We start from the raw sequence: 144,179 nt of genomic DNA, 5'->3' as shown, positions 1-144,179 counted from the left end.
TTATATCAATATATATATTACTGATAATCAATGCACATTATTAGGTAAATTATGTGAAAAGAAAATTACATAAAGTGGGCTGTGTTAGAGAGTTCAAACATTTTTTTTCCTGAAAATCAAATTTCACTGTTTTGTTTGCTATGTAATGGAGTACAATCCAAATTGATAATATTCAACTTGTATGTACCCCTACCAATAAAGGATCATAAATTTCTATCAAATAGTCTACAAAGATTTTCTTTAACATTATTTTTCTTGATAACCTAAGCAATATGAATTTCGACTTGCAGTTTATTGTCCAACAATAGCAAGATTAGACTTGCTGTGATCATATGACATGTGCAGACATGAAAAATATACAGAAAACAATCTAATTATTCAAAGTAATGTAAACATTCCAATGTAGTCTACTTTATCGCCTATTAAATCAGAGGCATCAGAGGCATGATAAAGATATTTATGAAAAGCAGTCATTTTGAATCTGCCTTCTGTTCTACAAACTTGTAATTAGCTTAGTGGAATGAACCAGGAGCTTAGGTGAGAAATTCTTTACAATAATTCAGTACAATATGCCCTTTGTGGATTCTTCATTCTGCCACTGCTGTGAACTTTTAGTCGAGTTAATCACATTCTGACTTTGCAATTGCATTCATCATTTAGTTCATATGTACAGCAACTATCATTTGGCAATTCATTCAAGACAACTAGTCGGTAAATGGCTACCTAATATAAATCAAATCCTAAGATTTTCAGATGATTGTACGAGATAAATATTACATTCAAGACAGTTTCACCTTTTGTGTTAATTTTGTCTTCTAAAATCCATTAACTTTGTTTTATTGAAATAAGTTGTAACTTTTGAATTTCTCAAACTTACGCATGAGCTTCAACATTTTGAGTCATTAAATAATACTTATTTCTTCCTTGATTTCTTCCTTGCTGTACAACAGTACACACCAACCAGATATATATCAGACTGAGATGGCGTCAACATTACTGGACGGATGCATGGAAAAATAGTACTTAGGTTCCAAGGAAATAATATAAAAACATTTTTATAATTGTTTACTGATGCCATCTATGCATAAAAATGGACTTCACATTAGTTCTTCAACTTGCCATTTTAATCTTATATGGCACAATAGCCATTACTAAAGGGGGTGAGAGTGACATGCATTCTTATCATAAAGATGCCTTTGTACATCAGGAGGAAATTTCTGTCATGCGATACATCACACCATCAGCAGGACAAACCTGTACCTTCCAGCTATCCTATCAAGGGATGATATTCAACCATAATGGAACCTTTGTCTTGTCTGAACGATACCACCACAGCCATCGCAGAAGAACCAATCTCCAGGCTTATTCTCTATTTGATTATCTACTCTTGGTATTGACGATAGAGAACACAAGGCCAGAGGATGCAGGAAGATATAGATGTTCCTTTGAGTGCACAAGAACACAGTCTTATCAAGAGCACAGGCTGCGTGTCTACTATCCTCCTGCTCCTGCAAAGTGTTCATGGGCTGACGAGGACACACATTTACATGTACCTGTCAGACTATTAAGGTGTTCTGCAATGAATGGCTTTCCAAGTGGGCATTTAATATGTTACATCACTGAGAATGATAACTCTAAAGCATATTCTCCTTTACAGGAGTCAGCAGGTGAATTTCTTGAGGCTTCCTTCTGGTTCCCAAAAAAGGCATATATATCCTGCTGTTCAATTAATGATGAGAGTACCAAAACTGCTAAAACATGTAATGATTTTGAATATCCATTACCTGTATGTACAAGTACTAAGTCTGCCATGACCAGTGGTTCTGAAGGTCATAGTTCCACCAGCTTTTTGCAAGGTACTAATAAGGATAGTGTTCCAGCTGAGACATCAAGAACTCCAACATGGCAATCACCACCACATGGCTCAGGAAATGTACTTCATGGAAATTGTCTATCTGTAATTGCACTACATTCTTTGTTCATTAGATTTCTATTACATAAATGAAGATCTTCAGGCCCTATCTCACTGGCGAAAACATCACTGTGACTACCAGTAATCAGTTTTGTCAGCTCCTGTGACTCACTTAATAAAGTTTGCTATTTTACTAGGAGACAATTACAAAAAAATAAAAAGACATTACAAGATGATACTTAACTTGAAAATCATAGACTCCCCATCTCTTTGTGGTGTTTCTATACCATGTTGTCCCTCCCAAGTCTCAAGACAGTCACAACGATGTTATAAAGACATCAGAGATCAGAGGCCAGCTGAATAGTGAAAAGGACTTCGAAATGTCAATAATTTTCCTGAGTCTCTCTTGAGAACTTAATTGCTAGATTCCTCAAAATATATTGGCACTGTTGGAGTCTGTAAATCTGCCTCAATCAAATCTATAGATACCTCCGAAATCTATTCCAACCATAAAGTGACACATTTTGACAATCTGGTCTGAAAAGTTGGATTTATTATTATTGGATTGGGCAGACTGAACTGTAGCTGCTAAGTATATCTAAGCCAGTGAGATGCTTCCTTTAGCCAAAAAGATTTTAAAATGACTATATTGGATTAAAGTTCTTACATTATGTATGAAATGTTTTCATGTGCTTTTACAGAAATATAAGCATGAATAAAAATAAATAAATTCACTTGTACAATACTTTTATCTATCTGATTACCAATCAATTCCATCTCCAATACAGTTTACCAATGATTTTATGTGTTGATACACCCCTGTACAATCAATACAATCAGTGTGTACAGAATAATCTATTATTTTTTAAGAGTTAAAGAAGGGATTCCTTCATTTCTTTTTAGCATACATGCACGAGGTGAGGTGTGATGGGATTTGGGATTAAGAATAAGTGTGTGTGTGGAAAAATAGTGTTGGGATTAAGGATTGGTTCTGGGGTGTCATGCATAATGCTAAGGTATGGAAATTTACCAAACATAAGACCTGCAACTTTCCTACGGAAATCCCACAACCTTCTTCAGGTTACCCATCTTCATTTTTATCATAGGTTAAACAATGGGGCCAAGAGAATCACATGCCAAAGACAATTTTCAGGAAATCAACTAGAATGGCATTGTGCAGCTTTCCTGTGGCCCCATCGTCAAATGCTGAGATTTGCAATGAAAATACACGACTCTTACTTGGGTGTGTAAAGTGGTATATAAGTGGGCGTGGGGTGTTTGAATGTGTAACAGGAAAATAAGTGAGTTATATGGTATGCTAGTGTGTAGAAAAGGCTATAAATTTATATCATGAAAAGAGTGATTTGGGGTACTTCAGTAGGGTCAGTTGTATAGTGGGTGTGGAACGTAACACTAGTGTGGGTGAGGGTGAGCATTAAGGTGAGTTGGCTAGTGATGTATGAATGTTGGAACGGATTTGCAGGGGCATTATCAAGTGTGTGTGATGTGATTAAAGAGTGGGTGTGGAATATAAGAATATGAGAGGGGGTAACAAACTTGAGGTGCTTGTTGGTGTGGGATAAGAATGGGAGGAAACTCATGAAAGTATTAAAAAAGTCTCAGTGATTTTAATACATCAAACATCTTACCAGTATACATCCGCTAGATAGATTTATGGTCAAATTTAAAACAGTCAGTCACACTGAATACTCAGCCTAGTTATGATTTTCATTCACACATCGGTTGGATTTATGCGACCTAATAATAAAGAATCACAAACATGAGGCATCATTCACAAAACAAATCATGGTAACTGCACAATTAGGGTTTAATCAACCCTCTCAACAATGCCGTTTCCCCCTCACTTTGGCCAGTGCATATCACAGACTATCCTACAGTTTGACTCACAAAGTTTAGGTCAACTTCTATTTGGGTTTGAATATACACAATTTTTTCATGTGTACGGCTACTTTGAAAGCAAAGTAGGCCTGATCAATGATGTATACAATCATGATTCAAATCAACGTAATAATCTAGCTTTTCCCGAAGTGTTTCTGTAGAAACATCTTTCAAAACACCCCTTTATCCACGTTTCATGTTCATGAGGAAAAACTCCATTTGAGAACACTATACCCCGATTTCTCTCAATCAATTCTCTTCTCCAAGTATGACAAACCCACTGCACCAAGCAAGCATTAATATTTAAGTATCAAAACACCCGTTTCTTGACCTCGCTCCAAAGATAACACAACAGCCGAGCGCGGTCCCTGCAAAGCATGCTGTCATTTTAGTTACTTACTTTTACTTATTTCGAGGTTAATTTTCTTCGTTCGAAATTAAAAATGGACTAACATTGGATTTCTGAATACAATATGCCTTTGAAAAAGTGATTAAATATCGAATACAATAATTTCATTCCAAAGGCCCTACTACAGGCAGAGAAGTCTTATGTAATAGCACAGCTGTTCTTTAACATTTCATCCTTGGCTCAATGCTCATTTACTGGCCTGTGGAGGTGAAATTGAGACAACAGGGATTACCTGGCCAAGAAGGGTTTATTGGGGCTAGAAAATTTTATTGAGATTTTCAAATGAAAATTGGGGTCTAGAACCGCAGTTTGCAATCTGAACTGCAGTCTTTCTCCAAACGGGGGTTTGATGTAATGTTTGTGATTAAAAAGTTGAAACACATTCACTTTTAATTTTGACTTTATGCAACCATGACCCTGCAAAACATGCATCTTTTGAGATGTGTCTCAAATCAAGTCTCTAGGTAAAAAGTGGCACATAAACGCACTCCTGTTTGACGCTCATATGTCTACTCTCTGAATATCATGAAACCGACTTCAAATCTTTAAGATTATGTTCATGACCTAGAAGGATTTGACTTGAAATTCTTTTCAAATTCTTGTTTCTTGTTTTTAAGAGAAGTGAAACATTCAATAAGTACTCAAAAACATATTGAAGAGCTTTATTGCAAACCTCATCTGCATATATTAACATTACTCATGCTTTAAAAAACATGAGTCGATCAACTGACATGTAAATCAATCACAGAGAAGTACTGATAAATGACTGCACACATGTTCTTGAAGAAGAAAACAAACTTCTTGGAATTAGTACGAACAAACATCCTCTGCAAAACAACAAATATGTACCTGTCATTAACTGATTCTTTTATATACTTTCAATACTTCAAACTTGTCTCTCTGCAACCACATGTACAACTATACTTGCCTTTTACTTAATTCAGTAAGAGACTGTGGCCTAGCTTGAATATTGAAGTTGATGAATTGTTGACTCTAAAAAGCATATCTCACGATTAATTGGCTTGGGAAAAATATATTGTTGCTTTGATTTTTCTTGACTAAGACTTGCATGCAAGACAGGATATTCTACACTAGGAAAATGACTTCCAAAGCATTGCTAAAGATTGCTATCATCGTCGCGAGCATCACCTGTCATAATGCAGCTGAAACATGTTCATCTGTCTTTTCAATGCAACCAACAGACATTATCGTCATTGAAGGTGCAAATGCTACTTTCACTTGCTCCGTCTCTGACTTCGATCAACAGACAGATTTACTCTCATGGTTAGTAGTACCACCTTTACTTTACCAAAGACGTATTACAGAAGACTATGACCCTTACACCAAGGTAATGATATCGACTTTGATTTTGTTCAGTATCGACAGAAGAAATCAAAAGCAACAGTGTGCGTTCAGGAGATTGGCTCCAGGAGAGGGGAAGGTTTGCCATTCTAATATTGCTTCATTTACTACATGGTTCTTTCCAAGGGAAGATGAGGTAAGCTGTGGACCCCAAAATCTAACAATAGAGAACTCTCAGCATCAGACAATATGGTGCAAGACGAGTCAAGGCAATCCTCCTGTACATGTCTCCTTGAATACTGATGGAAATAACATTGAATACACAAACAAGTTTTCCAATGATACTGCGATAGGCATTACAGCAAACATAACGGACATGGAGCTAATGCTCAATAAAACTATTTTGTGTAGGATTACTGGTTCAGGTAATTTCAGAAACAAGGCCATCACCTGTCCTATCAGATTGTTGAGAACCAAAAGTAACTGTTCAGACATTCACATATCTTTGGATCAGGTGAATGTAACTCCTGGCATTGTAGTGGATCTACATGCATCCTTCAAATGCACAGTTCAGGGACGCACTTTCCACCATGACAAACAAAACATTTTCTGGTATTACAACAATGGGCCGATACCAGAACGGGTGGGACAATACTTCAATGACTCTACTGAAATAAGCCTGGGATCCACTATCATCATTACATATGATAATATATCTGATTCATGTAACGAATTGGTGTGCCAGTTCAATTCAACAGACTGCATGGCTAAAACAGATCCTCATATTTTGTGTGGCAACACCACTACAGATATGCAACAAGAACCAACTCAAGAAACAAGATTGATTCCAGGAGGAGCATTTATGACCACAACTACCAAAGGGCCACTTTCTCAAGCTTCAAACACAACACAGCTTCATTACGGTAACATTATAATTACAACAGGCATGTTCTTGCTGACCATAACAATACTTCTTTGTAAAGCAGCAATATGCAAATTCTTGAAGCATGTGCACACTAATGAATCATCAAATAACAGACAGGATCATGCAAACACAAACAGAAGTCAGACAGGGCTTGGAAACCTCGAAGAGTCAAGTGAGCATTGTCCTCCATCTCCAGGTGGACTTATTAATATGGAACCTGTCTACGAAGATCCTCCAGAGCCCATTCAAAGTCCATCACTCAAAGACAATACCAATGAATTCCTGTACATCTATGATTCTGAAGTTTACTCGACAAGCACATCATCCATGGTTGACAGTTCAACCAAGTCAAGCAGTTCCTTAACTTCACATGAAAGCTTCAGAAATTCCTTATCTCTCTCTGGTTCAGACAATTTGTCCTGAGATGGAAATTGAGAATTCAAAAGTTAAGACCCTATAATACGAAAATCAAAATATCACTGAAACACACATTTAAGCAAGGCACCTTTTTTGAATAACTATTACCTATTTAATCTCTGCCTTTTCTTTATATGTCCATTTTGATTTAAGTAGGAGCATGTATCTATCTCCAGGTATTTGTGACTATCTGGTTTAAGACCATTCCGTTTAAGTTTGAACAACCTTTGCTTACAAATAGATCATAATAATTACATACTTAAGGGGCAGTCACAAATCCCCTACTTCGATAGCTGATCATGGCTCTTTCATCACTCTGCAAACACTACGTTAAAACAGAGCTGCCAACCTGAAAAAAAGATCATTTCAGTATCTTTAAAGCTGAAAATCAGTATTTTGATGATGACATCAGTATTTTCAATGAAATACCATGAGACAACACATAAAACAAAAACTTTAGAAATCAGTATTTTGCATGAAACCATCAGTATTCTTCTTATTTTTCAGTACTGAATACTGAAAATCCGTACTACTTGGCAGCTCTGTTAAAAATAAACAGTAAAATAATTTGTGTATTGATATACTGAAGGTAAAATATTTATAAAAACAAGGCAAAAGCGATTTTGTGTCTCGCCCACATAGGAAAATAACCAGAAATATTCACGATGATTCGCGAGGGCATGCAACAGAACTGTATCGAAACTTCATTGTAATATGACAGGGATGGAATAACACTTGCCTTAAGAGCCTTGAACGTACATTAAATGTTGACCTCAAAATGACCTTTGACCTTATCATGTGACCTCCGACTGCAGCATAACATGCAGGTCCCCCAAGTCAATCTACCATCCAAGTTTGGTTGAAAAGCACCTTACGGTTGCGGAGTTAGGTAAGGTTGACCTGAAAATGACCTTTGACCTTATTGTGTGACCTCCGACTACAGCATAACATGCAGGTCCCCTAAGTCCATCTACCATCCAAGTTTGGTTGAAAAGCACCTTACGGTTGCGGAGTTAGGTAAGGTTGACCTGAAAATGACCTTTGACCTTACCATGTGACCTCCGACTGCAGCATAACACGCAGGTCCCCCAAGTCCATCTACCATCCAAGTTTGGTTGAAAAGTGACTTACAGTTGCAGAGTTAGGAGTCATAAGAGAGTCTTGCATGTAAACTTTAACGTTGACCTGAAAATGACCTTTGACCTTACCATGTGACCTCCGACTGCAGCATAACACGCAGGTCCCCCAAGTCCATCTACCATCCAAGTTTGGTTGAAAAGTGACTTACGGTTGTGGAGTTGTGTGTCATAAGAGAGTCTTGCATGTAAACTTTAACGTTGACCTGAAAATGACCTTTGACCTTACCATGTGACCTCCGACTGCAGCATAACACGCAGGTCCCCCAAGTCCATCTACCATCCAAGTTTGGTTGAAAAGTGACTTACGGTTGTGGAGATATGTGTCATAAGGTTTGTGACGGACGGACGGACGACATTTGGATCCCTAAGTCTCGCCTTCACCTCTGGTGGGCGAGACAACAATTTTCAATTTTCTGAGAATATCAGATTTCATTAATTTTTACTATTTACGATGTGCCGAGGGGGCACTAAAATTATTTTTTGATGGGGGTGTGCCTCACAAAAAGTCTCTGAAATTGGAGTCTAAGGAACTGACTACAAGGGTAAATAAAGTACAGGGTCTTGGGAACTAAATATATACCATGCAATGTGGAAAACAGGTCTACAGAACGGGATCGCGGCACTGTAGTTATGTTGCACCATAGCGCTGTGCATGCGCTAACCATGCATGGAGCAGCTACTAGTTTAACAATGGCACAAACTACTAACTAATTTGGTTGGGAAACTTACAAGTGATTTACCCTTACCAATCAAAGAGTAAAAGCTTATGTATACATTCAATTTGAAGTAGGCAGTAAGTAACATTATTGTCATATAGAACAAAGCTTTTTTACAAATATTTAGATCCACTTGTATCTCTATCATTTAAGTATCTAAAATGTGATGTTAAAAATCATATTTCAAGAAATAATATATTACTAGTTACTAATCAAATAGTTATCAAAAGAAAAACATGGTGAGGCTATGATAACAGAATTCCTGATGCAATGACAATAGACATAATCCAAGCAAATATTAATTATCTTCAAAATTGACCTCAAGATGCAATTTTATATTACATAGTGGTGATAATTTGTAGCATAATTATATTTCATGATGTTGAAATCGAACTCTTGCCTAACGTTGTTAATATTCAGAGTCTCAAAATGTAAATGTCATAAACATTTTTTCCCATCTCTCTACATGTAGACATGTCGGTATGTGTGATCAGTCAATAAGTACTGGAATCTGATAAAGATAATTTATCTTTCCAGATAAAGACCATATTTACAAATAAGACACATATCTAAATTTGAATTGTACTTCTGTATTAAACTGTTTTATGTTACTTTATGCATATTTTCTTTAATGATCATGTGGCACAAAATATACTTGTCAGACACGTCAAAACAAGAAACAGGAATGAACAAAACAGAATTCTGTATAATCTACCTACTTGAAAGACAAACAAATATGAATCATGTTTAGACATGCATTTTATACCATCCATCATCAATAAATAGACTTAGAAAACTAAGCTGGCAAGAAAGTATGTAATATGATCATACCTCATCAGCCATTTGATGGGACAAGATCTCCTTACAATAACCAGCAGTTTTTTAACAGTATCAAGGTGAGCCATTGTTGAAGAATATATCATAAATAAAATTATTAATAAAATGAATTGTACTGTAGCATGAATTTAATCTAAATAAATAATCATATCTATAGAGAAAATCTGTGGAATTTTTGTTGTGAATGTTTTGTCAATTTTTGTGTTTCTGATCGAAAACGGTCGAGAAAATCATTTGTAAATAAAATCATAAATAAAATGAATTGTGCTGTAGTATGAATTTAACTTTAATAATCATATCTATAAAGTAAAAATGTGGAACTTTTGTTATGAATGTTTTGTCTATATTTTGTTTGCGATCTGAAAAAGTCAAGAAAAAATTATTAGACCAGAGGATATATATGGGATAAGCCACCCAAAGCCAACAATAAGTCACCAAAAATGAATTTTGAGATTTTCATTGAAAAAATTGTGTCAAATAAACTATTGTATTTTGTCTTTTATTAATCTTTACAACTTTTTGGCAATTTTCTGTTTAAATAAAGGTTTGACTTTTTTCATATTATGCAGAATCACAACATTAGTTATCAATTTATTTCTTCCTCAAAGCTTCACAAAACTAAAATGAGCTCTGACATACAAGGAAATCTGCTGGGAAACGAATCAGAAGGGAGGATATTGCCATCCTTGGAAAATGATTGCATTAAAACAATGGTGGTTTCTGATAACTAGTGTCTTTACATTGGTTATAACGCTCACTACAGCATCTGGGAGAGTGACTGATCCAAAAAGAGTGACAACAACCCAAGGTAAAAGCACTAAAATTACTTTTCTTGTCCACGAAAAAGAACAGTGCCAGTACAGACTTTCCTCCAATAGGGAATCATCAACAAGAAACGAACACTACATTCCACTAGTTGTTAATAATAGGACATCAGTGGAGACAGAGACCATCTTTGATTCCTTTGTTGTTACTCTGAACATTGCTGACACTCAGCCATCAGACGCAGGGGTCTACAAGATCAGGTTTGAATGTTCTGGATTCAACTCCTCACAGTTCTACAAGCTGAGAGTCTACCACAAGCCAGGCCCAGCAATCTGTGATTGGGCGCAGAAGGATCCTCCAAACTTCTCAACCTACTTTGAGTACTCTCTACTGAAGTGCAGAGCAGATCAGGGCTATCCTCGTGGAAGCATCGTCTGCTATACTCGTGGCAGAAGACATACTGGTGCTTACTCACCAGTCCTGGTGACAGGGACGAGCCATATCATATCCGATTTTTGGCTACAAAAAAGTGTTCCTATCCACTGTTGTTCAGTGAACAGAAAGTTCACAAAGACATTTCGTTTTTGTACTGATTTTAAATGGGCAGGTCTTTATGAGATTTCTGATCCTTCTACAGGAAAAGACAACAATATTCTTTCTAACACCCCACACCCAACACTTACACAAACTACAAGAACGTCACAAACCAGTGCTCCACCAAGCAGTTCTAGTATAACAGTTGGCAACTTATTTGCCTACCTGATAATTGTCATTTTTTCTGTCATAGGTCTTGTGTTCATACTAAAGATCAATGGTTTGAATTGCTCAAAAGGGTCAACCAAAAAAAGCAGCAAAGATGGATGTAAAGACCCATGACAGAATGCAACTTACTTTCCTTCTCCTATTCTTATTATGTTTGCAAGTCAACAATTCTACACTTCTAAGCTTCCATGAGGGGGATGATGCCGAGATGGTATTCCAATATTATGATTTGAATAATACAGATGTGTCATTACATATATCAAATAGACCCAAGTTCTATCACTCTGGTAACATATCACTAGCTGGCCTCACTCCAGAACAACAAGGCAGATTGTCTGTCCAGGTAGGAATACATCGGGGTGAACAACCACATAGAAATATACGTATGATAAGGGTGATAATCAGGAACACAACTAGAGAAGATGCAGGTACATACATATGTGAAATACACAAAAATGGTGAAAAACTTGACCAATTCACCAAGAAAGTGGGTCTAGATGTTGAATTCCCTCCAGGAAAGGCAACTTGTAAAATAGAAGGAAGCTTTGGTGAGATGAATGGGGTTTGGGTACGTGTGCACTGTAAAGCACCCATAGGAAGCCTTCAAGGCTTCATTGACTGTTACCAAGATGGTGAAAAGATGCCACCTTGGACAAGACCTGTACATGATAGGAACATATTGGAGGAGACTTTGTGGATAAAGAAAGCAAAATTTGCTCATTGTTGTTCATCTAACTATGAAAGACCTACACAGAAATGTGATTGCAAAGATTTTGGGTGGGATCCTGTTAAAGGTAATGTACCACCAGATGAAATAAACCCATGTGAAATAACACAAGTTGAATCAAACAAAGAACCAACTAGCACTAAGGCACTTGGGAGTCATTCTTCAGCCTCTAACAAACTATTAACATATCCCAGTATCACTACTTTCTTTGAGGTTAAAGATACAAACACCGATCACGCTAGTAATAAGGTTTCATGGGGTGTAGTTGCACTAATAATTAGTCCTTTGCTTGTGGCAACTATCATTCTAGCAGTTATTTTAATGAAAGTAAGGAGGGAGCTTTTAAGAAAAACAACATCCTTAATGGCATATCAGTCATCACACCAATTGAATGAAGGTTTGACAAGCAGTCCCACTCAAGACAATTCTATTAAAGAGAGTAAAAACATCAAAACAAAGGCATATGCTATGGAATCAGAGCCTGGAAAAGCCAAAAAAATTGGAAGAAAAAACACCTATGCATCTCAGAGAAAGTGACAAACTTTTTTTTTTCATGTGCAATGCCACTAAGCCATATCGAAGTTTAAATGTTTAATATGGTTGGTCATCTACATTTGAACATGAACTTAATCTTCTATATTTTTGCCATCTTCTAATTTCATGATAAACAAGATTGCATAAAAAGTAACATCCTAGTATCAATTTAACTTACCAGGCCTTCATAATTTAGTGAGTGCATGAGACAGAAATTAACTGTAGAGTTGCATGACTTAATAGCTAGAAATAAATAATTGTTACAGACAAATGGAATATATCTGTCATTATTGTGGCATATTTGGAGATATTCAGATAGAAAGGGTAAAGACCTACAATCATGGAGAATGAAGAAATATTAATCATTAAAGCAGAAGATGATAAAAATAGTAAAATTGTGTTAATATAAGGAAGTTCCCATGTTCTAAACAATTTCATTTCAGTCAACCTCCTTTGCTTCTATCAACTCCCCCCTACCCCCCCCCCCCCCCCCCCCTTGTGCCCTTCCTTATTGTTGAAGGCAAAATTTGATTAAAGATGAATGTCAGTTGTGGTATAGAATTAAAAATGATTTTATAAAGTTTCGAAGAATATGACCATCCAAGTGTATGTTTAAAGAATAAAAAAAAAACAATATCTGCTAAATTATTGAGCAAGAAATTGTTGTGTAATTACTGAGAAATTAACAAAATAAGTGCTTACTGCCTCAAAATCATCAGTATTTTTAAGTAAGTCACAATGAACAAAATCTATTTCAATTTTAGGAAAAAAATGTACCGAAAATGACAGAAAGAGCTGCAAATATCAGTACCTGCTGTTGACAGTGGTGCAAGCTTGAAACAGCTCTGTCATCATATTCAGTAGAAGATAATGATGTACTTGAAAGCAATATTCATTATATTCACATTTTTTTAATTATATGCATGCAATGACATATTAATTCTACATATATATCCCATTCTAATTTAGAAATTTTACTAAGTGTTCTTTTTTAAATATGATATTAAGACAGCTTTAATTGATTAATCTTCTGCATTTATATTACTACAAATATTTGTTAACATATTTGTAATGTATGCGTTACTTCAGTCTTTAATGTTTTGTCTTGTGACCCATGTAAATTCTTTGACCTGCTATTTGTTTGGTATGAAACGATGGACCTGGTCTCCTTATGTACATATATTTGTTCGAATATCAACTTCTTGAACTTGAATAAAGTCACAATAAAACAAACTTGTTGAACATATTTTTGCTTTTATATGCTTGTTGTGTGTCTTGAAATACTACTGGTACATTGTACAAGTTCATGTAATTCAGCAATTGGCTGTCTCAACAGGCACATTGATTTTTAAAATCGCTATGTCACTGCCCTGCTCAAAAGAAACGAGTGGAATGCCTCTGGCTGTCTCACCTGCATCACGCGATTCAATATAGCAGCAGTGCTGACTTTGAAAACTTCTATAAAATAATCATTCACAAAAAACATCATTCATATAATGATACAATACTACATTCATTGACATGCGACCTTGATCATGTGACCTAAAGCTTGTCAGTGATACTTGATTAACCCTATAATCCACATTTTATACACTATAATGTAGAAACTTTGAAAGTTATGACAGCAGTCTAATAATTACCTCTAAAATGGCCAAAGTTCATAGACCTTACATGACCTTTGACCTTGATCATGTGACCTGCAACTCACACAGGATTTTCAGTGATACTTGATTACTCTGTCCAAGTTTCATGAATCAGATCTATAAACTTTCGAAGTTGTGATGGTAATTCAACAAATACCCCAAATTTGGCCAAAGTTCACTGACCCTAAATGACCTTTGACCTTGGTCATGTGACCTGGGACTTGCACAGGAAGTTCAGTGATACTTGATTACTATTATGTCCAAGTTTCATGAATCAGATCCATAAACTATCAGTTAGGATGGTAATTATACAGATACCCCCAATTTGGCAAAGGTTCATTGACCCTAAATGACCTTTTACCTTGGTCATGTGATGTGAAACTCAAGCAGGATATTCAGTAATACTTGATTAACCTTATGGCCAAGTATCATGAACTAAATCTATATATTTTCTAAGTTATGATGACATTTCAAAAACTTAACCTTAGGTTAAGATTTTGATGTTGATTCCTCCAACATGGTCTAAGTTCATTGACCCTAAATGTCCTTTGATCGTGGTCATGTGACCTGAATCTTGGGCAGAATGTTTAGTAATTTTTGATTAACTTTATGGCCAAGTTTCGTGAAATAGGTCCATATACTTTCTAACAGGATGAATCACGTATGGACATCATCAGAAAAACCATTTGCCATTCTCACCCCCCCCCTCCCCCAACCCCCGCCCCCCGCTGTTCACAGGAAGTTGTCTTGCAGGCAATGAGAATCTTTATGGTAATGACGATTTTCTTTTTATGATTATTGTTCTCAGGCTCTAGAATAATGTCACTAGAGACGTCAAACCAAGAGTAATCTTACCTCTGTGGGTTTTTTTTACTTCAAGGGTCCTAACCATACATTAATCATAAAATGTGATAGGTTTTTACTCAAGAGCTCTTCAATTTGTGAAGATTTCCTTTTTCCAATTTATCACATGAATGTTCTGCAAAATATATCATTTAATGAGTGTAGAACTAGAAAGCATCCAGAACTATTTCTAACCCTCAAAAACAAATCTCTTTCTCACGAAAGTATGGCTTCACATAGAAGGCTAAAGATGTGTATTTTTTATTCAATTGTGATGTTGTACAACACACTAATTGGGTCTTCAACAATGATTTTTAGAACACAACCACAAGATGTTACAGCACAAGAAGGTGAAGATGTCAGTTTCCGTTGCTCAGTCGCACGTCCAGAGGGTGCTAATATCTCATGGACTGTTAGACCTGATCACAACAAATATGAAACTACTGAGGAATTTGAACACCATGTGATATCAACCCTGACAGTACAAAATATTGATCAACATGACCTTTACATAACCTGTCACGTCACCTATGCATCTCTTATCTCAGGACAGTATCAGAGGAGAAATTTCTCATCTAGAAGGGCTAAGTTAAGCGTGATATGCTTTCCAAGGCAGAATGAACTGACATGCTCACCAGAAGATAAGATAGCCCTGCAAGGAGAACTTCTTAGCATTCATTGTAAAGTCAATCGCTGCAAGCCAGCAGTTGACCTGACCTGGAGTCTCCAATCAGCAGAAGACAACTATCAGCTTCCATTACCAAAGATTCATGATGATGGGCTCATGAGGAATCTATCAGGAGAGATGAGAGTAAACAGAGAACTCCATAACAAGAGGATCATCTGCATTGTGACAAGTGAGTTAGCTTTTCCAGGAAGATCCCTAGAATGTTCTACTGGTCAAATCAAAGTCCTTGCACCTCCTTCTGTGACTGTGTATCCAAGAAATGCTATTTTGGAAGATCAGATGGCAGTAAGATTCACCTGCATGGCAGATGGGTACCCAAAGGTCTTTGATTTCTCTTGGACATGTTCATCAGATTTAGAACTGGCTGGCTGCAATGAGGGCTCAACATCTACAAATAAATCAGTTGTGCACATATCAGCATCCTTTAGTATCACTGATACAGAGTATGCCACTATTACCTGCACAGCTACAAACAAAGCAGGTTCAAATTCATTTCAATCTAATCTCATGATAACCCCACAAAAGGTTCCAAGATTGGCATATACCGATCTCCCAAGTCAACCCAACAGATGTTTAGATACCAGTAAACCCTTAAACATTTCCCTTCGATTGCACGATCAGATCACAGAACAATCCACACAAATATTGCAGTGTAATGTGAGTGGATATATTCCTGATGATATTACAAGAAAATGGTACTATAATGGATTTCTCATCACAGAAAATGATGAGGGTTTCATCATGACAAATGTAAAAAAGCCACTTTATGCACTATATTCCCTAAACCTTTCAAAGGCTACTGGAATCAAAGACATCATATGTGAGGTCACAGCCTGTAATCACACAGTTAGGTCCTCAGTCAACGTCTCTCTGAATGCAAAGCAGTTGTCAAACAAGGTGAGTGACTTAGGATCATACCCAAGCTCATCAACTGGGACACCTGCTCATCCTACAATGCCAAAACCAGGCAAACTTGCCACATGGAAGATTGTAGTAATGGCAATTGCAGGCGTGCTAGCAACGATCTTACTCACAGCATGTGTAGTTGCAGCAGTGACTATCATGCTGTACAGACACCTAAGCAAGACTAACACTGACACTTCTGAACAGGGTCCACAAATACCAACTTGTCAAGAAGTTCCTTGCACAGCCAGTGTATTTTATGAGGTACCTAGTGTAGCAGATCCTTCCTTTGCCAAGATCTCTGCTATCAGTACCGAATCCGATGAGACTTCCAGCAACAGCCTCCAGGACACCTATGCATCTGAGATCATCAGAGATTCCTTTTCAAGTACTCCAACTCAGAGTTCTTCATGGACCAGTTCAAGTGATGCCTACATGAGTACCAGTCCTCCAGGAAAGAGAGCTGTAGGTCTCCATGATGACAAAGCCAAATCTCTGAGAAAGCATGAGTATGTTAATCAAGACATTATAAATTTGAATCAAATGGAATGAATGCTCAATACCTTACCCCCTCCCACCTCTATCTTTCTCTCTCTCTTTATTATATGACACAGACAGTAGGGTCAAAAGGTAATGCGGGGGTGTCATGGTCTAGTGGTTGACTCTCGTCTTTCAATCTGAGAGACATGAGTTGAATTCCAAGCCATAGCGAGTTTTCCTTCAGCAAGAAGTTTACCAGGTGAGGTGAATGGGTATTTTGGGTACCTGGTAGGAATTTATTCCTTAAAAAGCAGCACCTAACCGCTGCTCTGCTATTTAAAAAGCCATGAGGGTAATTATGCTGCAAAAAAGGAGAGTGCTTATAGAATATTGATAAAGTGTATGCTTTGTTTGAAATGGTTGTTTTATTCACATACATACTTCCTGGATAATACTTTTGGGTAGTGACTGCTTCCTTGTGTGGAAGCTTTTTCAAAGTTAATTGTGAACTGGTTTGAGGCAAAGCAATCTTGAATACCACATCCAGTGACACCTAAAAGTCAGGGCTCCACACTAACACTTTTTTTCTACTGGTCCAACCTATTCACGTCGAACCAGTAGATACCAAAATTTTGAATTTTTACTGGTCTGAACCTAAACTTTACTGGTCCCCCAAATAAATGAAAACATCAAAAATTATTATCCTGTCGTTTATTGATTTTATCCCCCACCCCAGAAAAAAAAATGAATAAAAAAAATTAAAAATAAACAGTACACACTCACAACATAATTCATGAGAGCAATTTTTCAATTTTGGAGAGCCATTTTCTAAATTTACAAAAGAGGCGAATAGATCATTTGTATCAGTTTGATATATTTTTACTGGTCATGTCCGACCAGTAAATCTGGGTATTTCTGAGAAGTTACTGGCCCATCAGCAATTTTTACTGGTCTGGGACTGTCGGACCAGTGCCATTGTCGCACACTGTAAAACTTCTGAGCAGATTCTTATTGTGCATTAGCCCATTCTCAAAATGCTTCAAGCAGGCGCAGATTCAGCCAGATTCAAGATACAATACCATTTTAGGGGTCATACTGTTTTTGTACAATGGACGCCCATTAAAAACTATTGTATCTAATCTAGCAACATAAGATCTGCACCTGATTTCAGGAGTAACAGCGAACACTGCTTAAGATCCCTTCAAAGAGCACTTAGAGGGTTCACAATCAGAGTCAGGGTAATTTTTGTATAAATTTCTACCCCCATTGTCACCTTGGAAAAAAGAGATGTCAAAGCAGGTAAGTTGAGCCACCTTCTGGGGTAAGTTGAGCCACAAAAACTATTAGTCTAGGAGCCAGGGGGCTTTATTCAGAATTTTTGGTGGGGAAGGTTTGACAAGCTTATCCGGGGTAAAATTGTGCGCTGATTCCAAAAATGCCACTCTTATTGACCATACTCACGCCATTTTGGTCATTTTGGCCAAATTTTGGCCAAAAATGACAATTTTGACCACTCTTTGGAAAATGGTCCCTTAACACTGCTTTTGTAGCCACATGCAATTAAAAGGGTCTATCTTAAGTAAAAATGCACACAGATTCCAGATAAAGTGCTTTCATTTGCCAAATCACAATAGCAGTGGTCATTTTGGCCATAATTTGGCCAAAAATGACAATTTTCATGATTTTATGGCCGAAATGTGTTGCAAATATTGATCAGAGCTTCGACTGGATGTTTTTAGAAATCCACATTTATTTTCAAAATGTGCGCTGGATCATAACCATCAACCTCATGTAATTTATTCCGTCAGTTTTGACCTATAAGGGTCATTTTGGGTACTTTAGACATAACTGACCATTCGCGCAATTTGCATTATTAACTGTTCAAATAGGCAGGAAATTGAGGTCTTCAGCATGTTTTTTCTTCTTCCCTTATAAAATGAGAATGCATATAAATGTCCTTTAAGTGTAAAATTTTATGCTGATTCCAAATATATCAGCCTAAATGACCCTTTTTCACAGTTTAAGGTCATTTTGGCCACTTATGACCCTTAAAATGACCAATGACATCAGTTCAATTTGTCCAAAAATACTTTGAATGTTACCAGAATCGTTACAAGGGCATACTGTGACACCTAACATTGGTGTATTAATCCTTGAAATTGAACATCTCAAAAGTATTTTGACCTCATGCAATTTATTCCATCAGTTTTGACCTATGAGGGTTACTTGGCGTACTTTAGCCACAACTGACCATTCACGCAGTTTTGCATATAATAAACTGCACATAGACAGGAATTTCAGGTCTTCAGCGTGTTTTATCTTCTTCCCATATAAAATGGAAATGCATTCAAAAGTTCATCTTATGTAAAATGTGATGCTGATTCCAAATATATCAGTCTTAATGACCCTATTTAACAGCTTTAGGTTATTTTGGCCACTTATGGCCCTTAAAATGGCCAATAACATCAGTTCAATTTATCCAGAAATACTTCGAAAGTTACCAGAATCTTAACAAGGGTGTGCTGTAATACCCAACACTGGTGAATGAATCCTTAAAATTGAGCATCCCCAAAGTTGACTACCTTGGTCATTTTGGCCACCTTGACCCCCCGGCCAGCCCTGCTCATTGTGTATGTTAATTCAGGTGATATCGAACATGGTGAGGAGAAATTTTGGATTGCGTTAATATTAGCATCAATTATTGTTAAATGGGGAAGTTTGAAAGCTTCTTGGTAGAAATCAATGAAATTATTCCACACAGACCATAACTATTGGACCCTGTGGTCATTTTGACCACGTTTCCCTCCATATTGACCAGTGACCATGGACCCTAGGAATCTCCAATTAGTGGATAGATCAGCTAAGAGAGAGACCTTGCATGCTTTGATGAGTCAAAAAGGGCTCAAATGCTGGTCAGTATCATTATCAGCATGAGCTACCAATAATCGGTGAAGAGTGTCGATAATTGTGATAAAATCCTTTACATCGTGCATACATAAGGTTGTTTGACCATGGCACTGTGGTCATTTACATGATTTTAGCCACCTTGACCACACAGTAAATGTTTATGGAAACTTCACATATACTGTATGGGGCAGTAAATTCAGGAATGAGACACTTTAGCATAATTTACATGTTATTTTAAGACACTTTTCTAGATTAATGTAGATTAATGATTCCAAATATATTAGTCTTAATGACCATTTATGAGTTAGTGGTCATTTTGGTCGCTTTTGGTCCCGACAATGACCAATCACATTTGCATGTATCAAAGAGGATTCAAATGTTGTGCGTCGCTCCGTATTGTTAATAAGATGTTTTATATCAATTATTGATTTCAATATGATATGATATGAGTTATGACTAATAGCACATTATCAAAATTTTGAAACCAATTTGGCCATTTTGACTATCTATCGCATGTATGACTTTTGTAAATAAACATGACAGGAGCAATTGTGGAAATGCGTTCAATCCCTTTCGATTGGAAATATTAAAAGCTCACCTTGAGTAAAAAAATTGTGCCAAATACCTCACCATTTGGTCATTGTGTGGTCATTGAGTAGCCATAACATCATTCCCTCCTTTTTTATTTAAATTATACAGATAACTATATTCTAGAGGAAGGCACTAATCCTGAACTCAAAGGTGCGTCATTACAAAGCTATTGGTCAAAGTGGATTTCACGAATAGATTTAACCATGGTGCATTTTTATTACCTTTGCCATTTTGTGTAATGTTTCACAAACCTCACATTGACATGATTGGTAAAGTTGAAAGTGGAAAACTTGCCCTAAATTGTTAAAGAGTGACCAAAATTCGGCACAGAGAATAATTTCATATAGAGAATGTATTTTATTACCCAGTACGTCTTCAAAAGAATTAAGGGTAAGTTTGCTGCTCACCAGTCATGCCAATGTGAGCTTTGTGAATCACTGTACAATAAAAAACAAAGATTGTAAAAATGAATGATAGTCAAAACTCTTTGTGAACTTCACTGTGACCTATTTTGCTTTGTAATGATTCTCAGTACAATTTGACTTTAAAGAAGGAAAATAATTCTGGCTATTTAGGAACATACAGTGATCAAAGGGGCCACAGTAGACAGTCACATGGTATTTGGCACAATTTTTACTCAAGGTGAGCCTTTAATATTTCCCATGAAAAGGGATTACGCATTTCATCATGTTCATAGACCTACAATTGCTGCTACATTGTAAGTCATGTTTATTTCAAAATTCACACATTGGATAAAAGGTCAAAGTTGCCAAAGTGGTCACATTTTGATTATGTACTATTAGTAATATCATATTGAATTAAATAATTTGTCATTGATTATGATTGATACAACAAATCTTACAAAAATATAGAGCAAGAACATTGGAATACTTTTAATACATGTAATTGTCATTGCTAATTGTAGGGACCAAAATGACCACTAAGTAGTCATTAAGACTGATATATTCTAAATCATTGTATTAATCTGGTGCAGAAAGTTTTTGTAATATGTCTTATCTAACATCATTCTTGAATTCGTTTCCATGAATTACAAAATGGTTAATGTGCCTAAAATCATGAAAATGACCAAAGTGCATGGTCAAACAACCTTATGTGTACTTGATGTAAAGGTTTTTATCACATTCATTAAACTCTTGATTATTGGTGTAGTAGCTCAAGCTGAAAATAATATTAGGCAACATTTGAGTACTTTTTAAATCAAATAATGTGTGGTCACGAGAAATTATTGAGGAAAGGTGATCAAAATTACCACAAAGTCCAATAGTTCGGCCAATAACACTGATTTATATGGAATCATTGCATTGATTTTCACCCCAAAGCTTTCAAACTTTTCCAATTTAACAATAATTGATGCTAATATTAACACAATCCTGAATTGTCTCCTCACTATGTTCACTATAGGCTAATTTAGTATACACATTGGGCAGGGGACAATCTGGCCAAAATGACCAAGGTTGTCAAAAATATTTTTGGGACACTCAATTTAAATGATTAATACACCAGTGTTAGGTGTCACAGCACACCCTTGTAACGATTATAGTAACATTCAAAGTATTTTTGGATAAATTGAAGTATTGAACAGATGGTATTGGTCATTTGGGGCCAAAAAGTGGCCAAAATGACCATTATCTGTTAAATGGGGTCATTAAGACTGACATATTGGGAATCAGCTTGAAATTCTACACAAGAACGACATATGCATCATTCCCATTTTATAAAGGAGGAAGATAAAGCACACTGAAGACCTCAAATTCCTGCCGATTTGCAGTTATTATGCAAAATTGCACGAATGGTCAGTTACCCAAAATGGTCAAAAGTCAAAACTAATGATATAAATTACATGAGGTCAAAATACTTTTGAAATGTTCATTTTAAAGGATTAATACACCAATGTTCGATGTCACAGCACATCCTGGTAACGATTCTGGTAACATTGAGGTATTTTGGATAAATTGAACTGATGTTATTGGTCATTTTTATGGCCATAAGTGGCCAAAATGACCATTAGGTGTTCAGTAGGGTCATTAAGACTGATATATTTAGAATCAGCATAATATTCGATACAAGATGGACATTTAAATGTATTACCATTTTATAAGGGAAGAAGATAAAACACTCTGAAGACCTCAAATTCCTGCCTATGTGCGAATGGTCAGTTATGTCTAAAGTACCCAAAATGACCCTCATAGGTCAAAACTGATGGAGCGTTGTGGCCCAGTGGATTAGTCCAGCCATGGCGTAATTTCCTTCAGCAAGAAACTGATCCACGATATGCTGCACTCGACCCAGGTGAGGTAAATGGGTACCGGTAGGAAGTAATTCCTTAAGAAGCTGTGTGCGCTATGAACGCCTAGCTTAGTCGGGTAATATAGGAGCGCCTTGAGCACCTAACAAGGTGAAAATGTGCGCAATATAAATATCCTATATTATTATTATTATTATTAAACTGATGGAATGAGGTCAAAATAATTTAAAGGATTAACACACCCCAATGTTAGGTGTCGCAACACACCCTTGTAACGATTCTGGTAACGTTCGAAGTATTTGGGGGTAAAATGATCTGATGTCATTGGTCATTTTAAGGGCCATAAGTGGCCAAAATAACCATAAGCTATTGAATAGGGTCAATAAGACTGATATATTTGGAATCTGCATAAAGTTGTACACAAGATGGATTTTTGAACGCATTTGCATTTTATATTGGGAAGAAGATAAAGCACGCTATAAATTCCTGCCTACATGTATATGTGCACTTTATTATGCAAAACTTCGTAAAGGGTCAGTTAAAGTACCCCAAATGACCCTCATAGGTCAAAACTGATGGAATAAATTACATAAGGTCAAAATACTTTGTGAGATGTTCAATTTGAAGGATTAACACACCAATGTTAGGTGTCGCAGCACACCTTGTAATGGTTCTGGTAACGTTCGAAGTATTTGGGGGTAAAATGAACTGATGTCATTGGCCATTTTGAGGGCCATAAGTGGTCAAAAAATTACCACAAGCTATTAAATAAGGTTATTATGAATGATATATTTGGAATCCGCATAAAGTTTTACACTGGAAGGACATTTAATGCATTCTCATTTTATAAGGGAAGAAGAAAAAACATGCTGAAGACCTCAATTTCCTGCCTATTTGAACAGTTAATAATGCAAATTGCGCGAATGGTCAGTTATGTCTAAAGTACCCAAAATGACCCTCATAGGTCAAAACTGACGGAATAAATTACATGAGGTTGATGGTTATGATCCAGTATACATTTTGAAAATAAATGTGGATTTCTAAAAACATCCAGTCGTAGCTCTGATCAATATTTGTAACACATTTTGGCCAAAAATCATGAAAATTGTCATTTTTGGCCAAATTATGGCCAAAATGACCACTGCTATTGTGATTTGGCAAATGAAAGCACTTTATCTGGAATCTGTGTGCATTTTTACTTAAGATAGACCCTTTTAATTGCATGTGGCTACAAAAGCAGTCTGTTAAGGGACCATTTTCCAAAGAGTGGTCAAAATGGTCATTTTTGGCCAAAATTTGGCCAAAATGACCAAAATGGCATGAGTACGGTCAATAAGAGTGGCATTTTTGGAATCAGCGCACAATTTTACCCCGGATAAGCTTGTCAAACCTTCCCCACCAAAAATTCTGAATAAAGCCCCCTGGCTCCTAGACTATGTACAAAATGTAGGTATGGGGGAAGAACCAGCATGTCAAATTTTTATTTAAAGTCTCTCCACTTGCTAATTCTCTATAAATACTAACATCAGCTAAAAGGAAAATAACTGTCATGTAAATTTGCTCCTTTCTGCCTGCATATTGATGGCTTTTTAAGGTTTGTTTGTTATTTATATACATTACCATAAGAATTACCATGGCTCAACGTGCCCCATGTTGGCTGGCTCAACTTACCCCAGTCCAAATTTAATGTGATAATTTCACATCATCTACACATTTCTTATTCCATCATGTAAAACACTATGACAAAAATCAGGATCCATACCTGGACTAACATTGTTGTTCTTATTTCTTTATCATATTTAAAGTCGTGTGTGTGTGTAAAAAAGCACTTATCTATTTCACATCCTTTTTTTACTTTTTTGGCTGAAATTTGCACTTTTCCCTCTAAAAAAGCTAAAAAAGCACTTTTTGTTTCAATTCAAAGTTGAAAACAACGTGGTGGGGTTAGGGGTTATGCAATGGGTCATCAATACAGGACACCACCATAATGTCTGACTCATTCATTATTGACCTGGGGCTGGTGGCTCGACTTGCCCCTATGCTCAACTTACCCCGCCTTCCCCTGCACATTCCTTCAAATATCTGTTCCAGACTTAACCCGCATTAATTGCTATGACTACCACAGGATGTATACAGAGGGTAATTTCACAAATGAGAATCAATGACACTATTTGGTTAACTGCATTTTTATGTAACTATATACTTGTACATGTAACTGACATCAAATATGTCTTGATTAAAATCAATTATCATGTGAATAAAATTCATTGTAAACTTATTCTTGTTAAATAATGTAAACATTGATGATTAGCTCACATTATGTCAGACATGTATGTAATGAAATCATTTAAATTTTCATTAGGTAAAGACTACAACAAAATAATGTAGGTTTTTTTAAGTGTAAGATCTCTTCATTATTCTAAGATATGAAATGCTGCTGAAATGCACATAGAGCAATACCTATTGAATTTGGGCTAGTAAGAAATAAGGGCTAAAATACACAATCATTGGGCAAACTACATGTAAAACAAATTAAAATAGCAAAGGCAAGACAAAAATTATATGTATTTATTTTGCTATTTCTCAATCATGATTGTTAATCATATCTTTAAGATTTTTTTTAAGAGCTGTGTTGTAATCCATCATTCATTCGTATTGTGAAATGTCGATGAACAGACAAAAATCTATAATCATATGATGCACCATGCAGTACACCGGTGTACCGTAGTACCCCGGTGTACGGCGTTGTGCAGCGCCATCTCGTGTTGTAATAGTGTACAGTTACATTGTTGTCATGGTGATCACGGTCGTACGATCGGTGCGATAATCATGACAATGAATGGGGACAATGATCACAACGCCTATTTCCTTTCTTTGATACAATCTAATGCCAATAATAGTAAACAAATTATGTTATACTTAAGAATTTAAGTATACTTTTCGACAGCTAACTTACACAAAAGATTACATGTAGCTTATAGTCCCAAAGCTCGCCCTGGTACACGCGGTGGGGGTGGTGTAGGCTTATTACTTGTCCATCACAGGCACAGTGCAGTGCATCTGCAGTGCATTTGCAATGGTATTGCATGAATTTCCAAAAGTGAAGATAGCCATTAGTTTTTGTATAATGATCAAGCAATGTTGGGGGAGAGCTAAAATTAAATGTATAGACTTTGATTCTTGTGATTAACGTCAATAATTATAATTTAGGTAATAAATAATATTAATGTCATTTTTGGTAACCCAGGGTACAGCGCAAAAAATAAAATAAATAATTCAACAAAATGGCGGATTATTATTTGGTACCCCAGGGTACCAAATACTGCATCATATATGGAAAAAATGGAGTACAATCATTGGCTGTATCTACTATATATGTTTGAATATAAAGTCAAGGCACCAAATATAAAAGAGACACATTTTCAAATAAGACCAAGTTTAATGTATCATTATTTCAGTGTACTGGTATCTACATGTAGATTAATTATGAGTGACTTGGAATGCCAATGTCAGCATGTGAAAGGAGACCAGTTGTGTTTCATAAAGCTGTTCATAACAACTATAAGCACGACTGGGATGAATTCTTGAGTCCAAAGTCTGCTACAAAGGAATATATCACTTAGCTCAAGGAACTGTAACCAGTCTTGTATAAAGTAATTTGTATTACGTTCAGCTTTATGAAACAGCCCCAGAGAACACTACATGAATTTTATGGAAATTCATGTAGAATACTTGGAATAGAACTGAAACTGCTCAAAACTGATATATCAAACTATAAAGTGCTTCCTGACAAACATGAAGGACTTTCCAGACAGGAAGTCATTTTAACTCAAGACTTTATAAAACCTTTTGAAAGTCTGCAACTAAAAACCTGAAGAGAAAATGACCAACAAAACAATATTCATCAACAGTCAAGAGACATCTTGTTAGCATAAAATAACTTAAAGGCAAAAACAAGAAATCACAAAACAGCATAACAGATTAAAATCATATCTCAAGATTAATAAAGATATATTGATAAAGGTTGTCCTTCATAAAAATTAGTTTACTATTTGAAACATATTTTTTTTAAGTTAATGATATTTTAAGATTTGAGGTCTCTTGAAAAGAAAAATAATTGGCATGACAATGAAGCTGATAGAATTTAACGAAAGGCTTTGAAAAAAAATGGCTTTTAAAAGTACACCTGTCTCAAGGTTAAGCTGATGTTTCTTGCAGAAAATTTATTTTGTATGGAAGTACCCCCTCTATGATAATACAAATAAAGTGATGTACTAATAAGATAAAGTTGAATTGCCTTAACAGCAGTCTGGAAAGCTTGGTTTGTAGAGCACTGGTTATGCATGCCAAGGTCCCTGGTTCAAATCCCAGTCCATTAAATGCAGGGGGTATCTATGGTTACATTTATCTACTTGCCTTCTTATACATTCTCTAATTGTGCATCATGCTGTCTAATACTCCTTTGAATAACTCCTTTTACCAAATGATTCATTATTTAGATTTTAAGAGATACATGTATTTTTTTTTAAATTCTGTTGGGTTCCATATGTAAATAAATATGTGCTACTGATTATTTGAATATCACTGATTCAATTATAGTATTACTGTATTGAATACATGCCATGTGGACAAGGCTGGTGTGGAAAGCAGTTCTCAAACTGACAATGCTAATTACTCTGTAAAAAAATGATATATTAACAAATAAATAAATTCAAAAGAAAAATAAATAAATAAAAAATAAATAAATGAATGAATGAATGAATGAATGAATGAATGAATGAATGAATGAATGAATGAATGAATAAATAAATAAATAAATAAAATATATCTAGGATTAAAGCAACCAAAAGCACTAAATAATGATTAAAAACCAAAATTATTTAGCTCTTAAAAAATCCAACACAAGATTAAAGCAAACAAAGTATATAATTGTCATTCACTCATTTTAGCATCAGATTATAAAAGACAGCAAATGGGGAGAATTCAAATAGAAAAGGTTAACTATGTTTGATTTTAGTAGCTTTTCTCTTCAGTAAATTCTTACCCCCCATTTTTTAGACAGAGATCAAACCTGTTGAAGATTAGAAGTTGATATGATTATAGTAACATAATGCAATACAGTATTGGTAATTCTAACACAAAATTAGATGGTGATTGGTGATTTTTTTTTTACCTGATTGCTAAGAAAGCATGAATGCGTGTAAGCATTCATGTTCATTCAAATTCATGTTCATTCAAATGACAGAGATACCTAATCTTTTTAAGTATATACTAGTTTGCTTTTATTTCAAAAACAAAGGAAATTAATGATAAATGACGGGTTGAAAGTAATTGATAGTCATTCCACCTACAGGAAGTAATCTATCATTTCTGACATTATCAAAAGATATCAAGAGAGTCTAAAAAGCATCCCAGTTTCAGTACGAGTACATATACTTGATTTGAAACTCTCCATGTTTGTATCAGGAAAGACTGCCTTTTGATGTTTCAAATGCTCTGCTGTACATGAATATCGATACAAGATGGCGTTGGGAAGAAATAACATGCTATTGATCTGGTGCTTGGAAATCCTGATCTTATTCAATAGATTTAATACAGTACTAGCAGCATGCCAGTATGAACCTGACCAATTCCTCATGGTACCAAGAAATAAAATAGCGCATGAAGGCAGTTGGACAAATTTCACTTGTTCCCCACGGAACTTTGACCCAGACCTCCACAGAATTACCTGGCTTGTTGCACCCAGAACAGAAGAAAAGGAGCCTGTTCAGTCAGGTGATGGGAGTGGGGCAGTGATATCAACCCTTATGATCAGGGTGATGGGTAGAGCTGACTTTTTGATAACCTGCAGGGTAAGCAAATTCAGATCTTCTAGTGACCAGAATCCTATATGTTTTTCATCAAGGGCTAAACTGACTGTGCACTACTTTCCTGATGAAAACGAGTTGAAATGCAGCCCAAATCGATCAATAGATGTGACAGTAGGAGAGCTCCTACAAGTGAACTGTAATGTAACACGATCCAAGCCCGCCGTGGATCTGAACTGGAGTTTTGATGATGGAGGACCGGTGCTTCCGACTCTGATGCCTGAAAATGATGGGAGGATAAGATACCTCACTCACATCCTGCCTATCACTCAAGGAATGCATGGTAAGACAATAACCTGTACAGTCACCAGTGACCTAGCATTCAAAGGAAGAGCACTGAACTGCACTATTGGTCCCATCAAGGTCCTCACTGCTCCAGCTGTAACAGTCCATCAAGACAGCTTGGTCCTTCCAGAGAATCAACCAACATTTTTGTTCTGTGAGGCAGAAGGATACCCTGACAACTTTATGTATTCCTGGGCATGCTCACCAATTGATATCATCAGCGGATGCAACACATCATCTCCATTTGCAAACATTACTCTACAGTGCTATCATTTCCAATCATTTTGTAGGAGTACAACCAATGCTACCATCACATGTACTGTTTCAAATTCTGTAGGAAATGCATCTCATTCAACCCTACTACCTATAGCATTGAAACAAGACCTACAAGAACATGACAAGGCAGATGAGACAGATCAAAACTGTACTGGAGGGAACTTGTTAAGTATGTCTTCATATACGAAGAATGTTCTTAACCAACAACAACTAACAATTTTCTGTTCACTTCCCGGCATACAGGATGGTTCTGTGCAATGGTACTTTGACAGAAGACCTCTATATTCCACAAGTCAGAGATTTCTCTTGGAGGATCTCCCTCCAGCAACATACTCCTTGCATATCTTCAATCTGTCTCAAACAGATCTTGGTAAAGTTGTGGCATGTGAAACCATATCTTGCAATACTATTCAACGATCATCACTTCTACTTTCCTTCAATCTTGACCAAGATCTTTTTGAACAACTCCATATTCCTACACATAACCCTCAACCAGGTCAGCTTTCATGGTGGCAAATGGTCATTACTGCATCTGCCGCAGTGGTTGCAGCAATCGCCTTAACTGCTTGTATAGTGGCCATGCTGGTGAAGTTTCTTCAAAGACAGCTTCATGCTGTAAACCAAGATACCTGTACACCACCCAATCAGGATAACCATGATCCTGATCAGTTAAGTGAAAGCGGTAAGGACATTTCATTGACAGACACATGCTATGAAGTGCCAAAAATCCCATCTGAAGTGAATCATAAAGAGTTTGATGAGAAGTTCCCAGATGGGATCCAGTTTCATAGCATCAAGCACACCTATGCTTTCAACATAGCTCCTTCACCTGCTGATAGCTTATTTTCACAACACTCTTCTTGGACCAGTTCAAGTGAAACATCCATGGAATCAACTCAAAGCCTGCACACAGAAAGCCAAGGCCATCCAGAAAGTGATTCATCCTCTGAACCTTCCTACGTGAATGAAAGAGTTATCCTAATGAATTCATTGAAAATATAATATCCAGCCCCCTTGAACTCTGGAATAATAAAAGATGACTGAATAATTTATTTTTATAAGGAAACTAGGGCATTTCATGAAAGTTGTTGGCACCGACTAAATTTTCATAGCTGACAATTTCAGCGAATCCTTGGTTTTGATCGGCTCAGGAACTCTGGCCGGTGACTGTAACTTTAGTAACTGTCGGAGAAAGAAAACTTGTCAGTGATGACAAATTTCATGAAACAGTCCTCTGGTCTGGGCACACAGCTCATGATAACAATAATTATAATAGCTGGATTTATAAAGCGCTTTTTGCCTTGGGATACAAAGCTACTATTACCCCGGCTTTTAATAGCTCGAGCTACCATCATCGGCGCTCAGTGCATACAAGGAATTACTCCTGCCAGGTACCCATTCACCCCACCTGGGTCGAGTGCAGCACAGTGTGGATAAATTTCTTGCTGAAGGAAAACACGCCATGGCTAAGATTCAAACCCACAACCCTCTGTTTCAAAGGCAAGTGTCAGAACCACTAGACCACAACGCACCCACCATCAAGCATGGATCCTACATGATATTTGATATCAACACAATAACATGGACTGGATTCACTTCTTTTCTCGCAATATTCCATGAATCCATAAACACTTTTCAGTCACATTTATTAAAATAAGTTTTAAGAACATTATGTGTGTTAGAGACCTGCAGCGGTGGATGCAGAGCAACATGTTGAAACTGAACTGTGAAAAAACAAGAGTTCCTGGTTGTTGCCAACCCCCGCTATCTCCATCTTGTGTCCGATGTTAGTCTCGTCATTGGTGAAACTGTAGTGCAACCTTCCTCTTCAGTCAGAAGCCTGGGTGTTGTGATCGACTCCTCCCTGAAGATGAATCTCCACGTTTCATCCCTTTCCAGTTCGCTGCATTTTCATCTCTCAAATATAGCTCGTATAAGGCCTTTCCTAAGCCAGGCTGCCTGCGAGCATGCTGTAAGAGCTTTGATCACATCAAGAATTGACTATGCAAACTCCCTGCTTTGTGGTACATCTTCGGCTAACATCCAGCGACTTCAACGAGCTCAGAATCGTGCAGCCAAATTGGTATTCCTTGCCAAGAAGCGTGATCATACCTCTCCCCTTCTACATCAATTACACTGGCTTCCTGTCCATAAGCGTGTCACATACAAAATCCTCACCATTGCCTACAAATGCATCCATAATTGTGCTCCACCCTATCTCAACGACCTAGTTTCTCTGTACCAGAGTGAAAGGCGCGGACTACGATCGGGTAACGATACCACTCTGTTGACCACACCTAGACTACCTTCATGTTGGCATGAAGGTAGTCATCAAGGGAAAGTGTTGCTGCCGGGCCATATCCTGTACGGAAGGCCCCGATGGCCCCAAATAGGGGCCCCAAAAATTGGTTTATTCAGCTGAAAAGGTACATGGCTAATTCTTTTTGCAATGGACCGAGAATATATTGTGATTTCCCAAAATACCCATGCAAGCAACTTTATCCTGTACGGGGGCCCAGACAGTAGGCCCAAAGGGCCACCCGACTAATGGGTTTATTCAGCTGAAAAGGTACATGGCTAATTCTTTTGCAGTGGACCGAGTATACATTGGGATTTCCCAAAACACCCATGCCAGCAACTTTATCCTGTACGGGGGCCCAGACAGTAGCCCCAAAGTGCCCATATATCCTGTATATGTCCCACGACTAATTTATCAAGCTAAAAATGTACATGGATAATTCATTTTGCAATGGAGGCAGTATACATTGGGATTTTCAAAAATACACATGCAGCAATTTTATTCTGTACGGGGGCCTAGACAGTAGGCCCAAAGGCCCCCCCCCCCCCCGAAAATGGGTTTATTCAGCTGAAAAGGTACATGGCTATTATTTGGCAATGGACCGAGTATATATTGGGATTTCGCAAAATACCCATGCAAGCAACTTTATCCTGTACGGGGCCCAGACAGTAGCCCCAAAGTGCCCATATCTCCTGTATAATATGTCCTACAACTAATTTATTAAGCTAAAAATGTACATGGGTAATTCCTTTTGCAATGGACCGAGTATACATTGGGATTTCCCAAAACACTCATGCCAGCAACTTTATCCTGTACGCGGGCCCAGACAGTATAGGCCCGGAGGGCCCGCCGAAAATGGATTTACTCAGTTGAAAAGGTACATGGCTATTTTTTGGCAATTGACCGAGTATGTATTGGGATTTATCAAAATACCCATGCAAGCAACTTTATCCTGTACGGGGCCCAGACAGTAGCCCCAAAGTGCCCATATCTCCTGTATAATATGTCCTACAACTAATTCATTAAGCTAAAAATGTACATGGGTAATTCCTTTTGCAATGGAGGCAGTATACATTGGGATTTTCAAAAATACCCATGCCAGCAATTTTATCCCGTATAGGGGGCCAGACAGTAGGTCCGAAGGGCCCCCGAAAATGTGGTTATTCAGCTGAAAAGGTACATGGCTAATTTTTTTTAAAATGGAATCTGCATACTTTAAGGCTCACAAAACTACCCATGCCAGCAATTTTACCCTGTACGGGGGCCCAGACAGTAGCCCCAAAGTGCCCATAGACTATGCCCCACAACTAATTATTCAGCTGAAAATGTACATGGATAATTCCTTTTGAAATGGAAGTAGTATACATTGGGATTTAATAAAAAAATACCCATGCCAGCAACTTCATCCTGTATAGGGGCCCAGACGGTAGGTCCAAAGGGCCCCCGAAAATAGGGTTCAGCTGAAAAGGTACATGGCTAATTCTTTTTAAAATGGAATCTGCATACCTTAAAGGATACATACAAAGAAAATTCACGAAAGTGATGATTATAGACAAATTATATATGAATGGAAAGGTTTTGTCTTTTTATACACAAATATGTCACTAAAAAGTCTTACAGATGTTGTGGAAATGCAAGAAATGAAATTAATAGAGACCCTTCTCAGCCCCCCAGCCGCCCCCAGGCAGACATTCACGCGATCGAAAACAGTCGAGAATAATGACGTCACATGATCGACTACACACTATCTCTCTGTGCCGATAATACACTGATACACCTTCCTGGTCTCTATTTTTCTTCGAATTTACCATTTTCTTCATGTGTTGTGATATCCGATTTCGACATCTTCAGACTATAAGAGAACCAGAACTGTGTTACTTTGTCCATTTTTATTGAATTATGAACTGGAAAGACCGATTTTGTCCACTCGACAGTCTTCGTTGCCCTTCGTTGTGTTGCTCTGATTTCCAAGCTGTACGGTCCCATTCACTTGCTGCCGATGCAGGTTACGCTGTTTGATCCAGTCAAAAGTCAAGGTAAGCATGTTTGGAAACTGTAGTCTGTACTTGTTCTGACGATGCATTCAGGTCAGATGACAGATACAGATCTGATATAATTTTAGAATCATGCATTTTGGCATGACTACTATTAAAATTAAAAAGTCTTTATTTTAGAAATGTTTTTGCACAATTCCAGCAGATTTTTCTTCACAAAGACTTCAGGTTCAGTCAGATTTCTAAATAAACTGGTCAGGACTCAGGCGATTAAATTATTTAGGAGCACTGGCATGGACCATGGCTGAAAATATGCTGTTTCAGAGGAATGTTTGGCATTATCGTAGTTTTTGTCACCAGTCCATTCACTGCCGTTTATTTCGTCAATGGCGGTGATCCACTCCCATTGACTTTGTACACAACGAGCGCACAAACACCAAATTTCACGATAAGGCCGAATGTTTTCACGATAAGGCCAAATGTTTAAGTTTTTATTATACACAGGTCTAGTACCCAATGCGTTTATGCTCAGGAGAGCCCTGTATCGTATACATCCAGATACACAGAATTATATCACCATAATGCTGATGTCATGAAGCAAGACAAATTTTCAGCAGTGGTTACCCTGATCATGCTGATTCCTGGCCAAAACTAGAGTCTGGTGTTTCTTTCTGATTAGAGTGCTTCTACATATGAATGCGTAGTGCCTTCAACATAAAACAATGAAGATAAATGCACTCTTTGTAATGACACAGAGTACCGTACCTCAAGTGATTCACTACCGCTAAGCGGTAAGTAGAGTGGGGCCTACACAAACATCACTTGAGCGTTGAGGTAGAGCACCAGTGTTCTGAGTGGAATTTTTCAGGTGTCTAAACCTACTATTATTTGTTGTTGACCGGGAATTACATGCCACCGCACGTCGTCAATCATCAAGATAATGAAATTCATACTTTGATTTGATTATTTAAATTATTTCTTTATTTTTTCTCTCTTCTACACACAGATCTGCACACTTGCTGACTCTGGTGACTTCTGGTCTCTGCTCGCTACTTCAATCTGGGAGATTCCATCATGTCCTCTTACTGATTTGGATATAGCCATTTTTTTCTTCATTCTTTCCAGGAGCTACGATGCAAGTTTTGGACTGATAATGATGCAACAGAAAATTTATCTTTATCGATCTTGGAAACGATTTTGAGCACAGTTTTGGAGAGAACTAAAAAAAATTGACTTGGACAGGAATACAGCTTGTCGAAAATAAGAACACACAACTTAAAACGAAAAAAACAATTTTAATGTTATTAGGGCATTTTGCAAGAAATTTTCTAATCAATCACACGTCCCAAATCAAGGGTAAGTCCTTTGATTAAAGACAAACATGTACATGTAGTTGAACTGCTATTGCAACTCGACCTTATTACGCTTGAATTTGAATTTAAGACTTACGCTTGATTTGCAATGGAACATAAGTTTCTTGCAGTGCCCCATATTTGTGTTTTGTTATCAGATATCTAACGTGCTGATTTTTCTCGAAAGGTATAATATATTTATCCTTTTAAACGGTATTTGAATATGGGTACGCCTTTTATTTGTTTTCCACAATATTTATTGCATGTACATGTATGAACAGAAGTGAAATATTTATTGTGAAGCACTGAATGTTGTGTACTGTTGTGTGATGGTTCATCATTTTTTTTTGTCCTAAGACTGTAAGCCTGGTGGGTGTGAGGAAGTGGCCTGGATGAAAGAAAAGTGAACATGATGTGCCCAATTACAGATTTGCATATTTTAAGACAATTTTGTTTCTGGATAAATATTGCTATGCATTCCCTACATTAAGAGTAAAGGAGAAGTCCACACAATCAAAAATTCATTTGAATTTAAAGAAAAATAAGATATTGCAGGAAATTTCATAAAAACTTTGATTCAAATTTATATAACTACTACTCTAACATTGAGAAATTTTGCCTAATTTATAAAACGATGATATGCTCATCTGTGTCGATGTGCAAATTACACTAACCGTTATGTCACACGCACTAAGTTCTTTTGTATTTTGTTGTTTGATATATTTACATGACATGTAGATTTGATATTTAATTTTCTATTTATTTTCTGAAAAATTTTCAGAGGGATTTTAATTCCTCCAAATAACATTTAGAGTTACAGTTCCGTAAATGTAACCGAACGTGTTCGGATGAAGAAATTCCTATACTCAAATCTGCAAAGAATTAAAAAACAAAATGCCACAAAAAAATTAGAAACGAATGTGATGTGAGTGACAACACTAATTTGCATATCATTGTTTTGTGACTGTTTTGAGTAAAAACAGCAAGGGAAATTACTCTATTCAAATAATTTTTAGTTGATGTGGACTTGACTTTTAACTCATCCTGTACCCCTCCCATCCCAAATATAAGAGTAGAATCTAATCAAGAACTTGAAAATCAAAAGCAGCAATTAAATAAGATTTGATAAATACAGGTCTGAATGGGATTTCACAAGAAAAAAAAGCTGGGTAGGGACGAGAAGGAATAAAAAAAATTAACCAAGTTAATCCGAGTTTTGAACCAGGGTCCTCGCACACGACAAAACGATGGCCGACACGTTTGGCCACAGACCATTCCCTACATTAAGGTGTGCTTTTAAGATATATGAAATAAAGTCCGCTCGCCGCTGTGGGCTAATCATGTTTCGGTAATTCAACTGCAATTTCAATCATTTCGCGATGGATATTGCCATGTTATTTTGTGGTTCCTGACTTTGTTACGTAATGAAATTTCATAATTTTTTTCAGTCGTGACGAAGAATGTCTATGCTTTATATTGATTATAATATCAATTTGTCGCAAGTGTGATTTCTAAGTGAAAATATGCTTTGTTTATTCAAATATATTTCTTGAAAAAAAAATCATTTTTTCTAAGCTAAATATCGGTTACCAAAATACGTTAAATGTGCACTTTATTTCACTGTTCAGTAAATTCAAACTTTTATCTATATAACAAGACCAATCTTGTGAGGAATAAACAATTCTAAGAGCAAAAAACGCTGATTGGAAAGATCGTCTTCAATGGGCTGCTGTCAGCTCAGCTGCTCACGCTCATTGTGTGACGTCACTCAGCTGGAGCTCGCAAGAGGACCGATGGAAGGCAGAAATATGGCATGAAAATAAATCATTTTTGAGAGCTGATTTCTGCAAACTCTAATGACTATTTTGAAAAGTGAAGTTATATATCTGATTAGTAATATTTCCCCTTTACAATGATGACCACAAAAAGGCATTATAAACTACTTTGGATTCTTCGGGTGTCTCCTTTAAGGCTCACAAAAATACACATGCCAGCAACTTTACCCTGCCATGGGCAGCATTCTACCTGTGTGGGTTCCCAAACAGAATTCATGCAGGGCCCATTAGAATGGTGCCTTATCAATGTATATATATATATATATATATATATATATATATATATATATATATATATATTGGGGGAGGGGTACAAAAACATGAAGGCCTCCATTGATAACAATGTAAGGGATGGGAGTGTTCAGGAATATCCATCCGAATTAGACAAAATAGTTTGAGAGGCCGATTACTGTACAAAAACAATATGGCCCCTGAAATTGTGGCTAATCTAGCTCCACGCCCTGAACCTCTTTTTATTGGGATTGCCTGACATTGTGTAATGGCAACAGCCGCCTATTCTGATTTGCCTTCAACCACATGTCAGTGCTTCCAGACTACTCTACATCATGGCTTCCACAACTCAGGTGAGAAATGTTAATTGTACTCATAATTTTATTCAAACCGATTTGACTAATTAAACTATCTGTTGAACATAATAATGATCAAGCATCATACATTAGTTATCAACAATAAAAGTTTTATTATAAAAATTTTATTATAACAACTTATGATCACAACTGCCCTCACTTGCCAAATACAATGTCCCGCCATGCGTGGATCAAGTGGGCGTGAAATGCCCCCCCCCCCCTCCTCCCCTCAAAAGAGGGGGGATAGAAAAGAGAAAAGGGAATGGGAAGGGGGCTGAGGGAGAAGAGAAAAGGAGAGCGGAAAGGATGAGAGGTGGAAAAGAGAGAAAATGGTGAAGGGTTGAGAATGAAAAGGAGGAAATAGAAAACGAGAAGGGAACGGGGGAGGGGAGAGAAAAGGAAGGGGAGGAAGAGAGAAAATGAGAAGGGGCATATAGATGGGAGAGAGTGTGAAGGGGACAAAGAGAAAGAATGAGAAGGGAAGAGGGGAGAGAAAAGGAATGGGGAAGAGACAAAAAAGGAGAGAGAGAAGGAAACTGGGAGAGACTACAGAAAAGGGAGAGTGAACAAAATAGAGGAGAGAGGGAAGGGGAAGGGAAGAGAAAGAGAAATATAAAAACTAAGAGATACAGGAAGAACAGAATAAAAGATAGAGAAAATGAGAAAAAGGATAATTGGATTAAGGAAATTGATTGAGGAAGCATGCAGGATATAGAGACGATCATAATGATAATATGGAAAAGAGAAATGAATAACAGTAAATGGAAGAAATTATTTTTTTAACAAAAGCCCTTGCCGTCTCGTAAAAAATAAAAAAAAATGAAAAGGGAAATATATGGGAAGATGTAGTTGGATCTGAAGCAGCCTCGTACCTTTGATGGCGACACAAAGGATTGTGAGGGACAAAAGAGGAAAACAACAAGAAAGGAGGAAGAAGTTTTTAAAAATACATAGAAGTGGAAATGGAAAGAAAAGTAACAAAAAAATATCACACCTTTCAGGTTAATAAATCAAAATACTATTCTACTATATTCGGGCCTTGAACTGTAATCAACAAAAGTGATGGTGGTATTAGGCACACGGCAAACTACTCCCATATCCATAGCCCTTGTTGTGATATTACAAACCACTTGAAAGTGGTATTTGGGGATATGCCATTCTGTGCGCTCGCTTCGCTCGCTATACTGCTACTGTCATTATTTCAGTTCAAGAAAGATTATGCATGTTTCAATCTATTTTGTAAACCCTCACTTATAGTGTAGTCATGTAAATAATTATTCCTCTATGTATTTAGCCCAGTAAATCAAATGTGGGATTTCCGCCAGTTCCAAGCATATATATTCGATATCCCCAAATGAAACTACATGTATAGGCCTATTTATTGCACACTGGGCCCCTTTCAGGCATATATTACTGGACATAAGGACCAAGGTATACTGATTACACTACAAAATTAATTACCATGTACTAGTATATCCTGTTATCCTAGGGTATTTTGGGGTTGACTGCATGTCTGGGCCTTATACAGAATAAACTTGATGGCATTGGCATGATTGGTATCTTTTAAAAACCTTAGCTGAGTGCATACAAATTCCATCCAAAAAGGTTATATCCATGTATCACTTCTGCCAAAAAAAATTGGTTGTTAGACATCTGTTTCCTTTTTGGCTGCTATCTGGGCCCCCATACAGGGTAAATTTGCTGGAATTGACAATTATCCATGTATGTCTTCAGCCTAAAATACACTTTTTGGGGAGGGGCACTATGGGGCTACTGTCTGGGCCCCCGTACAGGATAAAGTTACTGGCATGTGTATTTTTGTGAGCCTTAAAGTATGCAGATTCCATTTTAAAAAGAATTAGCCATGTACCTTTTCAACTGAACAAACGCATTTTCGGGGGCCCTTCGGGCCTACTCTTTGGGCCCCGTACAGGATGAAGTTGCTGGCATGAGTTTTTCTTTTCAAATCGCATTGTGTACTGCTTCCATTTCAAAAGGAATTATCCGTGTACATTCTCAGCTGAATAAATTAGTAGTGGGACATATATGGACACTTTTGGGCTACTGTCTGGGCCCACGTACAGGATGAAATTGCTGGCATTGGTATTTTTGAAAATCCCAATGTATACTGCCTCCATTGCAAAAGGAATTATCCATGTACATTTTTAGCTTAATAAATTAGTTGTGGGAAATATACTGGATATATGGGCACTTTGGGGCTACTGTCTGGACCCCCGTAGAGGGTAAAGTTGCTGGCATGGATAGTTTTGCGAGGCTTAGAGTATGCAGATTCCATTTTAAAAAGAATTAGCCATGTACCTTTTCAGCTGAACAATCCTATTTTCGGGGGCCCTGTAAAGTATGAAGTTGCTGGCATGAGTTTTTCTATTCAAATCGCATTGTACACTGCTTCCATTTCAAAAGGAATTATCCGTGTTGATTTTCAGCTGAATAAATTAGTTGTGGGACATATATGGGCACTTTGGGGCTACTGTCTGGGCCCCCTTACAGGATAAAGTTGCTGGCATGGGTATTTTGGGAAATCCCAATACATACTCGGTCCATTGCAAAAAGAATTAGCCATGTACCTTTTCAGCTGAATAAACCCATTTTCGGGGGGCCCTTTGGGCCTACTGTCTGGGCCCTCGTACAGGATAAAGTTGCTGGCATTGGTATTTTTTTAAATCCCAATGTATACTCGGTCCATTGCAAAAAGAATTAACCATGTACCTTTTCAGCTGAATAAGCCAATTTTTTGGGCCCCTATTTGGGGCCATCAGGGACTTCCGTACAGGATATGGCCCGGCAGCAACACTTTTCCTTAATCACTGCCTTCATGCCAACATGATGGGACCATCAAACCTTTTGTACCCGATCAGCTGAATAAACTCTCCCAGCCCCCGGACTATCAGGGGACCGATCGTTCGCTGCTGCTGCGCCACGCCTCTGGATCCAGCTCCCCCGCTGCATCCGTGAATCGTCATCTCTGGGAGCATTCCAGCGTTCATTAAAGACATTTCTTTTCAATAGTTAATTTACTTGTTATTTATGCCTGTATGTATTTTTTTTTTCTTTTCTTTTTCTTTCTTTCACAATTTTGATTTTGCTCATTTTGTAAAGCGCTATGATACAATCATTGTGAAGAGCGCTATATAACAACTTATTGTATTGTATTGTATTGTATAACAAATAGACAAAAAATATCAAAAAGCTGTGAAAAAAATTATTTAGAAAATGATAGTGACTAAATATAAAATCTAGCCTGGCCAATCTAATAGCAGTGTAAGAATTGCTGATGGTGTTGAAGAAATCAATGAAAATTAAGATATGTTTTTAATCTCAATAGGGAATTCACTTATACCGTGTTTACACAGTGACACGGCTCGGGGGTTCGACACGCGAGCCGTGCTCAACACGGCAATTTTATGCTGTGTAAACGCGGTCAGTGTGATCCGCGAGCCGTGTCGAACACGGCTTTTTTGATCCGCCAAAATCGTAGGTTTCAACCCGCGAGCCGAGTCAGACTCGGCAATTTTTTCGTGTGTAAACAGAAAGCCGTGTCGAACTCTCTTGACCAGGTCACTGCGCGCGCTTTCACTTTTGGCATTGTTGTTGTTCGCACGGACAAGATTCGCGGTGAATTTCCCGCGTTTAATTTGCGACGTCATAATTCTTCTTCCGTTCGAGATCCGCGAGCCGTGTTGAACTCGCCTTTTTATATGTACGTATAAACGCGATCTCTGATCCCTTCTTCGCAGTGTTCAACCCGGCTCGCGGATTCAACACCCGAGCCGAGTCAATGAGTAAACACGGTATCAATCATCCAATGAAATAGCACCATGAGCACATTAAAAGGTTAAAGGTACCAATGACTACGTTTGTAGTATCACACTGAGTTTCTTTCATTATTAAACTGCTGCATATTGAGTTGAATAGGCAAGATTAGAGTCAATTGTAAATCCATCAGTCACATTTCCTCTACGGCCGCCGTACAGATCTAGAGTAAAAAAAACCTTTTTAAAATCTTTCGTACCAGCTACATATGGGTGGTTTGAATAAAATTAGACCAAAAAACAGCCGTTTTGACTCACCGCACTTGATTACAAGGAAATGTAACTGAGGTATACGTGATGCATGATCATATAAACTTTATAACACAGTGACCATGCTGTAATCATTCTTATACAAATACTGAAATTTATATTACACCAAGCACATAGTGTATCTTTAGATCATTGGGGGGCATTAAAAGATGACTTCCTTGTATTAAACCATTGACGCAGACAATTTATATTATTGTTGATCCCTGAAAGCAAAGTAAAATAAAATTCATCAGACAGTCGAGCCTTTGATAGTGTACTCAAATCATTCATGAATTACACTTTGCACAGTGAGCATTTTTGCATTATTTCTGACTGTCTACAATGCTGAGTATTAACAATAGTAAGCCTCGTCCATCTTTTGTCACATGAAAAAGGTTTTGGCCCATAGCCAAGTTTATTGCGTCGATAGGAATGTCTCAAACATAATTCATGCATTGCCTACACAAGATCCAGTCATGTCTGGACAAGTTGCACATGGTCAACTTGTTCGCTGCATATATTCAAACATGCATCAATGCATACACTGTCTGTGAAATGTATGAACCAGAGGACATGTTCTATTCCAAAGAAAAATTGCGGTGTCTGGTTGGAACTGTCACATCGATCTAACTGTATGCTGGTCATTAATGAATTCTGAAGGACAATAATAATTATAGCTGGATTCATAAAGTCCTTTTTGCCTGAGGATACAAAGGGCTGCTATTGTTAACCCAGCTTTAGCTGTGCTGTCATATAGGCCCTGAAGCATTCAAGTATCCTGGAAACAGTAAGGTAAGCTAACATGTACCATTATCAGTTTTAAATTTGTGGTCATATTCAGTTACCGCAGGAATACAGTAGTCAACAAGTGCATGTCACAAAACAACATATCTGAATTATTCCATGTTTTTTTATCTTGAATCAAAGAAATATAGCTATAGCTTCAGTCACAACTAAGAGCTACAACCAACTGATTAGTAGCCTGCTCCAGCGCCACTGGAATTTAGGCATCGCCCAACGATTTTTGTAGAAGTCGAGCAAGCTATAAAGACTGATATAGGTGGCTGAGCATTGCCCTGTCGATTACACATTACTCGAGGCCAAATCTGGGTCAAGTCGGGGGAAATTTTCTGTTTTACGTCCAAGCAGTGATGTTGATGACCAATCAAATCCCAAGCGGTCTCCCACCAGCCACCAGCCTATTTTTAAGTAATTGCCGGCCAATCTTGAATTCATCATGAGATCATCGACTGATCTCTGAACGGCCTGCGACCGACAGGAGACCGCTCAAAAGCCTTTGATACGAGTTAAAATTTTGACATAGTTTAACGGCGACTGCTCGATTACATTGGCACCTGGACGGCGACCAGCCGGGCACCAAGCGTAATTAGGGCGGCAAGTGAAGTGTGCAGGCACAACAAAAATTTTAACTCCACGCTAAATCTTGAACAGCTACCGAGCGATGCCCCAAAAACCAGTGGTGAGGGAAAGGCGCCGCTCAGTGCCCGAGCGATATTGACTAAAAACTTGTCTTTTTATGAATTAAAACCAGATTTTACTACTAGCTGGTTATTTGTCCAGATATATTGCAAGCAATTTGCTTTCAAATTTGCAGAAGTACCTGGTATTTTCTGATCGGGGTAGATCAGGGCAAATTTCTTTATCTGGGAATAGGCCTACAAGGGACTCGTGAACTTCAAGGCAATCTGAGTAGGCCCAAAGATGCACAGCTATTAAAGATCCTTCACCAATAGTGGCTCATTCCTTTGGAATTCTCTCTCTTGCACTCTGATTGCATATTAGGTAACTTTTGATGGACACAGAATAGCAGAGTGACAACTTTTCAGTTTCCTTTGAAAGTAGGACTAATGTATATGCAAAGGAAATCTGAGGTATTAGCTACCTGACTTTAATTAACAAGTGCATATTGTATCAAGTGTAGGTCAACCTAATTGCCATACATGAAATTTGGCTTTTAGAAACAAATATAAATATCCTGGCACTACACGGACACATGTGTCCATGTAACAGCATTATACACTGTTTTGTTAAATAACTTAATGAAAAATTAAGCTAAATGACCCCAGAGTCCCAGTTAAAATGTATGGTCTTAATACAAATGTAAAGCCTATATACATGTAACAATAAATGTATAATAAATAATGAATTGTGCTGAAATGTCACAATTTGGGTCCCAACTTCATGAAAATACCTACATAAAGGAAAATTCTAAAGCACTAACCCATTTAATCAAACACAAGGTCATGTTTCTCATACTTTGCAGCACTGCAGATTTAAATATTCTGAAGAGGTATAGGCTTTTAAAAATTTGGTCCAGATTATTTTCAGCTTATAACTTCATAAATTAACACATCAAGATTTGCAAAGTTAAGTGTCGATGACTGGAAAAATCAGCTGATACCTGTAGCTGATTGTTCCTGTTTACGGTGTAAAATATGTGCACAAACATAACTGGGGAGCGTCCTTAACCCTATCTAGGCCGGGGTATTTTGGGAGTTCATATGGCCGGGGGGCCTCCCAGGCCCCCCCCCCCCCTAAGATCTTGGTCGAAAATTGGCATGAGGGTTGCCTGGGACATAATCTACAAGATTGTATAGTAATTTATTTCATGCGAATCGCTATTAAGTGATTATGCTAATATGCGTAATTAGTATGCGAAATCATATTTTTTTCTCTAACTCCCTAAATAAAGCTCCAAATGTACTAATCTTTGGTAGAGAAACTCTTTGTGGTGTTCTTAGCAAGTGTACATGAAAAAAATTGTGATATCAAATTATTTTCTTATGTATTTTATTTTTTGGGGCAATTTCTTATGTATTTCCTTGTTTTTTTACCTTTTGTTTTTCATTATTTTTTCAATGAAATTTGTTGGGGACTCTTCTGTGATCATAAAAAGCATAAAATGAATACATTTAGACCAGCAAAACAAAAAATAATCATACATTTATGAATTTTGGTTGAAAACACAATTTGCATTGACTTTGTACACGAAATCACGGTTTGAGCAATTTTCGGTCTGACATGCACTTACATAATGTTGCGTAATTTCGGAACCACGTACCCGGGTGACGCAAAGTTGGTCTCAAAACTTGCGCAAGACTTGAAAGTAAAAAGTCAGCGAGCGGCGCAGTAAAAAAATTTCATGCGGCGAAAATATTGCGCGATTCGTTGAGGGGGGGCCTCCGAGGCCTCCCCCCGGCCTAGATAGGGTTAAACTGGCCCTCCACCCTTGGGCAATGAGGGTATGGCTACATGTACGCATTCAAAGGTCCTAATATCATTACTGGAAATGAATAGGCATTATCGTGATATTGGGAACCACCGTTCACTTCTTACAGCAGCGCTTTATTCAGTCACACGCACAGTTCCCTCGCTCCACCTCCATTCACTTTGTACACAAGATCGCGTATATCGACAAGCGGTTCCCGATACCACGATTTAGCCAATGAATATAACATTATCTTGTATGTTCTGTTTAATATAGAATAGAGCCTAATCATCAAGGGCAGGAGTCATCCAAGAGATTCCTCAGAGATGAGTGCTACACTTCTTCCAGTGTTATCTTTGGACCTCACAACCCAAATGTGGATTCTGCAATATCATCGCTGGTGAAAATTTTGACACAGGTCATCATCGACAGAACCACTTCATTGTTGAACTAGTTTCCTCTGGCCTTTTCCTGATTCATCCATTGTCACTTAAAGTCTTCATAAAAATCTAAATCATACGTCGTCTTTTCTGCAAGCACACTTCAATTACTAACCATGTTGTTCATGAAATGTAGCATACCAATATTTACAATATTGTTACATGTATATTTTCAAGAATGTTTTGGCAAAACTTTTCGTGAACTAAAGGGGAACAGTATCAAATTTTCATTGAACTATCCATGCAACAGTACAAAGGTAACGTTAAGGCATTCAACCAGATCACCCTTTTATAAATGTACGCCTGCCAATGAAGGTACTGTCTCATTGCCAAATGAACAACAAGGCCGTTTTGTAATTCATAACAGTAATGAATCTTGCTCCATCACTGTCCAAATTAGGAATCTTACAATAGATGACAGAGGGACCTATTATACATCAGTTTATATGGGAGACAATCTTAAAGACAAATATACACACAGGATTGGGTTACAAGTAGATTATCCACCTAGCATACGATCTTGCGTATTAGGTGATGACAGTGATGCCATCTATACCACGCTAGAATGCACAGCTGATAAAGGGACAATTGATGGAACATTTAAATGTTACCAAAATCAAAGAGGGATATATTCTCTGGTAATTCCTGCATCCCAGGAATGGATAGATTCTCTTGTGATTCCTGCATCCCAGGAATTGAGACACATGATAAAAATAATAAAAGGCATCCCAGTATTCTGTTGTATCACAATGGTTTCCCAATCCATCAATCCATGTGGGTGTCATGATATTGTGCATCCATTGTATACTAACCAGGAACCATGTCCAACACCTACTACAGCCACTCCTCAGACTACCATCCTTACCGAATTAAAAAGAGCACAAAACATAATTCTTTCCATTTCAGAAGAGGGCTTCATTCATATTCATGACTGGCTACCAAAATATTCCTCTCAAGAAAATCTTTGCAGATTTACACCTGCAGTTTTCGTAATAGCCATAGTTGCATCCTCATTCTTATTCTGCTGGATGAAGGATGAGCTTTAGTAAGAAACAATTACTCAAGTCAGGCTGAATTGCTTTTATAAATGCCTCTACCTTTCATTTGAAATTCTCACTATACACACTTTTAAGTACTGGTAATTACTATAAACTAATTTTTCCTCCCAAGCAAATATAAAATCATCAGGGCTATTCCACGGTTACTCACGTTACATTTGGAGACACATTGACTCATACTTGGAGCTGTAACTCCATTATTATTGATAGGAACTAAACATCTCCTTATCACAACAAAGTACACAGTCTGACTATCCTTTGTATAAAAACAAAACTTGGGAAATTTTATCATGCTCCTGGCAAATCTTTGGAATGTGTCGGTTACTCACGTTACATGATTTGGACATGCATAAAATGAAAAGTCGACATAAGTGAAAAGTCTCCTCATACAAGGCTTTTATGAAAGTTGATTATATCCATTTCAAAGAAGTATATTAGGGAGACAAACTTTGTATATAATTAAAAAAATAAAGAACACATGGTTTTTACTAGGGGTGCAGATGTGGTTACTCACGTTACATTTTGTCCATGTATGGTTAACAACACACATGTCATTAAAAATTCAATAATGTGTGTAAAATTCATTGCTAGGAACATCAAAAAGAGATTTTATACCAAAAATTGGAACAATTGGAGCTTTATTAGGGAGTAGGAGGGAAAGGTATGATTTCGCTTACTAATTATACATAAATTAGCATAATCGCTTAATACCAATTTGCATGAAATAAATTACTGTATAGTATTGTAGATTATGTCCAAGACAACCTGCACGCAAATTTTCGGCGTGATCGTGCGGCCAATGGCCGAGATCTCAAGGGGGGCCTGGGAGGCCCCTACCACCCCCCCCCCCCCCCCCCCCCCCCCGGGCCATATCAACTCCCAAAATACCCCGGTCTAGATAGGGTTACAGGTATAAAGGGCATTCAATGTGTTGTTCGAACACTCTTTAAAGTTTGGTTAATCAAAACCAAGTCTTACTAATGCACTCTTGCATTGTGAATACTTCTACTAATATTCAATTTGTGTGTGATTGTATATGACCACTGATATTTTGATGAATAAAGAGTCACATCAAAGAGGTGTACCCTCATTTTGCTTTTAATAAATCAAAAATAACTTCACAACTCACCATGAGACTTAAAACTTGACATCCCACAGAAAATGTTACCTAACTGAATAATTTTTATTGGTTACCTACATTACATGATGGTTACTCACGTTACAAAGTTACTCACGTTACAGTTTTTCTTCATCATTTTTATAAAAAATTGTACTTTTTAATGATTTTGATAGTCATCACTGTGTCAAAGATTGTTTGAAGAGAATTTAAAATCCCACCAATTAACTGTGAAGAATTTTTCTCTCAGAAAACAAAGTCAGTTTTTTCGGTTACTCACGTTACATCACCTGAGCAGGTTGCAATATTCAGTTTTGAATGAGTACTACAAATTTATTTGAAAAGCTGTTGTGTATTTTAGGTAATTTGACTCTTCTAAACTTCAGAAATATATAAAGTGGTATGTTGTTGCAATAACAATATGGTAATAAGGAATATTTCATTTTTCACTATTTTTCTTGTATTTGGTACAAAATGGAAGACACAACTTTTGACTATTTTTTTCCAGAGTATACATATGAAAATAAACTTTTTATTTCTTGTTCCTGAAACTATCATGTATGAAGGACTTAAAGTATTAAAAAATTCAAGAAAATATTGAATTTGAATTTTTAAGCTCATGTCCACCAACCTGTGGAATTGCCCATCAAATGAATATGAAACCCTTTAAACAAGATTTCATAAAAACAGAAAAATCAAAGAAACAAACATTGGTATTCTCGTCAGCTGTGACATCGTGGAAGTGTGTGGTATAGCAGTTCTGACTCATGCCTTGTAATCAGAGGGTCAAGTGCTTGAATCCTACTATGGTCTAGCATCCTTTCTCAAGGCATCCATGAACACTGCCACTCTCACCCAGGTGCTAATTGGGTCCCGGTGGGAAACAACCGTCACTGTGGTTAGTTTAGCAAGTTTGCGCCTAACAGGCTGCTTGAAATGCTATGAATCCAGTGACCAGGTAATAATTGTGAAGCATTCTGAGCAGCCGTACATGTAGATTAATAAAGCGCTATATAAAAGCCAATTATTTCTATCATAATCTCCAAAATAGGATAGTTTATTGTTCCAAAAGTATTAAACTGTATTGATTGATTAGTTATGCTTATCATTGTACAAAATCAGCATCTGGTTTTTAATCCACTGACTTTTGGTATGCACACTAGTTTAGGACTCTTATCAAATGGACATGAAAAAATGACAGTATCAATAATATGTTCTAAAGATTATTTTTATGTATTTCTGTTTGATTTACCTTTGTTTTTATTGTATTTTTATGCAAACAGTCTGTGACAGTATTTCATTCATAATTATTCATAAAATTAACAAGAAATCAATTGCTTTTGATCAGTAAAACTAATAACAGTGCAGTCGCATAAATACTTACATTTATGACTACAATTTGGAATGGGATTGTACGTGCTAATACGAAATGTTGCATAACTTTGGAACTGGGTGTTGTAAATTTGTTCTTTAAAGTTCCACTAGACTCATGAAAAACTCTGTTAATGTTGAGGCATAGTATTTTCATATTACAGGTTTAATATGTAAAATGATGAGCCCCCCCCCCCCCCCCCCCCGGCTACATGTGTATATTGGGTTAATACTTCATACAGCACAGTATAACCAGGGATGCCACTAGGTGTCCTCCAAAAATACTGAAACTTATCGCGGGCCGGGACAGTGGTCAAGAAAAAAAAATTAAGGGGGTCCAACTTAATTTTTTTTTTTTTTTTGGGGGGGGGGGGTGGGGGGTCCGCCCCCACCTCTAATTTAGGGGGGGGGGCAAGTGACTTTTTACCCGTTTGTGATCGATGACCAAGTCGAGGTTTGAAAAACTGACGGTAGTTAGTTCGTGTTTCTTATAGAACGCTAGACCAAAAGCTTCAGTCTCTGTATTTTGGTTGTTCAGCTGAACTGCGTTTGCTCACGAACCAATATACATGGACTGAAGAGTTGTTGGCCCATACGTAAAGACAACGTATCAGCGAACCTCCGGCCGCAAAGCGGGACGGAGCTCCCTGGGCCATGGCTAGCTGATACGGCTACGTAACCCAAGGAGCTCCAGCCCGCTTCCCGGGCCGGAGCTCCCTGGGTTCTGTATCAGCATGCAGCAGTAACGTTAACTAGATCTAACATTCAGCGGAAACCCGATTTTCAGATCGTTTTTTGGTACATAAAATGTCACATTATAAAAAATAATTACATCCAAACTTACGAGAAAATATATAAAATTCAGAAACATCGTACCTTAGACCGCAATTACCGCGAATTCCTTTCAAATGATGATCAAAACTTAGTCATCCTCGATTTTTTCCGTTGGTAATAGTAAGTTGCCATCTTGGGTGACGTCATCATCTTTACAGACGTATTTACCAGTCGCTATTATATCGGGATTCGTGCCGCTGCTTTGCGCTTGTCTATGTGCGTGCGTTTGGAAGGATATCGAGAATTCGAATAAAAAAGCCTTGATAAAAGCATAAGTCAATGAACGTAGTGGGCAGTGCGCGCGTTTTTAAATTATGTACTGCATAAAAAGCAATATCTCGGGGAAATATCTCTCACTCGGTCGATTGACATGCATCGCAATCGAGAGAGATAGGGGGAAAAACGGAGGACTTTCCGATTTTTTTTAAATATGTACACAAAAACAGGAAAAGTCGGAAATACGGAAATAAGACGGATAGCAGGAAAAAGTCGGAATTCCGTATAAATACGGAACAGTGGCATCCCTGTATAACTGATGACATTACTATGTCTAAATGTTGCTAAGTCTCTATCAAAACATCTACTCGAACTGGCTACCCCCAAAAAGAAATAACAGCAAACAGCTCCATCAAAATCTCATCTACATGTATGAACAATTCCGATGCAAAACAAAAAGATTAAAAAACAGTCCACTCCCCTACTTCGTCGATCTGTTAAATGGAAAAATGCTTGGTCTATTATATTTTTGCTGACCTCCTGAATATGATTTCCTTCTGTTTTACCATTTTTTCATTTTGCATTCTTCTGTCTATCTACGCAATATGTGATTCAGTGCGATTTATAATTTACCTTACACTTAGAACTCCTTTATGTAATTAGATCCATCTTAATCAACATATTTGTGCAATTTAATCTATTATACATTGAACGATTGTTTTTTTTAATTATGTACTCTATGTAAAATATCTTTGTATGTTCTCATATTATGTAAACCTGTACATTTCAGCCACTGGCTGCCAAGCGTGTAGGCTATATATTGCCAATAAACCATTCCTATACTATTATCAGTCCACTATATAAACTCTTGCCAAATAACTTAAGCATTTTTTGTTACAAGTTTATATTGAGTACTAATTAATTTCTTTGTGTGCATGTGTGTGTTTTATATTGTTTTCAGTCCAATTTCTTCAATTATTTGCATTAATACTTACTTTATCAGATTCTGGTCGAAATTTCATGCTACAGTATGTAATTGTTTATCAAACATGGTAAAGAAGTTGGGGTTTTCTACTCTCGAAAACAATAAAATATTGACAGAAAGCTAGATGTAGAAACAAAGAATGTTCTCCATAATAGTTTGATTTTTTTTTAATGTGTTTTCTTAAGTTTGTAACTATTGTAACTTTCACTTTTTTTGTTGTTTGAATGTACAGATTTGCTGAATAAAGGCAATGTGGTGTTTTACGTTTTGCTGATCACATCATGCGTACATGATGGGTTTTTCATTTACAGTATAATTGAAACTCCTGAAGGTTTCATTGCGAAGAAAGAAACTGACTATAAATTTAACACATGCAGTTTGCAGTATTCAAAGCCATCCGTAAACAAAATATGACAAATTCCTTGTGCACATTCCCCAAAAGTAGGGAGCTATGTATAACTGCTATGTTTCATGAAAAATATTGTGACTTGTGAAGACTTTTCTTGTATAAATTGTAATGATTGATGGGTTATTTTAGAAATTAGTATGAAGTATATGATGTATGTGATATGTTGTTTGATCAATGATAATCATTTTGTTTGTATTAAAATAAAGTATCTCTGAGTGATCTCAGAGGCTCTGATCTCCTGTTTTGCTTGACTGCCTCAAGTAAAATTCTGGCACTCACCTAGTCCATCATCAGTTTTGAATACATGATTGGATCATATATTAGATGTATGGTGAGAGTTGGAACTGTAATGCTTGATGCACATGCCAAATAATTTATAATTGTGATCTCTATACTAATACATGTAGGTGCTTGCCATGAGACAATTTATTACAGTTTTATAAATGCATATGTATAAATATCATCTTTCCAAAATGATATTCATATACTGTAGCCAAAGAACAAAAATATTTTCATACTGTAAAGTTAAAGTAAATAGATGCATATTCTGATTCAATGTAAATAATTAGTCTAAAGATCTCAAAATATTTTCATCTCCTAATTGTAAATCATAGAGTCTTGCAACAGGGCCTTGGGATCATCAGAGCATATTTCAGTAGCTGTGCCCCTAGTAAAAAAAAAGATCTCTCAACCAAGGGTGAACGAGCCATCGACTGGGGCTGGGCCTTTAGGTAACTGTCTTGAATTATTGATCTCGACTTGAATCTGCTACCTGAGAGGTAGGGACCAGTCAGCAAACGTATCGTTCACATCCATTAACCCAGTACCATAGAATATACATGTCCCATGACATCATCAGGCATCGAGAATGCTGAATGAAGCATCGGCATTCTCATGAATAATTCATAGCAAGTTTAGAAAGTCAGGTTCCAAAAGGCCTCGATCTCCATTCATCCAGGATTTGCGAGCTCTTTTTTCACTAGTCTTGATTCAGCCTTTGCTTGACAAAGAATATAAAATTGTCACGAGGCCTTTTCAAACAGCTATGCATCCTCCAAATAAAATAAGAAGTCTTTCATTTAAAAGTCTTTCATTGCACATCTATCTAAGTCCAGTACCTCTTTCTGCTATTACACTGTGATTTTTACAGTTAACTTGGACCAAGTCGAATCTCTTTGCATCGCTGAAATCTGTTCAACTTCAGCAGAATTTAACTTTGACAAAAACAACTCATACTTTGAAACTTTTTGTCTGGAATTATGCTTCGAGCTCGGCAATTATTTGACTTACAGAGAATTGACTTCTGAATGTGGAGTCTAGTGTATTAAGTGTTTATTGATTCATATGTATCATTGATATCTCACTTATTTATCTTTTGTTTTCCATCACTGTAATGGCTTAGAAAAATAGATCTGATTATCATTCTTTTTAGAGTTTTTCTTTGGGACTGATGTTGCCATCATAAAATGAAGAAAACTGGCGCATGACAGCCACTTACTAAACCATAACAATCGTTATTCTTGTTCCAGCACACAATTTGGCGTACCGTAAGAATTGTAAATTTTTGTTTGCATTTGGTGACTGTTTATGGTGTTTGTAAATTATAATTCCTTCCACATTGCACATAAAATCTATTACCACCTTGTTTACAAAAACAATTATGATGCCTTTTATTTTTGCACAATATTTTGCACAGGACAATAAAGTATGCTGTAATCTATTAATAAATGCACTAGGTATCTCAATGAAATTCACGGTAAATAATGCCTCTTAATTTATTAAAAGAGATGTACAGTCTGCTCTTCGTTTCCAGCCACAGGTATCAAATTTGATCTGACTGGTCTATCACATGTTGAGTTTTGGTGACAGTCCTCTTCAGGACCAACATTTGCCAAAGAAAGATGTGTACTGTAAAACCTACACTATTGTCACATGTTCTGATGGGCCAGTGCAGAAAAGGTGCGTTGAGGCTGCCTCGAACTTCAGTGATACAAGATATATTCTCTGATCAGGATATTTCGTCCTGATCTATATAAAATAAAAATGAACAATCAATAGGCCTTTTGTAATTGTCTGAATTATTACTGTGCAGGGTTGGCATGTTTTGGGGTGCAAATTTAATTAGAATAGAAACATGTTGAAAAATAGAACAAGAATGAGTGGGTAAAAAACAGATCAAAGTAAAAGTAAGTGAGGGAGTGTTTAAGTGAATGAGAAAAAGAGATATGTGAATAAATGTTAAAAAAGTTAATAAGAGACAAAGTAAGGAGATTAAATAGTGAATTATTAAAATGGATGAAACAATGGGTGACAAAATGAGTCAATGAGATATTGAATGAATACATCAAAGGGTGCATTATCAATACAATGGATGAGTACATGTAAGTGAAGGGGGGTAGCTCAACTAAATTACATACTTGTATGATGGTATGACCTGCAAAATGTCTGGTAGCGATATGATACAGGATTAAATTGCCAAATGGTCCACAGCCATCCAGTCCAATGCCAACATTTTGTGCATTCCATCTGTCAAAGATTCATCCAATGACCAAACCTTCTCCATTGCCATTTAGTCCAATAACCATGTTGGATAATAATAGCGAAATATCTACATAATCTTACTTCAACTTTGTCCACCAAAAAGGTCTAAACCCGGGGGGGGGGGGGGCCACTTACATTGGCGAGTGGATACCATGCGCAACCCAAAAAACATGTAAAAAGGATGTCTTTCTCATGATAGGGCACGTAACATACGTAACGTGATAAGGGTGTCAAAAACACAAAAATGATGAAAAAAGGGTATCTATTTCGCTACGAAAATTAGGTGTTTAGGGTAAAATTTGCGGGGATGATAATACAAAATTAAAATGTTTTATAAAGGATGTCCTTTTTGCCCCAACACTTCGTGTTAAGAGTCCAATTTGCACGAGGTGTAGAAGGTGGGGTCGTACTAAACAAAATAAGGTAAAGCCGACGACCGAAGGACCCGTAACAATAAAACATTCCTGTACTTGTTTAGGGGTTCATTTCAGGGAATATTTGCCAAGAGTATCGTTTTGTTTCCATTACTTGTTAAGGGTAGGGTTTCACTCGCCAATACTTGTTAAGGGGTGCATTTTCAGAATGTGGAAATTACGTGTTTAGGGTGCTTTTCGGGACCCCATGGTCGCGCATGGTATCCACTTGTGAATGGAAGTGGCCCCCCAGGGGTCTAAACCCATTTGGTCCATAGATCATTTAGTCTAGTAATCATTAATCTAATATCCATTTGGACTACAATATTATACACAAAATGGGTTTAGACAAGATCTTAGACCAATTGCAACTGGTATAAGACCAAATTATATTGGACAATTTGTGCATTGGATCAAACAGCAATAAACCAATATTGGCATGTCATAGTTAGGGTGTCAAACATCCACAAACATGTGTTTTTCTCTTCATCCACATTGTTATTTTTTAGGCATAATAAAGGCACAGTCCCACTGCACTTTATGGATGCAAAGAGGATGTAAAACAGAAAAGAAACTTGCCATCCTTTGGAAAACGTTATGTGTTCGTTGTGTATTCTTCGCATACGTATTTCATATGCTCTATATCCATCGAGCATCCATCCACTATTATATCATTGTTCACCCACTTTGTCCATTGTCTAGAGTCTATGAAAATGGATGGAGCCACCCCAAATTTTGCTTCTCCGCTATATCCGTTATGAATATGTCATTGTCCGTCGGCCAGTGGCACCAGGCCTTAATGTCCCTTGGATTTGAAAAGGCCCATATTTCATATCATTTGCTATTTATTTTTTTTTGGGGGGGGTAAAAAACAATATGCAGGGTGCAATATGCAAAAGGGTTATTCTTTGACACATATTCAACTGAGTCCACGAGGATATGTGAGAGTACATCAGGACCGAGAAAGAGAAGAATTTGCCACAAGCATACCAACCCTCCCCCTTTATGATCGATTGAAAAGTTAAAAAATACAAATAATATATGAGACATTTGCACAATATGTTTAAGACAATACGATTATCCATAATTATATAAAATGAATGCAACAAATTGAAAAAGTGCCCTAGAAGGCTTTAAAAGTTTGGAAAAAAGGAGATCACCAAGATTAAAATGACGAAACAAGAATAAATGATGAACCAACAAAATAAATAAGGCACTAGCTTTTACTCTTTGATAAGTACAAAATCTTAATAATATAATATTGGTACTATTGACAAAAAACAAGGGTTCGGGTATACCATTCGTTCTTGAAGAACCAAAATCACGCTCATCTCTGATTGGCTAAGACTTTGCAATCAAACAAAAAGACAAGGGCACTTTGTGTACACAGAGAAACCTCAAACCTGAACTTCATCACTGCTTTGAATATAATCCAATATTTTTCCTATACTTTACTCAAATAGAGCCAAATCAAAGTTCAATACAAGGGTTCTGGCTCCTCGTGCTAATAGAAAGAGGATTGTGTTTCATTCAAACACAAAGTTCAAGAATATGTGTATACTTCAGTAGCAGAACACAATGGATATATCTTCTAAGCATTAGCCAGTGTCTTTGGTCATCCATTGTGCTCCGTGAATAAGAGGTAAGATTTTAAACAAAAATTATATAAACTTCCAGTAATTAGTGAGAATCATTTTTCAGAATTTCTTGAAGATCTGGATTATATAAAGATATTTTGTATAGGCCTACAGTTTTTTTTTGCAAGGATGCTGTTTTTGTAGTGATTTATACAATGAGTTTTGTAAGAATATCCCGTTGTATTCAAATATAAATCTGAATGCAAATTCAAGGAAGCCAAAGAAATAAGTTTCCCTTTGATACTTGTATCAATTTTATTTCTTTCAAAGCAAATAATATCAATTGGTGCATATTGACAATTCTGTATTAAAAGATCAACGAACCAGAAATCAGAGACAGTAAATTTCATGAAGGTCCCACATACATGTATGTGTACATTTTATGGAATTGCCCATAATCATAAAAATAACAATAATTTAATGACATTTTAATAATTCCTTTCTTTCCAGTCCTGTTCAAGTGTCAACAGATTGAGCAACCAAGACTTCAAAATGAGGATGCTATATACTCTATTACTTGTTCTACAAGCCTCTCTATCAATCCTCTCTGCTGAGGTCTATGAGGATGATTCTATCACCTTGGTGTTTCAAGAGACAATGGATGAAACCAGTGTATACACTATCCTCTTCAATGAGGTAACCATCTTTGACAATGGCTCTCCTGTAGAAGGGGCGCTTCCTGAAGAACAGCTAGGCAGAATGGATATTCTGGAATCCTTATCTGGGAACACTATCAGTGTCAATCTTACCATACAGAATGCAGATAGATCAGATGCTGGGACATATTCCCTGCGCATCAATCCTGCAACTGACTCTTTCATGGAGGAGAACATTGACTTGCTGGTGATCTTCCCACCATCGGATCTAGAGTGTGCCGTTCTCAATGATACCCTCTCCTGCAATGCTACGCCAGGGTATCCTCGGGATGGGATCATAAGCTGTTACCAAGGGAGTGAGAAGATACAGGGTATCCAACAGGACAAAGGTTCTGTGACCATTGCTGCTAGGTACAGATTGTCACTTGAGGACACTTCCATTGGCTGCTGCACAGAGAACAGTGCCTTTGTCTTTACATCAGGAAACTGTAATCAGTTCACATGGTTCACTCCTCAAAGAGTACAAGCTACCACATCCAACCTCCCACCGCAGAACATAACAAGACATGAACCTGGGAACATGACAAGGGTGCCTACAACAACCGATGTCCCATTGGAAACTGACATTCTTTACCCAGAGGGCTGGCTGACTGAAAACAGGGCAGTTATTGGTTTTATGTGTGGGATTCTATTTGTCCTCGTCATAATGTACCCATTCGGAATGACATACCATTTCAGGGTTTACATGAAAGAACCGAAAAAGTATGTTTCTGATAGCAAAGGCAGAGGACACTTCACTCCCGTATCCTCAGTATAATTTTCTTTTGAAAGAGTTCTGAATAATCGATATTGCAAAGTTCTTGAAAAGCCATTATGGTGGATTGCTCTGCATAGACATTGTTTTCACAATATTAGAATTCAGAGACATGGTTCGTGATATATGTATGTATGAAGGGGTGTGCAAACTTCGCGCACTTTTCAAAAATATTCATCAGGCTTAATTATGTTCACAAAATATTCATAATTTATTCAAAACCAATTCAAGAAATAGTTACCACACTGACGGCAAGATAGTAAACTCTAATACCCCTTTCATAAACCCAATTAAAATGAATTAGGCGGCTAAAAGCAGCATAATTTGGTCGTAAAATTGGAGGAGGACAAGAGTTATCTGCATTACTCTGATGCTGCTATTATCCGCATAATAGCGGCATCGGGATAAGATTTTGAGTTTATGAACGCATTTCCAAATAATGCGGATAATTGCCATGGTGCGGTCACAAGGTCACCCTTTTCCAACACAACCGCATTGGAGGGGGCGTGTCCAGTTGTCATGGCGATTATCCGCCTTTTACAGGACGGGCGCTCCTAAAATAATGCGGCATATTTTCAGAGTTTATGAACGCAATTTTTATTGAATTATCTGCATTACTCTTAGGCGGCTAATTGGAGGATAGGTTTATGAAAAGGGTATAAAATCATGGACGAAAATGTTGGTCAAGGGGTTTCGCCATTATATTGATCTCAAAATTCTATTCCGATCGGGGAATGCGGGCTGTGCTGGAAAACCATTCAGAAAAAGTGTGACCTAACTTCGCGCACCAAAGCTTTTGTGGAGATTTGAACAAAAACTCAAGCTCAAAAGGTGAAATATTTATATCAGATTGATGGCAAAATGCTATGGAATCGGTTAGTACCACATTTAACTTACATTTTTGATGATTTCTGCTTGCAAAATGGTGCTATCGTGATGCTTGTTGATTCCTTCAAAATGGGCGCTAGCGGTGACAAATTTGCCGATCTTTTGCCAATATTTTCATGAATACTGAACTCATCCTAAAGAAACTTTTTGAGATAATGACCGTCCGCGAAGTATGGACACACACGAAGTTCCGACTCACTGCCATACATGTAGCAACTTAAATATGAATAGGAACATTTACAAATGATAGAAGTGAATTGAAACAAGCAGCAATTACTGGTAATGAAAATATTTAATGTTTTATATAGTGTCTTTTCCATTTTTATCAAATGCTCCAGGTGCTTTGAAGAGAGTTAAACATAAAAGTAAAGAGAACTAGAGAAGTACAAGAAAGGGTAACTTACAAATGAAGAAACTTGCCTATCTTCAATCCTAGTAACTGTTGTGAAAAATGCAATTTTTGGATGTTGCAGGGTTTGAGTTCTAGTGAATTCCACAGGGCTGGTCAGGCATGAGCAAAGGCTTGATCGCCCCCGGATTTATATAGAGTGGAATATGTAAGAGACTAGATTGAGATGATCGCAGTGTGTGTACAGGTTGAAAGTGGTGTATAATACCCCTTTCATAAACCCATTTATGCGGCTAATGCAGCATCGGGACCAGATTTTGTCTTTATGAACGCATTTCCAAATAATGCAGATAATTGCCATGGTGCGGTCACAAGGTCACCCTTTTTGAACACCACCGCATCGGAGGGGGCGTGTCTGGTGTATCGGTGTGTTGGCTCAGTTGGTAGAGCGTCCGTCTCACAACCAGGAGGTCGGGGGTTCAAACTCCGGCCGCGTCAGACCAAAAGACGTTAAAAGATGGGAGTTGCTGCTACCCTGTTTGGCGTTCAACAATTAAAGGGATAGAGCCCCGTCGATCTGGCGCTGCACGATGGCTGCCGGGCCCATGATCAATTGGGCAAAGCAAAGTTTCGCAGTATTTCATTTCATGTCTGTTTCGAACAATAAATTATGGATTTTTTTTTCCAGTTGTCATTACAATTATCCGCCTTTTTCAGGACGGGCACTCGGAAAAATAATGCAGATTATTTTCGGAGTTTCTGAACGCAATTTTTATTAAACCTTCCGCATTACTCTTAGGCGGCTAATTGGAGGATGGGTTTATGAAAAGGGTTTAAGAGATTTCTTGTAATCTGGTGCAGATCCATTGATGATATGATAACCCAAAAGAAGAATTTTGTTATGGGCAACCCATGGAGGTCTTTAAGAACAGGAGTGATGTGATCGTGTTTATTTGATAGAAAAACAATGCCAGTTGCTGAATTCTGAAGTTCTTGAAGTCGGGTAATTTCAGAGAACATATATTATTAAAGGTAAAGAGAAGACTATTACCAAAATCAAGACATGAGGAGATGAGTGAATGCACAAGTTTCTCTGTTGCAGAACGAGTTCAATATTTTCGAATGAAACCAATGTTACACAACTGATAGTGGACAGATTTACAAATATCTGTGATTTGATTTGACATTGACATTTGGGAATCAGAGAGAGGAACATGATTACTGGCAATGAAAATGGAGTCATGTTAAGTTTACTTAATTGAGATATAAGTTTATTTTCAGAGGTGTCAGAACTTTTTATCTCTCTAAATCAGTAACAAAGGGGCTACATAATTTTGAAACTATTCGTTTGGTGTAGGCTCTGAAATACTGTTAACATTCTACGCAAGCAACAGAAATTTATCATGAACCTCCGGCATTGTCCCAAGGCACGAAAATATTCACTATCATTTTGCAAACTTTAACTACATGTATGTCCATTACTAGAGGCCACAAGCATACTTATAAAGTATGCCTGTTGCCCTTGGTAACCACCTTAGTTTGTTGTTTTGCAGGCATGTTCATATACATGACCTCACTTTTGACCAATCAGAGGGCTGGATTTGACATTCTTAAAGAGAGGTGTACAAATCATATAATCATTTTGTGCAAGGTTTGTTACACTGCATGAAATAGTTGTGTTCGGACTCTAAGTTCACAGATAATAATTGCATATTAGGGGAAAGAGAATTTGTTCCTAATTTTTATCAATATCAAAATAATGAATTTCAGGATTAATGTCAAATTATTTCACCTCAAAACTGGGTTTTTAATACATCTGTTGTTATGTAGCCATAGTGGTAATTGGTTTGTTTATATGCTCCAAATTCCAATTGTGTTTGTAAATCACTATAAACATTTGACCCATGGTGAAGACAAATTTAGCATTGCCGTTGCCAATAAATTCAATTCAAATCAAATCAGATCAACGAGTGACATCCAATAAGAAACCTAGTCCACTACAATAAAGCAGGTAACTTTACCATTCAATGGCAAGCAAAACCCTGAATTTTTAATTGGCTATGGAGTAATGTTAACATGGTATCCATGGCAATAGAGAGGGATGGAGATGCTGTTCAATAAAAGTATGACTTCAAAGGGAAATTTAGCCTCAATCCCTGCTTCACTGTAGTCTGTTGTGAAAACCCGTCCCTCAAGGTGGTCTGAATGTGCAGCCTATACAGTGCGTATCAAAAAAAAGTTTACACTTAGAAAAAATCCTGTAAAATTATACATAAGTGATATCTTGAAGATTTTTCCACATTTACACATTGGTACAGATCCATTTAAGCAAATGACGATATAACTGTCGATAAATCTTTCCGCTTGAGTGAGCAACACTTACTTTTGAAAAGTTAGTGAAAAATGATTTGCGCAGAACTTTGAAATAGTTATGCGAATAAAAGTAGACATTAATCATGAAGAACACATGGAATTTAGCTAGTAAACTTGATTCGAAGAAATCTTTTACCTTTTCAAACTTGTTTCCTTGCCAAAAACACTTCGAAGAGTGCATTGCGCCCCACCCCACTCCCCCACACACCGAGGCCATCGTGACGATATTTGCTTTACACTGAGCTGTGATTTACATGAAATGGCTTAGGCTTGATTTTCATTTTGCTAATCATTGTTAAGCTTGGGGAAAAGTGTGGAGAAACAAGTATTAAATGAAAAATGAAATGTAAACCTACTTTAAATAATAAAAACTTCGTGAAAAAATGCTGGAGATGTCTGATATAAACTTTTGTTCAGATTCAGTAATGTCCTGAGATCCAGCTGGCACAAAAAGGGTAAAGGTTGTGCTTTCAAGGTGTTGAAATTTCCATTTGTGTGGCAAAAGTGTTACAAAATGCTTGAATGAATCCGTTTTATTTCAATTGACTTAAAGAGCAAGGGAAATGTAGGAGAAATGTTTCACAGATAAAGTTTGATTTCGCCATTTCCCCTTGACACAGCGTGAAGAGCGAGCATTTCTGCGCAAACAGATTTCTGCGAACTTTACAAAAATGGACAGTGCTCACTCAAGTATAATATTCTGTCAAAACTTTTACTTTCATTGGATAGATGAGACCCAAACCCAAGATTTTATGTGAAAAAATTATCCACACGTTGTATACTTTTTAATTCTCAGGGCTTTTTCAAAGTGTAAACTTTTTTTTGATACGCACTGTATAACTTGTGTGAATTGACACAGCAAGCATATATGTGGGAGTCTTTGCATGGAGACCCACTTGTTGATCAAATTTTAATCAGGGTCTGTGCAGGCTGCAGACTAGCTTCACTGTAAAGGCAGCCAGCTAATAAGGCAAAAGTGTGCAAACCATTTCGTAGTAGGGTTAAACTCCCTGCTTTACAAGCCGCCTCAAATACAGGAAAGGAGTAAAGAGGTTTTGAAAAAATGAAGAGAAGAAAATTAAGAAAATAGAGAAGAAGAGAAAGAAAGAAGGAAGGAAGGAAGAAAAAGGAAGGAAGGAAGGAAGGAAGGAAGGAAGGAAGAAAGAAGAAAGAAAGAAAGAAAGAAAGAAAGAAAGAAAGAAAGAAAGAAAGAAAGAAAGAAAGAAAGAAAGAAAGAAAGAAAGAAAGAAAAAGAAAGAAAGAAAGAAAGAAAGAAAGAAAGAAAGAAAGAAAGAAAGAAAGAGAGAAAGAAAGGAAGAAAGAAAGAATCTAAGAAGTAAAAATAAAATCCTTAAAAGTGTGAATTGAAACAGCAAGCATATATGTGGTAGTCTTTGCATGGAGACCCACTTGTTGATCAAATTTCAATCAGGGTCTGTGCAGGCTGCAGACTAGCTTCACTGTAAAGGCAGCCCACTATAAAGACAATAGAGTGCAAATATTCTAATGTTGTAACCCGCACCCGTTGCGGTACGGGTTAACCTGCCGGTATGCCTCCGATCGCGGGTTGCGGGCCGGGCCGAGTTCATTCTCAAACCCGCAGACCGTCATGCGAAAAAAAGGGAGAATAAACGACGCATAATAAAAACATTCACAGTGAAAATTGAGTTAAGATCATGTGCTTCTTACGTGGTAGATTCTTTTAGAGACGTAGATATTTCCTTTTAAAAATGCCGGCGTATTTTTGTCTTGTGAATAGTGAACAGGACTGAGTCTGAGACAGTTCAACATGATAAATACATCGAGTTGCTCTCTTTCAAAGGCCAGCGCCAGTGCGTGCATGCAGCGCAGTCAAAAGCAACCGCATGGGCCAATGAAACTCGATGTTGAGTTTCCCGTCCCATTTTTACCAGCTCATAATGAGGAACCGATTTCATTATTCATTATTTTTCAGAAGATGAAAGTTTGACCTTTTGTAACCTTTTAACGCACTTTATTCTGTGGAACTTGAAGCCAGGGAAAAATTAATCATTTTTGGGGGGGGGCTCCATTTTCATTTTTTTTGCAATATTTCAGGGGCTCTTTTCAAATGCTACGTTTTTGTATTTTGAGGAATACCTGTTCACTTATTAAATTAATTATTACTTGTTTAATATTGTATGATTTTTAAAGTTTTTTTTCATGCCTAGAATCTTGGATGTGGGTGTGTTTATGTGGGTGTGTTTGTGTGGGTGAGACTGTGAGTTGAACTTGATATAAATGAATTTAATATCTAAATTTTACTCCATCTAATTCCAGTACTTGGCCATGTAATAAAGGCCCACATACCCTTACTTTTCCTGAAGTTCTTTGAAAACGCAGATCTCCACGAAAATTGTATTTCTCTATGGGGGAGTCTAAATTTGGTGAGAATGAACTCATTAATAACTTAAATATACATGACAATGAAGAAATCATCAAACTTCATTGGCAGTTTTGAAAAATATACCCGAAATATAAACTCTGTCTGAAGCAGAAAATCACCATCATTGAGGCCTTTACAGAGCGAATTGTCCCCCAGAGCTCTGGCAGAGAGACAGAGCTCAGACTAGCTAGCACAAGCGCCAATGCGTACGTGGGTGAGTCTCCCGTCGGCCCTGTAACAGATTGAGCTTTGATGATTTTTTGTCTGATATTTAACTCATCCCCTGGAAAAATAAAACAAATGATTTTTAAGTTATAATTAGCAAATAAGATAAGTTATTTTGGATGAGTACTAGGCCGTATGATAACTCACCAACGCGAGTTTACTAGACTTTGGGATTTATTGAGGTAGCTCAACCATACCTCGAGCGATGTTCGTGCAGGCTCCACCACTTCTACGGTTGTTGAGTGGAGCCTGCACGAACATCACTCGAGTTATGGTTGAGCATGCAGCGTCATTCCATTCACAAAAAAAGAAAGAAAAGATTTGCAGGTATTTACAAGATATACAAGTAATTGTCTTACTGAAAAGCTTATATTAATGTTTTAAATCAGTTTTGAATCTAGATATCCAAATAGTTTATTTTCAGAATTTGATTTTCAAACGCGCGCCAAATTTCATAACGCGGGCGACGGGAAACTGAACATCGAGTTTTAGCGGCCATATTATCGAATGAAATACAAAAACAGAAGGAAATAATATAGAGATAAACGAGAAGAAAAAATTGACTGTATCATTATCCAGGTATTTATTGCAATTTTGATTACTTTATAGACGAGGTCCCATGGAATTGAATATTGTAATTATGATTGTTGTGAGTCGCATTGTCGACCGACCTGGACTGAAAAACAACATTGCCGTCTGCCGATCCTTGCTGGGCAGCCTGGGCTACTAGCTAGCTGCGGCTCGCTAGCTCCGATCCGAGGCGTTAATTGCGTAATGCTTTCAATTTCGAGATCAGAGCGGACCCATTTCGTGGTACAAAGTCACCCAAAAAACATTTTCTCTCCGGAATAAAAGGCGAATTTACAATTTGTAAGTAAATTCACTCTAGGCTAGGTAGTAGTAGACATATATTTTCCTGATTTGAGCCTGTATAGTGTGGGGATTGCAGAAATAATGTTTTTCATTTTTCAAAGATAAATTGACTTGCGGGTTAAAACCCGACGGGTCAGCGGGTCCCGCTTGCAAATTATTGGATTATACGGGACGGTACGGTTCGGGTTTTCACTAGCGGGTTACAACAGTGAAATATTCCACTCTATAAATCCTGGGGCGATCGAGCCTTTGCTCATGCCGGACCAGCCCTGTGGAATTCACCACCACAGGAAGGAAGGAAGGGAGGAAGAAAAGAAAGAAAGAGAGAAAGAAAGAAAGAAAGAAAGAGAGAAAGAAAGAAAGAAAGAAGGAAAGAAGGAAGGAAGGAAGGAAGGAAGGAAGGAAGGAAGGAAGGAAGGAAGGAAGGAAGGAAGGAAAGAAAGAAAGAAAGAAAGAAAGAAAGAAAGAAAAAGAAAGAAAAACAGAAAAACAGAAAGAAAGAATCGAAGAAGTAAAAATAAAATCCTTAAAAGTGTGAATTGAAACAGCAAGCATATATGTGGTAGTCTTTGCATGGAGACCCACTTGTTGATCAAATTTTAATCAGGGTCTGTGCAGGCTGCAGACTAGCTTCACTGTAAAGGCAGCCCACTATAAAGACAATAGAGTGCAAAAATCTAGCCTCTATATTCAACTCTCTATAAATCCTGGGGCGATCGAGCCTTTGCTCATGCCGGACCAGCCCTGTGGAATTCACTACTAAAGGAAGAAAGGAAGGAAGGAAGGAAGGAAAGAAAGAAAGAGAGAGAGAGAGAGAAAGAAAGAAAGAAAGAAAGAAAGAAAGAAAAACAGAAAAACAGAAAGAAAGAATCGAAGAAGTAAAAATAAAATCCTTAAAAGTGTGAATTGAAACAGCAAGCATATATGTGGTAGTCTTTGCATGGAGACCCACTTGTTGATCAAATTTCAATCAGGGTCTGTGCAGGCTGTAGACTAGCTTCACTGTAAAGGCAGCCCACTATAAAGACAATAGAGTGCAAATATTCCACTCTATAAATCCTGGGGCGATCGAGCCTTTGCTCATGCCGGACCAGCCCTGTGGAATTCACTACCAAAGGAAGGAAGAAAGGAAGGACGGAAGGAAGGAAGGAAGGCAGGAAGGAAAGAAAGAAAGAAAGAAAGAAAAAAAAGAAAGAAAGAACAATTAAACGAAGGAATTGAATAAGCGAAAAATAAAAAACTTGTGTGAATTGAAACAGCAAGCATATATGTGGTAGTCTTTGCATGGAGACCCACTTGTTGATCAAATTTTAATCAGGGTCTGTGCAGGCTGCAGACTAGCTTCACTGTAAAGGCAGCCCACTATAAAGACAATAGAGTGCAAAAATCTAGCCTCTATATTCAACTCTCTATAAATCCTGGGGCGATCGAGCCTTTGCTCATGCCGGACCAGCCCTGTGGAATTCACTACTAAAGGAAGAAAGGAAGGAAGGAAGGAAAGAAAGAAAGAGAGAGAGAGAGAGAGAGAAAGAAAGAAAAAGAAAGAAAGAAAGAAAGAAAGAAAGAAAGAAAGAGAGAAAGAAAGAAAGAAAGAAAGAAAGAAAGGAAGAAAGAAAGAATCGAAGAAGTAAAAATAAAATCCTTAAAAGTGTGAATTGAAACAGCAAGCATATATGTGGTAGTCTTTGCATGGAGACCCACTTGTTGATCAAATTTCAATCAGGGTCTGTGCAGGCTGTAGACTAGCTTCACTGTAAAGGCAGCCCACTATAAAGACAATAGAGTGCAAATATTCCACTCTATAAATCCTGGGGCGATCGAGCCTTTGCTCATGCCGGACCAGCCCTGTGGAATTCACCACCACAGGAAGGAAGGAAGGGAGGAAGAAAAGAAAGAAAGAGAGAAAGAAAGAAAGAAAGAAAGAAAGAAAGAGAGAAAGAAAGAAAGAAAGAAAGAAAGAAAGAAAGAAAGAAAGGAAGAAAGGAAGAAAGAAAGAAAAAAAGAAAGATAGAAAGAATTTACAATAGAACAAAGGAATTGAAGAAGTGAAAAAGAAAAAAGGAAATAATTCCAAAATTTCCTTCTTTTGTTTCACTAAATCAATGCTTGTGGTCATTTACAAACCTTTGTTCTACTTCTTTATAGCAGTGTGTTAAAATTAACTGTACATGAGTGAACTTTGACAGTACTGGGGTCCGTTGCAGAAAGAGTTGCATTTACACGCAAGGCAAAAAATCAATCACAAGTCCCAAAAGCGCGCTTTTGTTTGGTTGAAAATCAAGTTGCGCAAGATATTGAGAGTTTCGATTGACTGCAACTCTTTCTGCAACGGCCCCCTGATTCCCCATTTATAAAGGATCATTTGCTTCTTTTTTTTAAGTTATTGCACTCAACTGCATTATGATGATGATGCATACCCAACAGATGGCAGCAAACAAGATAAGATCAATGAACACATTGATAAACATCTGACATCATAAAGTCTACGGTAATTGTGAAGAAGCTGTATGTCATGAGGCAGATTTATTTTTGTGAATTTGCACCAAGCATTAAACCAAAATTGATGCTACTCCCTGATACTTATCATGAAACGGTACAATCATGAATTTCCCGATTTGAGGCGAAGGACAAAACATTACATACACAGGGATAAATCTGTTTTTACCCTATACAGTGCATCACAGTAAAAAAGAAACTGGGATTCCATCATTTTTCTATATTTTAGGCAAACTAATTATGATATTTCATTTACATCAACATACAATTCAATTATTCTTCTAAATTTTGATACCTAATGATACCTAATAACACTTCACACATTAATGAGCATGAGAGTTTGAAATTTTGTAGTCAAAATCAAATTTCGCAGAAAAATTGGACAAGATTGGTTCATGATACGACAACCGTGCTTATTTGACGATTGGCTCATTAGCATTCCTTTTGTATTCTTTGCTATAAAGTTTCTCTCACTGGTCCCTGAAAAGAGAGTGGATTCAGATTCACATGTAAGTTTCTTCGCAAATCGTTTATAATAGGCCTCAATATTTATTCTTTATTATCTGCCATGCGTGAATGATTTCCTAAGCTGTTGGTCTCAAATTAAAGACCAGGTTCAACTCTTACCATAAGTATCAAATTCATGGTAAAATAAAGTTTAATAATTGTGAAATGTATCTCTGAAAAAGGGTTCCCTTATTTGTGGAATGTGGAATGCACTGTATAGTAGAATCTACAGTTTGTGGGAAAAATCAAGAAGCTATTATTGTACAGTATACAGGCACTATCATTCTAGACTAAATAGCTCTACTTGTAAAGACCTAGAAAACTAGCATATCCCATGGATGACAGCAAACAATATCTTCATAATTGTAGTGTTGCTAAAATATGTCGCTGAATGAAAACCTGCAAACGGTTCCTCAACAGGAAGACTTCCAAGTCTAAATCCTTTAATTCTTTCTTTCAAAAACAATCGTTACAGCAACAAAAGAAATACAATATTGAAAGAACGTGAATAGAATTACATAAACAAGTAGAACGCCTCTGGCAGTCTCGCTTACATTACACAATTCGATATAGCAACAGTGCTGACTTTGAAAACAACTAATTTGAATACTTATTTACATAAGAAAACACTCACAGATGATAAAATACTATGTCCATTGACCCAACATGACCTTTGACCATAATCATGTGACCTGAGACGTGTGTAAAACATACAACCCTTATGTCTATGTTTGATTGTGTAGATCCATAATCTTCCTAAGTTATGATGCCAATTTAACAAATACCTCCCAACACGGACAAAATTCAATGACCTTGTGACTTTTGACCTTGACCATTTGACCTGAAGTTCACACCTAGGAGGTTCAGGAATATTTTATTGCTCTTATGTCAATTCATGAACTAGATTAAAGTTATGATGACATTTCAAAAACTTAACCTTGGTTAAGATTTTAAAATTGATTCCCCAAACATGGTTTTCCTTGACCCTAAATGACCTTTGACCTTGTTAATGTGACCTGAAACTCACGCAGGATGTTCAGTAATACTTAATTACCTTACATGTATGTCCAAGTTTCATGAACTAGGTCCATATACTTGTACTCCATATTCCATAGACACCATGGGAAAAGCAGCACCTTTATTTTCGCTAGCTATACATGCAGGCGAGACAAAAATGTACGGATGTGTTGCCATCTGTTCCTAAAGTCAGGAACAAGGATCCCAGCTATTCTGTCATCTTTTTGATACTGTAAATGTGCCATGATAATAACTACCATCATAGATGGTAACAGGTCTCAGCAGCCCATCACAATCAAGATTACCATGGTAGAATGATGTTAAAGTTATGAATAGTTGTATTTTTTGTACGAAATGACCCCCTGGTGACCCCATGGACAATGGATGCTTCTTTATACAATACAATACAGATACAAAAGATGTGGTGATGGACAGGTCTATACTTATCCTCTTCCTACCTGTTTGTTTGAGGGTATCTTTCAAGAAGTCAAAGTGTTCCCATCTTGCTTGACTACCGTAGATCTCGCACACTTCCGCCTGGCTCAGAGGTGTGGTCCCATGGCTTGCCCTCAGTATGTCGCCTTCTCTAGACAGCTTCAGGAAATTCCCCTTCTTGGCATCAAAGACCAGACCCTTTGTGCTGGATTGAAATGGACAGACATAACAAGCTAACATTAAATATCTATTGAAAGATTTAACCTCTTTAACAAAAATCCACATAAATTCTCTCTCCATCCACCCCCAACCCCCCGCGCCCCCCCCCCCCCCCCTCCTTCTGCTCTCATGGGCACGAATCCATTCATATTAGACAATAGATTTTAGATTGTACAAAAATAATATGGTCCCTAAAGTGGTATTTACATTGTATGTCTGATCAAGTTAAATACAGGCCTGGTGGGTGATTCATAAAGCTGTTCGTAAGTTAAGAGCGACTTTAAAGGGGAAGTTCACCCTGAAGAAAACTTTGTTGTAAAAATAGCAGAAAAAATAGTAAAAAAATATTGGTGAAGGTTTGAGGGAAATCCGTCAAAGAGTAAGAAAGTTATTAGAGTTCAAAGTTTTGGATTTGTGACATCATAAAACGAGCAGCTGCCCCATTTGTTATGTAATATAAAATGCATGAATTTCAAATTTTTTATGGTTCCTGATGACTTAATTTTGTTTTCTATTCATGATCGGGTGTGAAATGATTTGTCTATTGATATACAAAAGGTTAAGTGAAAACCATTTTCAATTTCCTGAGAAAATGACATTTCATTGATTTTTTACCATTTGCTATGTAGGAATGCTGCTCGCATATGACGTCACAATAGAAATTCTAATAACTTTTTAATTATTTGATGAATTTTTCTCAAACCTTCGGCAATATATTTTATTATTTTTTCTGCTATTTTTACAATGAACTTTTTGTCAGGGTGAACTTCCCCTTTAAGTGTGTAAGAAAGGTTCATCAGTCTTTGTACAGTGGCTCTTACCTTACAAACAGCTGTATGACACAGCCCCCTTGGACTCACACCACCTCCCCTCTTCTTCCCCTTTATTCAATGAAAACAATAAACAAGATTTTATATAAATCCTTTCTACTTCAAAATCTTCTTCTTTTAATTCACTTTATTTTCAAACTTTCAGTTTATAATAAAAAATACTTGAAAATTCTCATTAACAAATTTCTACATAGAAAGTACACACTGAAGTGGATGGGTATTTGTGACATTATCACTTCGGTGACGCTATGCTAGTGGTAAAATACAAAGTAAAAATGATAAAACTCAATTGGAAGAGTGTGTGAATGACCTTCCAGTCAGAATGCACTGACACACATCTTCCCACGCTGGTTGTTACTGTTTTCAACTTTCTGTCAACTTCACAATCTTCTCAACCATGAATTTTTCATTGATAATCCAATCATAACAACAAAGTCCAACTTTGTATGTGAGTTCATTACAGACTTAGTCATGTAGAACTGGGTAAATATCAAACAATTGAAAGATACAGTTCTTTATTACAGAAATTTTCTTCTTAATACAACACAATCCTTGATGAAAGCCACAAAACTTGGATGAGTGAACATTGATCAGAAATAATGAATAATTACTTCAAGAGTGAACTTCTGCTTGCCCATGTATGACTGCAGAATGCAAAGTCATTCAGAGTAAGTTTGTTTTAAATTCATTTAAAATATGAAGTATGCACAGATCTAGAGTGCATACATGTAGTTAAGCAAATTTGTCTCAATGTATTCCATGTGCATTCTAATTCATAATACAACACACCACATGCAAATAAGACTGAATAGATCAAAGATTTATATTTCTCCAGCTTTAGGAATAAGACTACTTTTAAAGTCATTCATTCAAATTAAAAAGGCATTTTTAATGACTTATAAAGTGTATAATTTGGTAAACATTGACAAATTTATTACAAATAAGAAAAAAATATATATAAGATCACAAATCCCAATTAGACTGCTGCATTTCAAAATTCCATTGGTGTAATAATTGGTGTTTGAACTTTGAAGTGCAGTATAAAGGTGATGGGAAGTTTTTGAAAGGGGAAGAGGCCAATACATTCAGATTTTAAAAAAAATAAGTTTTAAAAAATTAAAAATCTGCTCTGAGCTATTAACAAAACATCCTCTTTCCCATAATTCATATAATGCCTTCCTGAAAGTTCCTAATCAGATTGGATGCACCCTTCACAATCACAATCCCTAATACAGATTATTTCCAAAATTTCTGATTTACAGAGAGCGGAATGGCAAGGACACCAAGATGGATGGGGCTTTGTCAAGCATGGCTGTTCATATTTTACTTCTCTTGGCATGACTCGGTATTGACTCTACCAAGGAAAGACAAAACAATATTAATACAGGGGAAATATTACAAGAAACCCAACAGCGCACCAGACAACTCAAACCAGCATAAAAATATAGGCACTTTTGATAAATAAGGAATTAATGGCAGCAAAGCATCACAGTAAACACCAAAACAACATTACATGAAATAGGTACATGTATAGCAGTAGCTGTTGAGTTGCAATCTGAGCCCTGTTTCAAGCAAGTCCAAATATATGGAAAGATAACTTCAACCAGACAAAACAGGACATCAAGAAATAGAAGAACAGACTTCCCATGTCCAGGTCTACCTTGCAGTCTTCAACTTACAGAGGATACCAGCTTTGAGACCATGGCAACAAGTGATGCAGTCCTTCTTCATTATCTCTCCTCTGGGAAGAGATGCAAAGACTAAAGAAGCTCGGGCAAAAGTGGATCTTCTTTTCTGCTCAGAGCCCAGCCACCACCCAAAGAAACATCACACCATCTATCAAGTACCATAATAACACCTACAATGTATGACTATACCATGTCTTACAGGAGACATGAGGGGAATCTCTTTGGAGATTTTAGGAAGGTGACAAAGATCAAGGAAAAGTCAAGGGTTGCAACGAATTGGACACAGCAGAAGGACAGGAATGCACCAACAAATCCACCAAGTGGGAACGACTGAAATTTGTCCAGGAACTTGCTGAACACATCGCTATTGATATCTTTAATCCATGTGTAGGAATCTCAGAATGCAATACAACATTGAACTGCAAGGACAATCTTAGACAATACGAATTCTATCTTGCTCTGGAAGATTGCAATAACTACATCATAAAGGCCTGGGATGAACTCCAGAACAATCTTGTGCCAGTTGTTTATGGTCCACCAAAGAAGGACTGTGATCTTGTCCTACCTCCGGGCTCTTTTATTCATGTCCAATAGTTCCCTAATCTGAAGAAACAGGCAAACAATTCAATATTTAGACCAACATGATGATCTCTACAACCAATTCTTTGACTGGAAGAAGCAATGGAGGGTGGAAAGCATCCCGAAGGACCATCTCCTGCATCCATCAATGATGTGCCAGGTGGTGGAACGTCTTCTTGATGAGAGATCAGTCAGATATATGGAAAGCATGAAGAATAACACTAGCTCCAAACTGGAAAGAGTGGTGGAGAGGGTCAGGTGACAACTTAGAACCATTTCCAATTGGCAAGCTGTGTTGTTATATTTCATGTACATGTACATGTAGGTGTAAAGCAGTGGCTCACAGATTCAACTTAATTTTTCAGACTAATTCAGGGTTTAAAGATTGGAGCATGTCTCTAATGATATTGAGGCTAAAAATAAAATCAAATAGTCCCAGTGCCAAAGGGAACTACATACATGTATTTCTAGTGAAAGTCTTAAGGCAAGATTGACACATATTGACTTTATTATCCAGAGCCCACAAGTAGTATACACATGTAATGGAACCTTGTTTGAAACAATGAAAATTTTTAGAGGAAGACCAAGTATGATCTTTTAGAAAAACCAGACATCAAAACATTTCTTGTCGCAGGGAGAACAAATCAATTTTCTTCAGTGGGATACTTTTCCTTAGCTTATCAGCCCATTTTCTTTCCATCAAATGTCAGTTTCCATTAAAAACCCTAGGGGTTTTTTTTCCATGTAGTTTTCCCATGCTCTTTGCATCATTTCCAGGGGTGAGCATGCCCCGAGTCCATTTTTTCCACTGTCATCACTTACCAAAAGTCTTTGTCTTTATCAAAAGGCTCAAGAAGCTCTGCACTGTACCCTTTCCTGCTAACAACTGCCTCAGCTAGACTCTTATAAATCAACTGCAAAGAGAAAATCAAAGTAAGCATGTTGTCAATCATCTACAGGAAAGTCACATTCTACTTCAATTGTAGTCTGCAGGGACAGACCCTCATTGGAACTTTGATCAACAAGTGTGCCTCCACGCAAAGACTAGCACATACAAAACTTGCTGTTCCAATACAGGCCTTCAGTATACAAGGCATGAGTAGGCTGCACATTCAGACCCTTATTTTGAGTGAAGGGTTTGCCCAGCAGACTACTTCAACTGTGGAGGAGAAGGACTCATCGACAGTTATAACCCTGCCATGTTTAAAAATTTGGGTGCTGTTAATATGTCTCTGAAGATACCTAAAAAATCAAACAACATTGTCTGTGGTGATAAAGAAAATGAAACATTGTGTTGATAAGCAGATCATCAACTTTCATTTCAATCAGGTCAGAAACCATTATTAACCTGGACTTAGTTTCATTGCATGATATGCATGTACTTACCTTTGCTTTACATTGAAAAAAGGTGAATTTTTAAAAAAGTGTTTAATAACAATAATAATAATATTCCGCATTATAGCGCTTAATACATCGGAACGACGTCTCTAAGTGCTTTACAGACATATTATTACCCCGGTCATCGGATCCTTGCATGCCCGCATACAATGTATGCACCTTCTCTACTCCCTGGGGAGCATTCCAACAAGAGTTCCAAGACTCAATTGCTAAGCATACTACATATAGGCTTTCACATCCTACCGGATACCCATTTAACACCTGGGTATCCTATTGACTACTTTAAACTTCTGACATTGGCAAAATAGCTATCGAGAATTAATCATCGCTTTTCCATTTAATTCTCATTAGCTAATTTGCCAATTTGGGATCCGCAGATAAGGGTGTAAAGCTTATTGATCATTCAAACTCGTCAAATCATTATTTGTAATTTCAATTACGATATGGTGTAAAGTTTATCTGATTCTCAGATTAATTGGGAAGTATATTTTTTCAGTTTTCCACATATTTTGACCTTGAACTTTTTATGACATTGCCCTATGCCTTTTCTGATTGCATTTTTGAATTCCTCAGATGATTTCCTTTCTGGGTATAGGATGTGAAACATAAGAAAAAATGCAATTGTATGAAACAATGAGATTTTGGAGGAAACTTTGAGTTACATAACGGAAATGGGCCCAACTCAAAACGCATGGCCATTTATTTGGTGTCGGGCAAGTCCAAGAATTCGCGCGTGTTACGTATGGGACATTTCAGAGGCTTTAATGACCTGAAAAATAGTGTTAAATGACTTTGATTAGATTGAATACCCTCATGATGGTAGACATCTAGGAGAAGAATAATCATGCAAAAAATTGTGACATATGACCTTGATCTTGACCTTTTAGAGCGAAAAGATGCGCCGTTACGTATGGGACGCAGAGAAAAGACAATTTTTAATACATTAGTTTCAAGTTGAGAATTCTCTGAAAGTATTTCACTTGACAACTTGAAACTTAGTGTGATAGAAGTCTCAATACTATAGTATATTTATGGCAAGTTTCATGTCATAAGCCAAATCCCTCTAATTACAGACTCTAATTAAACAAATTAATGACATGTTACGTATGGGACAGTTACGTATGGGACATTTTGTCCCCATAGAGAACGTACACAATTTTCCCCATAATTCAAAAAATTGAAATAATTTAAAATATGGAAATAACAAAAGAGTTTCTTTCTTTTTAAATGTTCTACTGAGACATATTTGATATCACTGAAGGGGAAATTAGCCATTTCAACCTTTTTATTCCTTGTTTTTCATGGTTTTATGAATTTCTTATGTATTTCTATTGTTTTTATTTTTTCATATTTTTCCATTTTCACATTTTTTTGGGCTTCATTTGTATTCATTAATCAGTATTCATAACAAATCAGTGTTTAAAAACTAAAGAAAAGGTAAATAATCAGTTTTTAGAGCACTCTACAAATTTGTTTTTCTCCATTCACTTTGTACACAAATCTCCCCATTGACATTGTTTGTAAATGTCCCATACGTAACATGTTGTCCCATACGTAACAATTTTTTAATTAACTTTTAATTAAAAAGTAAACTCCATTTTTGAAACTTTTTGTGGTATAACATTTTCATACTTAATAAATTAGAACTTCCCAGAGATGCAACAATACAAGTATTGTATTATGAGAAATAACTTAAAAAAACATCCTCAAAATGTTACGTATGGGACATTCCATCCTTGGACAAGACCTAATTTGCATAATTAATTAGATGACACCACTTTTTTTCTGCCAAAAGTAATAAGATGTAAGGGGGTCCATGTCCCACCTATGACTGAATCTCAGAAGTTTTGTTTTCATTTTCTATGAATTTTTATAATTGTCCCATACGTAACGCCCATTTTACTGATTATGCAAATTAGGTGCCCCAAATTAGCATAAATATGCATACTATCAAATTTTTCTTTATGAAATTTTAAAATTCCACATTTGGGCTTTCTTACCCCACCAAAGATAACTTCTTAAATTAAAGATTAAATTTTGCCTTACAGGGTGACCTTTTCTTGGACTTGCCCTGTCTCTATTTTATCAAACAGTCATTGAAATTGCGCATACAATGAATAAATAAAATCTAGTTTAAAAAATACCTGACAACTCTAAAATCCATACTGTAAACATGTATGTACGTGGTGCAAGGTTCATATAACATACTAACCACACAATACGTGTGAGTGATAACATACTAACCTCGCAATATGTGTGAGCAAACCTCGCAATACGTCACGTGTGAGTGCCCTGGGCCCGGGGTGGGCACTCAGTATATAATGCATAGTGGGTATGTGCCACGGAGGGGACCCCCATTTTCACACTCAAATTTCCGTTCCAAGGCATAGCATTTTTGCCTTGTTGAGAAAAAGAACAAAGAAAGCCGCTCCAAGGCATAGCATTTTCGGCAATCCTGTATTTTAGGGGTCTAAATTATTTTAGGTTGCTAACTTCAGCCTCAGGCAACAGCTCCACGACCGCTGTTAACGGTAGTTCAGTAGTGCATACACGTACGTGCCGGGTATGGCGGGCCGTTAATGCCATTATTATAGGACTATTAGTAGGCCTATACAGCTACATGCCTATGTAGTAGATGTAAAGTTGTAATACCAATGGGGCATCATGCGATATCTATAGGGGCCAGGGGGGTGGTATAGCCGTGTAGAGCTGTCGTGTGAACAGGGTTTTAAGTTGGAATAGTTATGTTACTTTAATAGATGTGTTCTTCATTATTCTTGATCATCCTCTCTTCTCTGTAAAGGCCCTATCTCACCAACGGAGACGTCGCCGCGACAGTCTCCAACTTATCAGTCGCTGCAGTCGCGGAGACGTCTCGGAGACAAAAATGGCTTGCGCTCTCATCAAGGAGACGTCTCGATGGAACGTTTGAAAGATCATACACCTGACTTGGAGCAGGAGGAGGGATATCAGCACGCGTTCAGTCACGTGGTTTCTGAAGTGGGTCAAACAGTGTGAAGAAGTGTCGCGGAGACGTCTCCGCAATGTATTATAATTTTTTGGGGTCTCCAGTAGGTCTTCGCGATGTCTCTGAGACGTCTCCGAGACATCGCGGAGACATCGCGGAGACATCGCGGCGAAGTCTCAGCAGTCGCGGATATCATTAGTCTATGAGACGTCGCAGCAACTGATGGAGACTTCTCGGAGACGTCACGGAGACTAGAAACAGTCTCCAAAAATATTAAACATGTTTAATCTTCTTGCGACTCCTCGGAGACTCTGTAATTTTCATGAGACGTCTCAGAGATGTCGCGGAGACGTCTCTGCAACTAGCAAAATTTGTAGTCGCGAACTAGTCGCGAACTAGTTTCAAGCCCAGTGAGATACCCCTTTAGTCATCAAAATTCCATCCTTTCTTCCATCACCTTCTTTACATTCCTTTCAACATACATGTACCAGATTCACTCTTCCATCCATTTCTTTTGTTCATGCTCATGTTCACTCATACTTTACTCTTGCTATTAGTTCTTATTCTCTGATTGGTTCTCTCCCTCTGACTTAAGTTCATTAATATTCATTAGCAGCTAGTCATTCCATGTATATTCATGTATTTCTTCTACATGTATTTGCGATCTTTGATATTTGAATATTCATTTTCGTCCTTTGTTATATATAAATCATGCATGTTAATATTTTATGCCTAATAAACCCCTGAGGTTTAAAGTAACTCAGCCCAGGGCAGTTCATCACAGGCAATCACTGAGTGGGGTTGTCTCTGTAAGTTCTTAGAACCACGCCCTTTACCGCTCTCGCCACACTACAGCGGTATACCTAAACCACGGAGCTTGGCATAATATTTCTTCATTGCATACCCCCCCCCCCCCGGCCCGGCCATGACTCGTCCCGGGTCACGTGACACCCCAACGCTTTAGGTATACTGTTATTCTATTTCTATACCACCCCCCCCCCTATATATCGCATGATACCCCACTGGTAAATTTAGAATCTACTAGTATACCCAGTTGTTGTGTGTCCGGACGGGTTGTGTGTCCGGACGATCAATTTTAGAAAGTCATTTGGATTTTGGAAAAATTTACAAGCAAAGTTTCATCAATTTTTACTTTTAGTACAAAATGTTAGGAAATATTGTAAAGAACAAAATAGAAGATGATTACCAATGATTACAAGTAATGAATTCATATTTTTAGTGTAATCCACAGACAAAAAAGAAGGCTTCAAAAAGATAAAGTGTCTGGACACCCGACCCCCCATCCTACTACATAGGCGTGTAGATCTAGCTGTAAATAATGGCATTAACGGCCCGCCATACCCGGCACATACGTACGTACACACTAGTGAACTACCGTTAACAGCGGTCGTGGAGCTGTTGCCTGAAGTTAGCAACCTAAAATAACTTAGACCCCTAAAATACAGGATTGCCGCATTTTCTTCTTATCGAGAAAAAAGAATGGAAATCCGCTCCAAAGCTTTGCATATTTTTCGAAACGCCGCTCTGATGAATGAGTCGAATTTTGGTGAAAAGCGGCCGCAGAGCTCCCCCGGCGGAGGCCAAAAAATCAAAAAATGAAAATTTTCTTGCCATATTACTTTCCACCAATAGAGGGCGTACATAAAAATATGCCCAAAATTCAAGTTTTTGAGCGCTCTGGTGAATACAAAAATTATTCCCACATTACTAATGATAAATAAATTAAAACTGTATTGAAATTAGTAATTTTGGTCACAAAAGTGATATTTTAATGATTTTTTAAAGTGGGTGCTCTATAACAGCATTGGCATACCATAGTCCTACCTGTAGATTCTCCACAGGCCAGATGGTAGCAGTGAACAAGTGGTACTAGTAGTAGTAGGCCTACCTGGGGCCTGGGCCTGGTTGTCTGCAGCTGCGGCGGTGCAGTGCAGTTTGTTTGGCACTGCTCAACGAAAATTAGTTCTACTTACCGGAAACGTGTTATCCAACTTGTATTTACACAGAGTATGATCTAAATCTACACCGACTGCATCAAAATCATTGAATGACAATTTAGCTGGTCGCGAGAAAGAAGACATTTTGACAGAAGAATGTCCTAAAAAATAGAGAGCGACGTTCAATACACTGCGGGAGCGGACAGGTGCCATATACCGATATGCATGGACGTACACGTTTGCTTTAATTTTCGCGCTGTACATTGTACTCCACACAGACACATCAAAATGGATGGCCCTCAACGTCGACAAACTGCATAAGGGAATTTCCCTAAATTACCAACGGCAACAGACACACGAAAAATTTACCAGAAATATCTATAACTTTTTTAAATCTTAAAATATTTCACGATTAGGTTAACTTCAATACATTGGACATTGTAATGGGGCTCAAAAGCTAAAAATCGTTTTAATGTTATTTGCTCTGAAATTATGATACAATAATCGTAAAATATATGTGAAATGATAGTCCGGCCTGACAAATTTTGTTACGAAAGCTCAAGAATTATATGATCCTGCAAGTAAATTTATACTTGGTCTACGGCCAACTTGTGTGATTTTCATCTGGTCTCATGATCCATCCCACATGGTCGAATTCTAGTTCGTCTGCAACCAGTCTGTCTACAACCAATTCGTCTAATTACCAAGCCCTCTTACCACCTTGTCTAAATACCGGTTAGGCTATATCAGTTTTTTTTTTGTTTCTTTCAATTTCGTCTCATGTACACTGAGTCTGATACCATTGACTGATAAGATGAACTGTTTATGAACCAAGTAGACAAAGATGTAAATTGTTAGGAGACGAAGTTAGCATGGACCAGACTAAATGACAACTCACTTAATTTTTAGACCAAGTGGGTGTTGCGTTGCTCGAAAATTAATAGAAATTTCACCAAATTGATAGCAGAGCATGGGAAAGTTGCAGAAAGAGTTGCAATCAAACGCAAGATTTGTTGTTTCGTTGGATGACATGTAATAGAGGTTTCACAAAATTGAACTTGAGCTTGAACTCTTTTATGAGAATGAATTAAAATGTGTTTGGTCATCTGAACGGAAATTTTTAGTAAAGGCAAATTAAATATTTGTGCGTGATGCAGTGAACCCACGGATGTCGGCATATGTCGACATATATATGAAATAAATATATATAAAAGGTCGAGATTTTTCTTAATTTATTTTTCATAGTACCATACTTAGGCCTATATTATTACACCATTACCTGGGCAGCAGTGGGGAAAACTAAATTAAAATCTTTATACAAACTGCAAAAGAAAGCCCTCGGAATATTTACAAATTCTCATTTTCAAGCTCACTCTCGTCCTAGGTTGCAAACACGATTACATTCCAAACTGCCATAATGATGTTTAATGTTAATAATAGTATTGCACCTAACATAATTTGTCAAATTTTTACTCTTAATAAATCAATCCATTCCCATAATACCCGCACATGAATAAAATACCATCACCCAAAGGTTTCGTCTCAGTCCTTACTCAACTCGTTTAGACACAACGGTCCCCGTATTTCGACCAATTTACCTAATAATTTTATGTCATGCACTACATTTTCATCTTATAAGGTTTTATTGAAGAGACAGCTTGTCTCTTCCTATTCCTTGTAACTCTTTTTTAAGTACCTATGTATCATCGTGTCATGGTGTGTGTGTGTGTGCGTGTGCGTGTGTGTGTGTGTGTGATTGGAGAAATGATTTAGGTTCGATACAATTTTGTGAGATAGACTTAATTAATTATAATATAAACTTGCTTCTGTTGGGGAGGGAAATTAGCTTTAAGGAGTTATTATCAAGAAAAATATATGAATATTTTATTAAAGAATTGCAAAAGTCATATGATTTACGGATAAGAGATGGACAAAAAATTATAATTATACAGAGAAAGAAATTAGTGAATGTTTTTTAGACCAAGAAGAACATTATTAATTGGAAGACAGAGGGAATTTCAATTTAAGCTTCTGCATGGGGCAATTTACACTAAAGTTAATTTGTTTAGATTTGGATTTGTTGAAGATAATCTCTGTTCGTACTGTAAACGGGAAACGGAAACATATTCACATATATTTTTGTCTTGCTTAAAGGTCAAACTGATATGGGAAACTTTGATACAGCGATTTGAATTAGATGAAATAAAGAACTTGAATTGGCGGGATATATTTGTTGGTTTGTCAGGCAATACAAATAGAATAAAAAGTTGTAATACTATTATCTTTATGGTAAAATATATATTATTTATATTTAGAAAGGAGGGGGTTTTACCAACCATTGACGATATACATAAACTTATTTTAGAATATAAGGATCAAGAAAAGAAAATAGCTATTAAAATGGGGAAATTAGGGCGGCACTTGCAAAAATGGGAAACAGTAAAATTGTGACAAGGTTAAGTTGTAAGTCTTTATTTACTTTCAATACATGTAATGCTTCTCCCGTGAGCTTGTTATATTCAAAATTGTTCATCGAATTGTTTTGTACTTTTAAACATGATTTATTTATAATGAGTGTGAGCAGATCTTCTGGGCAGTGGTGTGTTGGGTGTGTGTGTGTGTTTGGGTGTGTTTGTGGTGGGGGGGGGGGAGGGGAAGTTTGGTCTTTAAGCATTTTTATAATAACTTATTTCATTGTTGTTGTTTTTTTAAATATATATAACTCATGATTTTGTTAAGTTAGTGGAAAAAAAGTGAAAATATGAAGTGTATAGTATATAATTTGAAATGTTAAATTGAAATGTTATGTAACTATTTGTTCATGAAATCAGAATAAAAACATTATTCAAAACAAAAAAAAGTGTGTGTGTGTGTTTGTATTATATCGTAACATGTGTTTTTTCCCCTGTTTTGGGAACTATATGGCTTACAAGTTTTTTAACTTTCATATAAGTCTCCAATTTCATTCAATTGTTGCATGTTACTTTGTATATATTTTATGATATTATCATAGAGCTATTAACAGTAATAGCTCCATGATTTTATGATTGAAATAAAATTGAATTGAATAGTGTAATTTCTTTGCATTTAAATAAGTAGCATGTTCCAAATGGTTAAAAAGGAACAGTCGAGGCCTGCTTGTTATAATGTATTCACAAATCTGATGAATCAGCGCATACCCTGGCGCATGCTCTATTCTTATTTAAATTAGGTGGACATCGTTGAGTCTTGGTGAAGTTTGAACACTAACCATTCATTAAGCATCTTCACATAACTACAATTTGATTTCTCGTTCGTTAATTGATATCCGTGGGTTCACTGCATCACGCACAAATCTTTCGCCTTTTACTAAAGATTTCCGTGCAGAGGACCAATAAGATCGGAATTTAACAATTTTTTTGCCTTGTCTTTTTGATGAGGCTAACATCATTTACACAAAGAAAAATTTATCCAAGATATCATGTCCTTCCTGAGTATCGGCTAAATTACTCTTTTCGGGGCCTCGGAAGATGAAGAAGGGGGTTAATATTTTCCTTTTGGTAATGTGTATAATAAGATCGGAATTTAACAATTTATTTCTGCCTTGTATTTGACGAGGCTCGTAATATCTATGCAAAGATAAGAAATGAAACAATTCGAAGACTTCAAATAAATCATGTTTCTTTCTGATTTACTGCTAAATCACTCTTGTCGAGGAGGGGGGGGTGGTCGGTTATTTTTTTTAAACAATCTACAATATTATTCTCTCTGTTATTTTAGTCACCAATCATCTCAAGACATGATTGCGAGAATCTGTCATAACTTGTATTCAAAATTTCACGAAAATCTAAGCTGAAACAAAAGAAAGTAAGACAATTTCAAACTTGCGTTTGAAATTGTACGAATAAAAATGTACAAACAAAAACGGGCGGTGTGCGAATGAGAAACTCAATCACGTCACACATATGCTGAGTGGTAATTGTATATGAAATAACAATATAAAATTTCATTTTTCCTTTGTATAATAATGTATCATTAATATGCAGAACTGCCATAATCCTAATTCTCTTTGATATGATTTCCGATTTCTTTACTGTCAAACGGATCAAAATATAGGCCCAATATAGGTTTCATATCGTAACATTAATAACTGTGGCTGTGTGACAATATCTCATTTGCATATCTTTTTGTGAACTAAGCCATACAAACTTTCTTATTCTGCATCAATTTTTTAGTGATAGAGCTAAGTTTTACAAGGTTTTACATTTCTTTTATATTCAGATCGACTTTTTTTTTTTATTCATATCGACCTTCTGTCATCAGTGTTGTATCGGATACGCTAGATACGTACTGCCCTCTATCAGTGAAATGAAACTCTTTAATGCCACGATTATAACAAGGCTGAGGTCAATATGATATCTTTCTTAAAAATTCATGATTATACCTCATAAAAGGACAAGGCGGAAATAAATTGTTAAATTCCGATCTTATTGGTCCTCTGCACGGAAATCTTTAGTAAAAGGCGAAAGATTTGTACGTGATGCAGTGAACCCTCTAATTGTTGTATAGAGATCTGAATATCGAAATATGAATACAAAACGAGTAAATTAGTCGCCGGTTTGTAAACTATGAATCTAAAAAAAATATATATTCTTATATAGCTCGCAATGAAAGGAACATGTAGAAGCCTACCATGCGTGTAAAGGGAAAACAGGTTTTTATTTTTTTATATAATACATATTCATCTTTATTTTAAAAAGATCATCGAATTGTTAGGCTTTCATTTCATTCAATCACAGCCAATCACAGCTCGCCGTTTAGAGTCCAAATATGAATAGAGTCGAAATATGAATACAAAACGAGTAATTAGTAGCCGGTTTGTAAACTATGAATCTAAAAAAATATATATATTCTTATATAGCTCGCAATGAAAGGAACATGTAGAGGCCTACCATGCGTTTAAAGGGAAAACAGGTTTTTTTTTTTATATAATACATATTCATCTTTATTTGAACAAGATCCTCAAATTGTTAGGCTTTCATTTCATTCAATCACAGCCAATCACAGCTCGCCGTTTAGAGTCCAATGTCTCTTTCGGTTCTATTTTTGGCCCTATTAATTATAATTATATTGTTTCGCTCCAGCGTTGTAATGTATTCATGTAATCTGGTGAATCAGCGCAAACCCATGCGTATGTACCATTGTTATGTAAATAAGAAGAGCATCGTTGAGTATTGGTGAAGTTTGAACACTAACCATTCATTTAGTCATCTTTACATAACTACATCTTGATTCTCAGATCGTTTTTTGACATCCGTGGGTTCACTGCATGCATCACGTACAAATCATTCGCCTTTTGCTAAAGATTTCCGTGCAGAGGACCTATAAGATCGGAATGCAACAATTTTTTGCCTTGTCTTTTTGATGAGGCTAACATCATTTACACAAAGAAAAATTTATCCAAGATATCATGTCCTTCCTGAGTATCGGCTAAATTACTCTTTTCGGGGCCTCGGAAGATGAAGAAGGGGGTTAATATTTTCCTTTTGGTAATGTGTATAATAGTATCTTACTTATTTTAGTCAATCATCGGAATATTGTGCATGATATTGATTGAGAGTATGTATCCTCGCGAAAATATGACCAAGAATAAAAGAAATGTGAGAGAATTTCAAACTTTTGTTTGAAGGCCCCTACTCTATGGGCAAAAGCAAAACTTGAGTGGCGGTAGCGCATGAAGAACCCGAGTACGTCACTCGTGATTTATTTTGAAGGGTAATTGTATAAAATAACGATATAACATATCATTTTCCCTTTATATTGATGCAAAACCCGTTTTATTTAACATGTTTTATTTATTTATTTACTTATTTATTTATTTATTTATTTATTAGAAAATGTTTATTCAGGATAAAAAGATCAGCTGAATTGCTGTTTTACATCAATGTCCTGATGGATAAAAAAACACATAAAATTACAATGATATCATGATACAAAATACACATGAATATTTAAACTTAGCTATCAAAATATGATTAAAAATACCGTAAATAATTATGTTAAGAAAAATGAAATTACTTAGCTACAGAAAAATTATAATAAAATACTGTAAATAATTATAAGGAAAGGTGGAAAAAGGTTTGAGAACTAGAAATGATATAAGAGATAAGACAAAGAAAGGAAAGAGTAAAGAGAGAAAAGAAAGAAATAAAGGAAGGGTAAATATGAAGAAAGATAAGAGACATAGAGTGAAAGAAAGAAGAGTAGAAAGAAAACAAGTAAGATAGTGAGAAAGAAAAGAATGAAAAAAAAATTCACACACCCAACATTAAACTATCCAGTCATCAATTACTAAGTCTGCGATGCAATAACAAAGATATTCCAAACAATGTAGAATTGCGATAGGCATTTACACTTTCGTTGTTCTTCTAATACAAGAGCAAAACCTGAGTGGCGGTATCCCATGAAGAATCCGATTACGTCACTCGTGCTTTATTTTGAAAGGTAATTGTATAAATGACGATGTAACATTTCATTTTCACTTTATATTAATGTAAAGCCCGTTTTATGTAACATGTAGAATTGTGACATCATTTACAGTTTCTTTGTTCTTCTAATTCTTCTTCTGGAAACAGTACAGACCACCATCTCGTGTATTGTTATACTTGTTATCGAATAACTTCGATGTGTGTAACGTTTTTATGTTATAATAGTTATGGGTGGGTGTTTAACAATATCACATTTCCATAACTCCTTTTGTGAAATTAAGCGATATGTTTTTTATTTTGCATCCAATTTTAAGTGAAAGACGCACCTTTTAGCAGTTTTTACATTTGTCTTTAATTTGTTTTTATTTAGATCGACCTACTGTTGTGTTGGACTTGATCTCTCGGGTATGCCAGATACACACTGTCCTCTATAACAGTGCTTCTCAAACGGTGGGCCGCGAGAAGCTCCAGAGGAAGTAAAAAAATGTGGGAAAAACTATAGTATGTTTCACAGACCTGGACCTGTCCGAAAGCCCAAATATGTAATGTTTGATTGGTCTACGTCCGGGTCAAACAAAGCAAAAGCATGCTTTATGCGTGTTGCGATATGCATGCATACAGATTATAATGGTTTCGATCTAACTTTGATGTGAACCTCATCATGTACTATAGAATTTACTAGTAGTTAATTGTCGCCCATTTACTGGACCTTTGCGAATGCAGTAAGTTCTTGAACTGTTTGTTTCGAATGTGCTTCAGGGCTTTGTGTTCAAATTTCACGGAAACATACTTTCATCATAATGGACCCTTTTTAAAGCGATTTAAAAAGGATGAGGACGGAAACAAATTAAAAAGTCTCTGAATGTATAAGAAAAACGACCATGAATACATGAAATTTGGATTCATCGTGACTGGCAGAGATGCAAAATCATAAGTAATATGTGTCGAATGTTGAAAGTATTCAGCATTCTTGTTATGAAGTTGTTATGTTGTCATTGTTGTATACGTTTGGAGAAGGGGCTCTGAGGCCGGGCTACTGAAAGTTATATGCACTAATATGCCCATTATCATCTTTGAGTAAAGACAAGTAGTCATATCTCTTTCTCAAGATTGTGGTAGCTAGGTGGGCCTCGATAAATATTTGAGAGTCAAAATGGTCCTCGAGTAACAATAGGTTGAGAAGCGCTGCTCTATAACATATCAGTGAATTGAAACTCTTCAAGTTGGCGCTGGAGCAAGATCTGAGATTGAGATCATTTGTAATATCTTTCTATGCATTATTCCGCCCTTTCAAAAGACAAGGCAAAAATAAATTAATTTCCGTGCAGAGGACTAATAAGTCCTCTGCATGGAAATTTTTAGTAAAAGGCGAAAGATCTGTGAGTGATGCAAGAACTCATGGATACAGCAAAGATCGGGGAATTCAAATATAAATTAGACATAAGATGAGTATTTAGTTTATGGTTGGTATATATTAACAGAAAAGTATTGGTCTTATCTCGCCATTAAGAAAATGTACTTAACATATGAAGAGTAGATATTTTCTGCAATATCTTTTCTATTAAAATCTCTTTTCATTTGAATTATCGAATGGTTGTGCTTCAATTTTAGACCCGTATAGACCAGTTCGTAGTTACTTCATGGGCAATTTTGGTCAAATGACCTTTTATTTCTTTCATCATGATAGGCAGATTTCAAAGCAAGATATTACGTAAGCTTGCCTTACATAGCAGGATGAAGAAATTGAATAGACCAGGTGACTAGAATAGCACACCAATGAACGCTTAATGAAGGTATTTGTTGCATTCCTACTTTGAATGCATATCTTAGTATATGTTGCACAATGTACTTGACAAACTGTGAAATACCAGTCGTTCGTGGAAGCATTGTTGTTTTTTGTGGATGTAAATGAAAACGACAATTCAAAAGAATATATGAATAATCAAGACATCAAAGTTGGTGCTTATCTCATTAGATTTTAAAGCACCATGTCACTTTAGTACAAATGACCTTCTTCTGATCATGCGTAGAATCTTTTGATCATGCGCAGAAAGGAACTACGAACTGGCTTATAGGAGTGCTTGTTGTATAGGCCCCTATAGGCCTATAACGTATTCACAAATCTGATGAATCAGCGCATACCCTGGCGCATGCTCCATTCTTATTCAAATTAGGTGAACATCGTTGAGTCTTGGTGAAGTTTGAACACTAACCATTCATTTAGTCATCTTCACATAAGTACATATTGATTACTCGATCTGTATTTGATATCCGTGGGTTCACTGCATCACGCACAAATCTTTCGCCTTTTACTAAAGATTTCCGTGCAGAGGACCAATAAGATCGGAATTTAATAATTTCTTTCTGTCTTGTCTTTTGATGAGGCTCATAATATCTATGCAAAGAAAACAAGAAATAAAACAGTTCGAAGATATAAAATAATTCAAGTTCCTTTCTGAATTACTGCTAGATTGCTCCTGTCGGGGCCTCGGAGGCGGTGAGGTGGTGGATTGTTTTGTTTATTTTTTTGATATCAAATAACTTCGATGTGTATGACGTTTTATATTATAATAATTATGAAGGAACTGTGGATGTTTAACAATATCATATTTCCAGAACCCCTTTTTGTGAAATTAAGTGATTTATATATATATATATATATATTTTTTTATTTTGCATCAAATTTTTAATGAAAGACGTACCTTCTAGCAGTTTTTACGTTTGTCTTTATTTTTTTATTTAGATCGACCTACTGTTGTTTCGGCCTTGATCTCTCGGGTATGCCAGATACACACCGCCCTCTATAATATCAGTGAATTGATACTGTTGGCGCGGAAACAATTAGATCTGAGATTGAGATCATTTATAATATCTTTCTTTTTTTTTCAATTCATTTCAATTCAATTCTTTTATTTCATTTCCATGATTTTGCATGATTACGCCCTATCAAAAGACAAAGCAAAAATAAATTATTAAATGCCGGTCTTATAAGCCCTCTGCGCGGCATTTTTTTTAGTAAAATCCGAAAGATATGTGAGTGATGCAGGAACAGATACAGAGCAAAGATCGGGAAATTGAAATATAAGTTAGACATAAGATGAGCATTTAGTTTATGGTTTGTGTATATTAACAGAAAGGTATATGGTCTTATATCGCCATTAAAAAATGTACTTAACATATGAAAAGTAGATATTTTCTGTAAAATCTTTTCTATTAAAATCTCTTTCCATTTGAATGAATTTATCGAATGGTTGTGCTTCAGTTTTAGACCCGTATACATGGTATAGGAGTGCTTGTTGTATAGGCATATATAACGTATTCATTAATCTGATGAATCAGCACATACCCTGGCGCATGCTCTATTCTTATTCAAATTAGGTGAACATCGTTGAGTCTTGGTGAAGTTTGAACACTAACCATTCATTCAGTCATCTTTACATCACTACATCTTGATTCTCAGATCTTTAGTTGATATCCGTGGGTTCACTGCATCACGCACAAATCTTTCGCCTTTTACTAAAGATTTCCGTGCAGAGGACCAATAAGATCGGAATTTAATAATTTCTTTCTGCCTTGTCTTTCGACGAGGCTCATTATATCTATGCAAAGAAAAGAAATACGGAATGAAACACGAGATATCAAGTAATTCATGTTTCTTTATGAGTATCCGCTAAATTTCTCTTTTTGGCGCCTTGGAGGATGAGGGAGGGGGTTAATATTTTACTTTATCTAATCTATAGTATTTATATTATCTTAATTAGTTTAGTCAATCAACGGAGTATCATGCATGATAACGATTGAGAGTATGTATATCTTCGCGAAAATATGACCAAGAACAAAAGAATGTGAGAGAATTTCAAACTTTTGTTTATAAGCCTACTATATTATGCGCAAAAGCAAAACTTGAGTGGTGGTATATCGCATGAAGAACCCGATTATGTCACTCGTGGCTTTTTTGGGGAAGGGTAATTGTATAAAACAGGGGCCGCGGAACGGCTTTCAAAGTGGGGGACTGACCATGCTAAAAATCACAATCATATTGCCATTTTTTTTTACACGGTTTTGGAAAAAAGTGGCGGGGTTCAGCGGCCCCTGTAAAATAACGATATGATATTTAATTTTCCCTTTATATTGATGTAAAACCCGTTTCATTTAACATGTAGAATTGTGATATCATTTGCAGTTTCTTTGTTCTTCTAATTCTCTGGAAACAGTACAGACCACCGACTCGTGTATCGTGTATTGCTTGTTATCGAATAACTTCGATGTGTATGACTGTGTATTGTAATAATTTTGAAGGAACTCTGGGTGTTTAACAATATCACATTTTCATAACTCCTTTTTGTGAATATAAGCGTCACACTTTTTTAAATCTGCATCCAATTTTTAGAAAAAGGCGTACCTTTTAGCAGTTTTTACATTTGTCTTTATTTTTTAATTTAGATCGACCTACTGTTGTGTTGGACACGATCTCTCGGGTATGCCAGATACACACCGCCCTCTATAACATGTATAATATCAGAGAATTGAAACTCTTCAAGTTGGCGCGGAAACAAGATCTGAGATTGAAATCATTTATTATATATAATAATAATAATAATAATGAGACTTGTAAAGCGCCAAATCCATTCTATAGATGCTCAAGGCGCATAAAGAGCTAAGAGTTAAATAGCAAATTTTTTATAAGATTTTTTGAAAGTTTCGACAAAGGTACATTTTTTGTCTTCAGGAGGCTATTCCACAAAGTGGGGCATGCAAAAGCAAATGATCTTTCCCCCAAGTTTTTGAAACTATCGGAATGACATTTCGGAATATATTTCTTTGCATGATTACGCCCTTTAAAAAAGACAAGGCAAAACTAAATTATTAAATTCCGGTCTAATAAGTCCTCTGCACGGAATTTTTTAGTAAAAGGCGAAAGAACTGTGAGTGATGATTCGACGTGGTAAAGTATGAAAAAAGCATGGAACATTATTTCCGTTTATTGTATCAATGTACATTTTGAAAGAAAAAAAAACCGTACTAAAGTACTTTGGCAGGGACTATCAAGACTATAATAATTTTCTGTAGAAGAGGTGATATTTATTTCAATAATTTGTTCTCTTTAGTTGTTTATACAGTCACTTCTTCAAACATAGAATATAAATGATATGTTTTTAAATGGAAAATATACAGATAGAAAAAAAAATAAAACAAGCAAACAAATATCACTATAACTGTATAAATTATGTACACATAAAACAACTGAGAGGTTTATAAGAACCTGTACGAAGTTTAGTTCCAGTTAGAAATAAACTTCCTATGCATAATTGGAATGGCATAATCATATATCACACTAGGTAATCTTGGTAATTCACATTACGTTCATGTTATGTTGATAATGTCAATCGTTACCAAAAATAATCAGTTGTAATCAAAGTTCTCTTCTTTGACGCTTTCACTTGCGACAAAGCGTCCCGCAAGGCGTTTGTCTAAATGTTGATATGTAACTCCATACGATGTCTTTTGCTTCTTTCGTGGTTGCGATGTAGAGTAATGGTTGAAGCCAACCACTTACTCCACCCATTATCTGTGCAGTTTCCATCCTTTCAAAGGTCAATGTACTCCTAACAAGCCAAGGGAACCAACAAACATGGAAGGATACGGTCAGTATCAATATAGTAAGAGTACCTTTCCCTGGTAAATTCCAAGGTCGAGGTCGTCCTCGTTCTCGATCGTCAGTGGGGCCATCGTTCCTCCCTGCTTCGATTCGGTGCTTGTGTTGACAAGCCACGCTTAGGATAGCAAAGTTTGTTGCAGTAGTTATGACAATGGTCACTGCAACAGGTGCAATGAATGAGATATTTAAGGCGATACCAACACCAAAGGAAATGGTGTCGTTTTGATGCAACAAAAAGGCGGGGCACATATCGCTAAAAAATCTTGAGAATTGGTTCGGCCACGGAAGTAAAGGAATGCAGCATAGAATAGGCGCTAGAATAATGAAAAATATTGCAACCCTCACTTTTAGCGGCGTCAAAATAAGATGGTACCGTAGAGGGCGTCTTATGAGGATTAGTTTGCAGATGCTGATGAAACTGTAGCAGAACATCTGTGCGAATAGGCTTGAAATTGTAAGGAAAGGGAAAACGGCATTCAAAATTTGACATGACTTTTCATCACTGGCATACCAGTACCAGCCAATACACCAACTACTTAATGAAATGCTTAAAATCATTTGAATATAACCGGATAATTGATAAAGTATGCGGGAGGTTTCATTTATAACTTCTTGTCGGTGTAAGACGAAAATCACAAATGCGTTGATTGGCAGCGCCAGTCCTGTGTTGATAAAACTGCAGATGGATACTGGATGGGAAAAATGGATTTCTGTTGAATTGGCCATCGTTCCTGAAAGAGATAACTGTGCTTGTGATGGAGATTATACACAGGCAATATTTGTCAAACGTCAAATATCAAAAGTTCATTAGTGTAAAAAGTTCATCACATTGGACCTATGGCAGTTGGTGGTCAGAGAAGTATGTTCTATTTGGTTTCCCCAAGATGTGAATTTTCCATATCCTGTCAAATTTAGTTTAATGTCTATCTAGGGTCGTCTTTAGAAGCTGTTTCCTCGAAAATTTCATAGTTACATGACCAACATAAATCTCAAACTGAGGTGTATAATCATCAGTGGGGTCAAGCGGTATTTTAGGTCAGTTCTTTTGATCTCTCGGTCTCCTTCGTCTTTTAGCAAAATCAAAAAAAGAGTCATTTGAAGATGTCCAAAGAAACGAAGCACTGTATGTTAATTTAGAAGTTCAGATATAGAGTTCTCACAAATGATAAAATATTCAGGTCATCTTCCAAAAGAGATGATGAATCAGCGTTGTCGTTGTAAATACCACGTACTTGATGACATGAAACAGAAGAGACCAAAACGTACTTTGGGAGCATATCTGTTATCATCCCTGTTAGCATGGTTAGACGAGACCTTTTTACTGCTTTCATTGTCATGATTGTGCAAGTAAATTAGAGGACGGCGCTACAGTTGAAGCATCTACTCAGCGTCAGTAATTACTTTTATCATTTGCCGTGATTGCACGCTTGCACCAACATCAATATACCTGTCAATGATTTTAAAAAATATGCCAAAATGGTTTCAAGAGCAATTAATGATGGCAGGTGATTGACGTAACTATGGCGATGATCAGGATGATAAGGGTAGGTCTATAAATAATTGCGATCTCTATAGTGTTCGGTTTACCCCAAACATGCCAAAATTGGGTTAGACTTTACAAAACCGATTTCAACACACACACTAATAAATTTTGTATGTGCTCTATTTTTGTTTTTATGATGAATGGAAAAATTCTATCAAATAAAAAAAAAATAATAATCATGCTCCTGTCATACAATAACTGTTACATTTTTTTCATTAACAATGAATATCATAATTAATGACTGCTATATCAATGATATCAATGAAATAATCTGTTGAACTAAACTAGATTTAGAGTGATATTTACAATGACGGTATGACGGGGCAAGTCTAATTAAAAGTTTGATTAATGCAATATCCTTCAGTTAGCTATAAAGTGACTTTAAAATCCTAATTTCGTTAAGTAGCTTTTGACGATGTCTTTTGCTTCTTTGGTTGTGATGAGAAAGAGGAGAGGCTGAAGCCAACCACCCACACCACCTGTTATTTGTATTATATCCCTCATATATTTATACTGTAGTATCATTCCCAAAGGCCAGGAAATCCAACAAGCATAGAACGAAATTGTGAGCGTAAAAATCGTGGCTACACCCTTCTTTGGAAACTGCCATCGAAAAATCTTCACCCTTGGTCGTATGCCGCCGTTTCCCGGGGCTACTTGATCGCTAGCTTCAACGCGGCGTTTTTGTTTGCAAATTACTCCCAGGAGAGCAAAGTTGGTAGTGGTGTTTATAACGAGCGCTATGGCAACAGGTGTTAAGAATGAGTATCGTGTGGTATTTCGATTTGATAGGTCTTCCAGTTTCAAAGATTCTGATAAGAGAATGGTCGGGTATTTGCATCGCAAGTCGATAAAATTTGAATAAACATCAAACCATGGTAAGAGTGGAATACAACCAGAAATAGGAACCATAATGACGAAGATCAGTACAATCTTGACACTTATTGATGTCAAAATAAGATGATACCGTAGAGGGCGCCTTATCAGTATGACCTTACAGATGCTGATGAAGCTATAACAGTACATCTGAGCGAATAAAGACGACATTGTTACGAAGGCGAATGTATAATGCGTTATCAGACATGCATTTCCAAGCAATCCTGGAAGATGGTTAGTGAGAGACCAACCGCCCCATGCCAAGCTCAATATCAGCTGAAGATATGAAGATACCTTGTATATCAAACAAGAGTTATTGTCCATCGCTTGTTGACGTTGTAAAACAAAGATCACAAGTATGTTAACGGACAAGGATAGACCCATATTGATGAGGACAATGATTAGCAATGGGTCGTAACTAAAATATGTCAATGAAGTGGTCATATTCTCCATAGCAACGAAGGGTGGTTAGTACTTTCAAAACCAAATATTGGAGGTGACTGATTTAGTTGAAGCAAGGAGATAAAGGGTTGGTACAGTACTGTTTCAAATACAGTCATGGTCTACAGTCTTTATATTCATTTATCTAAACTTATTTCTGCCTTGACTTCACGAGCCATGTTAGCCTTTGGCCATTGGTGATGTATAAAAAGTACTAAAACCAAATCAACCCGATCGAATCAAATTTACGAAATAGATTACGAATTATTAAGCTATTTAGAGGAGGATTAAAGTTGGATCAATTTGGCAGGTCGCTTGGCGTCAACAGATTCATCGTTTGTGTTTTTTTCAACATCCATTTTGTCTATACAGCACAAAGATCATACAGACATAGCATACGGTCGGTGACAAAAGGCTTCATTATCACAATGTCCACTTATATATATATCTTGTGTGGTGTCGACAACAGAACATAGTTGTAGCAAGTATAGTCCATTGCAATTAAGCAACAATAAGAATAAGCATCCAATGCATGTCGAGGAGTATGTCGTCAGTACGGTATCTTACTTCCGAAACCGTTATCCAAATGGAAATTGAGATGTGAACATAATTTTTCTCCAGTACAAAGAAGATGAAAAAGAAAAGGTCAGCTGTCGAACCACAAGGCGCGATGTCTTTACAGTAGGAGAAGTTTGAGGCATGCAGGCCTACCTTGTGAGCATGTTCATCGAAGAGGATGTGATTTAAATCAGTTCTCTGATGTTGCGTTTCTGTTATCACGAAAAGACGGATTTTAAAATTGTGTTTGTGTATGTGTCCAGAACATCAATCATCTGTGCTAAAATTAACGAGTACCTCGCATAATCATATTGCATCAATCTAATCCTTGGAGCGCTATGATTGATTAGTTGTGCTGCCTGGAGTGCGAACAACTAGTGCTTTAGATGATGAGATCCCCCCCCCCCCCCGAAAATAAGGTTGTAGCATACACGAGCAGTGGAATGATTCTGAAAGTCGGAGGAGGGGGGGGGTGTAAATCAAAGGTGAGGGCTGCCAATGAACGTAAATCACAATCAGATGTTAATTTAATGTGTTTTCTAAATAAGTCGGTACTGAACTACTGACACACCGGGAGCCCCCCCCCCCCCCCTCCCTTGTTCCCCTGCCCCTGACAAAAGTCACATGACTTATTATTAACCACACTGCTTCACTTCTAGCTCAGAGACCGAAATGCCGTAATTGTCGTGTGTAGTGAATATAATGAAAACCGTTTTCACAGCAAAGAGAAATTGTCGAGTTTTGACATAGATAACATACATAACAAACGATACACATGACACCTTTTCTGTTGTCGTCTGTGGAACCTTTAATCACTGATAGTATTTGAACATGTTGCACAATCAAAAAAAAAGGAAAATAAATCAGTTTTGGCATACGATCCATTTAATAGGATTTCACATCATATTATATTTACACGATTTATTAGTAGGGTAAAACGTAATTATGTCGGATGAGAAAACAGTCATCACTTGATGTAAAAGGGCAAATGGTTGTCATGCAATTAAGTTGCAATAACGGTGGCATCATGATGCATTATCTGTCAGGGATTAGCCATTGACTCATTATTGGCTCTCTCAATCTCTCGTCCAGCACATGCCACCCCCTAATAAAGAGGGACGTTTAAACTTCATTTTCGTTTCTTCTTTTTCTTATGTTTTCCTTGTTGAGTTTTTCCAGATTTGTTGATACTGCAGCACTCCAAAGTATCAAACCCTGCATTAGTAAACAATTTAATCATCAGATTATTGGGTTTGTGATTCTTTAGAATGGTTAGCAGATCATTTTATTTCTATATCTGATTTTTTAAAAAGGGGAAATTTAAATTACATTTATCATAATATAAAATAAATATAAAAATAATGAGAACGGGAAACAGAAATTCCTGGCATATCAAATTAATTCCAAAGGGTGGTTAGATTGACATAGAATATTAATTTTAAAAACTCTCAAAAACATTGATATTACAGAAAACTTCAACATTCAAAATTAAACAAGACATGTCAATTGCAATGATTATCAAGGGCATTTATTTACAAATATTGTAAATATCGATAATGATAAAAGTTAATTATATGTGGTTTTACATTCAAAGCAATCTAAACCGGAGATTGTAGAGTGTCAATAGAATATATAGCAAAGTCAATGTATCTGAAAACAACTGAAGATAAATATTATAGACATACAGTGGTACTAAAAAAAATAGTGAACCCACTAGAAAATGGATATTTCAAGTGTTCAAGTTCTGATATGTTTTGTATAATTATTTGTGAAGTCAGGTGAAAGAATATTGCATTCAATAAAGATTGTTTTTTCTGTGCTCACTGAATAGTGTAGTGTCGTTGTCTACAATCAACGCTCGCATGATGGAGTGCATGTTCTTGTAGGGTTCACTATCTTATCAGCACCATCGTATTTTATGAGATTCCTTTTGATAATTCGACTCTTCTGATGGCCAATATTTGAAATTCTTAGAACTGTAGAATTAGGTCTATGATTTTGATACGCCATGTGAATTCACTTTATGGTGTATAACTTTGGTGGGAGTTATTCTTGATTAAATTCTGTTGATTCTTTTCGGGCATATCACATGAGACATGTCCGGATGGTCGTTTCTCGCCGCTCGTGAATTTTATCAGTTAGGGAATGAATATCAGCCTCAGTGGATAGATGGAAAATGTACAGATCCACATATCTTACCAAATGATATTTAGTGCAGGGACATGATAGTCTGTTTTAAACTCCGGCCATTCTCAGCTAGGCCTATACTTGTTGGGCCTATCAACGATCTATACTCCGATAATTCTATGGCGTTTATTACACATCAGAGCCAATTTCAGTTTCAGGAAGTAGTTCCGGACAATCCGCTTGGCTTCTTTGGTTGTACAGATGTACAGTAACGGCTGAAGCCATCCACTTACTCCTCCTGATATCACAGCCAAGGAAAATCCCCAATCAGTAAAGGCCATCAACCAAGGGAACCAGCAGGCATGGAATGAGATCGACAATGTCAGCACGGTACATACTCCTTTACTAGCCTGCATCCAACGTCCAATTCGTTTACGAAGACATGGTAGAGGAGCTCCATTGTTATCATTCGCTGTCGTCGTTACGTCCAGACGACGTCGATGCTTGTAGATTACTCTTAAGATAGTGATGTTGGTTACGGTAGTTATGAAGAGAGCGGTAATAACTGGAGCTTTGACGATGATTTCAACTAACCACACCCTATCAAATGATATCTCGCAATTTGAGACATAGGAATGGAACTTCATATTGGGCCACGGCAACAGCGGAATACAGATCAAAACAGCTACAAAGACAATGATGAAAAGGATCACTTTGACCCTTTTAAGGGTTAGCATGATGTGGTATTTCAATGGTCTGGTGATAAACAAGAGCTTGCAAATACTTATGAAACTGTAGCAGAAGAGTTGTGCAAAGAAAGTGGACAGTGTTACGTATGGGAAAATATATGAATGAAGTCTGCACGACTCTGCATCATTGACGATGTATTTGCCAAAGTCCCAACCGCCCCAAGTAACGCTTAGGATCATTTGGAGAACGGTGCAAACTCGATGCATAAGTCGGGTATCCTCTTCTATAGTTTGCTGAAGATGCAAGATGCGAAGAAGCAGTGAGTTAGCGAGTAAAGACAATCCGATGTTGGTTAATGAGAGAACAGCCACTGGGAAGGATGTTGCTGATAGTGTGGAGTTAAATCCCTCAATGTTGATGGAAGAAAGAGTATTACTATAGTCACCATTATTATAGTCATCGAAAAATGAAGAGGATGATTTCTCCCCTAAATTGGCGATTGGACCATCAGCGCTATATGACATACTGACAATTGGTTCGGCCTTTTCGTGAATATGAATGTACTTGTTTAGAATATATATATTAACGAGAAAGAACAATCTATTAAAAAGTGACACACATATTGAAGAGTCCGAATGGTTTTAAAACAAGTCCCAATTCCACTACATGCAGTTCCTCAGCTCTTGTATTCCCGATTTAGTTGGATGATTTTTATAGATGTCGGAAGGGAATGTATGATTATAATGTTTTATCTCCTTAGCTGCCTTTTTTCTGAATAAGAGTATAATTCTGATGTTCTTTCAAAGTGTCCCGTTATCCCTTGCCAGCTTGCAGCAATAATCACGGGAGGCAAATCAAACGGTGGTTTAACTTAAAAAAAAAAAAAAAAGATGTGACATAAAAAGACCAGCTCACCTTTTTATTCATTTTTGTTACATTATGCCCCCTCCTTAACTGCTAATAAATAGTAAGTGATGTGCTTCTATGATGAATAGCTGTTTAGCGATAATGGTTAATTTTACTGCCCGAGGTGTCCCGCGCTCTTTTGAAAGTCCTAATTGTCGCCATTAGAAATAAAAGGGATGCTTTACGTTTAAACCTTAATCATAATAGCGACAAATTGACTCTACGACATGCGTCGTGTTGTATATAAATTTTGTAACGGGCTCGCCAACCCGCTATCATTTAGTTTGATGACTTATGCAGTTAGAATATACTTTTTTCTAAGAAATATACATATACCTGTTCACCTCGTGGCGTAAACAAATCATTAACCCAATTACATCCCAGATTGCAATCGTCTGATTAGAACCAACACTTATTTTAATTGGTGATGCATTCGATTCACTTTCTAATATACATTTGGGCGATTCCTGTTCAAGTCATCGATCATCAATACTGCTGTCGGGTTTTGTTTTTGTTTGTGTGGAAATGCTTAATTTCTATGAAAAAACACCGAAATGCATGTCATTTGATATTTATTTCTAATAGTGATGCTCGACAACATCTGTGTCGGTTTCAACATGACAAAAGACATAAACTGATAAATCCCGAAATTGCAAATTAAAGTTCATACTTGAACAAGGTAAATTAAAAATGAAATTATTCATCTAAATCATAATGCAAGAAAAATCACAAGGACATGACAGCTTACAATTCGCCCCTCACGCCTGTAATTTAAGCATTCAAACATATGAGCGATTCCCGTGATTACTCTCGATTTTCTTTTCATATTATTACTATTCATGAACACTCATCATTGAACCAAACGAGACTGTTCGGGGTTCGTGTGGCACCAAGATCTTGATTACATTGCCAATCAAATAGGGAGGATATCCATAGAAACAGTGTTCTCACCATTTATATACTTATAACTTTCTTGTGTTTTTATTTTTTATCAAATTTTACTCAAACTTTCTTCCATCCCATTGAATAAGATCGATTTTTTTCTGCGTTCACACAAGCCAATTAATTTCAAGAAGTTTTTTTTTGTTTACTCTTAATTTTGATATACTCAAAATATACCCGTTGAGTTGATCATTTCCATCTCGGTATTTTGAAAACTTCTTGTACGACGCCTTTTGGGAAGATCTCTCTGTAAATATCTAGTGTTTCATCGGTTCTGCCAAAATTAATTTTCTTGAGGTTGTTGTAGACACGTGTTTGTAAACTTGACATTGAGATATCTGTCGTGATTTCATTCTAATACTTTAGACGTAGGCCTACATTAGGTCTATCTTTAGGGGAAATTTTGCAATCTTATGCAATCTTATTGACTATTCAAGCGTGTCCTTGATTTCGGTTAAAATTCGTGCGCAATGGGGTTCTACAATAGGCATATCATAAATGGTTTGGCAAAGGTCTTTAACAACATGATTACAATGTTTGAATGTCGTCACATTTAGCATATGGTCTCCAAGTAAAGTAATATATCAAATTATTTTAGTGCTATTCATATTGTTGGTCATGGCGAAACAAGTTTTCCAATGCTCTTTGTAACTTTTGAAAAAGCGCTTAATAAGAAGGAATTATTATTATTATTAATGCAGTTGCACACACGGAACAGACATTATATTCCATTATACAATAATCTTGCACATGATGAAGGTCATCTTTAAAAAACCATCAACATTCTTTCCTTGTTTTTTAGATGAGGGTTTGATACTCATTCTCAAGTAAAAGTTGTTTTTCTTCTTTGTCCAAACATTTACAAGTCATATTAAATAAACAATGTAAGTTAAAACTTTCCATACAGGACACAGAGTTCTAGACAATTTTAAAAGAGAAAGAGAGAGACTGAAATTATATATTTTACAGTCTCAAAATAGCCATTTTAATTGCAATAAGATAATGGTGGACAATCTCCTTTGCTTCTTTGGTAGTCAGGATATAAATCAAAGGTTGAAGCCATCCATTTAGTTCAGCCATCATGTTCCCAACATCATCACCCAAGGTAACAACCCAAGGAAACCAACAGATGTAAAATGACATTGTTAGTATAAACACCGTGACCACACCCTTGGCTGGGAAATGCCATCTTCGATAGACCCTGATCTGAGGAGAGCCATCAGTGTGCTCAGTTATCCTTGCTGCTACATCTAGACGATGCTTGTGTTGGCAAATGACTCTCAAGATGACAACATGTATGAGAGTAGAAACTACCAAGACGGTGATCAGAATAACATGGATGAAAACGTCTATAAAGTAAAATAGGCTTGCGTAATCGATTGGTGGTGTTTCGTAGCAATGCCAGGCGTAGTAACTAAGTTTGATATGCGGTAAGGGTAATAAAGGAATAGAACATAAAGTTGATAATAGGACCATGAATACGACAGTGAGTTTTACTTTGAGTGGCGTCAAGAAAATGTGGTAACGTAGAGGGCGCGTTATGAGGAGAAGTTTACAGGCGCTGATGAAACAGTAACAGAAGAGCTGTGAGAATAATACTGTGAACGTCATGAACGAGAAAACGTTCGAAATTGTTTCACAGAAATCCACATTGTCGGAAATGTAAGATAAAACGTCCCAGCTGCACCAGGTCACACTCAAAGTGATCTGAAGAACGGTTGAAACTCTGTATGTTAAACGTGTGGTGTCGTCTATCTTCTGTTGCTGATGCAAGATGACGAGCAGAAACGCGTTTGCAAGCAATGAGAACGGTAGGTTGATGAAAGGTAGAATGACCATAGGGCGATCAAAATGGAATGACGTCAAGTTCAACATCTTCAACCATAATGTTTGAGATCTTACTCCATGAACAATTCAGTTGGTTATCAATTCGATGATAATTTGTGTAATTATAGGATTCAGTTGAAGAAATGCACTTCGGTAAAACGAAGATACCTCAGATAGTTCGTAGATGGGATCGGTGGGGTCACAATATTTGACGTTGTTTTTAATGTTTTTCCTGTAAGAATTCTGTTTATATACCCGTATTTCTATGCCAGAGTTGAAGACAAATAATCCAATCCACTCCTGGACACTACCAAACAGGTTTCAGTAGAGATTATATCAAATCACGTCTTTCCGTATAGATTTATCTAACCTTTTATCCATGAACAGTATTATGGTAACGGCACAAACTTTGCCCCCAGTATCCCGCTCTCTGTTACTGGACTTGTCTTTTTTTCATTATTGTCATCAGATATAAAAGTAGAGACCGAAGATGTAGTATTATCCAAGTGATGCAGTAACAGTAATTATCGTAATGGTTTGGATGCACTATCAGGTAATTTAGGGATTGCCGCTTTCGGTAATTACTAAAGAACTTGGAATCACAAACGCGTTAATGAAGATAATTGAGCACCATCATAGGCACCATAAAGCGTCGGCGGCAGTATAAGGACGTTTCCCCCCCCCCCACACACACACACATCCGCGAAATCATGAGAGCTAAAATTATTGCAAACAAAAAGGCTACGCCCATGACGTAATATCAAGCAGAAGCAGTGAAGGAGTCAGTGCTTTGCAAAAAATAGGTGTTCATTTTTTCGGGGGCGGGGGCCTTTATTGCTTGGTAGCTCAAAATTGCACTTACCATGTCAACAACAACGGTTATATCTACATTACAAAAAAAAATGTGCCGGGGGTCCGAATTTCATACAAATGTAATCTTTGTAACTCTATACTGGTACTTTACACCATGTTCTCAATAATTGCGAGAAAATGTTCGACCGAGTACCTGGCAACATACACACAATACTCATAAACACCAAACCTACCTGAAGCAATACCAATTTTATGTTGGTTTATGCAGACATCGAAGGGAAAAGCATTAATGGCGGCACCATACCACCACACTATAGTCCTACACCACACTATAGTCCTACACCACACATATACCACCCCAACAAAAAACAGATTTGCTGCATTGACAGCAATGATAAACCAACACCATCATCAAATTTACAAATACCATTCGAAACATATTGAAAACGCACTCCAACGTTAAAGGGGTACTCCAGGCTAAAAATAATATAATTTGAACTTTTCAAAAAATTAGACAAACAAAATACTGAAAAATTGTTCGAAATCGGACAAGGAATAACAAAGTTATGGCATTTTTAAGATTTGCATTATTCCGGTAAAACAGTTCTAGGCATGTCTTCATTAATATTCAATGAGCAAACTGACGATGTAATATCCCCACATGTTCTTTTTTTATTACATGAAATAAGGTTTATTCAAATTATTTTCGTCAAGAACCAGAAATAACAACTGATTAAGTGCATTAGATATTCATTGCTGAAACATAATTCATTATAAGCGAGACATAATATCATTCATATATGTGTGAAAAACTGAAACAATAATGATTTCATGTAATAATAAGAAAAGGGAAAGTGTGGATGTGACATCATCAGCCCATCTAATGAACATGGTTTATTTCCAATTCGTCTAATGCCAATTCGTCCAATTGCCAACTCGTCTACTACCATTTGGTCTATCATCAGTTCTTCTACTCGGTCTACTGTCATTTAGTCTTATGCCATTCCGTGCAATAACCAGTTGGTCCAATAGCCATTTAGTTCACATGCCATTTGGTCTAATTAACCTTAAGTGGTAAATTGTGCAAAATGAATGAAAACAAAATGGGTATTAGATCAACTGGCTATTTGACGAAATGGTAATAGACGAAATGACGATTAGATGAAGTGATCATTGGACCAAATGGTTGTTAGATGAAATGTTGATGGACGGAATGGTATAAATGAAGGTAGACCATGTGGCAATTGGCAATTTACGATGAAAATAGAACTGTTTTCACAATATATTGCTTAATTGTAAAATTCAATAAATTTGCTATTTGTCATCAGATTTTGATGAAAATTTCAGCATTTTGCTCTGTGAATTTTACTCTATTCTTGTATTTATAAATATTTTCAGTCCGGAGCATCCCTTTAACACGACATACACGCGGCAGGCCTCATACACGACATCACGGCAACAGGTTGGAAGAGCGATCTCATATACATTTTAATAGGTTCACGCGGTCTAATCAGGGGCGTAAACGGGGGGAGGGGTTACAGGTGTTCTACCCCCCCCCTCCCCCCTCCCAAAAAATGTTGAAAATGATTTTTTTTTATTACTTTTGTTTTATTTTATTCATTTATTTTTTTTTGGGGGGGTGGGGGCTCGTCAAACTTTTTGGGGTGTACGAATTTCAGCTTGAACCCCCCCCCTTCAAAAAATCCTACGTACGCCACTGGGTCTAATAACCACTAAAATACACAACGCATGAAAGAAATACTCAAACTCAGCATGTCCACATGTTTTTAGGGACCAAACAGTTAAAGGGGAAGTTCACCCTGAAGAAAAGTTTGTTGTAAAAATAGCAGAAAAAATAATAAAAAATATTGGTGAAGGTTTGAGGAAAATCCGTTAAAGATTAAGAAAGTTATTAGAATTCAAAGTTTTGGATTTGTGACGTCATATGCGAGCAGCATTCCTACATAGCGAATGGTAAAAAATCAATGAATTTCAAATTTTGTATGGTTCCTGATGACTTTATTTTGTTTTCTATCTATGATCGGGTGTGAAATGATTTGTCTATTGATATACAAAAGGCGCTGTAAAAACCATTTTCAATTTTCTGAGAAAATGACATTTCATTGATTTTTTTACCATTCGCTATGTAGGAATGCTGCTCGCATATGACGTCACAAATCCAAAACTTTTAATTCTAATAACTTTCTTAATCTTTGACGGATTATCCTCAAACCTTCACCAATATTTTTTATTAATTTTTCTGCTATTTTTACAATAAACTTTTCTTCAGGGTAAACTTCCCCTTTAAGACTGTTCTGTTTAATTCTTATGTAATATTTCAAGGCAGGTGTGAGCCATCATGGCAGACTAATCAATTTATAAAAGATTTTTGTAAGCATCATACAGTGGAATTGTACAATCAGATAATGTTAAATAAATTTACTGTTCATTAGATAGCACGTTTTGAATATATCAACCCATATTTAAAACCCTGTCATCCAACATGCCACAATAAATTTATGCAATTTTAGAAAGAGATTTAGTTAATATTGTACCCAAGTTCATGTTCGTATAAAGCACCCCCCCCCCCTCTCTCCCTCTCTAACCCTGTTCTTCGTGTCTTTCTCTCTCAATCTCATCCATCTTCTTTCCCTTTATTTCTCTCCATCTCTAAATCTCTCCGGCTTCCTCTCTCTCTGTATATATACTATATACTACTGCTAGGTACCACGTGTTTGCATCTGTCAATGTTTGTACTTATTTGTACATTGCTTTGTATTTTAGATTATATTTAATTGTAATTATCGTATATTGTTGTACCGAACAGTACTATGTATCGTGATTGTAACGTATAATGTACTGTGGTTTAAGTGCTCTTATAATGTAACCTGCCGGTTAAAGGTATTAATTGTTTAACTTTGTGAGCAGCCGATTTAAAAAATTCTCAAACCAAAATGAAACATGTGTACAAGTGCATGTATTAGAACTAATAAACCCTGAAAACAACCATTATTGGGAATGAAAAGCTAAAGCTACAAGGCAAACCCAGATTTTGTAAATAGACACCTAAATAGTACACATAAGTGTATGGGATGAAATTAAGATGGTGTTTCCGGTCACTTAACATTTCAATTTTTAAAGCACTTAATTATTTTGTAACATATCACAGACACTGGTGACAAGTGTGACCTCCTCAGATTTTTTAAAAATTCAAACCAATGTTAACCAATCACTTTAACTATTAGTCTGGTCAGTTAGCGGAATTATGTGGACACGGTGGACAAAAGCGTGATTTTTTCTCCAGACCTTTGTTTATGTATAAGAATTAAGAATGGGGTATGCTCCAAAAAATCTGGCTGCAGGAACAGTGAAAAAATGGGTGAAAATGTCAGAATTTATGAGTTCAGATTTGTCTGATATATAGACTAGCGCTAGTGCAAAACTCAATATTAGTGCATTATTTTGCATTGGATTAGTTCTTGAATTCAGACCCTTTATGAACAGATCTTCTGTTTGTCCTCGCATCTCAATGCACCAAATATCTGAATGAAGATGCTAACCAAGCCGAAGGGTGACGGTGGAGGGGGTTGAATGTTGGTGTGTGTGTACATATTTTGGTCTTGGGGTAAAGGTGTGCAAGACGCATTTTTTGCATGTGTTGGAAATTGTGTTGCCATGGTAACAGTGTATTATTGCAAAAATAAGGTAAATATCTTGCAGTTAGAACCACTTCCTCTGTTTTTAACCGATTCTCATGAAATTTGGCACACACATTGGTCTTGAGGTGAAGATGTCTAAGACACACTTTTGTGTGTCTTTCAGAAATCTTGTTGCCATGGTAACAACATATTATCTGGTGAAAATTGTGAAAAAATCTTACAATTCAAACTGCTTCATCAGTTTTCAATCATTTCTAATGAAATTTGGCACACACATTGGTATTGAAGTAAAGATGTACTAGGCACTTTTTGTGTGTGTTTCAGAAACTGTGTTGTCATGGTAACAAAATATCATATGGCAAAATTTAGGTAAAAAACTTGCAATTTGAACTACTTCATCAGTTTTGAACCAATTCTCGTGAAATTTGGCTCACACATTGGCCTTGGGGTAAAGATGTGCAAGAACCTTTTTTTTTTGCATTTGTCAGAGAGTGCATTACCAGGGTAGCCACATATGATAGCCAGAAATGTAGGAAAACTTGTGGATCAAACTTCTTCCCCTGTTTTTAGTCAGTGCTCATAAAAATTGGAAGAAATATTCATCTTAGGGTAAAGATTCATATTAAATTCTAAATGTCTTCTCTGCATTAAAATGTGGGGGTATTAATCACCTTCATTAATATTTCTGGGTTTGGGGGGAAGGGGCAGGATTAGTCCTTTAAATCTGACATCAAAGAAGGTTAAAGGCAGTGGCCATTAGAAACATAAAAATGATAAACACTCTTAGAAAAACGCATCCCCTTAAGGGCATATAGGCTGGAGGTACACTGGGTGAATATGAAACCTTCTGCTGAAGCAGAGGAGTTCCAACACTGGCAAGCAAAACAAAATGTGTACCCCTTCTACTTTCAACAGCTGATTTTCCAAACCTTAGTTCCACCTCCCCAAGATGTGCACCCCTCCCCATACCAGGTTTAGTTCTACTTCCCCATGCTCAAACCAGTCTACACCTTTGTCCCTCAGGGGTCAATGCATTTTTAAAGCTAGACATTACTCTTTTTTTTTTGGGGGGGTGGGTCTTTAGAAAATGACCTCATTGAAATTACAGTTAAAGGATTATGACTAGGAACTTAACCCCCCCCCGAAAAAATAGGGGGCTGATAATACTTTTTAGCAGAAAATGCCCCCCCCCCCTTCAAAGGTAAGAAGAGTCATTTGCACTTCAGACCATTCATTTGAAGCTTAATGCATTCTGATTTGATAAAAAAATTGTTTACAGTACCCAATTAACCATTGTTTATTTATATTCTCCTACTCAGTCTTTTATTCATATTCTTATTCCGTTCCTACTCTTTCTTTTTAACTTTCACATCACTCTTGATTTTGAGCTTCACCATGCCATCTCCTTCTGTTTCCAGTCTCTCTCTAAGTATATTTTTTCTGACATATTTTAAAGTGTACCTTTAATCATGCAACTAATTATTATAGAAATATAAATATATACAAAAATATCTGCACTTGTTTTAGAAATTCACTTGCAAATCCATGACTCAGTAACATACCATATCAAAAATATACCTATGTGCACAATAGATTTTAGCCTTATATTTTCTTTCATTTGATTTTTTCAGTATATTTCTGTGACAGCCCCTGCTTCATGCTTCAAATAAAACATTGATTAATTGGACACCGGAAACTTTTTTTTTCAAAGCAGAATGTTTGAGGCTTTAAATTAATATGCTGAAGTGTAAAGGATTTCCCTTTTTTTTTTTTGGGGGGGGGGGTTAAGTTCCTAGTCGTTATAATTTCATTTTAATCTTTATGTGGCAATTTTCTAAAGCCCCCCCCCCCCAAATAAAAAATGTAAGGGGTGTTTTTTTAAGAGTGTTTAAGTTCATCATGGTCATGGCCTTTAACCTTCTATATTTTTATGTTGTCAGTTTTTAAGGACCTTCTCCGCCCCCCCCCCCCCCAAAAAAAGCCTATAAATATTATTGAAGGTGATTAATACCCTGCGCTATTATATGACGTTATAAAGGGGAATCAAACCCAAATAAACACTTGTTTTTAGAGGAAAATGAAAAATCAGACAAGTTTATAGGTCAAAGTTTGAACAATATCCGACAAACCATAACAAAGTTGTGAACATATTAAAGTTATAAACATTGGTAATCACTATACCCATGAAGACTTCAAATTGACCGCATATATGTGATGTCACAGTGATTTAAGAAGGCAAGGACCACTCTTCCATGTACTGGAATAATTAATTAGCTAAAATTTCTTTTTTCAAAAGTTTTACTTCAAATTATATCTTTCTTTCATGAGGACATAAAACATATTACCGGGTTTATATTACGGCCCCAATGGAATAGGGATTTAGGAGAAAACCAAAAATCCTGATAACTACTAGTCTTATGGGAAAGTTGTCCTTGCCGCCCCACCCCTTGTCATAATTTACTTACCCAGTTGCCAATTTGAATTCTACATACTAGTAGCCTTAGGGATCTTAATTTTAAAGCAGCCATAACTATATTTTGCTTGTCCGATTTCTTTAAAACTTTCACCATTCTTATTTTTCTCCTTTTCCATGCACACAACATTATGACCAAGGCTTGATTCCCTTTTAATACTGAATATGAATCTTTACCCAAAATGAATATTTGTGTCAATTTTTATGAGCACAGGCTGAAAACTGAGAAGTAGACTGATCCACAATGAGTTTTCCCCATATTTCTGGCTAAATGTGGTTACCAAGGCAATGCACTCTCTGACAAAAGGTTCTTGCACATCTTTACCTCAAGGCCAATGTGTGAGCCATAATTATTTCATGAGAATTGGTTCAAAACAACAACAACAACAAAAAAAACTGATGAAGTAGTTCAAATTGCAAGTTTACCTAAATTTTGCCATATAATATGTTGTTCCCATGGCAACACAATTTTGGAAACACACCCAAAAATTGCCTTGTACATCTTTACTTCAATACCAATGTGTGTGCCAAATTTCATGAAAATTGATTGAAAACTGATGAAACAGTTTGAATTGTAAGGTTTTTTCCCCAATTTTCACCAGATAATATGTTGTTACCATGGCAACAAGATTTCTGAAAGACACACAAAAGTGTGTCTTAGACATCTTCACCTCAAGGCCAATGTGTGTGCCAAATTTCATGAGAATCGGTTAAAAACAGAGGAAGTTGTTCTAACTGCAAGATTTTTACCTTATTTTTGCAATAATACACTGTTACCATGGCAACACAATTTCCAACACATGCAAAAAAATGTGTCTTGCACACCTTTACCCCAAGACCAAAATATGTACACACACACCAACATTCAACCCCCTCCACCGTCACCCTTTGGCTTGGTTAGCATCTTCATTCAGATATTTGGTGCATTGAGATGCGAGGACAAACAGAAGATCTGTTCAAAAAGGGTCTGAATTCAAGAACTAATCCAATGCAAAATAATGCACTGCTATTGAGTTTTGCACTAGCGCTAGTCTATATATCAGACAAATCTGAACTCATAAATTCTGACATTTTCACCCATTTTTTCACTGTTCCTGCAGCCAGATTTTTTGGAGCATACCCCATTCTTAATTCTTATACATAAACAAAGGTCTGGAGAAAAAATCATGCTTTTGTCCACCGTGTCCACAAGTAGGGCATTTTTGACGCTAACAGACCAGACTATATAGGTTGCCGGGCCTGGTTCTTGTTGGATCTCTACTAAAGACATGATGTACTACTATCGCTGGAAGACAAAGCGTCAGTTCGCATGGTGTGCCTGATGGTGTGTCGTTTAAGTATTTCGATGAAAATGAATAGGCCTCATGAATAAAATCAATTAAAGGCTGCATCAATGCGAACAATCAACCTTTACAGAATCGTGTCACGTTAAAAGGGATCTTTATTAATACTTGAAATGCGAGCAAGGTTAACCTTTATTCATTGATTATTTTTTGAAAGGGCAACATTCGATTCAAGGATGTGGGTTTATGAAGGAGAATCTATTCATCTATTATGGTGATCAATAGACCTTTACATTAAGATCACTCCAAGGTGAGTCTTCATGGAGCCTGGAGCATAATCATGCATCACTAAGAATGACCCCCCCCCCCCGCTCGATCCACTGGCCCCCCAAAATGATAATATTAGGCATAATAATAATAAAAAACAGTCCCAACCGACGAAAAAGAGCAAAATATTTAATCACCAAACTTTAATACGCAATGCATTAACAAAAGGAGTAAGCAGACACTTTACATGCAAATAATTTTCAGTGGCTGAAGGTGCTATAATTGGTCCCTCACTACAATTCAATGAATCAAAGAATATAAATTTTAATTTTGATTTTTTACACATTTCATGAATATGCATATAGAATTGGCAGGTGCACTTCCAGGGCGAGCGGGGGCTCGGAGTTTGGGCAAATAAGTCCGGCCCCGCTTGCAGGTCAGTCTCTGGCCCTGATCCAAGGTATTTTTCGTGTTCACGTTTAGTGCACTTTTCTTTAGTTCCTTTGAATGTACTCTACGTGTTTGGTGTGATATCTGATTAAATTTCCTTTAATAATAAAGGGTAGGTCTGTTGTGAATAAACCAATTGCTATTTTATTTTCCCTCCGGCCCCGGTCCCATCTCGGGCACAAACTTTTCAATAAGTCAACGCAGATGGCGCTTGAAGAAAAACATACGTCATCTCATTTGCATAACATAGTTGTGGAAACAGTCAACATGGACGTCGATTGTGTCAATTCGGACAGTGATAGGTGACTTGTTTTCATTATTATTTGTGAGATATCGTCGTATTGACGTTTAAAACAGACTGATCCTGAAGATATTGAAATGTGCAACATGATCGTGGAGAAATATTTGCAAAACAGTGTCACTATAAGGAGGCTACAATGTTGACAGATACAGCAAGAGGATATTATTCGTATCCTTTTCGTTCGCAACCGTATACACGCCTATGCTATGTTAGGCTGCATCGGGCCGGGCTGGGGAGGCTGGGCGGCCCTGGCCGGGGCATAAACCCCTCGAGGTCCGGTAGCTAACTTAGGCCCGAGGTAATTTTACTATAGGCCTACATGTATGTACCGGTAGTACCCAGTTGTTGTGTGTCCGAACAGGTTATGTATCCGGACGATCAATTTTAGAAAGTTATTTGGAAAAATTTACAACTTTTTACAAGGAAAGCTGAAAGTTTGGCATTATCCACTCATTCAATGAACAAGGTTAATATAACCTTGTTCTCAGTTATAATATCTCCATGTGTGACAAAATAAGTGTGGCAATGTTTGGCTTATTTTCTCTTTTTCTTTGGGGCAAATGCTTGATTTTTTTACACTGAGAGTTTCCATTAGACCTGTTAATTCATACCGCTTGGCTCTTATTTGAATTTGATTCTTTATATCGTTTTTTCTTAATTAAAAATAGAGATAAAAAAATGAAAATTTTCTTGCCATATTTATTATTACTTTCCACCAATACATAGAGAGCGGACACAAAAATATGCCCAAAATTCAAGTTTTTGAGCGCTCTGGTGAATACAAAAATTATTCCCACATTACTAATGATAAATAAATTAAAACTGTATGGAAATTAGTAATTTTGGGCACAAAAGTGATATTTTAATGATTTTTTTAAAGTGTGTGCTCTAACAGCATTGGCATAGTCCTACATGTACCTGTAGATTCTCCACAGGCCTGGGGACCGTTTCATCAACATTTTTGTCCGACAAGTTGTCAGATCTGACATCTTTCCTTGATTCTGATTGGCTGAGAGGCACTGTTACTATAGTAACTGTCAAATAAAATGACTTGTCGGATAGAACGTCCGACAAGTCCTTTCATGAAACGCTCCCCAGATGGTAGCAGTGAACAAGTGGCATTATCCTGATATTGGGAACACCGTTCACTTCATACAGCAGTGCTTTATTCAGTCACACGCACGGTTCCCCATTTCCACCTCCATTCACTTCGTACACGAGTGCGCGTACACAAATCTACGAGTGGTCCCCCAAAACACGATTTGGCCGAAAGTTTTATCAATTTTGTCCAAAATGTCAGGAAATATTATAGAGAACAAAATAGAAGATGATCAGTAGAGGCGCATGGCCAATATTGGAGACTCTCCAATGTGCGAGATTATCTCCAATATCAGAGACTTTTGTGAAGAATTTGGGTATCCAATTTCAGAGACAGTCTCCAGTTTTGGAGACCAATTTCCTTTGTTTACATTTGCGGCAAAAGGATTACCTTGGCGGCAAATAAAAATGTGATAAGCAGATTCCTCATGAAAAATTACCCCTTTTCACCATCTACTTTAAAAATTCACCGTCTACTTTTGTTTTGATAAGGATTTTTGTTGTCAATCACACACAAAACAAATGGGCTTCTGACCTCAGTGAGACAAAATTTTGGGTGGAAAAAATCATGCTTTTGTTGGTGTTGTTTCTTTTGTCCTTTTGCAAAGCAAGTCTCCAATGTGGGAGATTATCTCCCCTATTGGAGAGAGTCTCCCATATTGGCCGTGCGCCTCTACTGATGATTACAACTATTGAATTCATATTTTTAGTGTAATCCAAAGCCTCAGGCAAAGACAAACAAGAAGGCTACAAAAATATAAAGTGTTCGGACACCCCACCCCCCATCCTATAATGTTCATTATATTATTATGAGTAATAAGTGTACCATTTTTCATCAAAATTTGAAAGAAATGTAGGATTTTCTTAGAAAAAACCTTGGCTTGGCTTAGCCAGGTGGCTTCTTGAGAGTAAAAATCATTTAGTGACGTTGGCTTACTCTCAAAGAAGCCAGGTATTCCTATCCATTCATGAGCGTGTAGGCCGCCAAAATCTGAAACTTTCGCCCCCGAGATTTCTACTTCCATTAAGATCTAGCCCTAAATCATGAACATAGGATAAAACTTCATTTCCAAAATTTCTGCACCATCGATTTTATTTTTAAACAAGAATTCATAAAATTTTTTTTTTCAAATATGACAAGACTGAAGACACTTGCCCAATGTTTACGCCGCCATCTTGTTTCCTATTGTTCTTCGCCAACGTTACAGATGCTTGCATCGGGTAACGTTGGCTGCATGTTCGCAAGCCAACCATGTACAAGGAGAAATAGAAAAATTTTAAGCATATTTAAAAACTCCTCAAAACAGATTGCTGCCTGCTGTCTAGGCTTGGGCAAGCCTTGAGGACTTCGTGAGGATATTTTTTAATATTTTGACTTATACTTCTTCATCACGAAGCCTTGAAACCCTTTCCATACGAGACACCTATACACCCGGATGGATTTTCCTAGGAAATCCATATTTAGGGGGTGCAATTGGTTAGATTAATCTATGAGCCTTCATACTCTCAAAGAAGCCTACTGCGTATGAAGGTGTAAAAAAGTGTGTTAGTTTTAATAGTAAAAATGGCAGGTTTCTTACCAGACTGATCTCGTGTAGATCCCTCGATACATTTGTAAACAACGCAAATACAATAGGCTTGACCCTTGAACCGCTTCGTCATGACGTACCTTTGATAAGCGTTGTTACAAAATGCGGTTTTTAAGGAAAATTTATAGATAAAAATCATTTAACAAAACATAAAATTTGAAACTTGATAATGATCTAGAGGCCTAATTATAATCAAGTTTCAAACATCTCAAAATCAGTGATTTGAAGCTGGTTCTCAGTTTATCAGTATGAATTAACTCTGCCAAATTTAAAATGGCGGATTGCGCATGCGCTGTGGTTGCCATTTTCAATTCCGCAGATAATTTAATACTTGTGATGAACTGAGAACCGGCTTCAAATCACTGATTTTGAGACATGTACAAGAAAGTACAAGGAGTGAGTTTGTGTCCAATAGAAAGTTTAGTCACTGTAGGCCTAGAGTATAAGCTTAATGTATTTTTTGTCATGATATGCTGCCTTTTTTACCATAAAGTGACACAGTTTGTCACTGGTTTTTGAGAAATAATTTTTGTTCCCCGATGGTTCAGATAGGTGGAGCGGAGGTTAGCGGTAGTGAAATGTAGTGGAGCCTATCCCTATACGAACTGTCATCGCCTGAGGTACTGAGAGACACTAAATGTTTTTCTTGGTGGCCCGATTATCATTAGTTCATCAAAATCATCAATTTCATATTTTGGGTTGCCCTTACAGTGATTCCCTATTTCACAATAATGCTAATAGACCTAGCCTAGGCTAGTCTAGAGAGTAGAGGTTCAATGTATCAGCTCATTTGACTCCCAAAACATTAACTGCCTCGGAAGGATGAGTATGACAGCTGTCTTTGTAATTAAAGGAAAATGAAACATTGGAACAAGATAGCTTGTGTGAAAACAGAATAATCAAAGAAACAGATCAACAAAAGTTTGAGAAAAATCGGACAAATAATGACAAAGTTATGAGCATTTGAATATTGCGATCACTATTGCTATGGAGATAGCAAATTGGCAATGCGACAAAGATGTGTGATGTCACTTGTGAACAACTCTCCCCATTACTTTAGTATATATTTCACTTGAATTGCCTCTTTTATCACATCTATCCCTAGATCATGTGTTCTTTCTACATGAGGGCATGTAATACCTATTTTTTAAGAATACATCATGGATAAAGAGTTTGTATGATCATAAGAAAAAGCAAAAAGAGACATTTGAGGGTATTTTATAGTCCACCAAAGGGAAAGTTGTTCATCAGTGACATCACACATCCTTGTCGCATTGCCAATGGGAGGATCTCCATAGCATTAGTGATTGCAATATTCAAATGCTCATAACTTTCTCATTATTTGTCCGATTTTTCTCAAACTTTCTTTATTCTTATTCTTTGATTTTTCTGTTTCTACACAAGCCTATTTGTTCCAAAGGTTTCATTCCCCTTTAAAGAATTAAGTAAAGAGCACAGTAAACATGAGAAGCAATCACTGTAAACAAAATTTTGAAACTTTTGCCTTCCTATAATTCTAGCACAGAGTAGACCATGGTCTACGTTAAACCCGACTTCAGAATATGAGCCCAAGTATCTTAATCATGGAGCCTAGATCAAGACACTGACCTGTGTGCCGAAGGTGGTAAAATGATGGATTTCCCTCAAAAGTCCCATTTCCCATTGCCATTTGCTAAAATGCCTCCTTACTCTTAAAAGTTTGAAATTGTGACTTATCTCAAGATAATGCCAAAACTATTGTTTTGGTGTTCTGGGTTTTTGCATTGGTCCTAATATGTGTAATCTGCATGATTGATTTGAGTCGGTTATTTCACTAAGTCTAAGAAGGCTTAAAACACAGTCTCAATCGAAATCATGTGTAAAGTGAATTGGTGTGCACTGTGCAGACATAGTAATGGAACTTTTTGGGAATTGTACCAATTTTTTAAATATATGAAAGGGGTTCTACATGTAGATCTATGTGCTTATACCATGATACACACAGTGCGCATGTTGGAAATACTTAAGATTTACCACTCTACAAAATAATGAAACTCTGTTTCTGCACAGGTAGAATTATAGGGAAATGGAACCTTGATCATGAAATGATGGTGGAGCGTTGTGGCCCAGTGGATAAGTCTTCTGACTTTGAAACAGAAGGTCGTTGGTTCGAATCCCAGCCATGGCGTAATTTCCTTCAGCAAGAAATGTATCCACGTTGTGCTGCACTCGACCCAGGTGAGGTGGATGGGTACCTGGTAGGATTAATTCCTTGAATGCATGAGCGCTGAGAGGCAGCTCGAGCTAAAGCCGGGGTAATAATAATAATAACAACGCGCCTCGGAATAGAATACTTCTAGATAGATGGCGCTATATAAATGCCTATTATTATTATTATTATTATGATGTGCACATGTACTTTCCTTGACTTGGTTAATTCCATCAGTAATAATAAATACCAGATCCTAGAACAAGAGCAGTTAACACGGATGAAAGATGTGGGATCTGAGCATGCCAAGCAGATTGCTGCCAGGGACAGAGCCAAAAAGCTCTCGGTCGAAACTAATAGAAGACGCAAGTAAGTGAGATCATTTGAAGTTGAAAAGCATTTTTTTTTCTTCTATATTTATGACCCTTCCCGTCTGTTTCCAGTTTTCAGATTATGATTTTTAGTTTCATCTTTAACTTAATATTTTTGTTTCTGTTTTGATGAAATAAGTAATTCCAAGGGAGACTACCATTTTCCATCTCTTTTTTAGCCAATAGTGTTGTGAAAGAAAATTTTGCCAGTAATTTAGGCTATCCCAAATAGGAGACCATCTTTATGTCTGATTGCATTTCACTGTTTTCAATCTTGTACTAGTAGCCTTACAGGAGCATCATGAAAAATATACGCGACCCAAATTTGATAAAAATTGGTTCTACAGGCCAAGAGATACATGTATAACCACATGAATACCTCGAATTGGTCCCATTTAAAGTCAATGTACAATGTACTATTGGCTTGGTTTGAAATATTTACATGTAGAACCAGGCTAATAGTACTGTTTCTACCAAATGTGGGCTTTGGGTATTTGTGTTTTTTTATCATGCTCAAAGAAGATGTATAAAAACTGAAAAAAATGATAATAATGCCATCAGCTCATTACTCTGTAGCATTTTTAAAAGTGTTCTGAATAGTAAGCAATCCTGAAATGACTTCAGGTATGAATTCATTTTGTCCAGCCATAATGGTGCCGTAGGTAAAGTCAGATATTCAACAATATAGAGCATCATACGTTGTAGGTCATCCGTCATTCGATAGATAATGTACAGTATTGTGTTTAATTTTGCTCCAGAGCTCTTGAAACCAAAAAGAAGCTAGAAGCACAAAGAGAGGCTAAGAGACGACAAGAAGTACTTGATGAGAGGCGACAGAGACAAAGGGAAGCTACTAATAGATATCAGAGACAAAACAAAGGCTCAGCTCGAAGGCATGAATTTCATCATACAGGTATTATAAAAGTGAAAACAAATGTGTGACCAAATTATCATTATTTTCATGATTTTACTTTGCATTTCCCAAAATAGTTCAAAGTTCCTTTGATACAATAAGGTAAGGAAAAAAAAGTAATCATTTAATATTTTGAATTTTCCACTCCACTCCACTCCTGAAGACGGACAGTCAACCTGTCCGAAACGTTGAATCTCTCTACTACTCATCATCTCTACTCGCCGACTCAAGCCAGCATCTCCTCATCAGCTCTACTACTCAAGCTCTTCTCAACTCATCAATCTTTCCTGGTGTACAGTCCTTTTCAGGACTACTTTCAAGAAAGAATACTCTACTCTCAAATTACCACTTTCTCGCCTATCCATTTCTTCTATCCACTGTTTCTATAACACTCCACATGGTGTACCGTAAACCACATCAGCGATTGTACATGCCACCATGCAAACCTTCAAACAACATCCGAATTTTCCTATGTAGTGAAGTGACACAGTCATTGCCTGCTTAAAACTCTTATTCCTGTTTCTCACTACCGTCGGTTTAACATTAGTGAAAAAATATTTTTTTACAACTGCTTGAAAGTGATGGCCACTCGGTGATCATGTGCTACATAGTAATCACCAGTCCTTTACTGACTCACACTGATTGTTCTGTAATATTGAAAATATATGCAATAGCTACATGAGTCTTCACAGTTCACTATGGAAGTATCCAACAATGAGTTGCTTACGATGCCTCAGCCCCTCCCCCCCAAAAAAAAAAAAAAAATAAAAATTAACAAATATTTCTCTTGCTTTACTTGGTGCTCACACATTTCACTGCCCATGTGCACGGGGGATAAAGAGGAGTTTATAAATCAATGTCTTGAGTATCAATGTTTAAGTAAACTAAAGGCCACCGCACACCTTACTACCTGACTGGGCTATGACTGAGTGAGGAGAAATGTGACATCACGGCTCTTGTCGGCTTTAGAGTCGCAGGCCGGTCAGAGACAAATCACAAGGAAAATTGTAAGGATTTGACTTACATGTAGGATATGGGATATGCAACGCACATACGCTGTAATTAGCATCATTTTCTCAGTTACTATGTCAAAAAGTCGCAGACAGCAGGGTAGATGGATTGCAAGGTTTGCGGGGTTGAGGCTTATGACTACCTTGGGATTCATCTCCACTCACTCAATCGCAGACCAGTCGTAAACCAGTTGGGTCGTAAGGTATGCGGTGGCCTTAAGAGATTAGATTCCATCCCTTAACCTTGTTCATATTCCTAGGACCTCCTGAGGGGAGTAGTCTGCTAGCTACACAGCTATAGGATATTTAATTTCATTATATTTCGCTGATTTAATATTACGTGAATGTCAAAACTAATGTAATTTTGTAAGAGCCAGATCTATTCTGCTTGTTGATAGGTGTACTCCTGTATCTGTAATTTTCTTTTTTGTTAATCCTTTTTTTTTTAACCCTATTCAGCCCCTGCATATCCAGGTGCTCCCCTGCATGACAATGTTCATATCGCCAGAGGTTATCGCATGGAATCGCCTCAAAGTATGTTATTGCTCTCTTCATATTGCCTTTCATGTTTAACTTTTGGATAAGTTATGCCTCCTCAAGTAGACCATATTTCAGCATAAAAACTCAACATAAGTTTTAAATTACAAATATATAATATCTCTGTAATTTAAAACTTTTCTTGAGTGTTAATGCTGGAATAAGGTCTATTTGAGAAGGAGTCATAACTTATATGTACATACACATTTGCATGGTTGGGTAACCCCTATTGCCTGTAATAATGTAATTATGATCATTATCAATATCAAGTAATTATAATCTCTTTGCCATAAATATAGATCACTCTGTTATGTTACAAAACACATCAGGATCTTTTTTTATTAAATTTACACAAACTCACATATTTCCATGTATTTGCGATTGAGACCAGCTAGTCTTTTCCTTTTATTTTTCTTTTTGGCATATTTTTATGAAGAAGTGTGAGATACTGAGATTATGTATTAGGGGTTCATGTGGATAAATTCATTCTGACTGCTTTGACTTCCCTTCTCAGGTCATGGGAGTGGAACACCTTCACTAGATGATGTTCTTCAGATGGTTGGTGTGCCCACATCATTGTCCCTCAAATATGGGCAAGGTTATTCCACCTACCAACACAATGGAACAGTCCCAGCATCCACATACCCTACAACATTCAATTACAGTGGAGCTTATGTAGACACTAATGCCAACGTTGCTTCTGGGGGTGAGGTTAGAGGGTATGCAAAACCAACACAATCTGCACTACAATCTGTTGCAAAGCAAGGAAGGACAGATTCACGGACCAGTTTGATTGAACAAGAGATTGCAGAGCAGCAACAGAAGCTGATTGAGCAACAGCAGAGGACGTTACAGGAGTTCAGTCAAGCCATTCAAAATGAAGCGAGTAAAGCGGGTAGTGAAAATGGTCTTCACCGGAGTGAAAGCTTGTCAAGTGTTGATAGTCTGGAAGAACATCGGAGAGAAAGAGAAGATTTGACCCAGAGCTATGGGACCAAACACCAGAGGGCTCATGCCACTTCAAGTTATGAAAATCTGAGTGGTGTGCCCGTTTCCAATGGCCCTGGGGTTGGGCAGAATTCTGAAGTGAAGAAAGATCTCAGTAACTACAGTTTATATCACAATAATGTTTTAATGAGAGGTAACAATGATAAACAGACTCATGGTGGCCAAGAGACGAAGCAATCAACCAGGACTACTTTGAATATCAAGAATGATTCAGTTTATGATGGCATTCAGCCTAAAGGGATTGCTTTTAATGGAATCACACAAACAGCCACTGCTTCTGCACACAACGCCACCAATGGTACACTGAATGGTACTGCAGTTAGGACACAGAACGGTACAACTGAAAAGACCACTATCGGTAATGGAACTTATCAAGAGAAAAATGGTACAGCTCATGCTTGGTCGAATTCCAAAGCCAGTAAACCCCCTATTCAGCAACATGTCAGTGCACCAACAGCAAACACTTGTCAAAGATCGAGGCCATATTCAGCAAGGACCACAGCAACTGCAGTTACTGTTGCTCCAGCTGTATCATATCCAGCAAGAACTCAAGAAGCTGAAGCACAGCAGTCAAATGCTTCAGCAAATGCTTCTGCTAGAGGAACTGATGCCTATGGAGGAATGGGTTCTGTGATGCCTTATCCTCCTCAAGATAGAAGGTTTGAGGAAACTCCTCAACAAACAATTGCACGTGAGGACATCACACTAGAAGAGGAGGAAGAGCCAGAAGTTTTGTCACCTCCTAAGAGTATCTTAAAACGGCACAAGAGTGAGACCCCTACCAAAGATCGTAAAGCAAAAGGACTGGCGGCTGCAATCATGAAGGACAGCCTTGATATTGGCAAACAGAGTGGAATCAAATCCCCAAAGAAAGGTGTTCGCTGGACGGATTTGACATACAGCGATGATGAGAGCGTAGAGACACAAGCAGCAGCTGAAAATGCGACATCTGTTCGCAAACCAAGGATCATATCAAGTGTTGATGCAAGGACTGTACAAGAGAGGTTAGGTGGTAAGACAGACAATGTTGTTTCAGGCATTCCACCAAGACCAAAATCTGGAAATGCTAATGGCTCAAAAGGAAAAAGTAGCATGCAATTGAAAAATAACCGATTCCCAACTGGCACTGAAAGTAAACAGAATGTTGTTGATAATGATAGGGCTGCTGCAGGGAAAGCACCTGTCATTCAGAATGGAGTTAGATTAGACAAGACGCCCACGGATGATGAAATCAATTGGTTATGGGATAAGGTTAGGACATGTTTGAATACACGAGAAGATGGGACAGACCAGAAGAATGGCCATGTTTCACAGACACCTAACACAAGGCAGTCATCCAGTACAAACCCACACCAAGATCAGAGGATAACGGCAAACCTTCGAGTGGCCCCACCATCCAACAAGCCACGGTTCAGCCAGTACAATGATACACTCAGAAGACAGATCATAGTCCCTCGTTACAGGACTAACAGTGACTCTGGAACCCATGTCCAGCAGACGCCTGCTTCTCAGCAACGGCGCCCTCATGTGAGGAGTTCCAGTGCATCTAGGACCAATGGACAGCGTGGACCAGAGCCTAGCCAACAAGGACCAGGAAGATCTGCTACTGTAGCTCAGCAGTATAGTACACCAGGAAGTAAGTTCATACTATTTATTTCCCCACCATAATGTAGAAGTGATATTGCATATAAGTGGATGTACAAAAGTAATACTGCACATTATATGTGATGAAATTTGAGTGTGCATTGTACATGTACATTTACATGGTCACATTCACAAATTCTATGGAGACTCCGTCATTGATTATGAGCTATTGGTGAGAAATAGTAATGCAAATAGTGTCAACTAAGCACAACGAATAAATATTCCTGCCAGGTACTTATTTACGTTAGCGTAGCGGAGACAATTTCTCTGCAAAGAAAACTGCTGTTGTGCTCTTATGTACTCTCAAACATATTGGCCCAAATTCACAAAGGTGGTTTTTAAACAGATTGCTAAACCCATGGTTTATGCAGATTTCCTGTATAAATTATACTTATTTACTGTGTATATTTAAAATGTCCAATGCAGATGCTCGCTTTGTCACAGTGTCAAATTGATGCCTGTTGCCATGGTTAAGTACGCAATTTTATTCATGAGTCCACTGTTTGAAGAGTGGACTCCTTATTTCAAAACAGTGGACTCGTGAATAAGATAACTATGGCAACAGATGTCAATTTGGCGCACTGTGACAAAAGCGCTCATCAGCATTGGACACTTTGTAAATACGTGGTAGATAAGCGGAATTTCATACAGGAAATCTGCATGAACCATGGGTTCAACCGATCGTTATAAAAACCACCTTTGTGAATTCAGACCATTTACTTTCATCAAGGATATTTCAGAACTTACATTATAATTGTATATAATACATACAGGAAATCCTTCTTTTCTAGTTGATAGTCAAATTGCAATGTACCAAATGCATTGTTAGTTTACTATAATGTGTAACACTATGCACATTGTTTACCTAAAGTTTTTATTTGGGTCATTAATGTTATCAGTTATTCCTTTTCCCCAATGCCTGATACATGTACCTATTTGCCTCTCACACAGTGACGGATAGTCTTATGGCCTTTCAACAAGCAGAACAGATGGTACAGCAGAACGCTGATGAAGCTGACGTAGCAGCAGTGATTGATCAGCAGAGATTACATCACCAAGGTCATCAAGATCACAAAGGTTAGGTCAAAGACATCACAAAAATTCATGTCCACATGTCACTGCTGGGTAGATAAGCAGATATAACAAACCAGGGTCATCAAGATCACAAAGGTTAGGTCAAAGCCATCACAAAATTTCATTTCCACATATCACTGCTGGCTCAGATCAACATAGATTACATCACCTCAGGATTGTGTAGACCAAAGATATCACATATTGCTGCTGGGATGATAAATTTTTTACTTAAAAACTTTTGTGTCAAGAGATTGAAATAACAATGCTGCTATAGGCCTAAGACTGGTCAGATATTCCTCCCTTTAAAGTGGTGTAGTGGCTTAATTGAGCATTTCTTCCCTTTCATGTTGCATAGTCAGTACAGTGTTTCTGGTTGCATTGAAGCTTACATCATTGGTTTGCTTCGGTTTTTCTTTTCTTGAATGGAAGGGGGTATTGAGCCATTGCGTGTATGTTTACCGGTATTGTAGTATCACAATAATGCTACATTTATCAGGAATCATCATTTTCAAATAAGGTATTGTTTAAAATGAAATATGATGTACCATCGTATAACGAGTGGGTAGCAAATTTACATCCAATTTAAATAAATTATTTTGTATCTTTGTTTATTTCAGCCAATCCAAGTGCACTATCCATGGAGGAGGCCAAGGTATTAGAGTCATTAGATCGACTGAATGCAAGACTCAAAAGTAAGTGTTTCAATGGTTTGATTCAAGTAAGATTATTATTTATTAATCTGTGTTCAAATTTTGTATATGTAATAATCAAGAATCCAAACTTATTGTAGAGATACTGTTTCATTGGAATGCACCCATCGTCATCAGATGGGAGAATGAGATTTTGTTGAATTGTGGAGGCATCTATGTGGCCCATAAAGCTGCTTTTGTGAATGTGTATGTTAAAGGGGTAGTTCACCATGACAATAAGTTTATTGTAAAAATAGCAGAAAAAATAATAAAATATTGCTGAAGGTTTGAGAAAAATTCATCAAATAATTAAAAATTTATTAGAATTTCAATTATTTGATTTGTGACGTCATGCGAGCAGCATTCATACATAGCGAATGGTAAAAAATCAAAGAAATGTCATTTTCTCAGAAAATTGAAAATGGTTTTCACTATACCTTTTGTATATCAATAGACAAATCAATTTACACTTGATCATGAATAGAAAACAAAATTAAGTCATCAGGAACCATACAAAATTTGAAATTCATGCATTTTATATTACATAACACATGAGGCAGCTGCTCGTCTATGACGTCATAAATCCAAAACTTTGAACTCTAAGAACTTTCTTTAATACTTTTTAACAGATTTTCCTCAAACCTTCACCAATATTTTTTACTATTTTTTCTGTTATTTTTACAACAAAGTTTTCTTCGGGGTGAACTTCCCCTTTAATGGGCATACTGCAGAAATGGAAATAAAATTGCAAATCATTTCCGTTTCATAAGCTACTTTTATGTCATTGTACATGCATTTTGTGTAAATCACTTGATATATTGTTGATATGATATTTGATAAATATTTTGTTTATTTTGTTAATTTGTTTATTTCTAGCTGTGACAGCTGACATGAATGGATCTTTTAGTCCCATATATCCAGCAATGCCACCTAGACCTCCGCAACATGTAAGTAACAACTTGTGTCTGTTTCGAGCTTGATAATCTATGAAAGAATTGCAATTTAGGAACAGATGGCTATGGCATGGTCAAAAGGGGGGGGAGAATCCCCCACCCTTGACTTTTTAAAACCACATTGCCTTGTTTCCCCTTAATTTCTTGTCCATACATTGTAGTGTTGTGTCTTCATATCAGAATAATTGGTTTCAATTTAGAATCTATCAAATGAGTTTACTTTACATGGATGTATTTTATATTTTCCTTTCATTTTTATGAAGACTTATGATACAGATCTAAAGAGTGCTGTCATTTCCATAATTACATGGAAATGTGAAAACATATTCTAAAGTTTTACCTTTAATGTCCTTTTCCATCTATTGACCACTGCATGTATTTATGGATTAAACCCCCTAAATATGTGATAAAGCACAGTTGTAGTACATGTACATGTTGTACTTCAATGTAGTAGTTTAAAGTCATTTCGACACAGCGGAATCACCATTTCATTGTTTAACAATTGCATCATGTATAAACTCAGATTTAGCTTATCATAATCATCAGCAACCCAAGAGATGTATTATATGGCTTCACTACAGTAGATCATCATCTTGTTTTATTTTATTGCTACCCTCATTAGAAACCCCCAAATGAAGTCATAGATGATGAGAATGTAAGCCTTTCAATCATTGAGTAGTGTTTAGTATAAATTGTGATATGTATGTTGAGGTAGTTCATCCTAGTTGTACCATGGTAGCTTCATATCATATTCACCCTTAACAATACATCAGCATTAGTCATTTATTTCCTTATTTTTACATAATAAATTGCATGTTTAAATAGTAAATTTGCTGCTTGTTCTGCATTCACTTTGCCTACTTTAAAGGACAAGTCCACCCCAACAGAAACTTGATTTGAATAAAAAGAGAAAAATTCAACAAGCATAACACTGAAAATTTCATCAACATCGGATGTAAAATAAAAAAGTTATAGCATTATAAAGTTTCGCTTCATTTCACAAAACAGTTATATGCACATCTCGGTCGGTATGCAAATGAGGAACTGATGACATCACTCTCTCACTAATTTTGTATTTTATTATATGAAATATGAAATATTTTTATTTTCTTGTCATTGTCATGTGAAATGAAGTTTCATTCCTCCCTGAACTCGTGGAATTCCATTATTTTAACATTTTGTGCTTCAGGCAAGGAAGTCCCAATCAAATTCGTAAAAATTGAAATATTGTATAATTCAAACAATAAAAAGCAAAAGAAATAGTGAGTGAGTGACATCAACTCACATTTGGATGTATCTGGCTCGTTCATATAACTATTTTGTTGAAAATAAGTGAAACTTTGAAATGTCATAACTTTTTTTACATCCAATTTTGATGAAATTTTCAGCATTATGCTTGTCTGATTTTTCTCTATTGATGCAAATCAACATTTTTCTGAAGGTCAACTTGGCCTTTAAGTTTGTTTTCATCCCACATGATTTCTTCCTAGTTGTTCTTCAACCAGTTTGTCTCCGAACCATTGAACCAATTGCCATTTAGACCATTTATAACTTTGTTAATTTTCCATTTCAGGCTACCCCCATTTCGTCCAATATTCGCTTAATTTGACACCATTATTATTATGATTAGATGAGCTATTACATCGACCAAGTGTTCACTTGCAAATGATCATTTGACAAAATACTAAGTAGATAAGTGAAAGATTGGACAAGTGGAGCATTAGACAAAATGACTGATGAAACAAGAAAATATTTAACCAAATAATAATTAGCCATGGTGGTGTTAGTCGATGCATCAGCTAGTAGACTGATGGATACAAACCATTGAGAAATACAACCAGGTTCAAATCTTTTGAATTCAGAGAAGATTTAGGTGCATGTACTTGACTGTGTAATCATTTGTTGGTATAATGTCATAAGTTGCTAATTTACATGATGTTGGGTAATTTGAGTGAGTCTACATGATTTGTACTGCAAGCGTAATACTTATGAATTTTGGTGGTGGTGTTTTTTTCTCCATAGATTGTTTTGTTTAAATTTTGTGATGTAGTATACATTTTTCAACAGTATCACATAATTGTCTCAAACCATCTCAACCATTCTCAGTGCATGTACTTCATTGCTACTGTGATTTTTCTTTATATCTGTCTTTATATTTGGTAGACTACTTTTACATTTGTTCATTATTGAGAAATTAGATGATATTTTTTTTTTTCATTTTATATCTGGCCATCCTTTTCTTTTGTTGTATATATTTATTTGTATAAATGTTTGTTTTGTTGACTGTTTTTACACTACTTGCTTATATTGAGTAATGATGGTGCCCACCAAGAACTTTTCTTTCTTTACCCAAACATTTTAGGGGCTCCTTTTTCAGTGAATGGTCAAAACAAGTCGAAATTGCAAATTTCAAAGTTTTTTTAAGATTATTTTTAAAAGCCTGTACTATTTTAAGTGCTCACCCTGTCTTGTTTGAATTCTTTTATCTCACCAGTCTGCAGGGTTCAGGGGTCATCGTCCTATGAGTTCACGACCCGGGGCTAACGGGGTCACGAGACCAAGTTATCGGACAAGGGCTCAGTCAGCCGACAGGAGCAACGGTAGAATGGGACATCACAGATGAGTTGGGACTTCCTCAGAGGAGAGCAGTTCTGCCCCAGATGGATGTCTGAAAAGAATCATGCTTCTTCTGCTTTCATAGCTGTGTAGGACATCACAGATGAGCTTGAGAGACACTGAGAGAAGGGTAGTTCTGCCTATGGCAGATGTCTGAATGATTAGTCTTTATTTCTCATACTAGGTTGAAACAAAAAGCTCTTCTCATGGTTGATGTCGGTACATGCTCCTATGTAGAGTAGCCTCCAAAAACTTCCTACAGGAATTTTAAGTATGGCTTATGTTGCTGCTAAAGCTCCTGCTCCTACATCGAAGAGCTGTTGCTGCTCCTGCACCAGTGGTGCAGTGGTCCCTGATAGATTTCTTTACATTCCTCTAGATTGTCAACTTACCGCTTAGAATCAGCAAGGTGGGGATGTTGTAGGAAATCGATTTGAAATCAATTTCAAATCTCGTTTGAATTGTGAAATTTGTGTTATTGATGGATTGATTTGGTCTGTAGAAAATCAGTTTATCCTTTCTGTTGCAAGAAGCAGGTTGGTAATCTGTTATTAAATTGCAAATGTTTTCAAACTTCTGATTGATTTTGAGATTGACTTTTCATGCAACACTTCTCTCCAAGGAAATCTTGTCAACAAAGAGAGAAAATCCTTGTAGAGTCTTGTAGCTCATCAGATGATATTTTTGCTCTCAGTTTCACTCTGAGCCTGACTCTTCTCCATAACATTGAAATCATGTGACTAGTCATATGACTAATGAAGCTTAAAAACACCTTGAGGAGACCTTAAGGATGACAATATCCATTCCTCTCCTTCTTGGCTTGTAAAGCTTTTATTGTGTGTGTGATCTTTTGTAAAGATAGCCAATAGCTGCACTGCACTGTATCTTCATTTCAAAATCACAAAAGAAATAGAATTAGGATGCTGGTTTTGCCATCCATTGCAAATTTGCCTTTCAGAAGTTTACTGTTGCAAATCATGAAACCTTTGTCTGTGGTAGTGCCTTTGTAGTGTGTGCAAATGATACTGGTCATTCGGTGTCTGCTAACATATACATACTTTTATGAAGAACATAGGAATATTTTTTGAAGAGTTCATTAAAGTTGTAGGTACAAGTTGCCTTACACACCACAGGAATATGACATGTCAAATATTTTTGCTATGATGTTTAGAATGATGTAATGTTCCAATGAATGAAGTCATTTACAGTCATATTTCAGTTCACACATACATGTGAACTTTTTAAAGGTGTTTCATAATAATACAATTACATTTACAGTCATATTTCAGTTCACACTTTACATGTACTTGTCTGAACATCTTAGTCTTCTTGTCATTTGTATTATTATGAAACACCTTTAAAGAGTTACATGAAGCTGTTGTACATGTAGGTCATTTGATCTCATTGTGTTAAAATCTTGTGCCTTTCTAATGCAGAAAGGCATTTAATTTGCTTTTTTTGTTACCTTTAACACACAACTTTAATAGGAGATACATATAGTTTGATAGCTTTATGTACAGCTAAAAAGTTATGTTGGATAGGTTTCTTGCACTAATACGGTTACAAGTTTTGACCAATGAGAAACTGGAAATATTTCAATTATATAGAGAGGCCTTGATAGATAAATATAGTATCATCCACATGAGAACATAGAGGCATCTCACCAACATTTGTCATTTAACAATATTCCTTGGTTCCTGATCGGCTGAGAAGCACAATTGTATGACTGTTACTATGGTAACTGTCAGGTAATGACAATTTTTATGAAGCAGTCTTCATATCTCCCAAAGCTAATATAGTGATATGATATGAATCAAGCCAATGTACATGTATTAAGGTAATATTTTGGAAAGGCAAATCAATTTTATTCTATGGTATCTCAAAGCAAAGGTGATTCTTTTTAACTCGCTGGTTGATCTCATCATTCACTATGCAGTGTTTATAACCTGTAGCTACATGGAGCTGCATTTATGAACTAGAATTCATTTAGCATTGAAAAAATACAGAGTGAGCAAAATCTTCTGACAAATAGAAAAGTTAACAAAATGGTAGACCCTTTTCGTGTATCCTTAGGCAGCGTATTCAAGTATGGACAATTTTTTTGTGTGTGTTTCATTTTTGTCAACTCATGCCAAATGAGAGTAGCTTATGCTTAAGTTTTCTACATTAATATTGCTAAGAATTATGTTTGAAGTGAACTGAACAGTAGTAGTTTTATTTCCAAAGTTATACTGTCTAAATTATATATTATACTTTGCATTGACAATCTAAACACATACATGTAAGAAACGCAAACATAGATTATTAGTAAATGACATGTACATGTAATTCAGAAAAATGAATGTTGTAGTTTGCTGAGTGACGATGCAAAGTTTTGCCAACTAGCCATCATAAAAGTTAAATGAATTTATGTGATGATATGATTGTAGATGAAAGATTAGTTCATTTCTGAAATGTTAATGTAATATTGATTTGATTTCTCAATTATTAATTTTCATTTGCTGTAAGTGAATGCACTGCTTATCTGAATCATAAATAAATTACCAGAAGTTCCTACATTTGATATTTTTAATATAACATACATGTATAGCTTTTACCCATTTGATTATGATCAGTAAAAATATATGCTAGTCCTTACACATGTATAGCTATTATTGATAGAATAACATGATTATATAATTATATTCACCTTGCAATCCTCTTCCGTCCATTTTTAAATTAATTTTTTCATCTTTACATTTGATAATGAAATAATTTAAGGTTTGTTATGGTGGTTATGGCTCCCTGTATTTAATGGTGTGTATTTCCAAATCTATTCCTGGGATTGAAGTTATATAGTTGATTCAATTAGCATTTATAATGCCAAGAATTCCATTATTGTATCCTTTATATGAATTATAATAAGAAACTTACTGTTTTTATTCTTAAGGTGTAGATGGTACAGTATATGATTGATCCTGGTATTACAGTGGTCTGTGTATTATTAAGTTTACACATGTATATGACTTGAATTGGTAAGACATAAAGGAACAGCTTATCTTGTGGGCATCATGTACCCAACATATTGTATTCTATTCAATTGGTCTACTAGCAGTTGGTCTATTACTTTAGATAGTCTAATACCACATCAGCTAAACCCTATACTGATTGGTCCAACCATTGTTTAGTCTAATACCCACTAAGTCTAATCGTCATTTAGTCTAATTCCCACTTCGTCTACTACATGTACTACTTTGAGGGCGTTGTGGTCTAGTGGTTACGACTCTTGTCTTTCAATCAGAGGGACATGGGTTCAAATCCCATCCATGGCATGTCTTCAGCAAGAAATTTATCCCATTGTGCTGCACTCAACCCAGATGAGGTGAATGGGTACCTGGTAGGATTTATTCCTTGAATGCCTTTGTGCCTACATGGCAGCTCTGCTACAGCCGAGGTTTATACCAAGTATCAAGTGCAGTAGAGTGTATGCAATGATAGTAGCTGTGGTATATACATGGACCATATTATTATCATAACTCTGCACTGTCAAATGACAATGTGGCTCATTAAACAGTTCATCTATTTCATGTAGACTAGTGTGAGACCAAGAGGATGTTACACAAAATGGGTATAGCCTAGATAGAAATTAGACAAGATGATAAATGGATAAAACTATAATTAGACCAAATATTAAATGAACTAAAGAATAGATGATGTGGAATAAGACCAAACAGAAAGACAAAGAGATTGTAGACTAAATGGTATTTTACCGGTACCATGATCATGTATTCCTTCTATAACAGAACAGCATTCCATAATACATTTATTAGATGATATATGTTTAAGTACTTAAGCAGTACGGTGTAATTGCTATTGATTTGTTCATTCTGATCTAACTTCATAAAATTCCTCGAGGCCTGGGCTGGTAATTCAATCAGTACTTAAGCCAGAATTTTGAGTATTTTACTCGGTATTTTTCGTAAGTAAAATACTTATCCATCTTTGATATTTAGTTGCATTTTGGGCTAAATATTTTGCTTAAATCTAAGTCAGCTGCCTATCAGACTTGGGTCTGGCTTGCTTGCAGTTTACAAATGTCATACGCGCAGTCACACATACATTGCGTGTTATCTGGCTCAAAATTTATGACGTCACAATTAATTTTTTATTAGTATTTCGCTTAAAGTTAGCTTGATAGAGTAAATACTTAGATGTGTTCTGAACACAAGTTTAAGCATGTTGCTTAGCCAAGTAAAATGCTCAGTAAAATACTAACGAAATCAATGCTTTAAATTGAATACCAGCCCTGGCCGAATGCTGTTTGATATTTTGGATACATCCATATTCTGTGAAGTACTATGATTTTCATTTCTGATTTAAATACTACGTCATACTTCCATCTTTAACACCTATGAAGTCAACAAAACTGCTTAATGTATTCAATCTAGTTTAAGGAATTATAGAATCTAATTCAAGCTATAAATGTATTCATATTTATTGTACTTTGTCACATCATAGCTTGTACTGGAGCTGGTGGGTGTTTCATAAAGCTGTTTGTAAGTTAAGAGCAACTTTAAGAACGACTGGTGATCCTTTCTTGTGGTAAATGATATATTCATTGGCGATGGTTAAGCGCATAAGAAAGGATCACCAGTCATTCATAAAGTCACTTAACTTACGAACAGCTTTATGAAATGGCCCCCAGTTATGAATAAAATATTCAAAAACAACATTGGTACATGCAACATGATTTGATAGTCTGCCAGGCACAAACAATTTTTTCTGGACAGACATTTTTTTATCCATTTACTAATGTCGTTTATAAAAATTTGGTATTGGACTCAATAACAATTTACCTTTATGAAATTAAGGTGTGGTTATATACCGCATCGAGGTCCGCAGGACTGAGTGCAGTATATCCATTTGGCGAGTCAAGCACAGAGTTCTTTATTTTGGTCCTCTATGCACAAGAATGCGTACATTGTTCGTTATCTACAACCCCCCTCCTTTCCCATGCTACTGAGTTGCCCCGAATGCTATATTTGATCTAAATTCTAGATATTTCTAGACAATTCCAGACCTCGCAATATCCTGCATTCTGACGTCAGGGTGCAGGGTAGTGCATTTTGGATGCAATAGTGCGATTCGCGGAATATCATGTGATCCCATTTGGACCAATCAGATTACAGAACATTCTTGGGAGTTGTATAATAACGTCTTAGGGATGATTCATATTTAAATCTATGTATGTAGCCCCCATGTGCCTGAAAAGCTTCATGAATTGTAAGGTAGCTTGTGCAATTGGTTACCAGTGATATTCTTGTGATTTTTAATTGTTAAAGAAGAAAAAAAAAGGAAAAAATATGTGTAAATCTCCAAATCTGCACAAAATAACAATATGATAATTCACTTCTGCATAAGTAATGAAGTGCATATCTTCTGTTGTTTTGTAATTATTGTAGGACTTGGTTTCACACAACATTAGAAGTGATTTACATGTAAATTAATATATTTTATGGAGAGTGTAATAAGTGAATTGCCTTGTGTTATATGACTTTATTTGATACTGTAGATAGCAGACTCTATATAGAACATTAAATTATGGCTGACTGGCTCTGATGTATTAGAAATATTGACTTTTTTGTCATTTATTGAGGTTTAATAATATTGTCTTTGCCCTCATTATCAAAGACCCAGTTCAATGAAAATATTTCCCTCTTCCCTCTCTCTTTCTCTCTATCATCCATGCATATCCTCCATCCTACTTTAAAGGAGAATGAAACCTTTTGAACAAGATGGCTTGTGTAAAAACAGAAAAATCAAAGAAACAGATCAACGAAAGTTTGAGAAAAATCGGACAAATAATGAGAAAGTTATGAGCATTTGAATATTGTGATCACCAATGCTATGGAGATCCTCACATTGGCAATGCGACAAAGATGTGTGATGTCACTTGTGAACCCTCCCCATTACTTTAGTATATATTTCACTTAAATTGCCTCTTATCACATCTATCAGTGTTCTTTCTATAGGAGGGCTTGTAATACAGATTTTTAAAGAATACATCATGGATAAAGAGTCTGTATCACCATAAGAAAAAGCAAAAAGAAACATTTTGGGTGTATTTTATAGTCCATCAAAGGGAAAGTTGTTCACATGTGACATCACACATCCTTGTCTCATTGCAAATGGGAGCTTGGGTCTCCACAACCATCATCATCACTATCATCAATATCTTCATCATTAGCGTCATTAATATCAACATCACTATCATCATCATCACCTTTATCACCATTATCTTCATCAAAGACCCAGTTTCATGAAAATATTCTCCCTTAAAATTATCGTTTTCATCTTCCTGATCATCATCTTCAGCAGCATCATCACAATCACCATCTTCATTATCATTATCCTCCGCATCATTATCATTACCCTCGTCATGCTCATTATAATTATCTTTGTCATCATTACCACCACCACTATCATCACCACAACCATCATCATCATCACAGACATACCAACCGTTCCCTTTTCAGAGTATTTGTTCCTCTTTTTCTCTATGAATATGTCAACACCTTTTTGTATGATTTGAGTGTTACTTTTTTTTCCGATCATGGAGTATGTATTATACACAGCGCGCAACACTAGCACCGGACCGATGGTGCCAGACTGGTAAAAATCACTGTCGGGCCAGTAACTTGTTAACAAAAAATTCTTGCCTACGAGCACATGTCTGAAATGGTGAATTATCAAGTTTTCAAGTAGAGTCATTTCACATTTTTTTTCACCGATCTCACTACAACGGGCTGGCGATTGTTACATTGTCACAAATTTTTAAAAATACTCTTTTTTGGGGTCAAATAACACTTTCCCTTCTAGGAATACTTTGTGTTGTTGTTGTAGAAGGTAAGCAGGTCTGTCATCATCATAACTATCATCAATATCATCAATATCATCAGTATCATCATCATCACCATTATCTTCACCAAAGACCCAGTTTCATGAAAATATTCTCCCTCTCATATCTTTCATCCTCCACTTTTCTTCATTTGAAGTCCACTATCACTGTCAAGTTCTATCACCACATGGTACATGTACAGTACCTAATCATAATTGTAGTTTTCCTCCTCCTCAACACCAATATTGAACTTAAAATCACCCACTGATATGCATTCTTTTCCTTCCGTCTAAGGAGACTGTAACTCAAACCTTAGCAATTAGTTGTAGAACAAATCGTTATGATGGATCACATTACCCACCATGTACTATCAGTCATGAACATTAAACATACAATCAATCGCTATGCTTTATGTTACCACACCCTAATGAGGATTTTTGTCTCACAATTGAGATGAAAAGGTTGGATAATACAAAAAAGCGAATAATAAAGTGATGAACAAGATTTGTTTTTCATTTTTATTTAATAATTTTTATTTCAAATGGTCATTTTGTATTTTCATGATCAATATATAAATCAAACTCCTTGATGTGCAACATATTCAATTACTCTACATACAACAGTGAATATACGGTAAATTGTAATCATTCATTTGACTACCGGTAATGATTATTTAAATCAATCAAAAAGCCCAACGAACTCAACCAACAGTTGTATATACTCAAACCCACAAAGTAGATAAACTTCAGATCATTGGAAAAAAAAACAGAATTGCATTAACTGTACTTGTGACCGTCTTTCTCAAATTGATGGCATAGATGCTAATTGCAAATTGTGTTGTTCATTGTTTACATTTGTCGTGCATAGCAACTGGTACCAAACTTCCGAAGGTCATATCTTGTGATCAATTAGAAGAGATGATGACTTTCCGAAAGCAGGTGAATGCAATTAATATGACCATGAAGGGAAATTGACTTCCATTTCACCAATACAAACATGCATTGTGTCTATATCAAAATCAATATTGACCTAACAAGTATGTTATGTGGCCTATTATTTAGACGGTCTGCAATGACATCTGTCAACGGATCACAGTCGAAAGTACAAATAAAATGTCCTAAGATAAAATATCTTCAGAATTATCAGCACAGGGAAAATTCAGAAGTACATAAATATGTAGCATTTTAATGCAGCTAATTGTAATCAAATGAACAATGTAAGAAAAGATCAACAACAATGCTTCCCTCCCCAAATTTCTCTTTCTCTCTAAATCCCTATCTCACACTCTCTTACCTTCCTCCCTCCCTCCCCTCCCCCCTCTTCTCTCTCTCTAACTTTCTTTGCCTGTCTCATATATATCCCTTCAAATTTGCTTTTCCCACATTCTCTACATTCTACATGTATGCACAATTTTCCTTTAAAATCCAGAACTTTACAACAAATATATTAGTCTATTACTTCCTCTAGCACAATTAAAATTCAAACATAAAGGCAGATGAAATTGCATGATATAAAGGTCACTTGTGCATTATTATTTGAATACAAAGTGCAAGGCATTTCACTCAAATCAAGACACTTCACAATTTGTTCGTCTGACTCAAAGGGTCTGCATTAAAAATACAAATAAAGTACTGGAATAAAAAAAAAATGTTTCCAATGTTGGTAATAAATTTTCTTTAAAAAGTACCTGACATTCTGCAAGGTTAATCACCCTCCAAATGCATAATTTTGATTCAAATTTTACATTTACATGTATAATCACAATTTAAAAATAGGAAGTATTTAATCAATGCAGCCTGGCCACACACCTGTCATATATCAAAATTCATGACATGCTATGATTTAAGTTTCATTGGGCACAATGGCACACTAGTTTCAATTGCATAGTTGCAACCAGCATTTTGTATAAAGCATGTTGTTCAAAATATTCTGAAGCTTAGTGGATGCATGGACGGTGAAATTTGATAGTATCAAGTGAATGAATCTAATGAAATCTACACATAGAAAAATAAAAACATATGCTAGACTTTGATGAGCATGTCAATTTGTCTTAAAATGCTGACTTCTTTACACTGCATAAATAATTCTTCAAAATACTTATCAAAAGTATACCAAATGCGAAGCACAAATACAGCACTTGTAATCTTTTTTCACAAAACACAAACTAGACACAGATTTCACATCTGCAAATACAAAAGCAGAGCACAGCTTCACAAACTTTGCATAAATGATGTGGAGTAAAGCAAGCCATAGATCTATAAAACATTTTTAAAATACACAAATAAAATACATCTTATCCAGCGTTAAGATGCAACAGCTGCTTGTGATTGAGGCGATGATTGCAGAGATTGTTGATGTAGTCTGACGTTCGCAGGATCATAAAAAGGCTGAGAGAAATCATAATGGGTATCATTGAAAACACCATGCATTCTTCGTCTGCCGGGAAACAAAATAAAGAAAAGAGATGATTTAGTATGGTTTCCATGGTTTCATTCATCTTATCAGACCTTGATTGATTTGAGATTCAAAAATTAGTTTAATCTAATTACAAAATTAAACCATCATATTCTTTAAACATTAATTTTAGAATCACAAAATTTACCAAATGATATATATACCCAATACAGCACAATGGTTAGGATCATAAAGAATAGATTGTATAAGCAAGGCATACAATATACAAAAAACATAGTGGCCCATATTCTGAAGTCGGGTTTAACTTAAACTCAGGTTTAAAGTTGTAGTCTAAGTATGGACAGCCAATTGTTACATAATCACTAACAGTAGAGATACTAGTATCATACTTCAGCTCATTCGGCTCTCAAATCATTCATAATCGTGTACGAAGTATAAATAGAAGATCGTCTTCACCATCGATAAATCAGGAAAGAGCACAGTAAACATAAGAAACATACAACTTATTACAAGTATTGATACTTATGCATGGCTTCCCATACTTAAACCACAACTTTAAACCGGAGTTTAAGTTAAACCCGTTTTCAGAATACGGACCAGTGACAAAAACACTGACAGTATTTTGCAAACAGAGATGTATGTAGTGATTGATATATGTCACCATACAGGAAGATAATTATTGAGATTCCCCTTTTATTTTTCATTCTTATAACCCGAAACAAACTTGAAATCTAGTGAAATTGCATGCCTTGAGTAGGATTCCTCCACAGCCATGCTGTATAATGAATTCCATTAGATGTAATGTTTATTACCTAAAATTAGGATTATAATTATCATTATAAATGAAAAATGAGACCAAAACCTAAGGGGAGTTATCACCATCCTCTACACCTGTTGCTTTCTAAGTTAGATGATTTGAATGCATATCTTACCTGCTAGCTAGTCTGACAGGGCTTTCTATATCATGTAGAGGCATGGCCAACCATGTAGCACACTCGGTACCATGACGACCAAGCGGTACCAACGGGAGCGGGGGCAAGCGGTGGCGCTCTACTGCTTTGTCCGGTAAAACTTCACCTAGATGGAGTTAAACAGGGTAATGATCTTAGAAATCTTCTAAATGAAGTGAAAAGTGTGATTTATGCAGGAGGTAGTATATCATTGAACAACCTTAGAAGCAATACCAAATCACTCTCTATATATTAAGACTTTGTATTTATTTGACATGGTCATCAATATAAGGCAATTTTTGCAGTTTCTAATTTAGCAGTATAACAATGTTCGATGCTTGGAAAAAACATATATGCTAATAGATAGGGACGAAATTTATAAAAGATTTCATACAAATCTTAGAAATTTGTTGAATATGACACCCCCCCCCCCTGTATAAGTACAAAAGCCATCATCATAAGGTTCTCAATCTAAGAAAAGTCAACTTTTCAAATGACATCAAGGCTTCCATAACTGTGTGCATCATAATAAATTTATTCATTGAATTATAGTCCTCCTGACACTCACCTGTTTGGCAAGCTAGGGTAGTCCTGTCTTCATTATTCCTCTCTCGTTCCTGTTGCAATGTCGGGTCCTCTTGGGTGTTCCTATGGATCTTAAGAGGGGCTGGTCTAGGAACTACAAGCTTCATAGGATTATACTCCTGTGTGTCATAGGTATCTAGAAATACAAATCCCTGTCAACAGAAGAGAAACATACCACTGTTACATAGAAATCATGGAAATATACCATTAAAAGGAACATTAAAAAACATTTTATTGACATTCAGAGGTCGTTTAACAGAGTTTCTATTAAAAATTGTCCAAATTAATATATTGCATTCATTTCCATGACAACAACCTTTTCATTTATGAGAATACAAAATTTCTATTGAGTTTCCTTCTGACAAGAAATGAGTATATCTATCTTTATTTGAGTGATGAAGAAGAATCAGAAGGTAGGGAGAAGATGATATCAAAAAATGTCATCTATATTCTTTTGCTAAGTTTTTTTGCATATCGTACAAAGATTTGACTTGTAAGATTGATCCCCTAATGCTACTTCATCATACTGTATAAATTTTGGTTTGGCTTACTGTTCACTCGCATTATAATTCTAAAAAATAAATGGGATCAAACAAAACGTCCCAACTTCACAAAGGTGGATTTTTTTAAACCATCAGTTGAACCCAACTTTTTTGCAGATTTCCTTATAAAGATACGCTAATTATACAGCATATATTGAAAAAATGTCCAATGCTGATGCAGAATTTTGCCACAGTGCGCCAAATTGATGCCTGTTGCTTTGGTTATCCATGGTCCATGCTATTTTGTTTATCATGAATCCACTCTTTTGAATTAACGAATGTACTCTTTAAACTGTAGACTCATTAGTAAAATAGTGTATTCAACCATTGAAATAGGCGTAAATTTGACACACTGTGAAAAAAAGCGTGCATCAGCATTGTACATATATGCAGTAAATAAGCATAATTTATACAGGAAATTTGCATAAACCATGGATTCAACTGATATTTTTTTAAAAACCCACCTTTGTGAATTTGGGCCTATACCTCCATACATTTGAAATAATCTGAAGAACTAAATGAAGGAGAGTATATCTTAATTTTTCTGTTAACTAATTACAAATACTTAGTGTGGAATCAATAATGAGGTAACAAATGGCAGTTTCTGTTGAACTGTGACTCACAGGTTCTCACTTCTGCATCATCAGCCTAATAATATTTCATGAGCAACAATGGATTCCATTGTTCTTCTTACCTTTTTATTGCCATGCCTGAGGTATTCCTTATATATACTTCTTTTCCTCTTATCCACCTTGGGGTAGTTCTTCATCTCTTTATATATACTGCTATCTATTGGCTCCCAAATCTTCTCACTCCATTTCTTGTAAAGCATCTCCTTCTTACGCAGATCAAGAAAATCTTTGTTCATCAAGTAGTTGTCTACATCCTGTCAAAAAAAAAATACATCAAACCAATGAGAAATAATAATCAAGTACATCAATATTTCTGGTTTAGAAGAAGAGGCAATGAGATATCCAAAATAGTAGCAATATAAAAAGTTTCATAATCAGTTTTTGGTTAGTGGTAAAGGCAAATTATGCGACCCATGATATGTTATTCTAAATAATGGCACAATATGAGAATAATTCAAAAAATAAGAATGATAAAAACAGTCTCACTAATATTTATCTGCAAAAATAAATAATTTTATCACTTGAGGGTATATAATCAGTTTCAGGATAAGAGTTTTATAGTAATGTCTGCATAAAAAGCAAAAGATGTTTAGTCGCTCATACTTACTTTGACAAATGTTTTCTCTGTATTCAAAACTCCCATATACATCTTCTTGGTTTCTTTTGATTCTGGATCTGCTTTCTCCTGTAGATGGAGAAAAAAAGAACAAAAATAATTAAAATAATAAACAAGAAAACGAAGACAATTATGTGGTCTTTTTGCAACAGAAACAACAACACACTTAAATGAATTCAATATCCCATGCAGAATAAATAATGAACACTTGACAATTTGAAACAAAAAGCAAAGTGTCTAATGTCTACATTAGAAATATAAAACTGAAAAATTTGCATATGACGTTATTGATTTATCACCATGGCAACCTCTTCCACAATTCGATGTGATAGTGGGAAACAATATTTGCTCAATGGAGCTTCTTCTATATCTTTCAATTGGGGCTCAAAGCACAATGAGTTTATCACATCTACCACATAACCATGAATCTATAAGCAAATACCACAAGATGAATGAGGGCTAATTAGTTATCTTGAGATACACACCAAGATTATAAGGTGTGTACAACAATTGTACTTTATGCTTTATCTTCTCTACTCAGATCTCAGTAGATCTACAGTATTCACTATTTCACTGCCCTTTATTTTTTTGTTTCCTTCATAGATATGAACGTTTCTTGCTTTACTGCCAAACTCCTCTCTGAGTTGAACTATATAGTACATGTAGTTCCTTTTTATTATTTTACTTTAAGTTCTATTTCATTTTCTACTTCTACTTCTTTCCTGTTTCTTTAAAATTTTAAACTATAATAGCAATAATTTTCAAAAAATAATTGTTATTTCTGTCCATTTTCTGGAAGTCTATTCATCAAATCACCCTTTCCCCCTCTCTATTTCTCTCCCTCACTTTCTTCTGCAAACATTAAAAATGTAAGAAATCAATTTTCTCCTTTGATATATAGGGTTCCTGTCCATGTTTTTCCAAATAGCAATCCCTCCTGCTCATTATCTTACGTCAATGGGATAATGAAATATTGATTAAAATACCACATTTCATTTCTTTTACCAGCGAAATACAACAATAAGATTGTATTGACGTTGGTGCAACAAAAGAAACCACATGTGCTATGAATATTTTTGAGTATGTAAAGGTTAAGTAATCAACCTAAATACTCAAGTTTTTCACTTGTTAACCCTAACTACATAGGCCAGGCATCTTTGGCTGTTCTGTGGCCGGGGGGGGGGGGGGGGGTTGATTCATTCCCCCTGAGATCTCTGCCGCCGATCATGCGATCGCCGCAAAAATTTGCACACTGGTAGTGTGCAATGTAATTTACAAGTTTTCCAAAATAATTAGATTTTATTTCATATGAATTGATTAGCTAATTAATGCATAAATCATACTTTTTGCTCTACTTCACTAAATAAAGCTCCTAGAATGCTAATATTTGGTAAAAATATTCTTTGTAGCATTCTTAACAATCGAAATTGAAAAAACTTTGTTTTGGAAATCAATTTCTTATGTATTTTATTGTTTTATGAATTTCTTATAAAGTATTTCTTTGTTTTTCAACCTTTTGTTTTTCTTTGTTTTTTCATCAGATTTATTGCACAACCTTCTTGAAGCATAATTATGCTAAAATCAATTGATTTCAGCTGTTTAAAGTAAAAGTAATGATATCTTTATGAATAAGATGAGAAAACTCAATTCGCTTTGACTTTGTACACAAAATCACGTTTTCAAACAATTTTTGGTCTGACATGCACTTACAAAATGATGCGTAATTTCGGAACTGCATACCCGGGTGTCGTAAATTTGGTCTAAAAAGATGCGTGAGACTTAAAAGTAAAAACTCAGTGAGTGGCGCAGTCAAAAAAATTCGCGCGGCGGAATGATCGCAGTAAGTGTTGAAGGGGGTTGAATCAACCCCCCCCCCCTTGGCCATTTTAGGGTTAAGACATAGATAGATAGATAGATTATGCATTACAATAATAAATACTCAAAATTGAATTTGCCTCCCTAGTCACCCTTATAGAATCTCCTTTTCTTTTAATACCTAGAGCTATAGGACTAGATTCCAGAGAAATGAAAATTGAACGCTCTTCCTTTTTTGGGGGGAGGGGTTGGGGATTGTTTTTTAAGTGTTCTTGAAACCATGGTGATCTCAGCTGACACAGTTGGCACTTCATGTACATCCCTCTCCATCTAAACACAATACATGTAGGTACACATTGGTATCCTTTTCCCTTCTAAACAAATAAATAGCATTGTACTCTTCTTTTCAAGTGAGCAAATACTCTTACTCCTGAATGACTTGAAGAGATAACAGATAGCTTGACTTAATACCATTAGAATATCCCTGTAAAAATGTGTGATTCTATTTGTTAAGAAGTGAGAAAATATACACATTCAGATAAACATGGATGAATTCCCTTTTAAATGTCATTTCATACCCAAGATCTCGTAAGCAAAATAAAATCCCAGTCTTATAGGGAGCCTTCCCTAAAAAGTGATATGAATTTAACAGTATTACCAGTGTTAAAAAAATCCAATACTAAAAAATTTTGTGGTTCCCAGATGACCCCCCCCCCCCCCCGATACAAGGGGACAAAACATTTCTACTTTTCTATTGCATTATTTCTCATAGTCATATCTTCTTTCTTTTTCTGGAGAAGTTGTGAGGGGTGGAGGGGGCCATCCCTATATCTACTTCTGCCAAAAAGCACCAATTTTTAACCAACCTGTACATGTCTGACAGCTTTCTGACATAACCAGTTCTGTATCTTAGCCGTTTGATCTAGAGCCGATCCAGCGCTTCCTGCTGACATCATACTGGTCCTGCTAGCTATGGGTGTACTCCAAGGACGCTGAGGAGATGAACAGGATGGTTCGGTTTGCTCTGGTAATTCTTCTAGTTTCCTCCTCCATGTGTGTCTTTTAGTGAACTGCATAGTAAACAAAATATAGGATATAAATAAAGGATATCATTCAATTAATATAGAGCATATTTCAATGCTGGTGAATCATGATGATGAAAAAAAAATCATGACAGTAAAAATGAACAAATAGTGATTATGATGAAAAATATAACAAGAGCTTTCATAAGTTTCATCATTATCATCATTATATCATCACAAACATCACCATCATCGCCAATATCACCAGTATGCACTAGCATCACCATTATCATCAACGACATCATGAATTTAGAATTAAAATGAAGGATATACACCGCACTGGTGGTGATAAAATATATGTTGATATAAATGATTATAATATATAATCAAGCAATTTTATGATAATATTTATACAGAATAATGATAATAACAACAATAATAATAATATAACAACAGCAAATTCTACCTACATGACCTATAGGCCTAGAACTTAGGCAAAACATATAGTCACAACTAGAACTTATATATTTCCATATAGTCAATGTCACTGATTAATCAATAAATAGAGCGAGGCCTACGAGTATTTTGTACAGCCAGTCCATTCCACGCCCACATTGTTATACATACCAATTTCTGGGTATCATTTTCGCGTGCATCGTCAAGTAATATCTCCCTCACTTCTGGAGAATGAATTCTAACATTTTCCAATCTATCTCTAGGTCGCAGACTCTGCATCGCACTTTCTTGATGTTGTGCTTCTTAATCTCTAAAATTAACAACGTTCTTATTCCTCCATTTTGATCCAATAAATAGTATAATTCCAGATATGATCGAATAGCGAATATATATGTTTGCGGTGATGTGTGTCTTTCACTCAGTCAACCGCACCGATCGTATTGTTGATTCCTGTTCCCTCACAACAAACACATGCTTCCGCGGTATCAATGGAGACGTGACTCCGCCTATTGTTACGCGGTTTGTTCCACGATTTCGTGAAGTTAAAATAACATTTTCCTGCAAATATACAATTGTAGTGATATATACTTTCACATCATATTTTCTAACCCTTTTCTCGAAGTTTTTCACAAAATTTGAACAGCTCACTTTGTATATTCACAAAATAAACGAAGTTTTAATTCGAACTATATTTCTTGCCCAATAATACCAATGAACTTTTCCCAAACTTTTCGCGTAGAGTCTCTATGGAAATGACCCAGAATGACCTCCGGTCACCAGTTGACCCTTACGTGTATTGCATATTGTAAACACGATCAAGAAAAGAATATTTGAAGTTCTGAATCTCCTGATTGTAGTATGGCTGAAATACGTAAGTTTTTTTTTCTTCATACATTTTAGTTTTTACATGTTCCATCATAATTCGATTCAGCACCCCATCCATGCCATGGTTGCCGCTGCTGAGAATTGGGTAATTTCGACGATCATGAACGCAGCTGCAGCTGACTGACTCCGGGTTCCAGGCGGGCTGCGCTAGGCGGGTGGATTCGGGTACTTTGTTATTCCGTGCCCGCTCAGCTCATGTGTACGAGGGTTGTTGTACATTTTAGTGTCAGTAGTTCCTGCCTAGCTAGGCCTAGCTGCCGAATGTTATGTCTTATGACCTGTTTATGTTGAATAATTAAGGAAAAGAGGAGCTACAAAAGACTAAAGAGCCTAGCTAGGCTCATGATTTATTTTGCTGCCGTTACTTAGTCGGGTGTCCGGACACTTTAATATCTTTTTGAAGCCTTCTTTTTTGTCTGTGGATTACACTAAAAATATGAATTCATAACTTGTAATCATCATCGATTTTGTTCTTTATAATACTTCCTAACATTCTGTACTAAAAATTGATGAAACTTCGCTTGTATATTTTTCCAAATGACATTCTAAAATTGATCTTCCGGACACACAACCCGTCCGGATACACAACAACTGGGTATAACAACGACGTTGTGGGGCTAATAACACTAACTATTAGTGTTAGCCCCACAACGTCGTTGTTAAACTAACAGGCTAAGTAACCTAGTTTAACAACGACGTTGTGGGGCTAACACTAACTATTAGTGTTAGCCCCACAACGTCGTTGTTAAACTAACAGGCTAAGTAACGGCAGCAAAATAAATCACGAATAACAACAACAGATTACTATACCAGCTTATTGATTTGACACTGATTTGAAATTAACATTATGTAGGGGAGATTTGGGTTAGTTGGAGCGTGGGGTAAGTTGAAACATTTTAATTTTCTTTACTTTAACACCTTTAAAATAAATTAATGCAATACTGCCCTCAATTTATTGCCATTATCAGCAGCCAATTACAGACAACACAAATGCAACAAGCCTTGTGAAGTTAGAAAGGATTTTTTGTTTTTTAATTTTCTTTTGTATTTTTTTTCTCTTTCAGAAATGTTTTATTATCTCAGAGAAGTTTATAGATCAAGTTGGCCAGTTTGGGGGTATAATTTATACCAAGCTACAAAATAAGGTTATGCCATGGTGAAGTCAATTATTTGTGCTGTAAGCTTATAAATGTCAAATGGGCCTCTGGGGTTAGTTTGTACAAAATTGAAGGGGCTATTTTACATGTATTTGGAACATAACTTCCCCTAACATAATTATGAATAAAAACAATGGATATGAGAAAACAAATGTATACAGTATTTCACACTCTTTTGAACATGTCTTGTAAGCCATGCTTGTTTTGTATACTTACATGTAGTTAGGTGAGCTGAGTGTGCTTTTAAAGATAAATTCCAGTATTGGTAACGATCTCAAAATGACTTTACAGAATCTAATATAATGACCACCCAAGTGTCTGTTTGTATGAATAAAAAATATGTGCCAAAGGATTTTGGAAGAAATTGTGTAATTGCTGAGAAATAAGCAAAATAATCGCGGATTTGGTCACTTCCGTCAGGTCTTTATTCCAGCAATAATAACACACTGTCCCATGTGTGCCTATCCGCGTTGGTGATCTTCAGTGTGAACATTTTTCAGCGTAGATTTCAGGAAGTTCAGTTTATGTAACTGTACCAGATCTAGATCCTCGATAATATACTGCCAATTAAGCCTGGTTTTACAGAATTTCTCATGAAATCAGTGTTTACTGCAACTACTGGCATTTCTCTTTAAGGTCTGTTTTAGGCCCCTAATGCAATATTAACCATTATCAAACTGGGGGGGTCAATTTGAGCCCACCCCCTCGACAAATTTTGTCACAACGCCATCGCGCCAATTTTTTTACCGCACTACTGACTATTTACTTTCAAGTCTTGCGCATCATTGGAGACCAAATTTGCGATGCCCAGGTGCACAATTTTGAAATTACGCAACATTTTATAAATGAGCATGTTGGACCCAAATCGCTCCAAAACGTGATTCCATGTACATGTACACGGTCAATGTAAATTGTGTTTTTCAATTTCAACCAAAAATCACATGATAATGGATTTCTTTTAGGCTATTTATGATCGCAAAAGGGTCCCCGGCAAAGTTCATCGGAAAAATACAATAAAAAACAAAGGGTAAAGAAACAAAGTTCACATTTAAAAAACAAAAATATATACTTTTTCGTAAATATTTTTTATTTATATAAAATTTACAAATACGCAGAATTCTACTACACAGTTGGCTTGCGTGAGTG

General features: G+C 36.5%; 5 protein-coding genes, 4 non-coding genes and 3 pseudogenes across 10 annotated transcripts; 7 read left to right on the top strand and 5 right to left on the bottom strand.

Annotated features, from left to right (window-relative positions):
• Positions 1 to 41,519: 41,519 nt before the first annotated feature.
• Positions 41,520 to 46,154, top strand: LOC121412522. Its single transcript, XM_041605315.1, has 2 exons — positions 41,520 to 42,034; positions 44,748 to 46,154. Exon 2 carries the CDS (start codon positions 45,028 to 45,030, stop codon positions 45,955 to 45,957), a length of 930 nt encoding a protein of 309 aa, XP_041461249.1. The 5' UTR covers positions 41,520 to 42,034; positions 44,748 to 45,027; the 3' UTR covers positions 45,958 to 46,154.
• A 6,181-nt stretch (positions 46,155 to 52,335) lies between these two features.
• LOC121413289 (5'-nucleotidase domain-containing protein 1-like) lies at positions 52,336 to 78,357 on the bottom strand. The gene is made up of 4 exons (XM_041606059.1): positions 78,146 to 78,357; positions 72,608 to 72,699; positions 68,493 to 68,674; positions 52,336 to 52,929 (listed from the first exon to the last, which is right to left on the bottom strand). The coding sequence occupies exons 1-4, from the start codon at positions 78,320 to 78,322 to the stop codon at positions 52,910 to 52,912; spliced, it is 471 nt and encodes a 156-aa protein (XP_041461993.1). The 5' UTR covers positions 78,323 to 78,357; the 3' UTR covers positions 52,336 to 52,909.
• LOC121413288 lies at positions 55,405 to 57,107 on the top strand. Its single transcript, XM_041606058.1, has 2 exons — positions 55,405 to 55,497; positions 55,943 to 57,107. Exon 2 carries the CDS (start codon positions 55,985 to 55,987, stop codon positions 56,903 to 56,905), a length of 921 nt encoding a protein of 306 aa, XP_041461992.1. The 5' UTR covers positions 55,405 to 55,497; positions 55,943 to 55,984; the 3' UTR covers positions 56,906 to 57,107.
• A 3,056-nt stretch (positions 78,358 to 81,413) lies between the features above and the next one.
• Positions 81,414 to 81,530, top strand: LOC121414559. Its single transcript, XR_005969870.1, has one exon. It is a non-coding gene; the product is annotated as a U5 spliceosomal RNA (small nuclear RNA).
• Positions 81,531 to 82,530: 1,000 nt separating this feature from the next.
• LOC121414566 lies at positions 82,531 to 82,648 on the bottom strand. Its single transcript, XR_005969877.1, has one exon. It is a non-coding gene; the product is annotated as a U5 spliceosomal RNA (small nuclear RNA).
• A 751-nt stretch (positions 82,649 to 83,399) lies between these two features.
• Positions 83,400 to 83,522, top strand: LOC121414571 (annotated as a pseudogene).
• Positions 83,523 to 85,858: 2,336 nt separating this feature from the next.
• LOC121414575 lies at positions 85,859 to 85,981 on the bottom strand (annotated as a pseudogene).
• Positions 85,982 to 86,844: 863 nt separating this feature from the next.
• LOC121414563 lies at positions 86,845 to 86,961 on the top strand. Its single transcript, XR_005969874.1, has one exon. It is a non-coding gene; the product is annotated as a U5 spliceosomal RNA (small nuclear RNA).
• A 1,087-nt stretch (positions 86,962 to 88,048) lies between these two features.
• Positions 88,049 to 88,167, top strand: LOC121414560. The gene has a single exon (XR_005969871.1). It is a non-coding gene; the product is annotated as a U5 spliceosomal RNA (small nuclear RNA).
• A 1,240-nt stretch (positions 88,168 to 89,407) lies between these two features.
• LOC121414577 lies at positions 89,408 to 89,547 on the bottom strand (annotated as a pseudogene).
• Positions 89,548 to 109,320: 19,773 nt separating this feature from the next.
• LOC121413287 (centrosomal protein of 126 kDa-like) lies at positions 109,321 to 125,842 on the top strand. Of its 2 annotated transcripts, XM_041606056.1 has the most exons (10): positions 109,321 to 109,559; positions 114,504 to 114,635; positions 115,396 to 115,550; positions 117,020 to 117,094; positions 117,612 to 119,741; positions 120,701 to 120,826; positions 121,441 to 121,515; positions 122,389 to 122,459; positions 123,088 to 123,120; positions 124,960 to 125,842. In XM_041606056.1, exons 1-10 carry the CDS (start codon positions 109,528 to 109,530, stop codon positions 125,086 to 125,088), a joined length of 2,958 nt encoding a protein of 985 aa, XP_041461990.1. In that variant the 5' UTR covers positions 109,321 to 109,527; the 3' UTR covers positions 125,089 to 125,842. The 2 variants fall into 2 exon arrangements, with proteins under 2 accessions (XP_041461990.1, XP_041461991.1); XM_041606057.1 differs by lacking the exon at positions 123,088 to 123,120.
• A 7,537-nt stretch (positions 125,843 to 133,379) lies between these two features.
• On the bottom strand, positions 133,380 to 141,455 carry LOC121413286 (protein FAM228B-like). The gene is made up of 7 exons (XM_041606055.1): positions 141,163 to 141,455; positions 140,380 to 140,583; positions 137,690 to 137,767; positions 137,145 to 137,336; positions 135,892 to 136,060; positions 135,306 to 135,450; positions 133,380 to 134,394 (listed from the first exon to the last, which is right to left on the bottom strand). Exons 1-7 carry the CDS (start codon positions 141,268 to 141,270, stop codon positions 134,262 to 134,264), a joined length of 1,029 nt encoding a protein of 342 aa, XP_041461989.1. The 5' UTR covers positions 141,271 to 141,455; the 3' UTR covers positions 133,380 to 134,261.
• Between the last annotated feature and the right edge of the window lie 2,724 nt (positions 141,456 to 144,179).

Source organism: Lytechinus variegatus, chromosome 4, assembly GCF_018143015.1.
Source record: "Lytechinus variegatus isolate NC3 chromosome 4, Lvar_3.0, whole genome shotgun sequence".
Classification (NCBI taxonomy): domain Eukaryota; kingdom Metazoa; phylum Echinodermata; class Echinoidea; order Temnopleuroida; family Toxopneustidae; genus Lytechinus; species Lytechinus variegatus.
The sequence above is the reverse complement of the archived record's forward strand: the minus strand, read 5'-3'. Positions and strand labels throughout refer to the sequence as shown.

Bases quoted from the DNA above. Each gene is read 5' to 3' on its own strand.
- LOC121412522 (XM_041605315.1), top strand. From the start codon at position 45,028: ATGTTGTTCATGAAATGTAGCATACCAATATTTACAATATTGTTACAT.
- LOC121413288 (XM_041606058.1), top strand. From the start codon at position 55,985: ATGAGGATGCTATATACTCTATTACTTGTTCTACAAGCCTCTCTATCA.
- LOC121413286 (XM_041606055.1), bottom strand. From the start codon at position 141,270: ATGCAGAGTCTGCGACCTAGAGATAGATTGGAAAATGTTAGAATTCAT. The intron at 136,061-137,144 runs GTAAGAAGAACA...TTCTGTTGACAG, and splicing joins TCAGGCATGGCAATAAAAAG to GGATTTGTATTTCTAGATAC. The intron at 135,451-135,891 runs GTGAGTGTCAGG...AACTCCATCTAG, and splicing joins TACCCTAGCTTGCCAAACAG to GTGAAGTTTTACCGGACAAA.
- LOC121413289 (XM_041606059.1), bottom strand. From the start codon at position 78,322: ATGGCACCTGTCCGCTCCCGCAGTGTATTGAACGTCGCTCTCTATTTT. The intron at 72,700-78,145 runs GTAAGTAGAACT...TTCTCTTTGCAG, and splicing joins AGTTGGATAACACGTTTCCG to TTGATTTATAAGAGTCTAGC. The intron at 68,675-72,607 runs GTAAGTGATGAC...ATTTCAATCCAG, and splicing joins GATAAAGACAAAGACTTTTG to CACAAAGGGTCTGGTCTTTG.
- LOC121413287 (XM_041606056.1), top strand. From the start codon at position 109,528: ATGTTGACAGATACAGCAAGAGGATATTATTC. The intron at 115,551-117,019 runs GTATTATAAAAG...AACCCTATTCAG, and splicing joins GCATGAATTTCATCATACAG to CCCCTGCATATCCAGGTGCT. The intron at 123,121-124,959 runs GTAAGCCTTTCA...TTATCTCACCAG, and splicing joins AAGTCATAGATGATGAGAAT to TCTGCAGGGTTCAGGGGTCA.